Here is a 144,179-nt window from a genome sequence, read left to right on the forward strand (position 1 = left end):
TTCCAGGCATATGCGATAGTGCGATGTTTGTGGTTGGGCACCAGAATGTGGACACTAAAAATGAGTGGCTGAAGTAATGGGACTCTTCTGAACACATGACAAGTCTGGTGTTTCCAGGAATTTTGCAAAAATGAGCACAAGATCTACATTCTGAGCACTATGAGTTTTTCTCCAGTCTCGTGTGTGTGTCGGAATTCTTACCGGGGATACAGTTTGGTGTTGCAGTTACATATCTATCATCTCCATCCAAAATTTAATTATACTACCCGATAGCTAAATGATTAAAGAATTCGTTATGCTAAATGAGGACTGTGACACATCGCGCGCGGTGGACAGAGAAGCGCCGCCATTTTGAGGTCATTTTGTTGCATTTCAAGATTTCCATTTATTATAACTTTTTATTCGGAGAAGCTATGACATTCGTCAAAATATACCGATTGCATATATAAAACATTAGTGTGAAATAGTTACAATGAATATATATGGTGTTACAATAAAAATATTACCTGTTATGTACACGTATTCATGTACAACACACGGCCGTGTCCATGACACAACCACACTCCATTTTATTTTTGCCATTGTGTGTCGCTGAAACCTTTAAAAATCCTGGAAAAATATATTTTTTCCAGTTGTAGGCGATTAGAATATCTAAAATTCTTTTACTCATAACAAAAAAATTCTCTCAATTGGGTTAGTTTCATGTTTTCATATCTCTATTTTCTCTTCGTTGTCCTCTATGGAATTGACTTATCTGACGTGATAATGAAGGAAAGCCTCTTTTGAAAGCAAAAGTTATAATTTTAATGCTTTTTCATTGTATCTTTGTACGGGGATACTATTAATTTAGTTACATAATTTCTTTTGTGAGTAAAATAATTTATTGCAAATTTTGAATGGATTCTGACAACGCGAGGGACAGGTACGCTTGATAATTTAGTTGCATCTTTAATACCGCCATTTTACTTTCTTTTGTTAGATTTTCATCTAGGGCAGATATTTTCGTAATATTGTGCTATGAACTATTCGCGTCACAGAAATTTATGTACCAACATTGTCTCTAACATAGATTATTATATTGTAATATAAATGTAACTGCATATGAATTGTACAATTTTGGTTTTGGCGCCACTTTACTTAAAATGCCTTTGCGCCTAATATTTTTGATGATAAAATTATACTGAAATTATTTCCTGGACATGCTTGGTCTACTTCGGATAGTTAACGAACGTCGCGGCTTTTTAGAACTGAAAGAAAAAATTGGAAATCTTTCACACACTACACACCCCTAAATTTACCCTGAAGGAATGGTTTCTTAATTACTACTAGTTTGTGAAAAATTATAGTTTATAGCTTACATTACTATACCAGCATCGGACCTCGTGGCTTCGTGGAACGAAAAGTAAATAAAGATGTAAAATATGTTTTTCAAGGACTAGAAACGTGCCTAAATTCACCCTGAAAACATGTTTTCTTACTTCCTACTGGTTCATGGAAAATAATAGCCTAAAGCTTATGTTGCAAAACCTGTTTATTTACACTGCCACTGCCAGTCATTGTTTACTTGCTATTGTGTATCTCTTTGTTTAGCACGACTTTAGCCAACTGTGGAGAATTAACAATACACTAATTCTTCCGTTTCAAATATTGAAATGTGTTCCTGTATTCTGAAGGCTTGATCCTGATGGCATGATCCTGTTAGCTTGTTCCTTGGTAGTATATGATGCTTGCTGTTTTAATTCATTACATCGTAAGATTATTTCGCATGATCCTGTTGTCTTGATCATGTGGTATATGATGCTTGTTGTAGTTCAGTACGTTGAAAGACCTGACTAAGAATAACTTAGATTCGAATCTGAAAAATTACCGGATCGTACCATGACTAATGTACACGCCTGAAATTCACAGTAATTCCTTCGTGCAACAAGAGCCTAAGTCAATTCCTTAATAAAATGCGTATAAAACAGGGAAAAAAAATTATGGTAAATCTGTATTGTACGGATTAGCGCCAAAAAAAATCGTAAAAATATGAAATAACTTTCATTGTATGCTATCTTACGTCCTCTTTTCAGAACCGCCTGCGGAGATTAAAAATTCCAATTACTTTTGGAGATATCAAATTTTTTAATATTCATTTTTTGGCGATTTTTTTAAAAAAATTTTTAAAAAATCCGAAAATACCTTTATTCTGTGCTCTTTAACTTCCTCTTTTCATTAAACCCAGCGGAGATCAGAAATTCCAAATACTTTAGGAGATATGGAATTTTTTAATTTTCGTGATGTGCACTGATGCGGAGTTCAGCGGGAAGCCTACGATTCACACATCCTTCTGGACATACCCGAATACTCACGTTGGCAAGACTTCTTTTCTTAAAATTAGCAAGAAGTAATTAAAAAGACTTTAAAACACTGTGGATGGTTGGTTATATTAGGTAAGTATAGCTACATTAAAATAACTGTAAAATCATTTTATGGTTGCTTAGCAAATAACTTTTTAATATGTAGCTATCCAGCGCTAGGAAACCGTTAACATGATTTCACAGTATTTTTAATGTAGCTATCCTAACCAAATCAACCATCCACAATGTTTTCAAGTATTTATAATATAGCTAACAATACCTAATTGACCATTAGTTTTCTAGAGTTGCATATTTATTTACAATAAACAAAAAAAAAAAAACCGAAGATGCACGATCGGGCGTTCGCCTCTCGTCTGTTGAAAGAAGGCTTGCCAACGTGAGTATTCGGGTATGTCCAAAAGGATGAGTGAATCGTAGGCTTCCCGCGTTCCCATTGTTGCTTGTTTACAAGTATGATATTTTTTTTTTTTCGCGACGTAGTTGAACGACTACATCACGTAAAAAGAAAATTACGTGAGTTCCTACTGTTCATCCTTTTTCCCGGTTTGTTAGGTCAGGTCAGCTACATTATAAATACTTTAAAACTAAACAACCATTAAAATTAATTTTTATTATTTTTAATGTCCGTTCAGTTTCAAAGTATTTATACTGTAGCTGACCTGACCTAATCTACCTTTGTCCCGTTTTGTTAGGTCAGGTCAGTTACATTATAAATACTTAAAACTATACAAGTAAAATTAATTGATATTATTTTTAATTTCCGTTTATTTTGAAGTATTTATCATATAACTAACCTTACCTAATGGAAAATTTCTGTTATTTATGCATTCACGCACACACGGCAAAATATAAAATGGCGCCTGTTGAATGATTACATAGGGCTTGTATTGCAAAATAAGAACGGCGATATCTCCAAAAGTAATTGGAATTTTTAATCTCCGCAGGCGGTTTTGAAAAGAGGACATAAAAGAGCATATAGTGAAAGTTATTTCATATTTGTACGATTTTTTTTGGCGCTAATCCGTACAATACAGATTTACCAAAATTATATATGCATGTTCATGAACTTATACATCTTAATAAAATAGTTGGCAAGACCGTCCTTCAAAATTAAATAAAAATATAAATGTTTAATTAGGATAAGTAATATTCGAAATTGAGATTCAAATTTGAAAACATACGTTATTTTGAAATATAAAAATTAACTAGGCTATAGTGCAACATTCGGATGGTGCAAACATTTAAGGAGACCCTTGGTTACAGCACACAACCTTTAGAATTGGTGGATATGGCACCTTTGTTTAACCACGAGCCCCCCAAAATGTTAAATGTGTGTATTTTGATCAGACTTGTCATTAAAAAAATCAATAAAAAATAAACTGGACAATGGTGCAACATTCGGCTTGGTGCAAACGTTTGAGACCCTTATGTACCTACACTACACAACCTTCAGAACGGGGGGATATGACACAAGTTTTTACCACGAGCCCCCCATTTGGTGAATGTGTGTATTTTGATCAGACTTGTCAATAAAAAAAATCAATACCAATTAAACTCGAAAATAGTGCAACATTCGGCTTGGTTTAAACGTTTGAGACCCTTGGGTACACCACACAACCTTCAGAACTGAGGGATATAGCACCATTTTTTACCATGAGCCCACCTTTGTGGTAAATGGGTGTATTTAGATCAGACTTGTCAATAAAAAAATCAATAAAAATAAACTGGACAATGGTGCAACATTAGGCTTGGTGCAAACCTTTGAGACCCTTATGTATACCACACAACCTTCAGAACGGGGGGATATGGCACCTTTTCTTATCACGAGCCCCCCATTTGGTGAATGTGTGTATTTTGATCAGACTTGTCAATAAAAAAAAATCAATACCAAAGTAAACTAGAAAATAGTGCAACATTCGGCTTAGTTTAAACGTTTAAGGAGACCCATGGTTACACCACACAACCTTCAGAACTGGGGGATATGGCACCATTTTTTATCAAGATCCCACCTTTGTGGTAAATGTGTGTATTTTGATCAGACTTGTCCATAAAAAAATTAATAAAAAATAAACTAGACAATGGTGCAACATTCGGCTTTCCTTAAACGTTTGCACCAAGCCGAATGTTGCACCATTTTCTAGTTTAATTGTTATTGATTTTTTTATTGACAAGTCTGATCAAAATACAAATATTTAGGTACCACAAAGGGCGGGCTCATGGTAAAAAATGGTGCCATATCCCCCAGTTCTGAAGGTTGTGTGGTGTACCCAAGGGTCTCATTAAACGTTATCACCAAGCCGAATGTTGCACCATTTTCTAGTTTAATTGGTATTGATTACTTTTATTGACAAGTCTCATCTAAATACACCCATTTACCATAAAGGGGGGGGGGGGGGGGGCTTTGATAAAAAGTGGTGCCATATCCCCCAGTTCTGAAGGTTGTGTGGTGTACCCAAGGGTCTCCTTAAACGTTTGCACCAAGCCGAATGTTGCACCATTGTCTAGTTTAATTTTTATATATTAAAATTATGCTTGTTTTTGAATTTGAATCTGTTTCAAAAATTATTTAACCTAAATAAACATTTATATTTTTATTTAAATTTGAAGAACGTTCTTGCAAACCATTTTATTAACACGTTAAGTTCATGAACATGCATATGCAATTTTTTTCCCCTGTTTTATACACATTAATTTAAAGAATTGACTTAGGCTGTTGTTGCACGAAGGAATTTTTGTATTTTTATGGTGTGTACAATAATTACAGTACGATTCGGTAACTTTTCAGATTCGAATCTAACTTATCCTCAGTAAAGACCTGATGGCTTGATTCCGTGGTACATGATGCTTGCTGTTTTAGTTCAGTATGTCGTAAGATCCTTTGCATAAAAAAAGATATTGTTGTATAATGAATTATGATCGTAAGTGAAATAAAAAGGATTTTTTTTTCATCTACAATCATAATTCTTATATCACAATCTTTTTTATGTGCAGAATCTTTTGATGTACTGAACTAAAACAGCAAGCATCATGTACCACAGGATCAAGCCTTCAGTATCCAGGGATAAACTTGGATACATGAAACACCAGCCATAAAGAATAAAGAATACACGTATTTAATCCCTGGAAAGACTGCAAAGTTCAATGTGTCAGTTATTTCAGTGCACAGTATTCCTTGCGGAAAATTAAAGACTTTAATAATTCAATTCAAATTTTAGACTCCCATTAGACTCGTTCATTACATTGTGACTCAAAATAGTATGTACTTTAAATGCAATGTAACAAAACAAATATTTTGTAATACAATACTTATTCTAATAAAACAACAAACATGAAATACAAGCATTAAAAATTCCTTGCAACTGCAATACGGTCAATATTTCAACAAATTTCATGATAACACCACTTACATTTACTAAAGTTCTTAAAAAAAAATTTAAATCCCACATGGGTAAAAACATAGGCAATGAATGTCTGTGATTGCATAAATACATAGGTATTGTAATGTAAGCTGTAAACTGTTATTTTTTTCACAAACCAGTAGGAATTAAGAAAATTTCCTTGCGCAGTTAATTATTGAATGTCTCTAGTATGTGGAAAACGTATATTCCTATTTATTGCAAGTAAACAGTGAATGGAAAAGTCAAAGTCAACCTCGAGTGGTGCAAAGTGTTAGGGGTTCGCAGTTGGTCTACCGTTGGCGGTGAGAGAGGGCAGCACTAATACCAGAAATTTTACATTAGAAAGAGAGAGTAAATGCTCATTTTAATGCACACTGCAATCTAAGGATAAGGTGCACTATAGCATAAAACACCTAGGAAGAAAGTAGAAGCTTGTCCAGGTAAAATGTTAAAATGAATTTGAGATGCATTAAAAAAGACTTATTGTCAAGTCTCTCCCCACACCCTAATTATTTTTTATATTGTCACGGTCTGAAAATTTCATTACTTTTTTTCTTAAATTTATTTTTCTTTTGTTTCTCGTTAGGTTAACGTGTTGGTGTACGTGCGTGTTTCCAGGCTCGGCCGGTTGATTTCGACACACGGGTAGTGGAATATAGGTTGCTGCGACGTTAGTTTGCAGGCACCGCGGGCTTTTGCGAGGCTGCGTGGTTTGCTAATTCTCGTGGGTCGCTGGCCAGGGCCCGCCGAGAGGTTGCAACACGCCGTTCCAGAAAAACCCGCTGTGTAACGTCGATTTTGTTTGTCTCTGTCATTTTCAGCTTCGTGTACTCGTTTCGAGGACTCTGTCCTGATTAGTGTTGCCATCTTGCGTCCGAATTTGGAAACGTAGGCAGAAATAATCGAACAGCGCAAGAGGGGGAGGGAGAGCTCGCTCGCGCCTGCGCAGAAGGAATTGTCGTCTTCGCTTGTTTTCGTTTTTCCTTGCGGGAGGGAGGGACAGCCATTTTCCCCGTGGCTAAGTTTTCCCGGTGTTCGTGTTTTTTTTCGGAGTGGCCTAGTTTTGTAGTTAAAACCTCCTTCCAGGGAGGGACCGAGGCTTTTTGCCTGGGGACCTCTGGAAGCCGGGTCCACGTCGGTTTGAAACAACTTTTCTCCGTCTCAAGTCAGAGGGTAAGTGGTTGGCCATGGCTCGTCCGCCACTATCATTTCTCGGGCGGTCTTCGTCCCGATTCTAAATTCAATGTGGTAATTCAAAGTAACTTAGTTTTTAGTCTTATCTTGTATTTTTTTTATGATTTAAATGTTAACAGGCGCGGTACCAGGTTGATGCGAGCAGATATGTGCTGGGTTGTAGCACAATTATTAATCTGAGTGGGTGCTAATGACTAGAGGGCTGTCATGTTGTGTAGTATAGCGTGCTGTGTACGCTAACGTAATTAAAATCATTGTAACTAAATCTTTAATCTCTTTGTTAAATTATTTATTATTAATTAATTTGTTATCCTATTTATTATTAATTTATTTGATAAATATTTGTTTAATTATTGCTATCCTAGTAAATAAAATCTGTGCTTGAATGAATTAATAATGTTTCTTTTCAGTGCATAAATCGTTCCCTACACTCCCTGTATGGGGAGAAGACTTGATCTCTAGTACCGAGGCTCTACCTAACTACCCCCCCCCCCCCCCCTAATGTTATAGGTTATTTATTGTTTTGTGTATAGGTGTACGCGGGACGTCTGACGGAGTCCCGTCACAATATATCTAGACATGCATCTACTTTCTTCCCTAGGTGTTTAAAGCTATAGTACATCTTATCCTTAGATTGCAATGTGCATAAATTAGCATTTACTCTCTCTTATTCCATTTTTGTGGTGTTCTAGTAGTTCTCTCTTACGGAGTCATAAGTTTGGAAGTATGTAAGATGTTGCCATCTTAGTAACAAATATGAGGTACTACATGGAGCAGAACGTGTTTTTCTGTCGTGAAATGGAGTTTGTGGATGTTTTGTTTGGCTCTAGGTCACCTCTCAGAGACCTTGGAGATAGAGGAAGAGAAAGGACAAGGCGGGATAAGCCCAGTAGATTTGGTCCACGTGCCAGCAGTGATGACAGAGATGAATCTCCCTGTGGCAGACGGGTGTTTGTATCAAACATTCCTTATGAATTTGGGTGGCAGGATTTGAAGGATCTTTTCAGAAAAGAAGGTATTGCAAACATTTTAACTATTGGGGTTGAAGATTGAGAGTTCAAGATTTTTTGCAGTGGGTTTTACCCATGGTCATGCGGAGTTTGTTCTAAACTTCGTAGCAGGACTTCATAATACTACATCCACGCAGTAAATGATTTGTTTGTCAACAATGTACTAACGTGCTTTATAAGCACCATTTTATGCTAAGGAACAGAATTATTAATGTAGTAAGTTACACTCTACCAGGCACCTACATTTATGGTATCTGTAATGTCGTCACGTATGTTTTGAACTAATGATTTCTATAATTTTAAATATTTACGTATTTAAATATTTAATGGCTTGGTTATCTTGTTATATTTTAGCTCACTAACAGTACAAAATTCAAATGTTTGACTAAAACTGTTTTGTTAATCAGTTAATGTGTTGTAGTAAGAAGCTGAGAGTATAATTTAGAATTTTTTTGGTGTACTACCTGCCAATTTCATAAGAAAGGGTATACATAGCAAGATTTATTTCCGATTATAACAAAATTAATTTAATATGTTTTTCTAGTTACCCAAATAATTTAAAATGAACTGGAAAAAGGGAGATGTGACAGTATTAAAGCATTTGCACTGTGAGTTGAACATTTAAAATGTTATTTGTGAAACAAGTATGTAGTCCAACTTTGAAAGGCCTAGATAGCCATTTTATTCATAGTGACATTGAGGTGAACTGTGTTATTATCAATGGCCACAACAGATAAACATACCTTCACATTTTTCCTTGTTCAAGGGGGGAAAAATTTATGTCAGTAGATGGTCATAAATTTTAGTCTTTGTTTGCAACAGTTTTTTCTTAACCAAACAAATATTTTTTTTTTGTTTAAACCATTTTTTTTAAACCTTTTTTTTAAATTATTTTATAGTTATTTTGGTTCTCAGCATGTGCAAATAAAAGCCTTACGACACTTTCTGCCACTCATGGTGAACCAGAAAAGAACTGAAGTCCAGCAAATCTGCACATATGATTGGGGCTTAACCACAGAAAGGATATTTCTCCACAGGATGAAGATTCTCAAGAGAATGGGTGTTTCCCACAGAAAGGGGATTTACAGTACAATTGGGGATTTCCCACAAAATATGAATTTTTTAAAAATAATAAATGTATTTATTTCCTCCTTTTTTATACTTTTGATTGTAATTTACTACCGTGTTTTCTCGCATAGTCTCCGCATATTTTTTTCTAGGATGAAGTTTGAAAAGTAGGGGTGCGACGATTATGCGGGAAATAAATCTTACTTTTTAGGTAAAGTTATTCATGAAAACAAAACACATTCATGAGAAGTACGTTTATTTAAAAAGTGAAGTTCAAAAGAGCACGCCAAACAATTTACATTAATTCATTAAACAAAAACTATTCTTCAACTTTAAATGGAAAAATAAAATCTATGACGCGAACGCAAGCCGCTTGAATATGTGACGTGAACTAACGCGTAACTGTCGTATTACACGCTTGCCACGAAAGAGTGCGGGCCATCAAATGTATACTCAGCTCCTGACAGAGAGCGCGTGTTGCATGCAATCAGCAAGATATCGATATTCGACTACGTGCGCGTGCTCTATACGGACAGCTACATAACCAAACACGAATGATGCCAACTAGCGCTGGCTACATGTTTATAAGTGGTACACCACGGCGACGCAGACGATCAGATAAAGGAAATAAGCAAATAACGTTTAAAAAGTCTTTAAAAGAAAATTTAGGGTCGTTACCACAATGCCGAACGTACAATAACGCCGAATACCATAACGCCGAATGTCAAAATTGACCACAACGCCGACAGCTAGAAAACTGCTGTGTACCACAACGCTGCAAAATGATTTTGCAGGGAAGGGGGTCCACAGGAGCAAAATGAAAAACAACTGAATGAATTTGTGTGCTAACCTTACCTAACGTAACCTTTGTGGCAGTACTGCAATGACATTTTTTCGCGTTAATGTATTTCGGCGTTGTAGTACACAGCAGTTTTCTAGCTGTCTGCGTTGTGGTCAATTTTGACATTCTGTGTTATGGTATTCGGCGTTATTGTACGTTCGGCGTTGTGGTGCGTCCCTGAAAATTTACACGTCAGACAACTTCGTATTTCCGTTAATTAAATAAGTAAGTGGTAATGTCCGAATAAATAATAGATTTCTACTTTAAAATACTTAGTTTTATACGGTAAAGATACCTACACAAAGCACTCGGCATCTAATAGCGGGACCAGAAAAACATTATGCGACATTTACGCGATAAGTTTTTGTATCCCGATTTTGACGCCCTAAAATATGGGTACGGCGATTATGCGATAAAAGAGGGTAATTTAATTTTAGAGGATTATTTAGCTGGGTTTAATTAGAACTTATTCAGATAATTTAAATGATAAGATCTTGATTATTATTAGTGGTGCACCGATGCGGATACCGATGAATCGTAATCGGCGATTATGGTTACTTACCGATTAATCGTAATCGGCGATTATCTTAACGATTACTTTGCCGATTATTTACGTCCCGGCGTAATTAAGTAGGTTTTTACCGTGTAATATTTTGTTACACATTTTAGGACGAAATACGGTAATATTTGTATATATTACAAAATTCATCTAACTGTGTCATATCATAATTACAGATATTTCGTTAAGTTTAATAAATCTCATTGCCTCAAACAATAAAAAATGCATTTTTCCTACACGTTTATTTACGTTTCGTCTTTTGTTTAGTGGCCTTGTACATTACGTATAGCCAGAGAAGTAAAATAGATGGCATGCAATCAAAATACCACAAACAGTTGCAGTGGAATCTATGACAATCAATCTTTTCGAGTCGTGGTAGCGGTTCAAAATCGTGGTCCCGATACCTTCTAGTTTTTATCACTGCGTTTTACAAACTCGTTATGGGCGTCTTTGGTAACATTATCCGTTTGTTATTTGTATGTGACTTGAAAAGTGAAAAAGTATTTATAATTTTATATATTCAGTCAACATAAATAAAATCACATGTGCTAGAATTGGTTTTTAGCCATTTTTATATAATTATAGTGAGATGGCGAGTAGGGAGAAAAAAAAAGTGAAGTGTGGAAACATTTTTCTATAAACTCAAGTGAACAAAATAAAGCAGCATGTTTACATTGTTAAACGGTAATTTCTTGATGCAACCTTATGTGATAGTCGATAATAATTTTAGTTTTCCGCAACAAAAACTTACCCATTGTAAATTACAATTATTAGACTGTAGTTCAAGTTGTTTAGAATAACAAATATTTAAATAGAAGTTAATTTAATTTCCCCTTTCAATGACTTAATAGTATATTTTATATATATTTATACTGTTATAACTGTATTCTCAATTTTACCTTTTCTTGTTATTAAATTCACATGGGAATAAAAAATTTTGTGTGCGTTATTACACTTAAAAAAATTTCTTCATTATTATCGGTAACTGAATCGGTATCTGCTGATTATTGCTCTCATAATCGGTAATCGAATCGGTAATCGGTAAAGTCATATCGGTGCACAACTAATTATTATATTATTATGTTGCTCCTGTAATTCACAAGAAACATTAATGAGCAAACTATTTGTTCTTTTTAGAGTGGAATTAATTTCATTAAAATTTATTAAAATATTCTATTAAAAAAATGGCAGCTTTTTTTTATTATTATTTTTATTATATATATAAAAAGGAACACTTGTTTTAAACAATGGTTTAAAAGGTGGTTTAAACCATTGTGGTTTAAATCAGCCAACCCTGCTTTGTTGATACTAAAATTTTACTGTTTGTTCTCAGTTGGCAAAGTGGTTTTTGTGGAATTGTTCAACGATGAGAATAACAAACCAAGGGGTTGTGGCATAGTGGAGTTTGAGTCTGTTGAGTTGGCAAGAATAGCAGTGGAAAAGATGCACAGATATGAACTGCAGAATAGAAATTTGGTTGTGAAGAAGGTAAGCATGAAAATTTAGAATTTTTGTATGGCCATTTTGTAGGGTAAGGTCAGTAGAGTATAGAATATTCAGTGTAGAGAAAATTATATTTTTAAAAATTATGGCATTTGTATTTAATTATATTTTAGAAGTAATACTATATGGTCAAAATACGTATGTGTTCAAATATCAAATTAAGGTAGCAATGATAAATAATTTGTTCAAAAATATAGTTTTTTTTTTAATTCCCACTGTAAAGGAGAAATAGTTCAATTTTTCTGAATGCTATTTACTATTAAGTTTTTAAAAAGAGAGTTTCAAAAATAAATTGCTTGTAAAATAGTTAGGTTTTTTTATATAACACAGGATTTTTTTTATATGGAAGATCAGGATCCATGCAAATTTTTTTGATGCTTAAACATCTTAGCTCTAGATATATGCCATTTTGTAGGAGTGATTTTGTGAACATGGAATTGAAGTCGATGACGGAAATAAGTCAAAAGGATGATGGACCCCCGTGTAGCAACATAAACCTGTATATAGTCACTTTTGTAAAAATTAGGGGATGTTCCAATCGTGAAGGTGTGCTGAATTAAACTTTATTTTTGTGAACCTACCCTGGGACTAAAATATTTGTAGTAAGAAATCATAGTAGAAATCGCAAGTTTGAAAATAACTAAGAAAACTGGCATTACATTGCTTACACATATATAACTTTTTTTTATTGCCAATTAGCTTAGCTCACCAGTAGAGTGCACACTATTAAACTTCAATGGATATGGTTGTTATTATTTTTTTTACTTTTTTTTTTAATAACTAGCAAAAATAAATATATACTTAGTGATATAGTGTGTCATTTTTAATGTTTCAGATTAATATTTTAGGAATGCCATAGTATAACTTTTAAAGTTTGCAAAAAAATATAGTATGTATTGACTGTTTGTAAATTTTAACAATATGGACTGTATTTTAATAAAATTCCTTGTTCAAAATCTGGTCTAAAGGAGGGGTTTAGTATTTTTTCAAGTCTTTTATTGGAGCCGTGCAAAAAAATTGTGTTGATCCATTACTCCGTTGCTGCGTGAAAGGATACAAAACGGACAACACACTTTCACATTTATAATATTAGTAGGGATACAGGTTTATAGTTGGTTGTGGTTTATATTTTGTGTATAAAATGGAGGGTATGGTTTAGGAAGAAGTTTGGACCAGTGGATTAAATCTTAAGATTTACTTCAGGATCGACAGATCCGCAGTTTGGTAAAACAGCTTAGATACTAATAAAGGTGGAAAATATGTGTTTTCACTGATAGACAAATATAAATATGCAATTATCAATACAGGAAAATTAATATTTGCAAATATGAATATTCATAAGAAAATACTTGCAAATATGAATACATTATTTGTGTCCATGGCTATAATGTGAATGTTGTCTTATTCATATATGTTTATATTGTATTTATAAAAAAAAATCTGTTAATATAGTACATTTATAATATTTCTATAAAGAAATAATTTTATACGAACAACCCAACAAGCTTGATTTCTTTTTATTTGTGGCAGGACTTTGATGCCGAGAGAGACAAGTATGGGCGGTTGGTACGTGCTGGTGGTGGTGGGGGAGGAGGCCCCGATGGAGGCAACAGCGACAGGCCTCCGCGAGTGAACAGAGATGACCGTAACAAGTGGAACCAGCAGCCGAGACCTCTCGTGCATAACGGAGGTGGCCCGCAGAAGTGGACCAACACTTACGGACTGAGCCCGCAATTCCTCGAGTCTCTCGGCGTTTCTGAGCCACTGGTCAACCGAGTGTTTGTCGCGAACGTGAGTTGTGTTAATAATGGCTACTCTAGTGATTTCTACATAAAGTTGCTTCCAGCTTACCAGCTGTGACAAGTCTATGCACTTGTGTGTACCATGCCAGTAAGAAGGTAGTACTGGAAAATTTATTGGTATGCACAATCTGTTTTCTTAGTTTCCAAATATGTACTTTTATTTTAACTTTCGAACAAACCAATGACCACTAGAACTACACCAAAAAAATTTATAAATTTTCAGCAACCAAATGACAGCTACAGGGTGGCCACATACTTAGAAAACCAGGGAAAGACAGGGAATATGAAACAAGTGAGGGAAAATCTGGAAGTGTCAGGGAATTTTTTGAGATAAGCTTCTTTCAACATTGTAATGGTTTCTTCAATGGTCGTTCATTATAAAAACGTGAGTTAGCTGTATCTTTTTCAAAATTGTGTCTACATATTACCATATTCATCGAATAATCCGCACATTTTTAAAAAAATATGTGTTTAAAATCATGGTGCTTGGCTTAGTCAAAACTTGACAAAGCTGCCAGGAAAAGCTGCATAGGAAAAGTTCCTTTAAGCTCCAGTGTTGTTTAACCTGCTATTGGTTAAATTACAACAGACATCTTGCATGTGGTTTGAAAGTGCATTTACTTGTAAAAAAAATATTGTTGTAATGATTACCTAAGGTTTGCGGTTGCGATTATGTAAGGTGCAGAAAACCCCTAAAATTATAAAAAAATTACAAGGAAACGGGAAATCATGTTATGGGAAGAAAGCGTATCCATGACTGGAGGAGAAAAAATAATATTGTGGCCAAAATTTTAATGGAGCTTCACTGCAGTAAACAAAACATCTTCAGTCGGCACTGGTAGACATCTAAAACTATACTGAGAGGGCTATATTATTTTTACTGGAAACCTTTAAGGCAAGTTATAATTTGGAATGATTATGCAAGTCTGGAATAAAAAAAAATAATAGAAAGTTGAAATATGATTCTAAGTTTGGTATGAGACTTATTTTAATCATATATTTTTTTATGGTCTAAATATCAAGGGTGCGAGACTTATTCAAATAATTCTAAAGGAGCGCCACTTGTTACATTCCAGGTTGGCCCGGCTTGGCAACCCGGAATAATAACAAATACAATTGAAAACACTATTACATAAAGTTTTGTTTATATTTAAAAAAAAATTCCTTTTAACAAGATACATTTTTTCTTACGAACTGCCGCTGGTGCTGTCGCACCTTGGGCCGACTGGATGACGACCATTACTGACCGACTTACAAAACTTACTCTGACACTGACTACTGCAACACAGTTACCACTCCCTAAAAGTCTGGAAAAGACACGTTACACCACCTCAAGGCTCGCTCTGATTGGCGGGCGAGACCGCGCCCAGCGAAAGTTCCAGTTTATTGCTGCGCAGTTGTGCGTTCACATGCTGGGGTTTTCCAACGACGCACCAACTTGAGGCGTGAAAAAATGACCTGCCGGCGACAGTGTGTTGCGCCCGTGTCTTCCTTTCTTTTCAATCTTTCTAGAATGTTCTTGAAATTTACCGTCCATTTATCCTTGCTATGCTTTAAAATATATAAAAAACGTAAATAATACACATGTTAATTTGAAATTATGAAGTAAACAAATAATAAAACACTACTAAATATAACCTCAATTGGACGTAGTTATGCAAAAAGGAACCAACCCACAATTTTGTTATATTTTATTTGAAAATAAATTAAAATAGTACAAGGTTGATCGTACTGTCGTTGCTATTATTATATCAGTATTTATACTAGACCATTAAAATTATACCCACATTATGTTATCGATACCAGAATTACAATTTATAATGAACTTAAACTTCAAAATACTCAGAATATGTTTCATGTGGGTTGGTTCCTTTTTGCATAACTACGTCCAATTAATAGTAATGATTAAAACACCGACAAAATACTTGAAATGTTCTGTGTTTTGGTGAGGGGCTGATGAAGGAACGACTGTTTGAACAGCTGGACTACAAGGTGGACAGCCAGAAGCTGAAGGAGGTGTTCAAGCTGGCCGGCAAGGTGCAGAGCGCCGAGGTGAGCATGGACAAGGAGGGCAAGAGCCGGGGGTTCGGGGTCGTGGAGTACGACCACCCGGTGGAGGCCGTCCAGGCCATCTCCATGCTCAACAACCAGATGCTGTACGACCGCAAGTTGGCCGTGAGGATGGACCGGGTGGACCACAAGCCCGACGGTCCCCCCAGACTTCCTGAAGGTCTCCGGAGCGTTGGGATGGGCCTCGGAGCGGGTGGGAACCCTCTGCATGATGTTGCACGTAAGTGTTGCTTAATTTCCGTGTTAAGTATTGAAATTTTAGGACATCAAAATTTGTAGTGAAAAAATTATCGCATAAAATTTGCACGGTGTTTCGGTCTCAATGTTAGATTCCGGAACGCTTTGTGTTGGTAGGTATTTAATTAACATGACCTTGCCAAAGATCACAAGACGAAACACTTTGTGACAGCAATCGCTTTTCAAGTTGTAGTCAGGCATTGTGGTAGTTATAATGGGATATTATAGTAATTATAGCATGGGATCGAATTGAAGGTACAGTAAAACCTTTTTTTTTGCGACCCCATTTATTGCGACCACCTCTCTTACAACCTGATATCGAGGAACCATGAAAAAATTGCTGAAAATCCGAAGAAAATAGGACAGAAAATAAGTTTCTTGTGGTGAGTAGCGTTTTACTGCGTTTCTCTTGCCGAGTGCTGTACTGCCGTAGGCAGCGCATATCTTAAAATAGATACCACTTCCTGTCGACCGCTGTCAGCACTTGACAACCCCCATTCCACGAATCACGTTATCTGCTTCATTTTAACAAGAGTAAAAATATATTAAAACTGTCGGCAAATTGATAAAAGCTTTGTGTGTCCGCAAAACAGGGCACAACACTGGCCCGCCAGTTGTTTTCATTCAAAACGTGGCTAAAGAACTTGTGTGGATCAGGCTGAAAACATCCGGCAATACGTGTAGGTTATAAGGAATCTTGTTATGAATTGAGAAGATGTTATGTTTTTCGAGTAGATATACACAGCGACCGACTGGATGCACACCCGCCTCGACTTGTTTTAACTGACGCAGCTATGTTTATTTTGACAGCTCAAGCAATTATCTTTTCCCGTGGGTTGACAGAAAATGGTCGCTTCACCCAGCATAAAAAAATAAGGCTACGCCACTTAGTCCCACGCAGGAAACACTCTGGCTGCCGTCTGTCTCCCCCGCATTTATCTTTCTTCTAACATTCCACGTCTCGCCTTTCGCGCGAGCAATAACGAACGACCACGCATTGGGCCGTTTTATGCTTTGTTTGGTGACAGCAGCTTGATTTTATTTCGTACATTCCTTTTCATAGGACCCTTGCTATTAAAATACATTTATATTTTATTTTGAAAGCTTGTAAATTCCTTGCCAGAGATGACTGAACTCGAACTTGGTGTGAAAAGTGACATATTTTGACTTTTTTTGGGCGTGTTTGGTGAGGAGGGAGGGTCCGAAAATATTTACAACAATCTTACCTCTCCCTCACCGCTTTAGTACCCCATTCATAATAGCCAAATTTTGCGGGAGAAAAGAGAGTGAAAAGAGCATTTTCTCACTGAAGGTTTTTCAAAGGGGAGCGAAGTTCGGGTGTTCTAAGGGAGGACACTAGATGGTTTGTGTGTCTGGGAGGGATGAGCTAGCCTTGAAGAATGTTAACGAGGGGATCTTCGTGTGCGCCCACTCGCGTTGCAGAACCTACCGCTGCCATGTTTTTAAAGGAAATGTCCCATTATTTTTTTGTTTTTCTTACATGAACATTATTGGAAGTATTAAAGCCGACACAAAAATACGCTGTGTGTTAAAATTAACAGATTTTAATGATCTTTCATTTCATTTTTTTTTCTTTCTTCTGATTTTCACATTTTGGTCAAAATGTCCAATTTTTTGACAGTTCCCGAGAATGTATTCGTAAAATCACTGCTTCGTTAAATCCGGGGTTAGTGACATCGGGGTTCTAGTGTATTTAATTACGGCAAGCATACATGTAAACTAACCAGTAAAAATAAACTGTCTTTTGGCGTATTTTCTTGAGGTGGCCTGTAGGGCGACGGACTGTCATGAAGGTTGAAGTGGGTTTAAAGCAAAGCCGTCTAGCATTGTGTGAGTGACAGCATCCTGTCATAGTATGGCTAGTTAGTGAGTAGCGGTTTGGTGGGGGGGGGGGGGGGGTGAAAGCAACTGAAAATTTCGGAAAACATCTATTACGACCCCCCCCCCCTCCCTCTATTAAGACCCTATTCCTGGGAACCGTGAGGGGTCGTTTCAGAGAGGTTTGACTGTACTATGTTTACCTGTGTAAACCACGCACAGTTTTTTATAAAACGTGTTGAAAAATCATGGTGCACAGCATATTCAAAACTTGACGAAGCTGCATAGCACAAGTTGCATTAAAGTCCAAGGTCGGTTAACCTGCTGTTGCTTAACGGACGACAGATGTCTTTCACGTGGTTTATAAGTAGTTTTTCTGTGAGAGAGATTTTGCAATGATTATGGAAGGTTTGCGGTAGCAATCATCTACGGCTGCTAAAAAACCTAGGTAACATCATTAAAAAAGTGTAGGATATGAGACCTTGTGCCTTGGGAAGATAAAACATTGCCAGGAAAATTGTATACGCCACTGGAGAACAAAAAAATTGTTATTGAGTGATGGTGGTTTTGTAGTAAAAATTGTATTTGAAAGGTGAAAATTCGTTGCTAGTTAATCCTCAGCAATTTCCCAATGTCTTTTGTTTATATTGTCACGTCTCGCCTACTGCTTCGGTTTGACCTGATTTGCAATATCAACAATTTCGTCATACTTTCGTTTTTGTGATCTATGGATGTCCCAAGTGCAGTATAAGTGAAGAAGTTGAGCATGATGGTGTCTTGTAAATTTTTTTACACGTGTTACATTTTGCTTGCATTTCATCCAACTTCTCGAAAAAATTCCAAATTGCAGCCCTGGTTTTAGGTTTTGGTCCACCAAAAAGTTTGTCACTTTGGTTGCTAGAACCTGTAGCTCCTTCATTTAAACTATTTGTACAACTTCTCTTTTCTCTTAAACATTTTGAATTTGGAACAAAGTAATTAGATACCTTGTTTCTACCGTGTTCCGATTTTTTCTCCATGTAAAATCCACTTAATATTTGTATCAGTATTTACTTTTGCTGAAATTCGTATGCCGTTTTTGGCTTCTCACTAGTCAGTGTTGCAAACGTCGAGTTACGTAACTTCTCAATGTAAATACACTTTCCGCTGCAAGATAATTTGCCCGGAACTGTTACAACTACAAGAATATCAATAGGTTTAATAAATAAATATTTCATGCATTTGATTTGGCGATCAGTAGGGGTGTGAAATTATGGTTTTATAATTTAGCCACTTTCGTTTCCAAAATCAACAATTTCGGTGTTTTGTGTTTTTATAGGAATTTGCAGCAGAAAATAAGGATAAAAATATACGTATTTTTAAATTTGTAACCATGTACACTGTAATGCTATCGGAAACAGTTTAAACTGTTTTAAATGGACTATTAACTTTATGACTAGTCAATAAATTTACATAGTTTCACCACTATACGCATTTAATCTCTGTTAAAAACAATTTCTCAAGTGGTATATTTGCAGAGATAAACGCCTGTGTAGTTTTAATGATGAACTTTTCTGTCTTCTCTCATTTTTTTGGCAACAGTAGTCACTTCTTCCATCGTGGCTAAACGTTTGCTGCTGACACCAGCTGCACTTCCTAACCTAACTTTAACGTGGTGTTTACTGTTGACGTTTTACAACAGTGTCGCGCCTTTCTTGGTCAACTCTACAATTGCACCACTTGCAAATAAAATCTTGTTAGAAACATATAAACCATCACATTTAAATTATTTTGCTCGGGACTCGGCTGTAGGCTTTAATTTCGGCATTGTTTTGAAGCAGCAACGTAACGTGTGTACGTGACAAAGGACTGCCAGTATTTACGCTTAGCCAACGTTACCAAGCCAAAGTTGTAATAAAAATACCAGTATCTATAAGTGCTGGTAAAATAAAATTACAATGAAATTGTGTTACGTTTTGAAGAAACTAAACGTATATTAACTCGCGCGAAATTAGTTGGAAATGGACTTAATATTTAACTTTTTGAAATTAGTTTTAAGTCGCGTTCATGGAGTTATGTGTTCTCGTATGTTGGCGATTCTGCTAAAACAAAGCGAACGTTAGAACGGAATAATATTTATGTTGTTACCTCAGTGAACGTGATATTTAACCATTTATCAATGTTAAAAATGCTAAGAAATTAGTGCATTCATAAAAATAAAAGAATGTATATATGTATAGTATTTTACAACGTCAAAACATGTTCACCGATATAGCTGATTTACGATGTATATTGTTTTTCAGACTTAGTAGTTTAAAAAACGGATTTTCATTTTATGTCGTTTTTAAGTCCAATTATCGCGTTATTTCGCGTTTTTTCGCGTAAAAATGGTAACACCATTTTTTCACACCACTAGCGATCAGTAACTGATTGCCAAATAAAATGCTTGAGCGTTGTTGTTGTTATTATATTTTATTTAGTGGTGCACCGTTATGACTTTACCGATTACCGATTCGATTTCCGATTATGAGAGCAATAATCGGCAGATACCGATTCAGTTAGCGATTATAATGAAGAAATTTTTTTAAGTGTAATAATGCACACAAAAATTTTTATTCCCATGTGAATTTAATAACAAGATAAGGTAAAGTCGCGAATACAGTTATAGGTAATAACAGTATAAAAATATATAAAATACACTATTAAGTCATTGCAAAGTGTAAATTAAATTAACTTCTATTTATATTTGTTATTGTAAACAACTTGAACTACAGTCTAATAATTATAATTTACAATGTGTAAGTTTTTGTTGCGGAAAACTAGCATTATTATTGACTATAACATAAGGTTGCATCAAGAAATTACCGTTTAACAATGTAAACATGCTGCTTTATTTTGTTCACTTGAGTTTATAGAAAAATATTCCACACTTCACTTTTTTTTTCTCCCTACTCGCCATCTCACTATAATTATATAAAAATGACTAAAAACCAATACTAGCACATGTGATTTTATTTATATTGACTGAATATATAAAATTATAAATACTTTTTCACTTATCACGTCATACAAATAAACGGATAATGTTACCAAAGACGCCCATAACGAGTTTGTAAAACGCAGTGATAAAAACTAGAAGGCATCGGGACCACGATTTTGAACCGCTACTACGACTCGAAAAGATCGATTGTCATAGAATCCACTGCAACTGTTTGTGGTATTTTGATTGCGTGCCATATATTTTACGTCTCTGGCTATAGGTAATGTACAAGGCCACTAAACAAAAGACGAATCGTAAATAAACGTGTAGGAAAAATGTCTATTTTATTGTTCGAGGCAATGAGATTTATTAAACTTAACGAAATATCTGTAATTATATGACGGGGTTAGATGAATTTTGTAATATATACAAATATTACCGTATTTCATCCTAAAATGTGTAACAAAATATTACACGGTAGAAACCTACTTAATTACGCCGGGACGTAAATAATCGGCAAAGTAATCATTAAGATAATCTCCGATTACGATTAATCGGTAAGTACCCATAATCGCCGATTATGATTCATCGGTATCCGCATCGGTGCACCACTAATTTTATTCAAACAAAAAGAAAGTAATTTTATCTTAAACGTTATTGACATGCAGCGCTGCGTAGCGGAACACAGCTAAATTTAGTTCCAAAATGCAAGGCTGGCTGGCCTAACACTTAGCCATTTTCACGCTTCATGGCTTGGATGTTATTTACTTAATATTATAATATAATTATTTAGTGTTTTTATTTTTAGGTTACGGAAATCTCTTGTTTATATGAGTTATTATAAACGGGGCATGATAAACGTAATGATTATTAATACATGTGCGTTTTGGTACAAATTTTTCTTCAGTGAAAACCCATTGACGTATCTTGTAAACAAATGCGGTACCATATTTGAAGTAAACACAGGATGTAAAACAAAATTAAAAAAGTGCACGCTGTTTTCCAAGTTTTTTTTTATATAAAATGGTCATGTGACATAATTTTGTCCTATAAACTGTCGCCACTATCGACAAAATCACGTTACGACGTCACGTTCATAAATGATGGTAGACCTAGGTTTGGTTGCACTTGTACCTATTATAGCGCCGTAGCACGGTAGCGGGCAAGGTTAGGTTTGCACGGGATTTGTTTTGTTTGAAGGTCATTATCAATTCTTGCTGTATTAATGACTTGGCGAAAACGTTTAGACAACCTATAATAAAATGCTATAATGTCACGATGATGGTACTTAACTCTAAACGTGTTTCTAGTCTTGAACTTGATAAAATATGTGACTCTGTTTTCGAGTCGAGTCAATCTGACCCAACTCGGCTCGGCTCGACTCGACTCGATAAACCAAGACTCGACCCATCTCTAAAATTCGGAAACACCTGCAACTGAAGGTAACCACGGCTTGAATGGATATGAACTATGTCAGTTATTTTTAGGGAACCTTGAGACTTTTTTAAACCATAAATTTACTAAATTTGTGGCAGTGAGAATCATTTGTAATTGCTGTTTGACCTGAACAAATTGATGCTGACTCATGTGCATTGGTTGTTGAAGGTAACTTGCCCAATATTGGCCAAGAGGCCACGGGATTGGCTGCATCTCTCCCACAAGGTGCTACAGCTTTGAGCAGCCTAGGTAAGATGAAATTCTTCTTAGGATTTTTGTGTGAAATAACAATTTTGTGCTTGAAGAAAAAAAATTTTATTAGTCCATACACCTGTTTTTGCTCTGTAAATTTTTCCATAAATTCATCTCTTTTCATTAATTGTATCTTAAAGTTGTGTGAAATTCCAGAATTTTGTAGGTATATCTAAATGTTAAGTAGGTAATTTTTTGAACTGTGCAGGTGAGGTTGACATGGTTTAAATTTAATTTTACATAAAAATGAATTTTTTTTATGTTCCAATGTGTGTTAAGTTAAAATTTGTTGTGTTCTGCTGTATTTATTTTGATAATCTTTAATTTTTTCTTAAGTTATACATGTTTTTGCTTTGCATTCAGTTTGACAAATTTTTGTCACTAAACTGTTTTAGGGCAGTTGCAAGGAGTGATTGGTCAAGCTGGCTTAGGTGAGTGTGATTAAACATAATTATTGGTCTCTTTAGAATTAAGTGTAGTCTATAACATAACTGCAGAAGAGTTCTTTTAAGGTACAGAAGTCTTGAATATCCAATTTCCAAATGTTAAAAAAAATCTGAGGTTCTGTTTGTGTTTATAAGATACATTCTTTCTAGCCCACCAAGCAATAAACCTTTTAATTAGGGTTGTGCAAATATTCTGTAATGGTATCAATCTAAAAAAAAAAGAACATTTATTTACAATTTTGATACAGAACTCATCAGTAGGGCCTGGAAAATTTCGGTGTTTTCAGTATGCAAAAAGCGGTACTTTCAAATTAGAAAAGCGGTTGTTTAAAGTCGGTATTTTCGTTATGCAATGGAAATTTTACCGGTATTTTAAATGTTGACTAAATAGTGCAGTTATTGAATATAATAGTTTACATATTTAATAAACAATCCATGTATACTAGGAATAGACTAATATGCATAATAACAGCCAATTAAATCCAAAACAGTTGCACAAAACAGACACGTTGCTATAGATGTTTGCAACTACAAATTTTCTTTTTTTCGGCTGCCGATGCCACAAGCTTAGCCGACTTTAGGTGTTTGTCAATGGAATCTTTTCTTTCCCATGAAACTTTACAGTTGCAAAATTTGCACATCCCTGTGCTATTGTCAGTACAATAAAACCCATGTTTCTGATACTGATATGCTCGGTCTCGAGCACTCAAAGTATTATTCGGCATTTTCAAACTCTAGACAGAAATATGTTGCAACATACTACATACAGGCTGTTACGAAAACAATCAACTAAACTTGGCGCGCGAATAAATATCAGCAGTGGAATGTCACTACGTTGGGAATGCTGTCGCGGCTCGTGACGTCAACAACAGATGCTGGCTGCATGATAGTCACGCATGCCTGCACACTCCCAGTCTTGCTGCGCAGACAAATTTTGTACCTGCAAAATCATTATTTGCTTATTCTCTTGCTATTTACGAAGTTACACAAAATAAACGGTAAGATAAATTCGTTAGCCGCTAACATATGTGTTTAGCTTTACACAAAACAAAACTTCTCACAGTCTGGGAAATGTATGATCTTCGGTTAGGAAGCATTCACTTACATGAGAAGTTAGTAGAAGCTATGTTGGCTAACCTGGACCTTTACATTTTACCATATACGACGCAACTTGGATAAATACAAGATATTAGGTTATTCTTTTGCTTTGATATATTTTATACACTTTTCGCAAAATACAATAAACACGTTCTCATATCCGGCCAAGTGTGCACTGTAGTTTAGAATTCGGCATCATATTATTTTTATTTTTCGTTGAGTGCAAAAGTTTGTTTGCTTGCATTCAATAAATACGGTATTGGCATAATGGAGTGGAGGAACACGGGGTTGCCACTTGAACAAACCCCGGCGCACAAATGAGAAGAAACTTAGTGTGAACAATGCTATCCTGAAATGCTGTGACATGTTTTTGGAGTAGATAATCACAGGGACAGACCGACAGGATACGCTCCCTGCCTTGCCGTCAGCGATGTTTATTTTGACAGCTCAAGCAATTATCTTTTCCACGTCCCTTCACAGCGTAAAAAAAAAGAAAAGAAAAAAAACACGGAATGCAGATGGAAAAGTAACTATGCAGTAAAATAAATATATTTACGGCTCTGCTAAATTTTTCTATTCAATAAAATTCGAGGTATTAGTGATTTTTCAGCAGAAACTGCTGTGACTATTAAACAAATTGTATCATAATAACAAACTTTTAAAGTATTTATCAACGGCGAAGGACAGTCGTATAAGCCCATAAAAATATTTATTTTACCGAGAATAGACTATACAACCTGGCTTTTGTCGCACGCGGGGTGTGAGGGGAGGAGAATGCTGACAGTTTCTTACGCAGAAGGTTGAATCAAGGGAGGGAATGTGTTGAAATGTTAGCTGTTAAAAAGAAGGGGGGGGGGGGTTGTTTTTACATGGTTTGTGGCTCTGGGAGGGATGAGCCCTGAAGAATTAGCAGGGGATGGGAGAGGTAAGCGTCGCATCACGCCACGTATGACATCAAGCCGCCGGGCGGGTAAGATAACGTGACAGCTGAGACGGCTTTTCGTGCCATAGTGTAGGCACCGTGCTCTCGGCTAGACACTGCCGCGTGGCCAGTCTAGAGGGGTGGTATCTATTTTTAGCCGTCTTTTGTATGCCTGCCTGCTTACAGTACAGCTCTCGCCAAAATAAACGTGAACACTTAGCGCCCAACAATGTGTAACAGACTTGTTTTTCAGCCGATTTTACTCAATTTTTCGACTTTCTCTGCTCAAATTTTTCACTGTTTCTCAAAAAAAGGTAGTATAAACGGAATGGACGCATCAGAGGGGGGTCGCATCGGCGGGATTCTACTGTAATGGTACTTTTCGGGGATATATTCGCAGTGTAATATAGAAATGTTGTGATTTTCGCGAATGTACTTACTTTTCACGTTTTCATGCGAAATTCGCGCGAATTTTCGCAAAATTCGCGGTCGCGAAAAATTCCAGGCCCTACTCATCAGTGAAAGAACATATTTAAGTTTAAAGACAATTTGACGAATGTAAATTCTTGTGCCTTGTTCTTGGGTGTTATTTAATTCTCTAAATACCTACTTTTCTCCAATCTAAAAACATAACTAGAACTTGAAAATGAATTAACAGTGAAAAAATGCAACTAAAAAAGCTTTTTATAAAATGGTAATATTAGGCTTGAAGTAAAATTCTCAGCAATTTAGAAATCAATTTTTATAAAGGGTTAATAATTAGTAATGTGTCAATATGACTTGATTTCTAGGGGTAAGAAAATTTTGCGAAGTGAAAAATAATGCAATAGTCGATCCATTTTCATTTAAATACAAAATGTTTATAAAACTCCTTTATTTTTGAGAGTGACAAAATCAGCTCATATTTTCTAAAAACCTTAGTTATTTGCCTTTTTGGATATTAATGGTGGCAACATTAACTGTAATTTAGTTAAGCAATTCTACAAACACATCTGCTGCAAATTTTTTCTATATACAGGAACCATTATTTACATTTTATTTTGTTTGTGACTCTTTCGCCATAGATAAATGCAGTAAGATGGCTGATACTCTTTCACATGGTGGTGTAACCATTCATTTTTACATAGATGCAATTATGGCTACTTATACACATGACGAAAAAATACATATATGTAAATAATTATTTGTTTTCAATTTCAGGAGTCAAATTTGTCAAGTGTTTTAAATGGTCGCACAATTTTTTCGTTTCTGTTTCACGAGACATTGAAATAACTTTGTTATTTGTATGATTAAAATTCTAAATGTTTGTTAGTAAGTTATTATGAATATCTTTACATTATCATTATTTGTTTTGAGTTTGAAGTGCTGTAAATGTTGTGTTCTTGATCTTGTGCATGAATATAAAGAGTCGTGCGTGCTTCCAAAAATGATTTTAACCTTACTGCAAAGTAGCCATATATGGTCCAAAAAACAAGGATTGGAATATTCCCATAATTCATTAAAATTATTTATAATTATTTATATATGATCAACATCAAATTTTTGACAAACTTGACAAAATTTTGTGAAAAGTTTTTATGTTAAAAATTTTAATTTGCATAAAGCAATGCAGTAAAACTTAAGATTATGATTAAATTTTTTTTTTTTTTGTTGCAAAGGTTCTCTTGAGTGTCCTGTAATAAAAAGTTATTAAATTAAAAAAAAATTAATTTTTTAATGTATACTAAATAATTTATATTTGTGTCAGAAATGTTACCTGAAGTGATAAATACAGTAGAACCCCTGTCATACACTTTTCAACGGAGGGCACAAAAATGGTGTATGATGCGGAAAAGTGTATGAAAAGGGAATGGCAATAATAAAAAAAATTTTAAGTCTAGCATACCAGCACAATGTCAGATTAAACTTAAATACATAATGTGTAAATAATTGCATTATATTAATGAAAGATATGAATTCATCATTATATATACATATAATAAAACCACCAGAAATGTAAAATACAGTCCATAATCAAGTAAAGCAGTCCTTTCTTGGAGGGGGAAAGGTCACCAAGCCTAAATTAGAAATAACAAAAATTAGGCTATTGTAAAAAGAAAATCAGAAATTTTTGCTTGTTTGTTTCATTTTACAAACAACTTTATGCAACAGAACAAATTTCAATAAAATTTTAACTTGAGAAACGTAATAATAAACAGTCCGATCGTAAGAAAACAATAACAAACAGGTATATTCAGTTCAAAGATTAATGAATGCACAAAACATGTATGAGATCCGTGCCTTGGTAAAGCGCGTGCACCATTTTCATAATCATTGCTAGTTTGCGCCACTAGTCTCACTTGGTGCTGGCCATAGATGCTAGTAGCGAGGTGCACAGTCTTCCTGATAATATCCATATCTATGGTGCGATAAAGTTATTTTCTTACGTTTGCAAAGGTAAACAATGAACGTTTTTCAAAATAAAAGCATTAAAATGTATTTTGTCAGGAGGAATATAACAAAAAAATTTGTGAAGTATAGGACTTTTCCGCTTTGTAAAAACGTATGAAACGGGAAATTATTGATTTTATAAGTGTATGTTCCGGGAAAGTAAACCATTGTAAATATAGTACTTTCGGCGGGACCAAAATTAATCGGCGTATGACACGGGAAAATGTATGAAACGGGAACGTATCATCGAGGTTCTACTGTATTTCCAAAGCGTTGGTAGCTGGTGGCAGTAAACAAATATTTCCAAAGTGTTGTAGCTGGTGGCAGTTACAAACAATTTCTTTGATAGCTTCTGTAGCATACAAAACATTATTATAAGAATGTGATCTAGGGATGTTAGTTAAAGCTATCATCCATAATGTGTAACAAATATTTTTGGGTTGAAATTTCCTATGGTTGTTCAAGGTTAATGAGTTAACATTAGTTAGAAATTTCAAAACTATCTTGTGCTCGTTGGCGATTATTTGAATTCTTGCTCACTACATCTGCAATAGGACTCCAGTCCTCAAAACCCAAGTAAGATTTTTTTTTAAATTCCATTGTAATATAACAGACACATTTTAAACCTTCACAAAAGTAATATAATTTTCATATATTAAAAAAAATACTAATACTTAAATCTACAACCAACAATACTTTATAACAATTTTATTACAGAATGATCATTACTTTATTAACTATTTTTGATTGAGAATGAAACATTACTTATTGTACATCTACGTATGATTTTATTATAAGATATTAAATAAATAATCTTTGTTGAAGCACAAATTAATTCTAAGTGACACAGTAATATTTAATTTAGAGAGTATGAACTTTAATATGTGCTTAAGCACAATTTTTAGCAGTGATTGTTGTACTAAAATAATTATGAATTCCAGTTTATTACAGGAATTCATACTATGTGAGGCTACTCCAGTATTGAGCTAGTATCCCCATGAATATTGTTAATAATTACTGTACAGATAATATTGTCTGAAGCAACAGGTACAGGCAAGATTTGCTAGTTTATCGACTAGTTAGTAAGTTTAAGACCTGAACTCAGTTTGCGTGTGTATTACAAATCTCTATGGCTGGGTATTAATTGTTCTTCCTACAATGCACAAACCCAATATTGTGAAATACCTTGGGTGTGTGACTACTAAGATGCATTATTTAGTTCCTGCTGGTATTTTGTGTATGTTGGTGTGTTTCTTTTTGGGTGCCCATCATCAACACACCTAAGTCTTGGTTGATTAAAAAGCATAGTCTTTTCTTTCTCGTCAGTATCGGTAAGAAGCATAGGCTTAATACTTTCTCCAATCTCTTTGCAGTTTTGGTTAATCTGATGTACATACCTCCTAGATAAGACAGTACGGCTGGGTTTCTGTTAATGTCACCCAGGTGGAATAAATGCTACCTTGAAGTTGTACGAAGCCAACACCGCATTACACAATAACTCTTAGACATTTTAGTTATTCCATTAAGTGCAAGCTCTGCTGTTCTCGCTCCCAAAAACAGAAGAATCTATGGTCAGCGCTATCCAGCAACCTAGTTCGACCTCTGTTTAGATGACATGTGAAGCATCACAATGCATGAGCACCAGTAGACTGTAATTAGTTTGTGTGTTATATAACCTATAGAATGTCAGTTCTCAAACGTATTACCAGTGATAACCATTTCCCAATTGTCACCTGCAAAGTGAAGCCCGGGTGTCAATCAGTTACTAAAATCATGAAAGGTCCCTAAATAAATAAGTGGTGCTGAAAGTCATGAAACTTTTATCTCCAACAGTGTTTTGTTAGCTTCCATTTTGTTTTTTGATGCCCTTGATTTTATAGCACGTTAAATACACTTAAATCTTTCTACTTAAATAATGTGGAAGTTATCTCTCAAAAGGTTTTAGATGTCTAACTTTAAGTTGGTATGTTAGTGTGAATTCTAAAAAAAAAAAATATTACATTTGTTAATGGTTAATTTTGGTGTGTGTTTGTGTGTAAATTCCATATTATTTTCAAAAACCTCTAGGGAAATTTTACTCTAAGATTGTGAAAAAGTCCTGAAATTAGTTCAAGTGTCTGTATGTAGACACTCTGCACACTCAATGTACTGCTGGCACAAAACAACAATGGTTTTACTTTTGAGAATTGTCAAATTAGAGACAAGCTGCGTGGCAGAGACTGCAATGTAGTTGCCCTAACTTGCGTTGGGCTGGCACAGTGCTGGTTAGATACAACCCGGTTACTGCTTCTAGTAGAAGTGTGTGTACCCAGAGAACAGCACAATAATTATTTTGGTAACTATGCTGCTTTTCAAGATTTAACGGTGACATTGGGGATTATCTGTAGAATCTTCGAAAATTGTTTTTTTTCTAGTCTTTGTTAATTGGATTTGGAGTTGTAAAGTATTTTTTTTTTGGTTGTCTGTCTCATGGCTGAAATGACGTTCATTTTCAATTGAAACGCAGGTGTTTGCTAAGTAGGTGAAGGTGTGAGATGTGAGATTGCTAAGTAGGTGAAGGTGTGAGGTGTGAGATTGCTAAGTAGGTGAAGGTGTGAGATGTGAGATTGCTAAGTAGGTGAAGGTGTGAGATGTGAGATTGCTAAGTAGGTGAAGGTGTGAGATGTGAGATTGCTAAGTAGGTGAAGGTGTGAGATGTGAGATTGCTATGTAGGTGAAGGTGTGAGATGTGAGATTGCTAAGTAGGTGAAGGTGTGAGATGTGAGATTGCTGAGTAGGTGAAGGTGTGAGATGTGAGCAGGTGTTGTTTGTCTCCAGCGGGCCTGGGAGGTGCGGCGGGCCTGGGCGGTCTGGGCGGAGCAGCGAGCCTGCTGGGGGCAGCAGGTGGTGACCTTGGCCTGTCCGCCAACCTGGCCAGCTCTGCCCTCGCCGGCTCCAGCCTGGGGGCGACTCTTGGCTTGGCGGCCGGCGGCCTCTCTGGCGCCCGGTCCTCTCTCCTGGCGGCCGGTGCCGGGGGCGGCGTGAACGCCCTCGGGGCGTTCGGGGCTCCCTCCAGGGACTTTGACATGGGCGGTGGTGCCGGAGGGGGCAGGGACGTGAGGCCAAGCATTGGCAGCGGAGGTCCGGCTTTTGCGAACGGGCCCTCCCAGAACATGCCCCCTTCGGGAGCCCCGGGGGCGAGACGTTCAGATGCTGTCATCATCAGGAATGTAAGTCAACCTTTGAGAGCTTTCTCATTATTGCAGGCTCGCCTGGAGTTTTTGCCATTTAAATCCTCTTGAAACAGCATTTAGACTTTTTCTTAGTTATGTTCTGCTCCTGCTTCAAATTAAAAAAAAATATTCTTACATTAATATTTTCATTCATTTTTATTCTATCTAGACATTCATTTGTGCCTGGAAAATAAAGAACTTTTGAGTGAAGTTCATACAGGATGTGTCCTATGATTTGGTTGTGTGGCTCTTCATTTTAGGTACTTCTTACAATTGAATGTGTTTTCATCTTATTACTGTGGTTGTGGTTAGTTTTACTTATGTCTGTTATTTTGATAGACTATCCATTTGTGGAATACTATGTCCTGCTTAAAACATGTAGAAATGATGAAACAGTCCTCACACAACTGATATTAAAAAAAAATAAACTAAGAAAAATTTTGTGACAAATTGTATTAATCAGTTTACAGGACCAGTTAACTTGAGGCTCTCCAATTAATTCATGTCACTGTCTTTAGGCCTGTCCCTTGTCTTTAGGGTCTGTCCCTTGGGGTGAGCATTCAGCTCCAGAGAGCGCTTGGTAGTCCCATTCCGTCCATGTTGACCCTGCCTCTGTTGGAATTTGAAGTGTACTGGACCCAACTCGCTCCCAGTAACCTTCTCTCTCTCTCTCTCTAGCTAGTAAGGTGCAAAACAAGAGAACATAGTTATGTTACTAGGCGGCAGATGAGGGATAAAATGGTGAAGCCATGCTTAAATCTTATGCACAAAAAACAAGACAATACCCTCTTTTATCGCATAATCGTCGCACGCAAATAATCTTCGCACCTATATTTTAGGGCGTCAAAATTTGGATTAAAAAACCTATCGTTTTTGGTCCCGCTATTAGTTTCCGAGCGCTTTGTGCGAGTATTTTTTCCGTATAAAATGATGTATTTTAAAGTATAAATCTAATAATTATTTGAACATTACCACTTATTTCATTAACGGAAATACGATTTTGTCTGATGTGTAAATTTTCTTTTAAAGACTTTTTAAACGTTACAACCTTTATCGGTTCGTTTGCGTTGCCGTGGTGTACCACTTACAAAAATGTAGCCAGCGCTAGTTGGCATCATTCATGTTTATGTTGCTTCCCATATAGAGCGCGCACACGTAGTCAAATATCGATATCTCGCTGAGTGCAAGCAACGCGCGCTCTTTGTCGAGTGCCGAGTTAACTACATTTGATGGCCCGCACTCTTTCGTGATGTGTACTACGACGATAATTACACATTTCGTTCAAGCTCACATTCGAATCACAGATTTGGTTTTTCTTTTTAAAGTGTAAGAAAGGTTTTTGTTGCATGAACTAATAATTTAAATGGTTTGGCGTGTTCTTTTATACTTCACTTTTTAAATTAACGTACTTTCCATGAATGGGTTTTGTTTTTATGAATAACTTTGCCTAACAAACAAATTTTTTTCGCATAAACGTCACACCCCTACTTTTAAAACTTGATTTTAGTATAAAATGTGCGACGATTATGCGATAAATCACGGTAACTGGAATTTTAACATACATCACCAAACAAAAGGGCTTGTAACTAAACATTGCCACAAGAGTAAGAGACAGACATACTAGAGTGTAAATGAGTCAGATTATTTGACACATTTTCTTTAAAGGATTAAAGAATATTTGTTTAGTGAAATAACCACATTAAGTTTACCGTATTTACTCGCATATAGGTCGCGGCAATTTTGCCAGATTTGATGGGGGGGAATGAAGTGCGACCTATATGTGAAGAAAAAATGTTAAAAATTCTTGAGGAATTTTTTTTGCAATATTTTGCTTTAAAATGCGAAAAAGAAGTTTATATAGGTATAGGCAAATTTATTTACAATGTACACATACAGCGAAACCCCTTATTTACGTTACCGTTATTTACGTTTTCCCGTTATTTGCACTATATTCTTCAGGTCCCATTTAGTTCCCATTTAGTCCAATACAATACTTTCACGCAAATTACGTCTCAAAATTGGAATCCATCCCGCTATTTACGTCACGTAACAACCATAAACAACCAGAAAATACCATGGGTACTTTAAGAGTAGATAAGATTAGCTAGTAGGCATAAAAACATCGTGAAAAACGTAAAATTTATAGTCGGCAATGAACATTTTAAATCGCAAAATATACATACTTTATAACATGAAAAGTTGCTTTTATTTCTAAACATGTAATAATTTAAGCCTAGGCTTGTAAAAGTCCGAGTAATTATAGCATGAGACAATCTAGAATGCACGAGGGAAAAACGTAAACTCACGAATGTATAAACGTGGCTGATTGTTAAGTTCTGATACTATATTTATGTCACAACTTAGTCGAAATACTGAGACGAGACAAACTTCACAAGATAAAATGAGCGGAGTCTTGGTAACTGTTTTATACGTATTTTATAATTTCGGAAGTATTGTACAGTTGACGCATATTTTTTAAACTAACAATTTATTTCTGGGGATTGTAATTAATTAATTATTGGTATCAAGACATCAAGATGAACGTAAACTTGAACATGTCACTGCAGCGCGAAAACTGGTGCGTATACCAATAAACTGGTATTAGAACTGCACAAAACTGGTACACGGGAGGTGGAGCTTATATTTTTTTCCGCTAAGCTCGCATCTATTGGCTGGCTGCTAATGGAAGGTCACGAGTCTGGGCGGAGCGTTGAGTGAGTTATACTGCGCATGCGCAGCTCAGTGAACAAAGAGCCAGCCGGCGCGCCGTAACAGCAGCTGATCCAGTACAATGACCTTTCTCCGCGCACGGCGCGGGCGCGCTATTGACGGTAAATTTCCATCAATTTGCGGCCCTTTTTTTTTAATTTTTTTTACTGTGGTGCAATGTGCATGTGTAATGAATTACCGGTGCGATCTATATGGGGGGGAATCTTAAATACCAAATTCAAGACCTCAAATTATGGGTGCGACCTATCTGTGATGGCGACCTATATGCCAGTAAATACGGTAATATAATATTACATAACACTAAAGGATAAATGTTCTCTTGATTATTTCAGTTTTTTCATTAATTATGCTCAGGATTACAAAACTATGGTCAAAAAAGGGAGTGACAGGACTACAGATGCTGCTTCTTTTCCCAGGCAGCTGCTGGAGGAATGTCTGCCTCAAAGTGGTTTGGGTGTGTACCTGCTGCCTGGCTACCATGAGTTAACAAGCACTCTGGATAGTAGCAGTGCTTGCAACACTACAGTTACTTTTCTACCTTTTTCCTTCAAATTTGTTATCTTTTCACCTAATTTTTTTTTTACAGTTTCTAGTAAATATTTGTTACATGGGAGTCATGGAATTGAGGTTTGATTGTAGTGTGTTTGCTCATGAAGAATGTATTAAAACTGGTCATTTATCAAAATTAAATATAGAGCTGGGCCAATCACTTATTTTGCCGATCATGCCGATGCCGATCATCTGCTGCCGATCTTCTGAGCCGATTAGAGCCTTTCAAGTACCTCTGAATTGATAATTTTGTAATAAACAAAATTTTAAACAACCTGAAAAAAACTGGAAATGTGTGTGGCCTATCCAAGCAACATCGCAGGATTTAAAATTGACAGTTTTTTAATGTAAGTGTGAATTACTTAAGGAGAGAATTTCAAATTTAAATTTTCAATACTAATTACAATTACAATAGTGCGTTAAAATGTAATAAGGTCAAACCAAATCTTTACCTAATCTCAACTCCCTCATTCTGTGATCCGTGTGTGCCGGTAGACATCAGCGATGATAATTTTATTGCTCTTCCTTCCCTCCAGTGCCGTCAACAAACTTTCAGTAATCCCTAATTGTAAGCTAATTTGTGAATACGAAATACCACTAAATGGGTAACAAAACTCTTCAAAAGGTTTTTAAACAAAAGAAAAATAAGCTCTATTTCCCGCTGAACAGGATAAGAATATTAATTTCGCAAAAAAAAAAAAACTTTCAATTGGCCATATTTAGCGAGAAAAAACTAAATAGATGAATTCCCGAAGAGGTAGTTGTTTACTAACCACGAGACTACTAGCGCCATTAATCCGCACGAATTCCGTCACGCAACGCACGTCACTCTAATCTCTGACGTCACATAACCAACCTAAACAACAGTCGCCATTCGCCATAGCGGTAACATTAACCGTAAATGGTAAACAAATACATAGTTTTCGGTTCGTAAATGATAAGAAATAACTTTGCAAATACAGTAAAACCTCGTTATTTACGTTTTCCCGCAAATAACGTCATTTTATGTAGGTCCGTTTTACTGTACATTAACTTTCGTGTTGCATTTTCCCTGAAATTACACCGCTACGTAACCAAAAAACCCGGAATGTACGTTTCAAAACACGGTAAAAATGTAAATACTCGTCACGTTAGTCATAGATGTGAAAAGTTTGAAGTAGTTCGCCTATTGTCTGTAACCTTTCGTTTTGATGTATCGACAAGTTCTATGGTGCCTCTCCTCTACTAACGTTTTAATCTTTGCTGCCATAGAGAACTTTCGTAGCAGAACCACAAACGGTTTTATTTATGGTGTCATAGAGCACTCTCGTAGCAGAGCATAGTCCGAAGCGCTGAGCTATCGATACTACCGGAAAGCGCTCATACACAGTACGTATATTTAGTAGTGCTGCATTATGTACAGTACATATCTATGATGGCTTTCATTGTTTACATTAGTCAACGTCCGTTTTGGTTAGCACGTGTTTTTTTATCGTTCACAATATTATTTATGGCAAGATTTTGATTGAAGATGGATAGGTATAAAGTTCCACGAAATACTTTATCTATTGAAGATAAAATTAAAATTATTGAGAAGTTTGACAAGCATGTGGGTACCCGAGTGGTTTTGGCCAAGGAACTGAATATTCCTGTTAGTACTTTAATGTGTTGTAAACAACTATTGTTTGTCTTGTAGCACCAGTAAATGCTGATACATTTTTTTAAGCTAAAATTTAGCATTAACTGCCAATAAAAGTGCTTTCCCACAATTTACACTTTCCCGCAATTTACACTTTTTCCTTGGGGTTCCTTGAAAAGTGCAAATAAGGGGTTTTACTGTAGTATAATGGAAAATTATTTTACCGAAAGTACCGTAAATATACGTGGAAATTATTACTTAGGTATGTAACTGTTCAATGTTTATAAAACTTATGCTATTTGTTTACTTTATTGTTTTTTTTTTTTTAAAAATTGTGTGTGGTTAGTTTTAAATTATTAAATCCTATTATTTTTCGATGAATAATTGAATTTTCTTCCCGAAAAATACCGTAAACAAACATGGAAAGTTGTAAGGAATAGGTAATTATTGAATGTTATAAGTTTGCAGTAGGAGACCAATGACCGGCTCAAATAATCTGCTACGTTTTGCCGATCATTATGATCGGCAAAATTAACAAAATCGGCCGATCATTATGATCGGGGATCGGCATCGGCCCAGCTCTAATTAAATATCCTCAAATGACGCTAACTGAAGTAAAATATGATACATCATCATTTTTAATACTTGTGGTACTTTCTCATTGTAGTGATCCTGCTAGCGTATTCGAGACAGACAGTGTGGATGTTTGTTTTTGCAGCTTGGACAAACTGTGACATGGCAGAAGCTGCGTGACAAATTTCGTGAAGTCGGAGAAGTCAAATTTACAGAGCTCCATGGCAAAGACATGGGACTCGTGCGCTTCACAAATGATTGGGATGCACAGCGTGCTGTGCGTATCCTTTTACATATCTACAAAAAATACAATATATAACTAAATTCAAAGTAATTTTTGTGGTTTTTTTTTTTTTTTTTTTTTCAAACAAATTTTTTTTGGGAAATTATACATGCAAATATGTTTGCATTTAATTGTTGGTTTAATACAGACATTACTTTGTTTTATTATATAATCATTGCACCGTTATTTTTGGATGTTAAAATTTGGGGGGAAATTCTCGCATAAACGTTGCATGATTTTGGTTCCCCCATTAGATTCCAAACACTTTATTTAGGTAGTATACATGAGAGAATAAAGCACTGTGAAACAGCAGTTGATTTTCAAGCTGCTATCAGGCAGTTTGATAGTTATAATGGAAAAATACAGAAATTACAGTAAAACCCGTTTAAGATGTACTCATACAGTAAGATTTCCCATCCTATATAGTCAAATGGTTTGGTCCAGCCATTTTATCAGTAAGATATTTTTCTTTTTCATGTAAGATATTGCCCATAAACTTCTTTTCCCTTATAAAACAATGTACATATTTTTAAGTTTAAATCTATTATTCATTTGAATATTACCATTTATTTAATTAACAGAAATACAAAGTTGTCCAATGTGTAAATTTATATTTAAGATGTTTTCAAACCTTCATCTGTTTGTCTTTGTTGCCGCTGTGTACCACTTCTAAAAACATAGCCAGCGCTAGTTGGCATCATTCATGTTTGGTTGTATTGATGCCCGTAAAAGTGTGTGCCATCTAGTCAAATATGGATAACGATAGCTCGCTGATTGCATGCAACGCTCGCATTGTGTCTAGTGCAGAGTAAACTACATTTGATATCCCGCACTCTTTCATGGTTAGTGTAAACTACAACAATTATGGTTAGTTCCAGCATAACCTTCTGGTGGTAACTCTTCGTTTTTCGATTTAAACTAGAAGGATTTTTTTTTGTTTTATGACTTATTAATTTAAACTGTTTGGCATGCTTTTGTATCCTTTTTAAATAAACATAATTTCCACGAATAGGTTTTGTTTTTATGAATAACTTTACCTCAACAAAATATCTTGCATAAAAGTTGCACCCCTTCTTATCAAACTTGATTTTAACATAAAATGTGTGATGATTATGCGAAATACACTGTAATTTGTTTCCTTTCATTTGCTCACAATGTTAAAAGTGTGTCTTATTTTTAAAGAGATTTTATTTTTATAATAATGCAGATATTGTTTTCCTGAACATTTCTCAGATATGATGGACCGTTCCCGCTTTGAAGGCCGCACCATTGAAGTGTGTCTCTATTAGGTAATTGACATAGCTTGCTATGAAATGCAGGGGATTCTGTGTCTTGGGTCCTGTTCAACCTTGAGTGGAGAAAAAAAATTTTTCCCCCCATCATTTTGTACTTGGCAGGAGCAGTTGACTTTCATCATTCACTTGCATCCTCCTTCGCTCAGCAGACGTGTTGAAGAAAATCATCTTGTTTCCGAAAAGCTGTTGCTTCACCTTTTTTTTTACAGTTATTAACATCTGTGTCTACGTGCGCTCCGCTGGATTTGGTTTGATTGTCAAGTAGAACTTTTTTATGTGCGTGGTTGTCTAGTGTGTTTGATTCCAGACCGATCAATGACTGTTGTAGATTGTATTTTATAATGTAGACTCGGATGCTAAAGATTTGATGTCAAATAAAGGAATCTTAACAAATATGCTTTTGTTTTGTTGATTCTGATGTGGTTCTGCTGCATGCTGGTCACCAAAATCTGCCATGACGTTTGTCCAAATGAGCTTCTCAATGGGCAACATAGTTGAAGGTGTCTCCTGTTCTGAAAGATAGTTTTTCTTTCCCTGTGCTGTTGCTGTTAACATTAGACATGGAAAAGGAAGGTGCTTAGAACTGTAAGTTGAACGTTGAGCTTGTGTAGTTTCTTTGATAGAACGTTCGGCACTTTGCATTTGGTTGCCATTTCTTACACTAATTGAAAGATTCGTTGGTCCTTAAACATGTGACTTTGGCTTAAAATATCCTTGTAGGTTTGGTCTGTTTTTATCACTTTCTATTTGTAGCGAATATATGTGTATGTATATAGTTTACCAGCATTTTTTGAGTTTCTTCAATTTGATAAGAACAGCATCAGCACAGTGTTGGGACGTCTGCAGGACTGTAATATTGTCACGAGTGGGGAAAACAGAGTCCAGAGGGTTTACCCAGTTAATCTAGTTTTGTCTATTTATTCACTAATAATTAATACGAAATTGCATTCCAGTGTGTGTCCACAAAAGTATGCGAACCTACTATTTTCACATGTCTCTTGTTCATCGATCTCTACGCACCACTGTCCCTTGACAACTTGACTAATACTTACTTGCCACATCACACATGCCACCTTGCAGTTGCTGCCTTGCAAATGCCATCTTTGGTTTTCTTCTCAGCCTGTCGCGAGTGTTGCCTCTACTTAAATTGCTGGTATCACCACACACAAGAGAATCCTACTGTACGACTGTTGCACTCGTATACCTGAGGGACTGGCTAAGAGGGAGATTGTGTCGAAAGTATTTTGAGTTTTTTAAAAAAAACACAAGTGCTAAAAATGAATTAAAGCTTTGATCGTCATTATCAATAGTGATTAAAAGTTATGTGTTATTATTAATTTCTTTATTAAGTTCACTTAACAATTATTGCATGATATCATACAAATGAATGTGTGTAAACAGTTTCTTCTACATTAGAGTTAAAACGTGGTGATTTATTTCAAATTTTTAAGCGTGATAGTATAAAATTTTGTAAATTATGATATGAGTTCCAAAAATCCTTCTAGTGCAATCTAAGAGTGAGGCGGTCTATAGATCTGTACGTCAGTTGTCTCACTGGCGGCTTCTGTTGTCTAGTCTTGTGGCAATGTTCTGTGATGCACACTAAATCATCTACGAAGTAAAAACTCATTTGAAGTATACCTTATAATTATGTAAACTTTTAATTATTTTCTTTAAATGATGACTAAAAATACAATTGTAGAACTCCTAGAGAAATTGTGTAATGCACAATTTGACTTGCAAAAATATAATTGTGCCATTTATAGCTATACAATGCTACCTTAAATTCTAAATGTGTTTAATATAATTATTCGTTGTATAGCCTTAACTGTTACAGACACTTGTACTAAAATGGTAATCATAAACTTAAGCATTGTTTTATTTTTAAAATATTGTTCAAATCCTTAATTATGGTTTTAAGTAGCTTAGCAAACGTGCAGACAACTATTCAGCAGAATGTTCTAGTTCAAACACTGGCCAATTGGAGAACTGGATGTTTGGTTATCAAAATGCTGAGCAGTTGATGCTCGTTCAGGAATTAAGCATGGAGTGGCATTGCTTGGATGCTTCAACTTTGAGACACTCTTCACTTTCTGCCACTGTATTGGTGATGTCGAGTTCACCTGTTCACATTTAGTTTTGTACATTCTCTGGCTGTAGGATTGTATGTTCGATCATCAGCAGAGAAAAGGTTTTGGATTATTGAGTCACCAGCTGTATTTTATAATTCGAACAGATGTAATGGTTTACAAGCGTGTGGAGTTGAACTTGAAACTTTTTCGAAGATGGTTTCTTCTGGAGAGAAGCATTTTCATCCTTCGGACCACTGCAGTTTGGTCTGAGTGAACAAGAGTACATGACCAGCCATCGGAGTGTTTTTTTCTCCGTAAGAAGTAAGCGAGACGTAGCAAATGTGCTCCAGGCAAATGATGTTGCCCTTGAGACACTGCACAGGTATAATTGATGCACTTCCGGTTGTCGTCTTGGTCCTAGGCAGTACGTGGAAGTTGAGAAGCAACTGAGGGTGTAACAAGGCACCAGGCAAGTAGTCTTCTTTTTTTTTCTGTGGTTTATAAATGCTGGTGGGAAGGTGGGATAGAAGTCTTGCATTAAAAATAGGAAATTCGAGGAATTCAAAACAAAGATTTCTTGGTATTGCATATTGTGGACCTGTCCCAAATCTCAAGCCTGGTGTAATTGTTTTAGTTAGTGGTTAAATTGTGGGAACTTACTGCCTAAATTGTAAAATTTTTTGGAAGATGTCTTTGCAGTATGTCCTCACCTTGCATAAATTTGCAATACAAAAACATTTTAAAGTGCAGTTAATTATGCAGACTTACATGCAGTGTTCTTATAAGGAATGTTAGTATCCTATGTTACAATTATGGTTATGACTTGTTCAGAGTTTGTTTTATTATGAAGCATTATTTTTGGATGAATCTAAACAACGGTTTTTGATATGCTTTTGAACTCTTAATTCCAAAGGGTTTCTTTTTCTACTAAACATAGGTGTTTCCTCAACTTTAAGGTCTTTGTCTTCAGTATGGTATAACAGAAAGTGTGGGGTATAAATTAGAAATCCACCTCTTCCATTTACTTAGAAAGTAGTGTTAAAATCGTTTAAAACCAATTCGTTGCTGTGTTACAACTTAATATGTTTTTCTTTTACGCCCCTGCCTCCTATATTTGAAGCAAAGTTAACCTTAAATTAGTATGTTAATTTTTGAAAGTATTACATTTTTTTTTCTTTTTAGAATTACTGTACCTTCCAGTAGGCTACATTATATTCACACTGATAACTGCAGCAGTAGTCTTGTAAAGAAGTAAAGAAGGCAGTATTGTTTTTGCAAAGGTAACATCTCACTGCAAGCCATGCCAGTATTGAAATTGAGTTTCTTACACCCAGTTGTTAAGAAGTTACATAAATTCATTGTTCACATTTTGTTGTTCTAAAATAATGGCTGCCAAATGTATTCCAATGGAAGTTTCAAGACATTTCAAAACATGGTTGATATTTGATTATTAATTGGATTTGAAAAGGATTTGATATAGCAGCTGTGAAAGTGCCACACATTTACTTGAAAGAAATAAGATGTTGGAAGGATATAAGATGATAAGCATAGTGAATCTGCCCCAGAGGATGAGTCATATTTTCAGGGTATGTTGGTACTAATAAGAAACGGTGATCCTGCAAGTTTTTGATCGCTATCTATTTGGGTTTTTTTTTAATAAATTGGGGGGTGGGGAAAAAAATCAGAACATAATTTTTTACTTAAAAGCGGCTCAACAGATTTGAATTAAATTTGGACACTTTACACTGCACTTACACTCCACACTACATCATTATTTTCAACTTGCCCTACTTTATCTTTGGCTTGGCTGAGTTTTTTTTATAATGTTTTCTGTGTTCTTCGTAATACTTGTGTATTTGGCCCTGTGAATGCTGTTTTCCTTTCATTTCAATTTCTTTTTGTGTATGATTTATGCTGATTACTTGTCTAAATGAACTGTTGTCTCTTTCTTTGTTCAAGCTTAACTCGCCTCATTTTCTTCCTTTGAATGTATTTGGACAGGGTTTGTTACTTCAGTAGCACTCAAGCTGTTATTTGGATCATTGTGTGGTTGTTTTTGTGGGTTTTATTTATGTATACAGTATGTCCCATGTCTCAACATCAGCCAAAAATAGTTAATAGGCCAATTAATTACGATTATGAATTTAAAAAATTAAAAGTGTGTTTTAATTTTTTAGTTCTAGACTTTTTTTCAAAAGTTTAAATTTCCCGATTGTTCCCAAATCATTAGATACTGTGACTACAAAATTTTGTTATGTGATCATGAATAACCCTAGTATCGATAAAAATAAATCAAAAATAAATTCAAACATGCTATAGTTTTTCAGAGAAAAAATTATTTAAGTGGCTTACGCAGCATAATTGTGTAACTTTTAACTAATTGTACTGTGAAAAAATTTACTATGCTATATTAGTGAGTTGGCTGAAATGAGCCAGTAATTATTTTAAAATACCTTTCACAGTTAACATAGTAAATATTTTTCTAGCATAAATAGTCATTGACCTGACTAAAGATTTTTGCAGAATAAGTTGTGCAAAGGATTTATTTATTCAGTCATTTCCTTAATGAGTGAATTTTTTGATGAATTTTGGGATTTTTTTCCAAATTTCTAGCATTGAAATTACGGATTTTCAAGATGGTGGCCGTAACGAAAATTGCAACAGTGTTTTAAAAGATTTTTATTATTTAATCCAATTGATTAATTTTTTTTAATGATTTTTAAAAATTTTCCCGATTTTATAACATAAAAATTACGGATTTTCAAGATGGCGGACATGACGGTAAAATTATAGCATGTTTGATGTTATTTTTAATTGTTATAGTAGATTTATTCATGATTGCATAAAATAGTTTGTAATCACAGTATCTAATAATTGAGCCTCGAGAATTTTTAAACTTTTGAAAAAAATGCTTATAACTCAAAACTGATACATTTTTATTTTTTTTTATTCCGAATCGTAATTAATTGGTTGATTAAATGTTTGCAGCTTGGTGTTGAGTTATGACTCATCCTGTATATTTAGGCTTTTATTCAAATTTTTATAGTTAAAAATAAATTATGTTGTATTCTCCAGTATAAGACTAATTTAATGCAAGTTAAAAGACCTTGCTAAAAGCTGCTACTTATAATGTGACAGGTCTTATAATGTGAAGATATGTATTTCTCTGTCACAGAGAGTTTTTACACACCTAGTGATGCTTATTCTGCAACTGACATAGCTTGAGCTGTCTACCGTTGGTACCGACACTACAACCAGTGTGGCCTCTTTCATTAAGAATTAGCAAGGTCCTTGAAATAAATTTTTTTTTGTTGAAAAAATTATCCTTGAAATTCCAGGTGCCTGACTTGCTGTCATTTCTGCTCGTAACTGACATTCATCTTCTAAAATAGCTCTATCAGGCTGTGGTGCCAGTGAGCCATTAACTCGTTAAGCTGTGATTGGGGAGAAAGCACCTGCCCCCATCCATCATGGCTACCAACCCCCAGATTCTTATGAGGGTGAGCAAGATTAAACCAGTTAGTTTTTTATATCTTTCCGCTGTGTGTTTGCTGTGACCTTCAACAGTTATTGATTATGCCAGCAGAATAATTTGTATACAAGCATACAAAGCAGGCGATCCTCAGTCACGTAATTCCCTCGTAAAATTCTTAAAATACACAGGTTGTGCTACTTTCATGCCCAAGTCTAGTGGTACAGTGAAAGGTCTTAATCAGGCCTTATGTGGTGTATATTACAAATTGTTTTCAAATAACATCACACCCTATATTAAATTATCATGGTATTCTTGTTAGAACTACATTGACGTTCAATAATCCTGTATGGCCGTGGACCTTAACTTGCCGTACCAAACACTTTTCACTGTGCCAACGTCATTTGCAAAGTTGCTCATTTATGTTCCAGTCTATTGCTCAAAGGCTGAACTTGTCTTATGATGTTTTGCGGTATTAGGTTCCAGAAACTACGGTACAGGAAAGGAAAGTGTATTAAAACTGTGTGGATCAGCGGTAAGCAGCTAATGATTAAGATTTCATCTTTAATTTGACTTTTCCTACTTCAAAATGTTAATTATATAATGGTTTCAGAGTAAATGAATAAAACATCAGTCTATTGCTGTAATCACCATAATTTTGTGATAAGACTGCCTGGATTCAATACATCATTTTAAGTATATGCTGTTAAATATTTTTAACTTTTCACACTGTTTTGATTTCTTCTCGATTTTTTGTCCATTACTATCACTCACTGTAACTTTACATTGTCATCAGTTTATTTCTCACTTAGTAAATTATAAAAAAAAACTAAACATTTTTAAGTTGTTGATACTAGTTTCCAATGTATGAGTGAGCGGCAGTATTTCAGAATATATTTTCTGCAGGTTTTAAAGTTTGGGGCACAGATTAGGTTTTCATTCCTAGAAGCAATTGTTTTTCTGCTAATGTGTGGAATTTTTTCGTTATGAATCCACGACATTAGTTGAAAGTGTTTATAAGCCGTTTTCAACTCCCATTGGTATTTGTTGAAGATAAGACTCAACATGGAAGATGCCTTGGTGGCTACTTTGCAGGTTAGTTTGTAGCAAATAAAGTATTTTAAACCATTTGCAAGTATTGGTAATGGTGTATACTGGTTTTCGATAAAGTTCGCAGACTTTCGTAGCCGTTTTATAATTTGACAAGGCTTGCTAGTTTTAGTGGCGCTATGGTTGAAGAAGTAATTCCCGATGTTTCTCTCAATATTGCAGTCGCCATCTTCAGGGTAGCAGTGGCCTAGCAAGGTGGACTGTGCCTAGATAAGGCAGCTGCTCTCCTGAAGATGTCGACCAAACCGCTGTTGATAACGTCTTCAACCTTTACGCTGCTTAAGCTCGCCGGCATAAGTAGGTTGGTCACGCATGAGGTTAACAGGGGGCAGTGTCTTGTGGTGTCACATTTCTCTGCCTTGTGTGACATGTTTCAGATGTGTGTTCGCTAGTTTTAAGCATTGACATCGCTGGACTGTTGCTGCCCTGTGGTTCAGATGTTGATGGCTTTTCCCTGGTGACGATGGGTTTGTACACGTTGTGAGCCGTGTGGAAGACGTGGACAGCTCTGAAGGTGACGGGCTTTTGCATCAGTTCTGTCTCTTTCTGTGGTCCGTCCGTCCGTCCGTCCATCCGTCCTGTGCTGCTGCGATGCCTGCAAGTGCGCCTGGGACCTGCTGTTTGCTGTGGGTCTGGGAGGATGGTCTGTATTTCTTGCTGATCCACCGCTCACGTTCTTGCCCACCCGAGTGTTCCACTGGAATGCATATACTTTGGAAATCTTTTAAGTTTAAGAAATGTGTAGATGTGATGTGTGTTCTTTCTTTAGTTTGATTTGTAATATTATTTCATGTGGATCATTGTCTTTCATATATCAGTGGGTACATTTATGTAGGTGTAACTTTGTACATTTAATAAGTGTTCAAAACTCAAGTGCAACATTTAAGGTGCATCATAAAGTTAAATGAAAAGTGAGAAAATGGTTATGTAAGGGAAAGACCTTGGGGGGGGGGGGGGGGGGGGGTAATTTTTTTATGTTTTTGATTTTGTCGTGATATGTTTTCCATGTGATTGAAATTTTTCTATTTCTTTTAGATATTGATTGGTTTAAATATCGATATGTGGATTGGTTTTGATGCAAGTTCACTGCATGTAAAAATACACTTATAAAAATATTTTTGCAAATGTTTTGGGTACATGATCCAGCGACAAGATATTTACCATGTTTCCCATTACTAAGCATTTAATGGTATAAATTTTATTTTTTTATTTTTGCAAATGATTAGACAGTGTTGCATACTGTATGCATTTAAGAATTTATTAAATGTACAAAATTAACAGTAACATTACTTTTGTACAAACTAACTATTTCATATACAAAATGTCCATAACTTAATGCTCAGCCAAGGATAGTTGATAGGACAGTGTTTTGTGGTTCTGGATAAGAAAAAATATCTAAAAGTGTAGTTTTGGGGGAGGGGGTTACAAAAATATTTAATTCCTACCCTGCACAAAATTAGTAGATACTATGATTAGTATGAACCTATGAATAGTTTAGTGCAACATTTGAAAGAGAACAAAACGCCTATAAAACTAAAATACTACACTTTGTGAAATTTCTTTTTAAATTCAGAACCGTGATTAATAGGTTTATCGGCTGTTCTTGGCTTGACATTGTGTAATAGTACATTTTATGCATTCTTGTGTAAAGGTGTTATAAATAGGTGTAAACAAAATAATGCCAATTAGATTAGAAATTTCTTGGACTTGGGCTGCCGCATAGAAAATATGGGGTGGAAAAAGCAGGGACTCACAAAATATTGGTAATGATATTGTTAGGTCTTTAATATAATCTTAGGAGGTAGTCATTAACTTTTTTTTTACAGTAGACTCTTGATTATCCATTGTTGTTGAGTGTGGAGATCCTGCAGATTGTCCAATAAAAGTAGAAGATCCACTAAATTCATCTATTTGTGATATAAAAAGGCTTAATAAAGCTTTCAACTCAACACTTGTTATTATTTGTTTTGGTCATTTAATGTCTTGTCTTCATGTGAAAACATTGGACAGTTTGTTAAATACTTAAAAAAACGGCATGTACAGCTTCTCGTCAAGAGATTCGTGCTGTACTTTTAGCAAGCGGCCAGAGCAAAGTTTATTTTTAATGGCGTGTTTTAAGAAAATAAGGTTTAATATTTTATTATCAAAACATTAAGTAATTTAATTGTGATATAGCTTTCAAAAACATTTACGCAGATAAAATTATTGAAAATCTTGTATTTATATTACAGTGAAGCATACTTTAAGCAATACATGTGCGAGTTTATTTTCCATGAAATGTTTCAGTAGATACAGTGGGTGCAATTTGCTCTGTACTCCAATCTAAGTATGAGATAGACTAGGAACCAATGGTCTTTAACATAGCTGGTTTTAGCTGCTAACTGCTTACTTTTCACTGCCCAGCAGCAACTAAGTTTTGAACATAAGTGCAACTATATAGAAAATGAAATGTTATATTTTGTGTGGGTTTTAGTGAATCTGCTAAAACTGTTGTCATGTTACAGGTACATGCAGTAATATGAGATGAACTCATATGACTTGCACCAGAAAATTGGAACATGCCTCATGCTCTGCAAGAGGCACTTAGCTGTCTAATCTACCAGGTTTTTGATGGCTGAAAAGTAAGTAAATGATTTTGAGGACAATGGATAGCTAATTGATTGCAATTTTTTATGTCACTCACACTGATGTGGTGGCGAAGTTTAATGCCAAGATATACTTAGTTCAGCCTTTTAAACAGTTTGATATAAATATTTGTCTGTTGTGACGTGTGAGTTACTGATAACTTTTTCATTGAGGCTGTGTCGCAACTTCTGTCTACATAACCAAAATGTTACTACATATCTAGCTGTGTGTGTCCATCTAAAATTTATTGATCACTTTAAGGTACCAAACATATCTCTCATTAGACATTTTCTAGTATAATGAAATTTTTTTGTAATCTTATGAAAAATAACTTTGTGAAAGATAACATGGTAGATTGTCATAATGTACTTAAAATTTTAGGTTATGTTTATGTGCAGGGCATTTAGTATTTTTAAAGAAACTAATTGAGAACTTGGATGATTCTTTGTTACATTAACATTTTAACTTCACGCCAATTTTATTATGTCTATAAGTGATAACCATGACATTGGTCAATCATCTACTGCATCTGATCTGCAGTTTAAAAAGGGATGGTCAATAAATGAAAGTTCAAGGTTGTTATCTTGCCAGTGCGACAAACAAGCATCTATGCTGTCTGTGTTAAAAATTACGTACCAATTTTCTCTTGAAGAATTCTTTATGAATATGGGGAGATGAAATTAGACAGTACACACGTAATAGGTTAAGCTTCTTTAGTTTTGTTACTCGTGTAGCTAGTTTTAGGTACTATTTTTTATTATTATTACTAATCATTTAACCTTTTATTGATAATTTGTGTATCATTGCATATCTTGGTGTTTTATGTTGATTTTGCTATTACATGAACAAAATTTTCTAAGATTAAAAATATGCACTAGCAAAAATTATGAAGCTTCGTGGCCCACAGAGTTCCATAGGTTTTTAATTTAACTTTTTGGCTTTGCTTGTCTAGCTTAAGAGAGAGAAATAGCAGCTAAGCCTGGGTGTAGGTGGTCAAAACACTTATTTTTTTCTCTTGTGTCTATAATTTCAATAAGTGTAATTTATGACTAAGTTGTGTAGTCACTACAGATTGGTTTTAGAGGTATTTAAAAGTACCATAAATTATTCATGTACAATACAAGTAAAGTAATTATTTTTATTGAAGTGCATACTAAAAAACTAGGAACATTAAAAAAAAGTATTTTATAAATGTCAGCCAAAACCATTTATTATTATTATTACAAATACTGTGTATAGTATGGTCAGTTAAATAAATTATTACAAGTTTGGTTTTTTGTTTCAGATGGATGCCCACATGGTTTTTCCTGAAGTTAACATCATCATTATCTTGTGTGCTGTCCAGCTTGAAACATGGAAGTGATTCTGAATTGTTCATTCATTATGATTTTGTGATTATGGCTTCATGAAAGTATAATAAAAACTAAGAATTGTATGATGTTCTTAAATAATGCACTCTAATTTTTTTTGTGACAATCTCTGATATTTTCAGCTTAAATCAATGCAATGGAAAATAAAGTTAGAATGTTTTGTGTTAACCAATTTAAAATTATTAGTTTTGTTTTATGCTGTGATGGTATGATTACAATCATGGCCTCTATTTTGTGTAATCTATACCTGTAAAAGGGGGTTTTTGCTTTCAAATTGCAGACAGAAATATAAACTCTTAGTAAAGAAATTCTTGGGTGTCTTGGAGAGCAATATACACTTTTATCTTCATAAAACTCTCTCGTGTCAATTAGTGGTTGATGTTTTTATGGTTTTATATCTTTAGAAATAACCTACTTATTTATGCCTGTCAAATTGTTTGACTAAGGGCTCGTGCTGCATCTGTTAATGTTCAAATATTATTTAAAAAAACATGATGTATAGGCTATCCATGCCATTTGATAACTTCAGAATTTAACACCATACCATCTTTAAGAGCAAACATTGCTCTAAATGATTCATGTCAAAAACAAAGTTTAGAACAACGATTGACTTTTACTGCTTTTTTTTCTTTGTGACCGAAAATTCACACATCGGTAGCGCCCGGATGGCAGCTTCAATATTTGCATCTCAGTTCTACAATAATATTTTTCGAGCAATTGTCCAACTGTGACCTTTCATTGAACTAATGGTAAGCCTGACTACCTCCATGAAGTAGACAGGCGGTTACATGTCCATCACAACCAATCACATACAAACTTAAGAATCAATCAGCCAATCAAAACACAAGTTACAAGAAATGAACTAACTCTTGCAAACATATATATAGGGACTTTTCCTACTCTCTTTCCAATTGTGATGATTCATTTGTCCTAGAGTTCCCACACCAGGTGGAGAACCACTGTTTCACTCTCCCTTTTAACACTGATTTAATTTACGATCACATTAGATCACCATGCTTTCAGTTAAAGGATAACAAAACTAGCCAAACAAATATGACCACCTGAAAATAACCAACCAGCAAGATAAGAGATAATGACTTACAGTGACTTTAAAGGTTTACGTAAAATAACACACAAAAATGAACTCTTGAGAAATAAAGTACAGAAAATGCAAAATGGCCAATAAAACAATTAAATTGTTTATGTTAAAATGGTAAGGGTCTGCAATGCTACAAAGTGATATGCTTTGCCATTGTAAACTTGTTTGACTTTCAAAAATTTTGTTTTCGTTATTAAGGCTTTATGAATAGTACAAAATTATATCCAGGAGAAATACTTCATTATTATAAATTACTATAAATATACTAAATTGTAAGTTATTTTAATATAAAATTACCCAGACTGAATTAAAAACTTGAAACCAATACACGCTTTGAGGGAGGTGATATTTATTGTATTTTGGGTGCCAACTAGTTTAGTGGACCTTAATTCCCAAAGCTTAACATTGCCACATGGCAGAGGTGATAACAGGTTGGCCAGGTAAGGTTACTCTGGGCTGTCAGCCTCCCCCCCCCCCCCTCCACCACTCCACCCCCCCCCCCCCATCCTGATGTTACTACAGTAATATAATTCATAAAGTAACATTCAAACAACCATGATGTAGATGCAGCCTGCCCTTGGCATGAGGCTGTAGCCTATAGTTACAAGTGACCTAAGCAGTGTGAAATGTGTAATGAGACTTGTCACGTGATCCAGTATCCTGTGTTAGCTGGAGATTGCCCCAATGCCCTGTGCAAGTGCGGATGGGATTATTCCTTTTGACGTGATAACGTCTTATAAATCGATGAACACCGGCTGCACGCACTAAAAAGCATGACTAATTGTCACGTTACGCCTGAGCCGAGCGTGCAAGAACCGGCCAACCACCGTGCGAGAAAATCTTCTATAATATCAAACAGGTTAAGGCAGGCTTTTTAACTAATTGTTTGTGATTATACTTAAACCAATTATTTAAATTAAATTTGTAAAAACTGTAAATAATATTTGAAAATTAAAAAGTATGCAATTTTTCATCAATGTTTTCTAATGACTATCACGTAAAATTATCGTCTGTAAACTTACTACAGACAACCCCCCTTTTTATTTACAAGAGTAGCAGCCTGCAACTGCCTTGTAACTGCTCTGGGATCATGTAATTCGTTTACATGGAACATAAAGTAATACACTGAAGAAACACCTATAATATATATATATATATATATATATATATATATATAACCATAACCCTAATCAATTGAACAGTCACTAGCAAATACTTTGTCCAAATATTGTAGTTATACAATGTTGGAAAGACAATAAAACCGATATGGCGGTGTCTGATGCTTCGGTATTAGTTCATTTGTATTAAAGGTACCTATTTTCTCTACGAAGCTGCTGATCCTTAATTAGTAGGTTGCGTTAAAATGAGCATTTAAACTCTTTTCAATGCACAATTTCTGTCAGTGCTTGTCCATGTATCGGTATGCTCTGGTACTAAGGTCAGCCTTGGGAATTTTTTCTAAGCCGGTCCTTCCCGTAAGTTCAAACTTAACCATTAATCTGAATTGTATGTCAACAATTAATCTACTTTAGAAGTTAATTGTCTTGCTAATGGCAGCATACATAGGTTATACGTCCCTCGGCCCTATGTCCCTTGGTTCCTGTCAAAGAATGCCCAGATAACTCGTTCAATTGCCCGCATAGCTCCAGCCGGAGAGTGATGAGTTCAGGCCTACGAGGCCGGGGCCGGAATAAGTAGGACAGGGAAGGGTTTCTCGTGGAGATTGGATGTACTGGTGAAGGTAGTAGGAAAAGTACGTATTGTCCGTTTCCGTGAGCGGGTTTTATTTGCGGAAGCCCTATCACAGCCTGGCCGACACGTTGCGAGACGAACGGTTCTCCATCGCAGCGACCCGGACTCCCGAATTACAAAAATAGTGAGCAAGCGATCTGGTAAGACTGCTGAATGCAGCTCCATGACTTATTCAGCTAGTCGCGAAACTCGGGCCATACATAACGTGTACTTCGAGCGAAGCGGATAGCAAGAGCACGTCTGCTCCGCGTGGCAGCTAGCAGGCGACTGACACTCCGCACGCCTGCGCGCCGCTGCGCGCAGGCCATGGAGGAGGGGAAGGGGAAGCAGCCCAGCGCGGGAGAACATGAGCTCGCGGTGAACCAGGCTGCGGATCTACATACTACCACAGGCACTGAAAAAACATTATATACATAAAATATAAATACAAATACAAATGAATTACAAATAGAATACAAACATGATACAAATATGTGGCTGTCCGTGACGGGTCCAGGGCACTCGCGGGTGCGTCCCTGATCAAAGCACTACACTGAGCTGCACCACTAAAGCAAGAGAGGGCGCTGACGAGGCATAGCGGCCTGAAGGAGCTGGGGAAACACTTGGGTCGACGTCAGGTTATTAATTAAAACACATTCTTGTAAAGTGTTGATGTCACAGTTGGTAACATGTCCAATTTTGCAGAGAGCATGGAGAAAAATGAAATTGTACTTATCTCATTAGAAGTTTGGCATAAAAAGATTAACAGTTCTTTTTGAATTTATTTTCTTGGGTGATAAACATTTATTACAACATTAACCATAATTTTTGCGTTTATTAAACTGACGTCGTACCTCTCTTGAGACCTGAAGCTTGGTCACTACCCAGCCACCAGTAATCACCTCTGCCTGCGGAATGGACCCACAAACCAGCAGCTACAGTCAATAATTCATATATATAATGAAAACAAAATATATTATCAATAACTTGAATTAAGCGATTTTTTATTTCATTGTGGTGTGAACCAGGGGCGCAACAACTAAATTACCAAAGGGGGGGCAATATACCTTTTTATAAAGAATCATCGATCCCCCCCTATTGAAGTGGAGTGGTCCGGGGGTCCTCCCCCGGGGAAAATTTGTACTTCAAGTTGGAAAAAAGTGCAATTTAAGCAGTTTTATTATCTAAATATTGATTACACAGCACTTTCTTTGCCCCCGTTTGCCCCCACTTCAAGGTTTCATAGGGGGGTCAAAATACCCTGCCCCCCCCCCCCCTTTGTGACGCCCTTGGTGTGAACGGTTAACAAGTGAAGAATAAAGAGTCAAAATACCTTTACCTTGGTTGGCTTTTATCCACAAACATTTCTCTTCCGATATTGCCACCGGAAACACCAGGTAAAACGCAAAAAAGTTGGATGTTGAACGATACTTGTGTTGTAAGGTCTTGCTTGTGTCGCATTATGAGCTACGTATTGTTTATAAACTGGTATTCTGAAATTTATCTACTGAACATTTTGTGCTTTGCGTCTTTATGCTCTTTCATATTTTAAAACCAGGCCATTGTGTCAAGTTGGAATTCTTGCCACTAGATGAAAGTTCAATCTCAAGAAAAAAAAGCGTATCATATCTTATTTTCTATTGAAGCTGTGCCACAGAGCGACTGTGGAGTGTCTGTAATCTTTGGTTTGTTGTCATTTTTTTTTCTACGGGGTATCTGACAGCTGTGGGGCGTAGCTATTATGTCGCATTGGTTTCATAGAAATGTTATTAAAGCAACATCTTTTGTTAAATTTGATAGTAAAATGGTGGCTGAAGATTACGAAGCTCTTAAAATATGCAGGTGCGTTAATTTTAAAGGATTTTTAAAAACATTTTTTAACCTTACCGTTTTTAGTTTACTGATCCACTTTGAATATCTCGGTGCCTAAAGCGAATCATTAGAAAAATATTATATCAATTTGTGGACTTGTTAAGGACTCATCATGTTTAAATTAATAACCTTTAGAAATTTGTGAGACTGTGACGTCACTGATGTGTCATTGATTTAACCGTTCAGAAAAGTGCATGCTAAACTTACTCAATTCTACTTGTTCCGTTTTTAAGGCAAGGTTATACGGTTGAAATCAGAATTCTGAATCAAAACGTTTATAACAATTTTTTTTTAATATATCAGAGTAACAAATGAAATAAAAAAAACAAGAGTTATGTAATTACGAAAAATTGACATATCAAAACACAGTATTGCAAAGAGGCAAATAGTATGGATTGCATGGACATATTTTTATAGGAAGTTTTGTGCAGAAATATATGAACACTAGCTTTTACCCGAGGCTTTGATTGCGTTATGTCCTTAAGTATCAAAGATCATTGCAAAGAAAGAAAATAATATGGTAGGTAATTGTTTTTTTTTATTGCGTGACTGGAATCATCAGTATTTAAAAATTCTAACATCCGATTTAGCTTAAAAAATTGAAAACATGCTTTATTGAAACATGTTTCACTATTACAAAAAAAAAAATATTTAATCCTAACATTTTAGAAAGTTCAATTGTGTGATCCGAAGCCTCATTCCATTACATAGTCGAGGAGCATCTAAATTTCGTATAAGCATAACTTGTAGGCCTACATTTAGTTTCATTTGAAGTTTATGTAAAGGTACACCCGAAAGCTCAATTTTTTGGTGCCAATAATGCTCTTGCGTACAACCACCGATCACTATTAAAATTTTGCTGCAAGTCCGGGAAAACTTGTATAATTAGATCCACATCATTTTCACTAAATTACAAAATTCTCTTGAAAGTAAAATATAACCATCATCAATATCCAAACAACAATCACAGAAGAAAATAGACACCTAACCTCAAAAATTAATAAAGTTTAAGTATTGCTTGGCGGTGACAGAAAAATAAAATTGAATAGTAAATGGACCGCCGGTATTATATTATTAAATAAGCGAACTATTTAATTTACTTATTGAAACACCAGATGGCGTAAATGTCATTTAAATTACTCAAACTCGCAGTCAGACGATCATACATACAAATATCAATTTTTTTACCCTTCGGAAAAAAATATTGTTTTTTATTTATTTTTAATAAAAAGTATCCTATGTTACTTCTAATACCTCAAAGAAAATGTGTACAAAGTTTCATGATGATCGGTTAAGTAGTTTTCGCGTGAAAGCATAACAAACAAACTTACATTCACATTTATAATATTATATAGGGATACGGATAGGGATAGGGATAGTTTATAGTGAGTATTGAGTGTTATGAAAGCTGCCTTAATGGTAATATATTTCCAATGGCACTTTTATTTAAGTAAAAATGAAATTTAGAATATACACTTTTAGAACACTAAAGACGTACTACCTATATTTACCCTGTAAACAGCGTTTCTGAATTCCTACTGGTTTCTGAGAAATCACAGTTTATAGCTTCCATTACAATTCATGTGCATCGATGTATCTGTGGTTTTTTTTTTTTTTTCGTGTGGGTTTGTTTCAAATAATTTTAGTAAATAGGAGCATTGTTTTGATGATCAAAGGAGTTAATATGATGGCTATTGCAATTATAAGGGAAATTTTAATGTTTTTAAATTTTCTGTTTGTTTTTGTAAAAAAAAAATAATTACATTATGGAATCTTTGTTTTCTGACAGTTGCATTTAAAGTAGCCTATGTAGTATTTTGAATCATGTAGTAGCAAACATTCAAATGGGAGTGAAAGAATGGTAAGAATGGTCGATTAGTTAGGTTAGCTACATTAAAAATGTTTCAAAACATTGTGGACAATTGGTTGGGTTGGAATAGCTGCATTAAAAATACTATAAAATATTTTCAATGGGTGCTTAGAAATCACAAATTTTGCAGCTATCCTTACCTAACCAACCGTTTACATGATTTCACAGTATTTTTTATGTAGCTATAATAACTCAGCCAACTGTCCACATTAAAAAAAAAATATTTTTAATGTAGCTTACCTAACGTAATATACCATTTTCACAATTTAACTAAAATCCTCCAAATCATATCAACACAGACCCACACGGGAAAAGAAAAAAAATGGCAACAACCTGTGTCAATGCAGAGATATTGTAATGTAATCTGTTAACTGTGGTTTCTCAAAAACCAGTGGGAATGCAAAACGCAGTTTTCCGGGTAAATATAGGATTGTCACTAGTGTCCGGAAAAAATTATTTTCAGAATTTGATTATTACTTAATGGAATAGCCCCGATGCTAATTTGTATTAATAAATTTTTTTCAGTGTTTGATGTAGTAACTTCTTTAGGGTGTGTAATGCAAAACGAATCTTTCGTGTCCTGGCGTCAGCTTTGTGATTCAGTTGTGTTTGTTGAGCGCGCAGTGATCTGAGGGAGAGCCGCCAGCGACTGCTGGAGCTGCTCCCCGACCCCAACCACGCTCCGGACGCAGTGGAGTCCGCCCTGAACCTGTACCTAGCTCTGCTGCACGGCTTCATCACGTCCCTGGACGGGGGCCCGAGCAAGCTGCGAGGCAACTTCCTCTTCAGGTGGACCCACACGCTCCTGGGGAGCAGCCCTGAGTGAGTGGCAGTTAGTATGCCTGACTCGTTTTTGGAATTTTCCTTTTAGATCTGATATATATGAACAGTAACGGATCCAGAGGGGGGGGGGGGGGCTAAGGGGCTCAAGCCCTCTCCAAAAGCATCTGGGTCCACTATTGTTTTAGTGTTTGCCTTGATAAAGCCATGCCTCAGCTGGGTCAAGCCCCTCCCAAACCAAAATCCTGGATCCGCCACTGTATATGAACTTAATGTAACCATTCACAATGACAACAGAGAAGGCAAATAAAATTCAAACCATTACATGGCTTCAATAAAAACTTTTTTATTATACAGTAGGTATTCACAATTGATGTAGGTAGTAAAAAGTTCTTAGGTCCATTTATCCATGATAATATTGTTATAATAGGTTACCCAGGTGTATAGGTGGGGGACAACAGAACTGTTCCCCCACACCATGTCCCTGCTGCATCCTGACCTCGTGGTCTCTGACGAGCAGAGGAAGCGGGTCTCAATCATAGATGTTGTCACCTTTACTGCCTGATGGAGGGGCTAGCCAACAGGGAAGCTATTGGCTGCTGAATGGGCTAGTATGTAGTGGTGCCGATGCTGGGTTGGGTTGCCTCAGCCTCTCGTTATGGCCTTTCCCCTGCACCTCCGGGCTGTGTTGAAACGGTGTGTTCATTTTCCTACGGCTCTAGGGAGCTCGTTCAGTAGGACTCAGCCCGCGCTTGGGAGCATTTGCCAGTAAATCTGTTCGGCAAGCAGCACAGGTTAGCCCCCCATTAATCTGTTACAAGTGTGGGAATACAGGTCCAGTAATTAATTAGAGCTTATGGATCAAGTTCATTTTATGACATAGGATTCATATTGGTTGGAAATAAAGTAAGGGAAATGTGTGACCATCATGAATGTGACAGTGCCAATGATAACAAATTGAATTGTGGAATGAAGGAAAATATACTATGTAAAATTTCAAAATTTGGCAACAGCGAAAGCCGAAATAGCATCATGGGGAAAAAAAGACGAGTGATAGTGTTAGCTTGGGAGCGATTGTGGTACAAGGAGGAGTGAATTAATAAGGAAATAAATATTAAATTTTTTATAATAAAGTGAGTAATTACACAATAAGTATTAAGTAGATATTAAGATCTTTATTGTATATGTGTGGAAATACAGTACATGTATGTAGTCACAAGAGAAGAGCAAAGTTGTGTTGATTTATATTAAATTAATATAACTATGCAGTGTAGAGAAAGAATGTCTGGTTGGTTGATTGTAATTGTAAACAGGAAAATAATGGTTTGTGTTTCGCGATATAGAATAAATTAAATGGCGAAATGGCAATTGTTTTTGGCTTAAATTTTCATGAAGTTATCAACATGGTTGAGCTGAATCAATTATGACCGGTACATTCTAATGGTATAAGCTAGAAATTTGTGGGTTTTGTCCGGAAAACAATCCACTTTGAATCCACCTCCATAGCTGCCTCAACCTGAATGCTTGGTTATGACTGTAAGTACCCCCCAAAATTGGTCTGCCAGGAAAACTTTCACACCTGAGGTTGGATCTGTCGGTCAGAAACGACCCTCTCAATACACCTGACCTCTGCGTGCCTGGTCAGCAGGGAACCGACAGCCACTCGATACCTGTTAACTCTTTTCTTTCCCGCTCCTACCTCGTCCGGCCTTATACCGTACCGAAATAGAGGGGAAGCTTTATTGGTCTGTCCACAGGCCGCGGCCCAAGCTCATTGGGTCGGACCCGAAGAACCCCAACCACCTGCCGCCTAGCTACCCTGTCGCGGAGCGAGTAACAGGCGATTTGCCTAACGGCGGTTTGCCTAAACATGAATTCGTTATGGCGATTTGCCTAAAGTCATTTCGCGTAAAGGCGTTTTGCCTAACTCCGATTTGCCTAACGGCGTTTTGCCTAACGGCGTTTTGCCTAAAATGTTACTATAATGACAAAACCTCATTTTGCCTAACGGCGAATTGCCTAACACCATTTTGCTAATGGCGATTTGCCTAACAGCATTTTGCCTAACCTAACCTAGCCTAACCTAAGCTAACCTTACCTAACCTAAAAGCATTTTGCCTATCAGGGGTTTGCCTAACGGTGATTTGCCTAACTGCAATTTGCCTAACGGCATTTTGCCTAACTCCTATTTGGCCAACGGCGTTTTGCCTAAACGGCGTTTTGCCTAAAATTAAGCAAAACACCTTTAGGCAAAACGACACATGACCCGCGGAGCAGCATGCAAGAAGGCCGCCTGTCCGATGTCCATGCCCTTGGGAGGGGACAGGAGGAGGATGACATGTATGCTAACAGTATATGTGCTTTGTTTCTGTTTGCAGAATACAACAAGATACTGTGTTTGAAGCTGCCAACATGTGCTGCAATGTCGCCCTCTGGCACATGAAGCATGCAGCCTTGATAGCTGCAAAGGACAAGTAGGTTACACACTGCATAGTTACTAGTTTCCTTTTTGTAAAATGAACATCAAATGTAGTAAGGTCCTTGATGCTAAATGGTAAACACTGACCATGAAAATACTAGTGTGGTTACAGCATACGTTATTGATGTAACCAATCATAAAATTGAAAAGGTAATAGGGGAAAAAAAATTCTATTGTTTCAGAGTTGTTTCTTTAAGTAACTCTGGTCACATGCTGCAATTCTAAATTTTGTTAGGAGAGGTTGCCATTTGTTTACGTTAGTTGAAGTCATTAAATAACGTGCTATGTAACATAGACTGTTGGCTATAGTAATGTTCAAGTAAAGGAAAATTTCGAAGAACATCATGACCATCTCCTAATATTGCTTTGCGACTGTTTCAGCGGTGTCTTGCCTAATGGAAATTGTACAGTTTTAATCCTCACTCTTTAGGGACAGAGAACAAGTTCTGCAAAAAGTGGTGCAGAGCTTTTTTTTTTCTAACAAAATCTTGTAATAGCCCTGCAGTGAATTTTTTTCATGAAGTACATTTGTTTAGTACTGAAATAAAATTGCTTTCATTAAAAAAAATTTTTTTGCTAACATGCATTACAAATGCTTAAAATATAAATACAATGGAATGTCGGGCATATTTGGGACCACTTCCGTGTCGGATTAGTAATTTTGTTTGATTATTGAATGTCATTGTAGAAGTTTTAGGCATACCAAGTGTGAATAGGGACATAACTATATCACCATCTAGGCTCGTGCCCCAGATGCCACATTGGAATGGGGGCTCTAAACTGGCAGAGTAATTTTTACTATATGTATTTAATATCAGTGTTAGAACAAAAAAAAAATGTTGGAGGGCAGATAAACTGAATTATTTGTATTGAAATATATATAGATGTATATCATCAGATATTTAAAAAAATACCATTTTACGCATACCATCCAACTTGCAATGTATTAAAAATGAAATTAATCTAAGTAAGTGTATTTATTTACCATCTAAGTTGAATCAAAAATATTTGGCCTCATGGAATTAACTTGTGGTGGGGGAGGGGGCCAAGTTGTGTTCTTTCCCCCGGGTGAAAACTACTCTAGTTACGTCCCTGAGTGTTAAAATGTGAAAAGTAACCCGCTAGAAAACAAAGGAAACACTGTACTGAAGCAAAAACCGACTGTAATGATAAAATCTGAACGAACTAAAACACTGACAGCACAGTAATGTGATGTGACCTGGCGGCCACTGTCAACAGCCGTAATCAACTCTGAAATCTGAACTCAAGTTGCTCTCTCAGAGCCGGATGATAGACCTTTCACTGTTCGTAAGCAAAAAAAAAATATATATATACCATTTAATAATTTTTAATTTTTTTAATTTAGATAGAGGATGAAAATGGATTAAATTATTAGTGCACAGGTTATCTACAGGTCAGGAAAGTTTCGAAAGGCACGAAAGTGAAAAGAAATTTGAAAGGCTGGTCACGAAAGTCACTAAAAAAAATCCCTAACTGAACAGCATTGGTGCTGGAAGTCATGAAACTTAGTTTCCAGGAGCAGTTTGCTAACTTGCATTTTGTTCTTTGATGCTTCACCTCAGTTTATAGTTAAACATTGAACATAAATAGTTGAAGTCCACTTAAATAATGTAGAAACTATACCATAAAAAGGTTTTGGCTATCTTAATGTATAAAAATGGATGTTCGTATATATGACGTTGATAAACTCAACTCCGTTTGACCGATCGCCATGAAAGTTGGCACACCAAAGTGTTTTTTCACAGAGAAGGTTTTTATGCTATCAATTTTGCTGTAACTAGCCATGAGATGGTGCTGCAGCACATCAATGTCTACACCGTTTAACAGATTGCCATGAAAATTGGTATACACAGATATTTGAACACAGAGAATATTTGATAAAAATATTGTTCATTCACTTGCGTTGAGCCAGATATTAGTATTAGTGTGAATTATTTTACGTTAGTTCCATTATATAGCGATTGGAATAATCAAAAATATTGTTCATTCACGTAAATTATTAATAAAAAATGTGTGTAATGTATCATCAATTCATACCAATATCATATAATTTTAACAATATGAATAATCTTTCATTTTCCCAAATTTTTGTAGAACACTTTATAGATTCTAGATTACATACAAACCATTCACTGTAGATATATAGAGGTAAATAAATAAACACTGGCAGGACAACGTCTGCCGGGTTTTGCTAGTATAACATAAAATTCAGCATGTTCCTTTGGTTTGTAGAAAATTTTACCCGTATTACATTTATTATCTTTGAAAGATTTGTGCAATGGGAGTGCATGACTTGATGTAAGTTTTTGGACATACGCCATTGCTAAGAACTTTTTCTGTTGAAGAAAAACTAAAAAATAAATAAATAAAACACAAAATTAAGCAAAAAATTGCTGTTGTCAACAAGGATATAAACACCACAAAATATTCCGTTGACCATATTCCTGTTGCGGAACAATAACTGTAACAGGAATATGGTCAACGGAATATTTTGTGGTGTTTATATACTTGTTGACAACAGCAATTTTTTTGCTTAATTTTGTGTTTTATTTATTTATTTCTTTATTTTTTAGTTTTTAGTTTTTCTTCAACAGAAAAAGTTCTTAGCAATGGCGTATGTCCAAAAACTTACATCAAGTCAGTATTACATTTAACTATGTTTTAGTTTGGTTTTAAATAGTTTTAAAAGTAATGCATACCTTGATAAAATAAGATTTGTAGGATAAATTTGTTAAGAGGTCCTGGGAAAGTCCTTAAATTGGTTTACGACATATTAGCGGACACCCTGATGCACGCTGTTGTGTTGGTCGGTGCTGGGGTATTCGTGACGAGTGGTGTGCTCTCCCCGGCACAGCCTGGACATGGAGGAAGCCAAGGACGTGCACAAGAGCCTGCGGAGGGCTGCCGGGGTGTTGGGCGCGGTGCAGAAGGAGCTGCTCCCTCAGCTGCGGCAGCCGGGGGCCAAGGCCGGGGACCTCGACCCCAGGGTGGCGGCTGCCTACCTCCACCAGTGCACAGCGGAGGCCCAAGAAGGTGTCTCATTGCCTTAGCCTGACTCTCCCTCTCTTTTTGGAGTTATAGGCGCGTTGCGAAGTAATGATTGGAGTGAATTGCGTGTGAACCATGCAGCAAAATTTTTCAAGGGATGAAATAAAAGATACATACAAATAATAATCATAAATTTGCTTTTAAATCATATACTCTAGTGACCGATGATGAATAAAGGTTCTTATAATTAAAAACATGTATTCATTGTGGATATTAGTGATAGAAATTGTGTTTATAAACTTTTTCAAGTGTGTTTGTGTTTGAGTGTTTGTTTCTGTGTATAATTTATAACTTTTTTTACTAAAATAGAATAAAAATCATAATATATATTGATTTTCATTATTAATTAAAATTTATCAAGTTTATTTTACAAAAGTGCACCATATATTAGTCAAAATGGCACTGTTTTGGTGGTATTGGTATTAAGAAATTTCTGAGTAGATATAATAATTCGTTGGGAACAGACTATCTTTATGAATAAAATAAATTGGGGAAATCTCCTTTCTAAAAAAACAAAATTGCCTTAAAAATAAAATCATAGAATCTTGTCCCTAGCAATAGGGCCATGAAAATTTCCTAGTTTAGCATGTTTTTTTTTGATGGTCGACGGTCACAGCACAGTTGACGTGTTTCACGTTGCGACGTGTTTTGTTCGCAGTCACGGTGGCCCGGGCTGTCGAGCTGAAGCATGTGGCGAGCCTGGTGTCGGCCCTGGCCAACGAGACCTCCAAGATGTTCACGGAGGCAGCGCACAGCTTGCAGAACGTGGAGCAGGCCGTCAAGTGGAGGAAGTACCTCGAAATAAAGTCCGCCTTCTACCAAGCCTACGTGAGCTCACCTCACTTTCTGGAGGGGTTCTACTTTTTCCTTAGTTATGTTGTGGAATATAGTATTTACCCGAATCTAAGACGACCCCCAATTGACAGCCTCATGTTTTTAGGGAAAAAAAATTTTATTGTATTAAACACATGCCAACAAATTAGATATAAAATTGAAAATGTGAATGTTACAAAGGATTTCAACCACCACTTTTGAAATACTGTTAACAGTTTATGTACAAACAGAAATAAATACCTATATGGCTGGTACTGTAACTGTGGGAAACTGTTGAGTTTCATTATGCTGATGCATGTTTTTGTACAAGAAACTAGTCTATAAGATGGGCGCCATCTTGTGCTATAGAACATTCCAAAAACATCGGTCGTAACATGTTGCAGCCAGTAACTACTGCACAACCAAAAAACATTTACCCCAAAATAGGTATGTTTACCTAAAAATCAGTGTATCTGAATATAAGGTGACCCCTTTGTTTTGAATTATAAATTATGGTAAAAAATGTCTTATATTCGGGTATATACGGTAATGTCCTGAAAAATGCAGTTTTATTATAGCTGTGCCTAACATTCATTTGTCTAGCACCACAAAAATTATTGTTCGCTCATTATGATTACTTTTTTTGTCAGCTATTTCATTAAAATGAGTGGTGTGCTGCTAGCAAAAATCCAGTTTGCTGACTCTAGCAAGGGTGTTTTACATTTATTGATAGCCACCAATAATCTTCCTTTGCAAAACAACGTACTAAATGACGGAGCACGTTAAAATATAGTGAAAGCCCTTATTTACACCTTTCAAGAGACCACTAGAAAAAAGTTAATTTTGGAGAAAGTTTATGTCTCTGTCAAAAACCACACAGTGCACATAGCTTCAAGATTAAGTCATTGATAGTACAAAACCTTTTGATGATTTAAAATTTTGTAATGTTTGCCCTGTGGTGGATCGGTAGCACTTTTGAAACTCCAGCCAAGATGATGTGATCACCTCTGTGTTAATGATAAAACATGGTGATACGTCTAGGCTGAGAAGCATGTTGGTTGGTGCCTCCTTTCGGACTCTGATTATGGGCATGGATATTCACGCTTTAATCCTTGCTGTGTAAGGACTTGATAGGAGATTTTTGCTCGTACACAGTTTGCTGCTGTGGCACGTTCAGCAGTCAGCTGCAAACTAAACACCCTCTTTAAATTGGTCATGTGTCAGTTCTATTTTACTTTTTCACCAGTTCTTTTTTTTCTCCGGTTCTTAAAATTCAGTGCTCGGTTTTAGGTTAGCCTCCACATAATTTCCAGTCACGTCAAAGATACAGTATGTCCTGTTAAATGGTGTGTTTGTTTAATATGATTTATCAGCGCTCCACTTTACCATAGTCCAATGACAAACAAGTCGCCAAGTCCCTAGGTAGAACAGTTGCTTAAAATCTCACTTGATGGCTGGAGCAGATGTGTACCAACATCCTGAGGTGCAGCAATATCTAGTTATAGGAGGGTGGCTAGCAACTGGAAAAAAAGTTAGGGAAAACCGGAAATGCCAGGGAATTTTCAGCGACAGGTAAAATACAGGAAGACTTGAGGAATTTTGTAGGTAGTCAGGGAATAATTATTTTAATCATTACATATTTTTAATGACTAGATTAATGAAAAAATTGGATTTGTGCTGGTTCCATGTACACATCCTTTTTATCCCTTTCCCAACCTGTAACTAAGTGTGTCAAAAAGTTGTCCTTCCATTTTTTGTTTTGCTTACAAATCATAAGTACCATACCTATATCAGCACTTCAACCATGCGCAACTGACTTCAGTGCTGTTAACAGTAGTGCAATAAAATAATTTTTGTTGTATGCTGCAATAGTGAAGTGTGGTATGCTTACGAGTCACGATTTTGAATTTTTTTAAAGTTATTGGTGACTAAATAAATTCAGGCTTAAGAGCCTCAGTCGATGTCACTCTGGGTTATGCTACAAATTTATTCTTTTCTTTCTCTCTATATAATGACGTTCTTCAATTGTTGTTAATATGGCAATAACATGCAAAATGTCATGGAACAGGCCTTGTATTTGTTGTGGACAGTTCTGTTCTAAGCCAAGCTATTGCTGAATAACTTAAGGAAAAGCTATTAAGTATTTAATTTGAGATTATGGTGAAGAAAGAGAGTATATTTTTGTCGTGCAACTGTCACAAGTCACAAATGTGTGTTACACTGTACGCAGGCATACTGTTACTACGGGGAGAACCTGTTGTCTTTGGACCAGTGCGGAGATGCCATCAGAGCTTTGCAGGAAAGTCAGGCAAGTGAGTATCATAGTTTTACACATTTTATTGCCAAGTTGAGCTTGCAGATAGTTGGGAAGAAAATTGACAGGAACGTAGGTACACGCAAACTGGAACTTGTTGGCATAAATAGGCCTGTGTGAATACTAGTTTTTTGATGTGAAGTGAATATCAATTTGAATTTTTAAAATCTTCACAAAATTGAATCAAATTTGCAAATATTGTTCTTGGCAAAGCTGTATTACACTTATTTTATAAAATTCAGTATTAAAGTAAAAAAAAAAAAAGTTTAACATTTGTAATATTTAAACTGATTAAGTGATTAACTGATTTGGCCCTATATATAAATCATTCAATAAAAATTATAAAATAACCATTCATAATATTGATATTGATCATTCATAAAAGCAAATGGAGTGCCTTCTTTTGTTTTGTTTTTGTTACCAACTTTGTTCAAGCAACACACATACAACAAAAAAAAAATAATTAAAAATATTTTCATGAATTAATTTTAGGCTTGCAATTTTTTTTAAACCTTTGGAACAAATGCGAAGCTTCACATCAGACGTGAAGCTTTGCATCAGAAACTGAAGCATCAAATCAAATGAATAGCAAATTTCCTAGTGAAGTCAAATTTAATATTAAAAAGAGAATAAATTGATTCCCTTAGTCAAAACTGTGCAAAGGCCTAGGCGAAAGCCTGCACATCCATGGGGGGTGAGGAAGTGTAGGAGGGAACAGGGGTTTATTGGAAAGATTACTCATCTCCCACCCAAAAAAATCTGGGTTTGATTCCCTGTGAGTTCAAACCGGGTGAAAAATCTGATGGACATGACCTTGAGGGGGTGGGGTTTTCTCCGGTACCGTCAGTTGGGGTAACATTGGCCCTTTGAGGGTAACTTTGGCCCAAGACAAAAAAATGTTAAACCATGTTACAACTCTTCAAAATATTTATTAGATGTGATGATATCTTGGGCCAAAGTTACCCTCAAAGGGCCAATGTTACCCCAACTGACGGCACTCTAGTTTTTTCCCACACGTTTATTCCTGGAATGATCCATTCTCATCTCATTGTCCCCATATCGTCTCTAATGACCCTGATGTTGATGAGATGTTAAGCCCTAATTTTTCTCACACATAAAGGAAACACATTTATGCATGGATGTGTGTGTTCCTGTCGGTTGTTCCTAGCCCGCCCAGCGGCCTGTGTGCGCCTATGATGTGGATAGCAGAGTTGCTGGTGGATTGTGCGAGGGACGTGATGCTGGCAGGTTGTAGTGGAGCGTGGCGGTGACTGCCGCAGGCTACAAGAAGGCGGAGGAGCTGTGCCGGGAGTACGGGAAGCTGAAGGGCAAGGGCAGCAGCGCCAGGCCGGAGAACCACCCGTTCTTCAGGAAGCTGGGGCCCGTGGTGAGGCTGATGCTGGAGAAGTGCGAGCGTGAGAACGGCTTCATGTGAGTCGCCGAGAGTGGCGTGTCATCCAGACATCGTAACTATGATTATCCTTTTTTTTTTTACTCATACTAAAAAAAAATACTTATCGTATTTACTCGCATAATCGTCGCAGCAATTTTACCAAATTTTATGAAAAAAAAAGTGAGGTGCGACCAACATGTAAGGAAAAATTTAAAAAAAATTGTTTAAGTTAACTTTTTAGTAAATCGCTTGAAAATGCTAAATTAAAGAAGTTAATATCTAGGTACATGGTACCTATACGTAATATTTATTTACAATACGCGCAAAATAAACAAAACAACTTTTGGTTACAAGAAGTTTGGCAAAATAAAAATATAGTATAAACTAGGGATGGGATTTTCGAATCTTGGATTCGTCGAATATACCGAATCCTATGGATTCGAGGATTCGTAGGATCCGAGGTGGGATTCGAGGTAGGATTCGAGGTGGGTTTTTAAGAGTTTTAGGTAGTAATTGAAATGTTAGTGCTGGGCGAAGTTCAAAAATTTAGAACCGAACCGAACCCTTACGTTCGGTTCGGTTCGGTTCGAAACCTCATAAAATATATTCGAAAAACCGAACGTTCGTTTAAAAAAAATTACGTTTTTCTAATTTTCTAACCCCCATTTGAGACCATTCACAAAACAGCACAACAAAATTACATTACATGTAATAATCCTACTTTTATCGCATAATCGTCGCCTCAACAGTTTCAAGTGCAGACAAAAAAAATTATTAATTGTCGCATAACTGGCATAGAATTTTCTTCATATAGGCGCGCTTTGTTTTTTATTTACTTTAGAGATTTTTGTATGCATTTCTCGTACTACGTAATATAAACTATCGTACAAATGCCAAAGGTATTGTACATTATACCTTTAACTATAGTGCGTGTACGAGAAGTGTTGTAAAATCACCAAAGATTGCGTAACCCATACGTTAAACTAAAGCGCATGTACGAGAACTCTCGTATTTCGGCAAAACTAACGTGATCAAGTTAACACAAGACAAATGCGGTAGGAAATGATTACGTAAATTACGTACCTATTTTAAATTACTGGGATGTTTTTATTTTCTTTGGCATTTTTGGTTACAACAGTCAGGTACTGAAAATATTAATTTAATCTTGTGTATTAAAAGTACTGGTCCAGTCAATTTTACATTACGGTACTAAGTTGACTAGCGTAGTTGCGGCAGCCATCATTATTTCTCGTGTTCTGTTTTTTCCGACGCAAATTTCTATAACCACACTTCTTACGTTACGTTAACAAAATTATTGTTCTTGAGGTGATTTGCGATGAGCAGGCTTACGTCGTTGAAGTTTTCTAAATGGAGAAAAGATAATGACGACCCAGATGACCCAGAACCACCCCAAAAAATGTCTAAAGTTTCTTCTGACGAGCAGCATTCTTCCAAGAAAACAGCAACTGCAGTCAGCGGGTTTTGTAATGTAGATAGGTAACTTAATTCACATTCGACTTTTTTTTAATGTCCTATTAAAAAGTGTTACTTATTAAAAATGTTATGTGGCCTTATGCTGAATGTTCGTCATATTTATAATATATTTTTTTAATGAAGGTTAGTGTACACTGAAAAAGGAAGATACCTAGTCTTTTTGAAATTTAGATGGAACTTCTTCATGTATTAAAAGTATATATAAAGAAATTAAATGCAAAATGATTTTCTCTAAACTGTTTTCTTTCCTTCATTATTTATTGCATAAACTTAACTTATAAAATGTTTTGCAATTTAATAAAGCTAAGCCATATGTTTTAATTTTACATATGGCTGGAGAACTTTTCTTTCTCACCATTCAGTTAAAGACCAAAATGCTGTGGTCGGTTCATTTTAATTCCAAACAATTATTTCTGTATGAGGTTTGGTTCGTCTCGGTTCGAAATTTTTTTGCTATGGTTCGATTCAGTTCGAAACTAGAGAACTGAGGTTCGTCCAGCTCTAGAAAATTGTATACCTAAATAATATTATAAAGGTAACTGAAATAGCACAAACATAAGATAAACTACGCTGCATTTTGTCAATTAGCATAACTACTCGATCATTTCCAACCTTCAATAATATAACATTGCAGAAAAAAAAAATAATTTTTTTTAAATGGTGTCTGTTATACAAACGTATTTTATTGAAAACATAGGAAGGATTAATGTAACAGAGAATTAGACGGATAGAAACTTACGTGTGTGGTTTTTGAGGTTATTTGTCTATTTTATATCAGGTGTATACACTATGCACTTATTTTATAATTTTATAAATACACATGTGATTTTTTTTAATAACATGTGAAATTTAGTGTGGGACTGGGATTCGAGATTCGATGACAAACACTGAGGATTCGAACAAGGATTCGGATTCGACCAAAATGTGGATTCGTCCCATCCCTAGTATAAACACAAAATTGCAAAAAAATCACTAAACAAAATACATTTATAAAACACATTCAGTCTCAACACTCACCAAGTTTATCTATTCATTGTCTGAACTAGATTCTGATGCATCAGATTTATTTGATGGGATGTCAACGTCATCTTAGTCGCCTCTGTCGTCACGTGTTATTCAAGTTGTCTGTTTGTTTTCACCAGTCACGAACAAGTTTTTTACTTTCTGAAAATTCTCTTCCATGCTCTTCTGCAAATGCGATTACACGCAACTTGAAAGTGGCAGTATACAAATTGTATTTACCCATATTTTTACAAAATGAACTTTCTCAAACTCTGCAATTACCGGTACTTTCCACTCCAATGCAAACGAGATAAAACAATGGCATCACAGCATCTTATCTTCCACACACATTCCTTCCTCCCACACGGCCAATTAGGACATGTCGCTCAAGGTTGGACCAATGATAAGCGCCACACGCCACGTGAAAGCAGGCTGTTCCATTGTGTTTACGGCTGTTCCGATCGCGAGACACGCCACATGAAAGCAGGCTGTTCCTGTGTGTTTACGGCTGTTCCATTCGCGCATCGCGCCTCGCGCCTCAGTCGCCGTCAATAAATAAGGGTGCGAAGATTATGAGGAGAATCTTAAATACCAAATTCATTACCTCAAACAATAGGTGCGACGATTAAGCGATGGCGACGATTATTCGAGTAAATACGGTAAGTGAAGGTAATAAGGCTGCACATTTCTGGTTTTTCATGTTTCTGTTCGGTTCCGGATTGGTTTTACACCAAGAACCTCTGTTTTTTTTTTCTGCTTCTGTTCTATAAAAGCAAAAAAAAAAATTTTAAAAAAAATTAATTCCTAAGAGCTGAACTAAAGATATGAATGAGTTTTGCTGAGTCATTACTTAGTTATTAAAAGAAATCAGTAACACAAAAAAAAAGAATGAGTAGACTCTTTGCACTAGCCTGTAAAATTTTTAAAAATATATTTAAGCTAAAGTAAAAAAAAATTATTAAATAGACCAATTGCTTCTAGCATCCAATTCCTGATGGTGAAGATACATACTCATTTTATAGTTCGGCATTATTAGAGATCTTTAATTAAATAACAAATTGGGTATTATAAAAGTAAAATTGTTCTTAAGTTGACCAAACACACTTATTTTTCCTCCCCCCTAAAACAGTTTTGAGCATTAAATATTTAGTTTTCATATTTATTAAAAAATACCACTTAAGTAAAATATCATTACAACATACCTGAAAACCCAAAATTTTGGACTAAATAATAAAAGTACTTTATATTGAATTGATAATAAATAATGTCAGACATTTTGAAGTCTAGACATTTGTTTCTAACCAAAAAATTGTAAAAGTAAAGGAAAATAATTCTCAGCTAATCTGATAAACTATGACAGTGTTATGTTGATAGTGTTTTTCATTGGGAACTCTAATTAACGTCAAAGACACTTGTGATTATTATCTGTGTGCCCACCCTATATCCTATATGTTAATAAAACATCTGGCAGCCAAGGGTATAAGTTCAAGTATTATAAACTCTGCTGTTATAAGAGTAATTGTCTGGTTCTTGTATTTCAACTACCTACAGCACTCGGAGAGCATTGAATGTAATGGAATTGTGTGTCTATTCAATTCTAGATAAAGAATAATTTAAAACACTTTTTTTTTTTAACTTAATTTGTTATTCGAGTATACCTATGTTACCTTTGTAAGGTTAGTGATCAGTTATTGTTTGCAGCACATCAACGTACACTTGAGAGAGGTTCTGCATTGTTACTTTAAATACATATCATTATTATTTGGTTCAGTATAAACATACCTACTCTCTTAGAATCCTCTGTTCTTACTAAATAAAATATTAGTTTATTCAGTACTGTTACAGAGTTGTAGTAAAAATGTTACGTACATAACTGTAAGCAGATAAATACAAACGATGGGTGACAACCTAAATGGATGAAATAGTACTGTTTAATGTGTATGAATTTTTTAAGTTTCGGTTGGAAACTATTACATTGGAAATAAAGGAAATTTGGAATACCGGACGATATTGATACTTAATCAATTACATCGGTACACCACTAGTTATTAGGTATTTAATCTGCGCTAAAAAGCAAATTAGTTTCATGCATCTCATGGGCACGTACTGTGTGCTTGCTAGCCACGATCACAGAGTTCGCGCTGCGTCTGTACGTAATGCACGTTGTGCCGAGGATACAGCGTACGGTGTGTCTGTAGGAGCGTGGGTGGTGGTTGGCTGGTTACAGCTACCACCAGAAGGTGCCGGATGACCCGCCGGAGCTGGAGATCAAGGCCACGTATGGCCTGGCTAGTCCTGAGGAGTTCCACTTGCCGCAGCCCAGCCCGCTGTGGACTCCCGTGACGTACAGCGCCCTGGACTCTGCCGGCCCCGCCTCTGCTGTCTCGGTTAGAACGCTCCTTCGTTTTGCTTCAAGTTCAGATGTCTACGAAGGGATTCATTGAATTACACATCCATTCCGATCTTCACGTCTGTAGTACAGCGTGTCCACATTCTGGAAAGTCGGGGAATATACTTGAAATTCTGAAAAAATCGTGGAAATTCCCCAGTGGTAGTAATTTGAGGGAAAAATTTCATGCTCCAATCTGCCATCAACCCGACTGTATAATAATTTTTGAAGTGAAAACTTCTTTAACCACATTGAGCGATTTTTTGGTAGGGGTAAATCTTATGGGTTCGCGTCACCGACATGCTAGTGACGTGTTGCGCCAGACTGGCGACACGCAGCGGCCTGTGTACATGGGTAAAATCTTGTGAGTTCATCACCGACATGCTCTAATAACAGTACATGAAGTTAAATTGACCAAGTTGAACAAATTACTTTTGTTTATTTATTTATTTATTTATGTAGTGAATGTTGATTATTTGTAGATCTAAGTTCATATTTTTTTTGTCATAAAATGGACATGGGAAAATTATTTCCATAAAGTATAATCGTACTAAAATAAAAAATGTAATCAAACAGAAAATTAACTGATAATTTTTTTTCCTTTTCTTCTGACATTTTTTGGCTGGAAACAAATGTCCCGATTTAAAAATCGCAATACATAGGAATTTTTGAACCTTTTGTCGTAAATTTCTTTTAAAAATGGCATTAAACTATGTGTGGAATATCTAATAAATTGGTTGTAGACAAAAATAATTACTTCTGCCCATTGATAGAGGTTAGGTGTCAGACATTTTACTAGATAGTCAAAGATATGAAGATACATGGTGTAACACTTGATGTTTGTGATGAACAGCAGTACTATTGATTGCTGCTGTAGTAGAAACAAACATGTATTCGAGACATTAAAATATTTTCTTTTAATAGTTTATCTGCTGTGTTACAAATCTCTTGACAAACATGCAGGCCATTCCAAAATGGTTTCTTTTCCAGTGGCTAAAGAACAGAACATTTCTTAACTACCTTACTAAATTCACTACAAAATCTGATACAATATATCGAAAATCTTCTAAATAGTATCTAAAACAAACTTTCGTACATTTGAGAATATTTAGGTTTTTTAAAGAATTATGTTGGAGTCATCCGCAAAGCTAATGAGATACATATTTTTACTGATTCTTCAGCATCATTCACGTATTCAATAATAGGACAGGAAAATTCTTCCTTGTGCAACCCTGATATTTGTTGTTTGGATATCAGAATTGACAATGCTTCAATGCGGACCCAATCATTCAGGCTGAGCAGAATGGGTACTATATGCTTCAAGTCATTAAGATAATACTGTAATAATTTGTGTGTTTTTAAACTATTCCTAGTTAAAATTATTTTTTTAAATTCAACATTATATTTTGATTAATCGTGCCAAATGTGTTAGATGCTGTACAAATAATTCCTATTGATTCATTATCAATTGCCTTGTATTGGTATCTTTTATAAAAATCAGCAAAAGCTGTTTCAGTGCTTCTAGCTGTTGTAAATTTGATAGTATTTTATAATTTTCATTCATATAATTTTAACACATTGATAAAATATTATTGCGAAACTAGACGTAACTGCTATCAGACGATAATTTTATTTAGGTATTGGATTTATTACCTTTCTTATGCAGAGAAATAGTTCTTGCAGTTGGAAGATATTATTGGAATATCTCAGTAGTAAAAGATGAGTTTATTATAGGAAATATAGGAACGTATATACCATTAGCAAACCAACCAACTATATTAAAAATTAAATTATAAAAATTAAAAATTACTTTACTACACATAAATCACAAATTTTAAATTGCCAAAATTACATTAACATTCAAAATATTGCGTGACCTGATACAGAGGCGGACCAAGGGGCGAAAGAGGTCGCTTGTTGCTGTCAAAAGTAAAATAAAGAAAATACATTTATGCGGTTTTGAAACCAAATACTAATTAAAATGTGTTAGCAAACCCTGCACGCTTGTAAGCGTACTTAACTGCTACATTGGTATGGCACAGTTTTGCAAGTAAATCTTTCAGATTCCTAATACATAATTTACCTAGTTTTCTTACTTACAATATATTTTGAATGTATATTATATAATAAGTCACGTTTGATTCACGTAATAGGACTATTAATATAAATACAATAAAGTTTGCCATTATAGAGAATATAATGTTAACAATTAAAGTACTACAGAGTACCGTTAAATCAAATCTGTGAAAAATTAGGAAATAAATATTTGTGTTCGATATAGTTCGAAGGAAATGGAAGAGTTTTCGTCGATTAGCTTCTTTCTATCTTTAAAATACAACTACTTACTGTCACCGACACCAGTTTTATAGTATAGATAGTTTCAAAGAAATTTTATTCCCTACAGAAATCATCTGCGATAGTTGTGACATCTAGTGGGCAAACTCTAAACTCATCTTGCCTGACGTCTAGCGGCGTAATGCTGAACTCACACATCAGTCGTCCATTTCACGAGCTACAAGTTTTAAACTCAAATAATTTAAATTACGTATGTACGGTATGCAATCATTAAAGCGACATAGAATTGTTCAGGATACTTAATATACATTGTGTGCAAAGCAAAAGCCTTTTACAGTTTTTATAAATACCCAATATTTAGTTTTAAAATTTTCTTAATTAAAAATTAATAAAAAATAATTTTTTGAGAAAATATATTTCATCATATTTTAAAAATTCAAAGCTTTCTTTACAAAAGTATGGCTTTACGTTTGTTTACCTACAATGATATTCATGGGAGAAATAATTGCCCTGGTGGCTGCAAAACTATGGATCTTAGCCTTAAAAATTATGCCTTAACTTGTACGCAAGATTTGATTATGTGTTGTGAAATCATGTCCTTGAATATGCAGAACAGTACTCTGGTATTTAAACAAAACGAAGTGTTATTTCATTGGTCATCCATTATTGAGTGTTGCTACTCAATAACACTTTCAACCATTTCTTTATTTTATACCAATGTGTCAATGTGTTAACTGGTCATGTTTGTGTTAAATTATGCACAAGTGCTTTGTACATGAGTTCATAGTAAATGTGCCTAGGTAAACAGATGGGAGTGGACTGATCTTGATTGCAGGGAGCAGCAGCGAAGGCTGAGGGGGAGTTACCCCCGGTGAACGAGGTGAAAATCCCAGATGCCACCGAGGAGCCCAAGACTGAGAGCGGCTGCACTCTGCAGTGAAGCACGTCTTGTGACCAGTTGCGAACGACACTTGCTTATAGCTTCCTGCTTAAACAATCACATGGTAGAGTTGGTAAGCACGCACGTTTGCAGTTACCTGGAGAAAAAATTTCGTACTTTGTGATATGTATCATTTTAAAATTTAAATTTGCCACAAAATGGCCAAAATTTGAAAAAGAAATCAATTTTGTAAACTGGTTTACTAAAGTTTTTATTTTTTTTTACCTGACTGGTATGCGAAGAATTTTTAACAATATTTTATAGAACTATAATCAATGTAGTATTACAAATGTATTTTTTTTAGCCTTGGCTGTGTACTTTCTAAAGCCTCCGTTATCTTTTATAGCTTCTTGCAAGTCACTAATGGACTCTGGCTTTCATCAGTAGGTGTTTGCAAGTGCGTGTAGTGAATGAATTAATGGTCTTGACAATTTTTATGCAATTCAGCAATTTTTCACAATGTCATGTCCAAACAAAACCTTCACTGTGCATTGCATAAAAAAAAAGAATAGAGATACAAGATTAAAAGTTTGCTACCAAAGCTTTTCAGATTTGTGTTCAGATTTAGAAAACATTGAAACAAAAATCTACAGTAATTTCCCCCCACATTTTCTCTTATGGTAATGTTATTTTCTTTTTACTGCACACAGCTGTTTTTTTTTTAAAACGGATACTGTAAAACTGGCCCCTTAAAAGAGAAAAGTGGTAAGAGTTGGTAAGCTATAATTTATTGCTTGTAGTGGCTGCAAGAAATGAAAATTTCGAAGCCTGCAAATTATGTAATCAATGTTATTTTACCTATGTCCATTTATGCTGAAATAATTTACTGCGGAAGGTCGGTCAGCATGCTTGACATCTAACATGGATTTTTCATCGGTGCTGACCCAAAGTTAGCATGGGTCGGTCAGTGGCTGCTGAATTTTGAAAGGCAGTGACTACTGCATATGCTCAAAGAGAATAATAAATAGAGGTAGGAGGATGATTCAACACAACTCTTGCTACACTTTTTTGGGAATAGCTTCGTGTCCTTCATCTCCATGACTTTGACTAATGGCATCATTCACCCCATCACTCTGTAAGTCTTGACATATTCTTCCCACAAAACATTTTATCTGTGTGGAATCCTGCACGTTGAAAATACAGTATTTACAGTTTGGTGTGGATTGGAACTGGTGGCCATTATGCCAAATACTGAGATGGTTCTTAAATTATAAGCACTATGGGAAAACCTTTCACATCTGCCTCGTTTCTTTTTCACAAGCAATTTCAGGTCTGATCTGCCGACCACTGCAAGACCATTATTTGTAACAAACACTGGAAGGAATATATATATATTTATTCCTTCGAGTGTTTGTTACAAATATTTTTTTGCACTGCAAGCACAAGATGGTAGCTTTTATACTTTGTGTGCCTTTAGTGTGTCATGTTACTTAATGTATTTGGCAACTAATAACAAGTTTGCCCAGACTATGCAGCAGATAACAAGTTATTTCTCGTAGAAATATTTTCTTATGTTGTTATTGATGGATTCTAAACAAAGTTTTAGTTACATGTTATTGTATTATAACATTTACGCGTGTTATTGATTAGGGATCTGCAAGTACATATAATTATAAGTTCTTTAGGCTAACTTTCAGTTTATGAAGCCAAGGTATATTTAAATCAGATTTTATTGTAAGTTTTTTTTAAAGCCTTAGAATTGGTCAATCTGTGTAAAATAAAATTAGTTTTGAGTTGTGCAGAACTTGCAGGTCTCACTATTGTTTATTTTAATTTTAATATGTATTTATGTTTAATAAAAAAATATTTGTAACAACATTAGTTATTTTTAATCCGATTATATTGTTTAAATATATTTGTGTGAAAATTAAATTGTGTTACTGATATGTATAAAATGATAAATCGTTAACAAATGGAAAAATATGCCACTGAGCAATTAATTCAAAGAATAAATGTGACTGACACAGGTTCGCCAGTTGATGGTTCAATGGACAATGTTTCTGTGATAAAACACTTTATTGCATGGATGTATGATCACAAAATAACACGAGGTAGACCAGCTTATTGGGTGCAAGAGAATGAAACTGGGAAACAAATGATTTTTTTACATACACAATACAGAATTGTATTAGAATAGGTTATACTAGCTGCCTGACCCGGCTTCACACAGCTATACTAATGGAAAAAAATTAAGCCACATCTCCCATTTACAGTAATGGTAAATTTAACAAAATTCAGTGAAAATTTATTACAATGCTGTATAATGTACCGGAGAGAAAATGAATAGCACCGATGGTTTCCCGACTCGTGCAAGCAACGTACAACTGATGTACCCGTACTTCGCTACGGCAGTCTACAGGCAGATCACTCTTGCGCCGCTCATTATACATGCCCCTCCTTGTGGGTACGCCACTGCCACGCGATGCCCGTTGCCATGGAGACGCAGAAGGCATGAACAATGCAAAATCCTGTTCTCATGCAGACAAAGTACCCACTGTTGCCTGGTTTTAACCACCCATGGGATCTAATTTTTGGAAAATGTCATCCTGCGTAACATAAGGAACATTACTGTGAAGTTTCAAGTCTGTAAAATATATACTTGAAAAAAAGGGCAATAAAAATAACAAATTAAACACAGAGAGAGAAAACAAAACAATAGTTTAGGTTTGCGATTTAAAGTGATAAAAAGTATTTAAATACTAATTGAACTCTTATGAGGGTACTGATTGCTTCGTTGTTAATATCGCACGGGTGTTTTTTACTTGTATGGGAAAATTAAGAATGATAAGGCATCTAGTGCGTGGCAACAATGTTAATAGGCAATAGGAAATAAACTTCTAGCGCCTGCGGCATTGTCAACACACACTTTGTACGTGTACTGCTTGCTGTATCTAACCCCCTCCAATGCATTTGATTCTAAATTGGACTTTTAGTGAAGATCCCTAATGTTATTGATAATATAATATAGCATAGCCTATAGCCTTCCTCGATAAATGTACTATCCAACACTGAAAGAATTTTTTAAATCGGACCAGTGGTTCCTGAGATTAGCGCGTTCAAACAAACAAATAAACAAACAAACTCTTCAGCTTTATAATATTAGTATAGATGAAGAAAAAAAATTTGTTGATAGGGCATAAATAAAAAATAAAACAATATTGGTTCAACGTCATGGCCATTATAAACGGTGAGATGAGTTATGATGGAATGCATTGGTTGAGAAAACGGGAGTACCCTGAGAAAACTCACCATCTCACGAGCAAGGGTTCCTATTTTTCCCATTTGTGAAAAATGTTCATTTGACACAATGTGGAATTGAACCTGGATTGTCTTGGTGGAAGGTTGGTGATTTGACCACTCAATATGCATTTGTGCATGCAATATAATTTTAATCCATCACTAAACTGTGACATAAAAGACAATGTTTAAATGTTGTACCCCCTCTCCTGCCTACTCAGAAAAAGTGGTTGGGGGAGAATTTAATTGTTACGGGGCCCTGTGTTAGTGAGACTGGCGTTTCTAGCGTGGTATCGCCCCTAAGCACAAGTCTTCTTGTCGTGCATAGGGCAACTGAAATTTGAGCAGTAACCTTAACATTATATGGCAAAAAAAAAAAAAGAGCATGAATGTGTAATGCAAGTCCCTCAAGTGCTTTAAAGAATCTGTACTGGGTGTTTTATGTCTAATTCTGAAATTATTCAGAAAAATCGTATTTTAGCTCTTTTCACTCTCCTAAAAATACAGTTCAAAACCAAAACTACTCATCCGCCCTCAACACATTATTAAATGCTTTTCGTATGCAGACACCAATCACAATCGGATATCTTGAGCAGTTTTTAAAACACATGTTTTTTTTTCGAAAGCTCTGCACACGATGTGTGTTCCCAGGTAGGTGTGGCCCTCAAGGTAAGAGAGTTTGTATTAAAAGATGTCATCTTGGTTTTACCAGTTATAGGCCATAACTATTATTTTTTCATATTATCAAAATTTTTTGGAATGCATGAAGTAAGTAGTACAAATAGTTTATCCTGAGAAGTCACATGCTTTTAGTATAACTAAAAGAATCTATTTGTATTTTGCATAGTATGGCACCTCTAGAGGGGAAAAAAAAATTATCAACAAATGACAGCAATACAAAACAAAAATGAAAACCTAATATGTTTTAACCTTACACCAGGTGACCCTGCATCATGAAAGGCAAAATTAAAGAACATAACATCACAGTAGAACCCTGTTATAATGTTTTTCAAGGGAGCACAAGAAAAAAACATAAGCAGGATATCTCAATTTAGCACTTAACAATGTTTGAGCTTTTTACCTATTGACTCACCAAGCTATGTAAACAACTTTAATGTTAAAACCAAAGATAGTATACTTGATGCATGAATTTTCTGAATCAAACCAACAATTTTTCAACTTCGTCTTGTTCCCTGGTTAAATTTTGTTTGTCTTTAAAGATACACTGCCACATTTTATGTAAAATTGTCTCACGATTCATGATGACAACATTAAGAGTGAGAATGTCTACTCCTTCGCCACCTGAAAATGTTTAGTTTTCGGATTCCTACGTATGAATAAAAAAAAAAATTATTTGTAAGCAATAGAAAACACTTTTAGTTATGCCCTCGCTCAATGATTGGCAACTTAAATATCGTAGGACTATGTACGTGCATCTGAATACCCACTGGAATGGCAAGGAAGAGAAGAGTTGACTAAGGGTGCCAACTGACACGTAACTATGAACATTGTTTACCTTCAGTATATTGCATAAAATTGTATTTTAGCAAACTTCATGTATTGTATGGCAGTGATTGTAAACATAAACATACATAAAGGAAGTGTTCAAATAATTTGGTTTTAAAACATTTTTTCCCCATTTATTGAATGTTAGAAAGCAAACATTATAAGCAGGAAATTACACTATTTATAAACGTTATATGCAGGAAATAAATACTTTGTCCTTATGGGGGAAATATTGGGACTTTAAAAATATGACATTATAAGCAGGAAAACATTATATGCAGGAACATTATAACAGGGTTCTACTGTAATTCATTTTGCCCAATATACATATACATACCTATTATATAAATAAAAGCATTCTATGACTAAGCTACCAATAAGTATTCCTATTAACTACCTACCAATTTTGTGTATCTAGTTCACCTTTTTTTTTGTGATACTTTGCAAAGCAGTTTTTTTTGTTTCATTCATGCAAGTCCAACACCACAATTTTCATAGTTCCATTTTGTTCTGTGGGACTGCCGAACTGCATAATGCACATCTTCGAGATGTACCTCTTACAGGTAAGTGAGCGGCCTTGTTCAAAAGCCTTTCAAAGGGAACGTAAGGTTTGAAGGAAAACTGCTTCTTCACAGTAGTGCTTCGTGGAGAATATGCCTGCAATGACTGTGAGATGAAACTCCTTCAAGAACCTTGACTTACTCCCACTTCTTTTCTGGAACAGCAAAAATTAATTCATAACAGCCAAATTCAAGAAGTGCCACATTATACGGAACCACCATTTCTTGCCTTTTCTATCAATTTCGTACAAAGATTTCAGCATGTCTGCCTTGTCAACATGTTCCATGTTGGCATTGTAATCTTTTACATTATGTGGGCATGAAATTTGAATGACTGATCCATCTTTATATTTTTTTCCTACAGTGGAAAAATCATCTATAATGTCATGATAATTGGACAAAAATAAAATTAGTTTCTTGTCCTTCCATTCCAATGCAACAATCCCATCTCGGGAACACCTAAACTAAAACTCCCCTCAGTTAAATTTTTGTCAGAAACAAAATCCTTCGGCATTCCCACACGTCCTTGACGTACCGTTCCACAAGCATAAACTTGCTGTTGGTAGCAGGTACCGGAAAAGCGGAAGCTAAGAAAAATAAATATTAAAAAACACCTGATTTTTTCTTGCAAATTTTCAGTCAAATATTTCACTATGTACTCTTGCTGCCAAATTCTTTTAAGCAGATTCTGCTACCCTTTCTGTGTATATCTGAAATTGGGATATGTAACCATTTTCATTGTTATGCACCCATATCTTGTAACATTTTGTAGGCTTGAGGGGCATGTATTGTTTCAAAGATGATATAAGGTACCTTTCAATTTGATCATAGATTCATCTATTGACTGCTTCTGAGAAGGTTTGTAAGACTGGCCAAATGTCTCAGATAATCTATCCAGTAGTGGCTGTACTTTGTACAGTTTGTCATAGTTTTATTGTGTTTTTTTTTGTTGATGGTCGTTATCATTCCAATGTACTGACGTCGTACCGACGCTACCTTCAGCCGGTTCTCACCCGATCAGTGACCCTCCCGTTCGGAGCGCGCCCCAGCCACATCCGGAACGAGTCAAGTGAGGGATTCGCCACCTGACCTACGTAACAATTAAAACATAAGATGCTAATTACCAGGATATTTGTCAGTGCCATTAAATGAAATCCAGGATCTCATCAGTGTTAATGCTTGTAAACAACAGTCTTCCATGTGACTAAATTTTCAAACAGTTAATTATTAGTGATAGAAATATTAAGCCCTCATCAAACAGTTTCCAGGTACTAATTTTTAATTAAGTACCTGGAAGGATGTATTATATAAAATTATAACTTTAAGATAAAATAAAGGTGTTGGCGCGCGGCACGGAGAGGGGGGGGGGGGGGGTGGGGGGACGAGTCCTCCCACCCCCGCGTGGCGGCCATCTTCGGCAGTCTTCGAACACTCGCGGCCGGGGCGGACGTGCGTCCCGTGAGTAGCTTACATTTTAAGTGCACCGATAAGTCTTTATGTTCAGTAAGTAAATATATCACAACCTCGCTTTACCGCTGCTCACGTGTCCCCGGACCATTTTCGGCAGAGCCGGGCCTATCCCGACTGCCTTAACAAACACCCCGCGCAACCGCGTCACGGGTTAACTCACGGTACTGGCCGCCTCCGGTAACCATACCGACCCGCGAGACTGCCGCAGAGATTAGGGTAGTTTGAGTATCGTAATCATGTAGTGCTATGTAGTGATGTCATAAACGTGTACCAGTGCTGTGTGTCAATCGTGCATAACGGCGCATTATTAAAATAATTCAGTCCAACTCGTGTGTAATTTCAGTGTCACATGTATAGGTATGCAGTCTCCTACACTGCCTAGGGCGCATCCTGTATCCACTCAGTAAGCCAATCACCACCGTAAGCCGACGTACCTAGCGGGGCACGCTGGGGCAGCGAACCCACGAACCTCCTCACGGTCTAGTTCTTCCAAGCTAGCCTGGTGCCCACCGGACAACGAATCTAAAGCTACGCCCTTAGCCCGCTAGGCATTTCCCGTAACTATTCCATAGGGACGGGTGGCGGCAGTACATGACTTAGTAACCATGGAAATCTGCTACGTGACATCACAGAAGAAATATACGTGTCTCTCACTGCAGGGTTAGGTGACCAATAGTCCTTGTAGCTTGGCAATTTCTTTATTCCCATTGTGAGATTGATGGCAAAAACTTGTTTTAGTTACTCAAAATTAGTGTGTTGAAAATTGCAAAAACCTCCCATTTTCTACAGCATACAGATTGGTATGAATAGCTATATTTTTTTAAGAGATCTGCAGGAACGGTTCTACTGGGGTATCAATATCTTCTGGAATATTAGGACCTTCATCGAAAGTAAAATTTCTTATGCCATTGAAAATAGGATAATTTTCCCAATTAATCAATAGGTACCTTACTAGAGAAAACTGACATTTCTCCTTCTATATTATTGCACTGAATATCACCAATAATATCCTCAGGCTCAGGATTATCATCTTACTCCATGAGGAACGGTAGTAGCTCGGGCTTTATACAGTGGTCTTCATCCTCTCTTTTGCACTCACTTTCCGAAGAATATGACTCATTTTTCGGTAGGGATTTGGCCAAATTCACAATCGCTGAAAGTTTTTTTGTGTGACAATAGGCACTTGTTGATGCAGCTGCATTTGAATTTAGATGCTGTTCCTCCCCTTTCCTAGCAGGAACTAATAGTTTCAAAGTTCTTGATGACATCCTTATTGATTACTGAAAGGGAATAATGGATATTCAAGGAGGAGGTAAATCATACAATTAAAAATTATACAATTATTATTTACTTTTGTAGAAATATCCAAGATTTGTAAAATTGTGAATAATATAATAACAATAAAATACAAAAACAATAGTGGTTTTATGGTGAAACTACATGAATTTACAATGCTAATTGAGTCAAAATTCAGCATTCATTTCAGTTTATATAATAAATGCATTACAATGAGTTAGGGCGCGGTTACACGGGACCCTGAACTACTTCAGGTGAACATGATTAAGTAAACACGTTTACAAACGCGAAAGTGTATGGTTACACGGTAGTTGCTGAAAAGTGTGTTTAGCTCTAAAACCGATTGTCTACTGTCAACGAATGACTGTGTTGTTGATCTCTATTTTGTAATTGTATCCAGAAAACGCGGGATTTTCTCACTTGTTTATACAGCATTATCAGCAGAAATGGAATGTGTTTTCATATTGCTCAATATTTTTTTACAAATCGCGAATTCAAACAACATGCACAGTAAAATTTTTAAACTTATTTTTTATTATTTTTTGAGAGAGAGTACCTATCTCAATTTTAAGGAAATTAAGGCCAGGATCAATTAAAAACATATATGTATATATATAATTATCTGTTGATTTTTTTTGTTGCATTCGGTAAAATATTACTCGAACTTGTGCCAGAAACACTTTCCATCTTGAATTTCTGCAAAAGACTGTTTATATTCTAAACAGCCAATCAGAGGCTAATGTAGAAGATATGTCGATCTGAACTACTTTGCCAACCTGTTTAAGTTAAATGGGAAATGGCCTCGAACGAAACATGTTCATACTGTGTGTAACCGCATTCAACAGCTGAACATGTTCACTTGAATTAGTTCAGACTCCCGTGTAACCGCGCCCTGACATAAATGAATACGATATATTACTTTCTATGATAACAGAAAAACTATGTAACACCAAAACAAAAAACACACGGACGTACAACGTACATACAAGTCGCATAATAATATATCGTAAGATAATGTCAGTGAAAATTCGAGCGAGTTCCATTCGCGTACGTTAGATAGCAGCACGTGTCGCATTATGTACGGTGGTTCCTCTGTTAAACCACTAGGGCCACAAGACCCCAAAGGGTTGAACAACTTTCTCTAATCTCTGGTTGAACATGGGTTGAACACTAGTACTTTATTTACTCTATGGGTTGAACCAACGATCTAGGTCGTTGGGCTGAAACATCTCCGTACTTTAGTCTGGGACATAGAACATATAGGATGATAAGGACGTCATTTTAGCCGATTTAATGAAACGTGAGTTAACAACTATGGCAAAAATTACGAATGTCAACTGGTTTAATTTCCAGACGGCGAAAGTCTATGCACAGTGGTTAAAGAATCTGGTGACGCGTTGCGAAAAGTGCTTGGAACTGAATGGCAATTATATGAAAATGTAAAGTAGGTATGCAGTAAACTAAAAACTTTATCATACACAATTTTTTTTTTTTTTTGGTTTGTTTTTCCATTACATTTAATTAAGAGCTATTTCAAAAATTTTAATTGATAACTCCTCAGCGTTTGTTATGCCACAGAATTTTTTTGTAAACAAATATTCACTAAATGTAGGTAAGTCTTAATTATGGTTTAACGACTATTTATACTCATTACATCACACTAAGTGAATTCTTTTTAAAAAATCTGAACAGAACAACAAATGCGTTGGAGGTATTGGGTTGAAATTTTAAAAATAGCACTTAATTAAAGGTTATGACGAAACAAATGAAAAATTCAAACAGGCACGTGAGACCGGAGCCATAACGTATCTAGTCTACGACGTTGTGTGTTGCCATCTCTAATGACTTCGCTGCCGGGGAGACGTAAAGCAGGGTGAACAATTGAAAAAATTATCAGTAACAGGTAATGTGCGCAAGATTTGACCGCCATGTCTTCGAACCGTTGATTCACAATAGCGCATAGGACAGTCGGGTGCATGGGAGAGAGTTCGTGGGCATAGCAGGGAAATTAACATATTTTATTTCCGTTACGTGCGCAACAGCCAATGAGGGTGGAGTTTAATGAAATTTTGGCGGGACTAGAGAACTATTTATAATTATCAATAAAATTGTGGCAATAAATCGTCGATATATTTCAATAAAGATCGTAGGCTTTGGCGGCAATTGTGTGGAGTTGCTTGGCTTCTGGGTTGCAGCCGCGTCGAAGGTGTCAGTAGGTACTAACTGCCATCTGATAATGGCGGCTGCAACGTCGGTGATATCTTCGCGTTCGACGTGGCTACCACCCAGAAGCCAAGCAACTCGAGATTTTACAATGCTCAAGTAAATATAATTTCTGCTTTAAAAATTGATTATTGCTATTACCTACTTATAAAATTTCACTAGCAATTAATTTAAATAAAAAAAATATATACCTTGAAAAACTTTGTTCACAAATTGCCGGTCATGTGACATGGGAATAATATATTTGGTAGTTAATATGGTTATTTACTAAAACTACCAACAGATGTCGGATGCACCGCGAAAATTCATTGGTTGAAATTAACAGTAAGAACCAATTTTGCTCAGTCGTGTGCTTGGTCTGATATGCACTCACTTGTGGTTTTTTTTTTTTAAATCGTGATCCCAACTTAAAGCCCGAATGGAACTTAAATTTTAAAAAGAAGAAGAAGTTGCGCGGGAAGTTTTCCCCAGTGACGCACAGAGTCGCTGCGAGGGAGAAGGGGAAGGGGATTGAAGGAGAGGGGTGGGCGGGGCCGCGCCGGACCCTCCCCGCCGACGCCGGACAGTCGCGTGCGTGCCACCCGGGAGGAGAGACGTGCCGGCATATGCGCGCATGGGAGCTCTCCACGGCATGGGCTGCAACACCAGCAAGGACGCCGTCGTCTCAGCGGCCGAGGGCGGCCAGATGCAGCCGCTGCAGGACAAGGAGGAGGACATTGGTGAGTCCTGCGTCCCGCCCCGACACCTCTTACATGGGCGTCGCAAGGATATATTTTTTGGGGGGGGACTGCAATTGATTTAGTTGTTGATGAATATCCATCCCCTGGTGTCCTCCCCCGGGAAAATTTGGGGTTTGAAGGTGCAAAAAGGTGGTTTTTAGGCATTTTTCTTTCCTAAATATTATAATTATAGTTGGTTGCAATATATAATTTATTTTTTTTATAAAAAAATATTTTCAGAGAACAAATTTGCAAAAAACACAGTGCTCAGATTACCACGATTGGACTAAATGCACCATGCGCAACATATGGGTTATATCACAGAAATCATATTTTTAATATAACTACGAAACTAAATGTATTATTGGAGGGGACGAAATTGAAGACTTTTATTATTGGGGGGGGGGGGGGACGTGTTCCCCCCGTCCCCCCCGTTTGCGACGCCCATGCCTCTAACCTCCACACTTATGTGTCTTATTGTGTGGCTCACGCTTGGATTGCAACTGACGATCACTGTTTGCCTCATTCATATTACCCAGCTTGTGAAAGAACTATCTATAATTATAAGAAGTTATACATAATTTCAAACATACATTATTAAATTCACACGAGGAACTATCTGTAGCAGTCTGTGACTAATATTAACAAAGCATTCATTCCATTTATTATGTCCTGTTGTCAAGAAGACCCAAGATTTGATATTAAAAGATATTAAAAAAATTATTGCAAAAACGGTTAAAACCAAAATGGCGTCTTTTTGTTACGTTATCTTAGAAGTAAGAATTGATGAAATCCAACAAGAAAATTTGTGTCTAAAATTCTTATTCCAAAATTTTTCCTTTTAAAAATAGTTTTTTTGTACATTAGAAAAAAAAATACATCTAAATAAATTTGAGCTCTTTGGGTAGGTATATCTGGCAACAGAGCACACCGGAACTAGGACAGCGCTAATAGAAGATATTGTGCTTAAAAGAGAGAGTAAATGCCCATTAAGCTGCACACTTCAATCTAAGGAAGCGACACGCTGTAGATACGTGCGTGAGGCATGACCTGGGCTTGAACATCCAGTCAGAGGCGGCTCCAGCGGGCAGGCGGTTAGGCCTGGGAATACCCAACATTTTAAAAATTGAAAATTGTAAACAAGACTTTTTATAAAAATAACACAATTCATATTAAACGTTAGGTTTATTTTGAAAACTATAAGAAAAGTAAATCTTATTTTCATTACAAACTGTAATCGTCTGCCCTTCTGAGAAGGGCAATTTACAATGAAATGAATCTATACATTCGAATGCAGATTTGTAACATTTGACATCAACGTACGAGTTGTATTTTAGTATTCACCTTATATTAACATAGGTTTAATCCTTACAATTAATTTTGTGACCTTCATATTATTAAAGTGTATTTTGTTAACATACAATTAAACGTTTATTATAATTCTTATGGTTAATATATTACACATGTTGGACTTCAGAGATTGATAAATTACCCTCAGAAAGCCACAAGACTTAAAATTCTGCATCTGAATCAAAAAAAAATCCTGGACCATCCTCTGTTAGGGGACCAGACCACCGGGTAGGGCCCGGTCTCCCAAAACTGTGCATAAGTCCCTGCGGTACAGTCCGGTACTGGAGCCGCCCCTGCATCCAGCCACTTATCCTCGTTGCCGATTTACAATGGTTTTCGGAAATCACGCCAGGCAAGCCCTGGCCTGGTTTCTTACTGTAAACCAATGCTGTTTCTTCCCTAATTACCTTAATCTGTTTGATATACCGTAACATGGTGGTAGTGGGCGGTTGAATGGAGACTGTGCGCCTAAAAAAAAAACTTTCATTACAAAATTATTTTCTCTAAATCACTCTGAACTAATATCTAGGGGCAAGAATTTTTCAAAGGGGAAATAAAATCTGAACGCCTATTAGACCGCAACATGGTATGCCAACGCCAGCGGTTTCTTCCTTCCGATTGGCGGCCGTATTCAGGACTGAGCCATTCAGGACGCGTTTACTTCCGCACTGAACTGTTGTGATTGTTGCGCTGACGGTAGGCATCTAACTGAAGGATACAGTGTTTTAAGAATCAGCTAATAATATTAGTAAGTATCTCAGTGAAATATCAACATTCAAAATAAAAATTTTGTTAATATAAGATTTTTTGACCAGACATTCTATTCACCCCTTCCTATCCTGTTCACACCGTTTGCAGCATGTCGATAAGATGTGAAACAAAAACAAGCAGATTGTGTGATTCATTGATAAATTTACGAACTTTTTAACAAAAAATTCACCTCAAATAAACTAAAAGTTCTCCGTAATCTCAAATAACTGGATCTTCGTAGAAACAACGCCGTATATCAACTTCCGAATTACATTTTTTTTCTCGATGTAAACAATGCAAGCACATAACGCGGAACAAAAATTAAGGTTTTTGCTGTATACTTAACAAGTTTTTGAATAACTCAAAACCCATGTAAACTTACGAAGCTAACAGTAAATTTACGAAGATCCCTGGATAGTTTGTAACCAGCATTCTTCGTAAGTTTAAGGTGAAAGTTTTAAACTGTGTACCAGAGCTCAGAACAGTGTCTTAATGAAGCAGTCCCGGGCAGCCATTTCGGACAGCGAGGCCTATGCCAGACGGGTATCGAACCCAGGAGACCGCCGGGAGTGCCAGTGCTCCTAACCTGCGGTGTTGAAACGTTTAGCTAGTGAATATATGATGTATTGGTAAACAAATTAACAATACGTGTTTACTTTTATCAGCTGTTAAATTGAATGAAAGGGATGGTTTTTTGAATTTCTTTGTACAGCTACTGAATTTCAATTTAGGTTTTGGTGATCTGAACCGAGACTCCGGGTTGTGTTGCTCGGATCATGGCGGCGCCGCGTGTCGATTGGCTGCTGCATCGTGTTCCCGGTCGCGCGTGATTGGGTCGCGCGCTCCTCGCGAGCTTGCCGTCGGCTCTCGCGGCCAATCAGGGCGAGCCGGACAACCCGTGGTCCAACGGTAGAGCCTGTTGCAGTTCAGATACGTCTGGCGAGATTACAGCGTGAATCTCGAGGTCTGTTCTGTCTCTTTTGCTCCCCAGGAGTTTCAAGCACGGGGGCTAGCGACAGGCAGAACAGGGAAACGTCATGGGATTTTTTTTACAAACAGGGAAATGTCAGGAAAAACTTCAGGGAATTTATTAGGTAGTCGAGGAATTTCTCGAATGATGATTCGGCAAGCGAGTTCCTCTCGCTCAGCAAGGTGAGCTTACTCGTTTTACTCGTCGAAACACAAGAACCCACGTAGTGTTCCTCCGAAAACATTCGATCATACTTTGTAACTTTGACCCGAAACGAGTAAACGATGAAGTGTAAGTCCATAAACGGTCCGTGAATCTGCGGGCTCACCGACCCTTGTAGTCCATCAGGCGGGTGGCGACGGTGGTGACGGGTTCTCTCCTTCCCCGGCTGCGCGGCGGGGTTTGTGCACCCCTCTCGCGGGCTAGAACCTCCCACACGCTGGTGGCTTCCACCAGCGCAGGACCTGCCCGCGCACCGCGAAGCTGTGCGGGTGTAGGCAGCATCAGGGGTAAAAGTAGCGGACCACAAGGGGTCCGCCGAAATACCACAACGCCGAACGTACAATAACGCCGAATACCATAACACCGAATGCCAAATTGACCGCAAAGCCGACAGATAGAAAACTGCTGTGTAGCACAACGCCGAAAAATGTACCACAACCTAACCTAACCTAGGCTAGCCTAACCTAGCCTAGCCTAACCTAACCTAACCTAACCTTACCTAACCTTTGTGGCAGTCCTGCAATTACATTTTTCGGCGTTAATGTATTTCGGCGTTGTGGTAATTCGGCGTTGTGGTACACAACAGTTTTCTAGCTGTCGGCGTTGTAGTCAATTTGGCATTCGGCGTTATGGTTTTCGGCGTTTTGTACGTTCGGCGTAGTGGTATTTCGGCTTTGTGGTGCGTCCCCGACCACAAGCACCGTCGTCACGAGTGTGGCGGGTGGTATCCGCCGCGTGGTCAGGGGTTACTACACTCGCGTTACCGGAGAAGCGATACTGTAACTTTGTACAACACATGGCTCTAACGTCATTTTTTCGTATATATAATACGCTTTTTAGAAATATTAACCTAGCATTCCTTACGAAAATTTGCGCACAATTATATATTTTAATTGATGTTTCTTTCAAGTAAAATGTTTTTTTTTTTTTTTTAAACCATAGAAAAGATAATCGAAAATTCAATTATTAGACTTAATTTTGTTTCATTATGCTCATTAATATGCGCAGTTAATACCGGAAAGCTATTCAGGGAACGGTTTACAAATAACTTTAACTATTGGAGGTACTGGGACAACACAAAGCATAAATTCCCGGGTGATAATCCGAACCCAGTATTACTGCGACAACTATTTTGTAGTGATACAGTTGTTGACTTGATGTAAGTTTTTGGACATACGCCATTGCTAAGAACTTTTTCTGTTGAAGAAAAACTAATAAATAAAATAAATAAAAATACACAAGAAAGACAAAAAACACAAAATTAAGCAAACAATTGCTGTTGTCAACAAGAATATAAACACCACAAAATATTCCGAAACAGAAATATGGTCAACAAACAAAGAAAAAACAAAGAAAAAAGTACTAAGTGAAAAAAAAAACACACACACACACAAATGATGACAACACAAAAATATTGAAACCAAAATAATTCAGCACAACAGTTGAAACGAGACAAAAACACGACAAAACGAAAAGACAAAAAAATACAATAGTTTTACCAAAACAGAAACAAGCGACGTTTCGGGAACTGCTATCTGCTCCCGTCCTCAGGCAGAGACGCACATGGTACGGAAACACAGGTGCGACTGAGAAGGGGCTGGAAAATGAGGGTATTTATCAGAGAAAGGGCTACATCTTGCTCAGCCAATGACAGACGAGCTGTCTCCCCATTGGCTGTGCACCATGTAGTTAAAGCGGATTGGTTATGGTGGGTTGAGTATTGGCTATTGTTTTGTGCTGCAGGGATGTTTCTCTCTTTATCAAAGGGATCCACATATTTTTTAATTCAATGCTCTGCTGGCTGAAAATATTTTTATTGCTAATAATGAAGGCTGATTCTTTGATTTTTCTTTTTATTTTATCAGATTCCTGTATGAGTGGTGTGGAGTCTTCCCAGAGAATTTTGTGGCTATTTTCCCATGTATGTTCAGCAAGTCTGGATTTTAGGGTTTCACCCTTCTTGCAGTTGTTTTTGTGTTCTTTGATTCGGGTGGATAGAGCTCTGCCAGTTTCACCTATGTACATGTGGCCACATTCACAGGGGATCTGATACACACAGTTGTGAGTTTGTAATTTTTCTGTGGCTGGTTTCACCTTGGTAACAATACTTTTAATAGTAGATTTAGAACGGAATGCTGTTTGAAGTTCATATTTGTTTCCCAGGCGTCTTATTTTTTCTGAAAGCCCTTGAACATACGGAATAACTAGGGTTCCTGCAGGTTTCTCAGTTTCTGTGGATTTGAGTGTTTTGTTGGATTTCATATGCTGTTTGATGGTGTTGACAGGGTAACCATTGGCTATGAGTTCTTTTTTTATACGATTGTGTTCAACCGCAATAGATTTCTCATTAGAACAAATAATCTCAGCACGGTTGGTTAGTGTGTGAATTATGCCAGTTTTTGTTGTTTTGGGATGGTTGGATGCAAAATTAAGGTATTGGCCTGTGTGCGTAGGTTTCCTGTATACTTTAGTTTCCAGGCTGCTGTTTTTTCTGCTGACTAGTACATCCAGGAAAGGAATGCTACCTTTGGTTTCTTTTTCATATGTGAATTTTATTGATGGCCTCAGAGAGTTGAGGTGGTTCACAAATTCCTCCAAAGTTTCAGGTCCATGTTGCCAGACAGTGAAGGTGTCATCTACATAACGGAGCCAGATTTTAGGAGGGCTATTACTTTTGCTAAGTGCTTCCTGCTCAAAGTTTTCCATAAATATATTGGCCATAAATGGTGAAAGTTGTTATTATGTAAACGTACAAATTTACAAATATAAGTAATTGTTCATGAATATTTCTGTTTCATTAAAAAAAATTGTGTAGAGAAGGAAACACCCATAATCTAGACCATGGATGTTATGGAATGAATCGAACATTATGCGTGGCAAGGGATAGTGCCAGCATCTCTCTGGAGTGAGTAAAAGCAGCAGTGGAGAAGCTAATAAAAGAGAATGGCCGGGATTGGAACTCCGGCCTCCGAAATGCGCGCCAGGTGTCTAACTACTAGGTCAACTTTCTCCGTAGATGGTAGAGTGGAATTTAATTTAATTTTTACAGAATTAAAAAAATAACCTTTTGAGTTTTTGGTAAAAAAAATGTAATCCAAATTCGAAATTCACTCGAGGTATCACATTTCAGTAATGAATGCCAAAAGGTCACAATCCAAGCTTAGCGGCTCATTTTTAAATTTTTTAAGGAGTCTTAAGTCGCTTTAAGGTCTTTTCAAGCTTCCGAAAATGTTGTGGGTTAGAACGGGAAATGTTCCCACAAAACGGGAATTTTTCCCTCGAAACAGGAATTTTTGTTTTAGTTATTTTGAGGATTTTCGAGCCGTTAAATTATTTAATATATATATGTGTGTGTATATATATATATACTTATGCACGCATGTGATGCTGAAAATACCTTTTATCGATATTTATAGTTGTCTTTTCATTTTTTTGACCTGATTTCCAGCTCGTATGGCACGTTCACCGTGGATTTGAATTATCAGGTATAACCGTAGATTGGATTAATTAGAACACCCGGCTTTCATTGAGCAATGTTTAAAAGGGCCACTGCAGCACTCAACTTTGAATTAATTTTATTGTGACCCATACGGATCAGCGCTCTTTTAAATTGCTGGTCAACGCTAAAAAAAAAAAATATATATGTAATACTGTCTGTAAACTAATTGAGATATCGTGTTTTTTTTATGAATGCCGTGTGACCTAATGTGATTTTTTTTAATGGTAAACCTCTGAATTTGCAACAGCGACAAACGCAAAAGAAGATGAAATGAACTTTACAGTTGTGCGGTAAATGTGGACTTTATTAGAAACTGTTTAAATTGTTCCAATTGCGAGGAATTGAATTGCAAATTTTGTGAAGTCCCCCTCTTGGGTCTCGGGAAGCTCCAAATAACTTCAGCTAACCAATTTAACTTAGAAACTCAGCGAGGGTGGAACACGGAGGAGACGGCATCATCGGGAAAGACAACTGTTCCCAGTTGCGTGGATTCACAGGGAAGGCAATATCGCAAACTAAAAACATCTATAAGAAAACAAGGCAAATGTTCCTTATCGCATATCCAGCTCTCTCGCTATCCCTCTCTCTCTCTCTCTCTCTGTCTCTCTCTCTCTCTCTCTCTCTCTATATATATATATATATATATATATATATATATATATATATATATACATATACACACACACAATCAAGAAAATACATTGGTGGTTTTTTGTTGCAATGCTGTGTAATTACCAAAATATATTTGATTTTGAAAATATGTATAAAACCTCGAGGAAAATTCTTCCCAGGAGCAATTATTTTATGTAACATATACAATTGTATTTTAAAATTAAAAAAATAATAAGGTAAAGTGAACGGTCGAATGTGTTTGTGATGCGAAATTGTACTGCAGCCAAAATAAATTCGAAAACAACAATGACAATAGTTATTCTTATGAACATATCCTATTTTTTATACTTCTTGATCAAATACAATTATGACAAACTGTTTAAATGTAGCCATCTTACAATGTCATGAAAAATATCGTTTTGTTAAGTATATGTTTATAACATTAGACGTTGATTTTTTATCATTGCACAGAATAAAACATTTTTTTATACTTTTACAAAAGATTCCTTTGGAAACCATTTGCCAAGAAATAGTTTGTAATGCTACACGAACAATATTGTGTAACTGTGTACAACACATGGCTATAGTTATTTTTGCGTACATGAAATACGTTTTTCGAAATAATAATGAGATTACTTACGAAAATTTTATCATAATTCATATTTTAATTGATATATTTTAAACTAGGAATAGATAATCGAATATTTGATATTTGGTCTTAAGTTTGCTGTATCATGCTTATTATGTGCGCAGTTAATACTCTATTCAGGGAACGGTTTACAATTAACTTTAACAATTGGTGTACTGGGACAACACAAAGCATAAATGCCCCGGCAAGAATTCTAACCCAGCATTACTGCAAACGCTGTTTTGTAGTGATGCAGTTGTTTTCATTCAAAAGTACAAATTTACAGATATCTGTCATTTTACATGAAATTTTCTGTTCCATTTATAAAAACAAATCACAGCGTGGAAATTGTTGTAACACACAAGCGTATTTCGCGTGGGCCAAATGAGCAAGCATATGTCGCCCCCTGGAGCAAGATTCGACACGTGGCCTTGAAGCTGCGGAGTGACGTCATCATTGGCGGAAACAGGCATTTCCCGAGAAAGCTCCTTCCTCCCACCTCTTCTATTCCCCCCTCTTTTCACGACATGGAGAAAATCCATCGGTTGGTATTATCGTGTGCGTCACGGGCTCGAGAGAAAGGGGAGGGGAACTAAGAAGCCTTGTAAAATAAGGTTGACTCCTTAGATCAAATTTAAAAAAGGCGTGAGTGAGTCTTTCAGAAATCGCCAGAGATGTGTAACATATAACATTGTTAGCGAGAAAATTCATGTGTTCTCATGTTGCAAATAATACGAAATGTTGCTTACAATACGAAACTCGGACACGAAATTTAATGCATACTTTATCAAAATAATGCATAGAATGATAAATATATACGCAAATTATGTTTTCAACCTCATTTCTGAACGCGAATCACCCGTCGCCATAAGTATCTGCCGGAGCAGCTACGTCAACTATGAGATGAAACATCTCCGTTAAAAGCGAAAAAGACTTGAAAAAATTTATTTATTGAAATATTGTTAAAACTGATTAAACCGTTAATACTATGAAGTTTCTGTTTGCATGGGTGAACTTTGGTTCGTGCCATCCGCCACAGATGGCAGCACCGTGGTGAAAACATAACGCGAAGCTTAATTTCTGCACTTTTGTTACTGATAGGCTTTGGTGAACAGCAAATGAAAAAAAAAAAAATACTTGGGATTTCAACGTGTCAGCGACCTCGATCTTTAGGCATTTTAAAGTTTTTTTTTTTTTTTTTTGGAACCTACATCTCACTATTTTCAGTGCCGTGAGACGATTTCTTGGAAACGGGATTCGAGCCCGGCCGCCCTGTGATGCGAGGCCAATTTTGTTTTACCGACGCGCCGAGACCCGCTCACGTGCACTGCTCCTCAGCGACGTAGTTCGGTGGCTTGCGAGAGCGTCTGTGGGCCTCTGTGACGGGACTGTCGAAGATAGCCAATCGGCTGCAAAGTGACCTTGGTTATGGTGAGAGGGGAAGGGGGGGAGAGACCGCGGCAGGAGACGATAGCCCACTCCCGTGATCAAATTTTATTTTTGACGTGACAACGTCTAATAAATCGATGAACGCCGGCTGCACGCACAAAAAATTGTCCCGCTACACACAATGTCCCGTTACGCTCATTGTACGCTTGCGCAGCATCTATCTCTCTTCCACTCGATAGGAACAACCATCGATTTTACTTTTTCGAGGCACATTAAACTTGAAACACTCCCATTCGTTTCCTACTTTTCCTATCATCGTCCTATCCTTAACAGAATAACACAGATTGGAAGAAGTTAAATAGCAAACATGTATAAAAGTTATAGTTAAAATAATATCTTCGTTAAAGTAATAAACATATTTGAATTAATGAGTGCAAATAAAAGTAAATTTATCAATTACATTTGTAGATTTCATTTCACTCCTTTGTATCCATACACAATAGTGATAATTCAATAAAAATGATTCAATTTTATTCATAAAAGTATGCAATCATTTCATCAAAGTTTTGTTATGACGTTGTCACGTTAAACTATCGTCCGTAAACCGACTTTACAGACATCCAATTTTTTTAAAGGGTTTATCATTTTTAATTCATGTGTTAAATTTTCCTTTCATCAAAAGTTGTTTCGAAACTATTAAATAACAGTATTTGAGACTGTAAATTTGTTAAATATTCCAAGCCTCCGACTTATTCAGGCTTCTCCACGCCGGGCCACTCAAAACGCGCCACATTGAGGTATGCGTGGCGAGGCAGGAAGACGAGCAAGGATAGTCCCGAGTCTCCGAGAACGTCCACTCCGCCTCGTCCCCAGTCACCCGGTATCTAATGGATTTGGAGGAAACAAGTGCATATTTTTTTTTTGTGTTGTTGCTACAATGAAAAAAAAAATGGGTGCGTGTACTTAGGTACGCGCGTGAGAAGTTATACTTCTTTGGCATCATTAAAAAATAGTTTTTAATTGCATGCAAAAATAGTGCTTGGAGTCCCTCCGCGCGGAAGTGAAAATTCGTAATGTGGAAATGAAAATAGGAAGGGGTAGAAATTGATTTTTAGTGAAAGCATATTGTATCAAATCAAACTAAAAAAACAAAGGAAATAAATTTGTAACGATTCATAGATTGATTTTCAGAGAGATAGAGAGAGAGACCTATTGAATGTCTACAAAACTAACTTTTTTATGAGAGCAGATTTTCATGAAATAAATCATGAAATCATTCAACGTTAAAAGCTGTTTATGTGTCTATGAAACATGATTTTTTTCTGCAATTTAAATTGTAATATACAAAAAAAGTATTGAAAATTGAAACAAATATGGCGACACTACAAACTGCCAGGATCTTTATTTTTTTCTTACTCTCTACTTAGTTCACTCTCGCTCTCTCTTTTTCTATTCCCCCTCCCCAGGAGCGTTAAACGTTTAACGCAACCTTGTTGGAAGTCGCATTAGAAGTATAACTTCAATAAATTCCGTAGAAAAAAGAATACATTGGATTCGTCCGATCCTTTGTTGAGCGATAACATAACCGTTTGCAACCGACACACAAGTATTACTTTGCAGGCGTGACCCAGATCTCGATTTCATCGTGCATCTCTGAGATGAAACTTTCATGTCTGGAAACTATAATTCCGCCATCACTGTAAGAAACGGTTACATCGCGGGGAAGTGGCTTGAAGCTGCGCCAGTGAGCGCGCGACCCCTGGCCACTGCTGGCTTGAGTGTGAGTGGCTCTGTTTGGTTCCACGTCACCGCGCAATATCATAGCTGCATCCCAATACCAGCCTGAAGGACCCTTTAGCTGAGCGCATCGTAGTGGACGCGGCCGTATTTGCAATGCCGATACAGCCCTTAATCCGTCCACTAACTCGACAGATGCGACACTCCCATCCACTGGATACGTCCCTACATCCATTAGCTTCGGAATAGATTTTTTAAATTTTTGTTTGCATATAATATTACTTCAGTTTATCGACATAATATTTGTTTAACCGAACATAAAAGTAGTCTACATAATAACTCAAATAGAGACAAATAAAAACGTTAATAAAAATTACCGAAAGGCGAACTTATAGGTCTCATTTGAAGCATTTTTTAATATTTTTAAATTCATAAAATTTTTATCTTGATCGCTAACATTTATAACGCAATATAATTTATTTTTTAATCGGTCGTTGTTATTTACGTTTTTGCTGAAAAACTCGTAGATACCACGATGCAAAAAAAAAAAAAAAGGTACGTGAATATTGTCAGTCCGGTCAACTGCCAGCAGGTGGTGCTAGCAGTAAAAGTATCCGGATGCTATCCATTCATTTGAAATTGCGTCCTTTACATTTTGGCCGCACTCGATAAGGGATGCAAGGACGTGTGTGTGTGTGTGTGTGTGTGTGTGTGTGTGTGCGCGTGTGTGTGTGTGTGTGTGTGTGTGTGTGCGTGCGCGCGCGCTACGGACGCATCACCATGTATTCGGATGGTTTTGCAACTGCAACTGCCTCGTTTCTGTGATCGACGAGACCCTCCCAAAAAGTGCCCCTGCGGACGGCCGTGTTCTGTTCGCGCGGTGCGACGGCTGCCTGTGTCGGCAGGCGCGACGCACGCCCCAGCGGTTCAATACACACTCGCAGACCCTCCACCCCACCCCTCTTCCACAACCCCTCTACGCCTCGGCGTCACGTGAGCGGGAAAACTTTCCGAGGGGATAAACATCAGCTCGGGAACCACTCTTTAAAAAAAAAAAAAAAAAAAAAAACAACACAATCGCACATTTAATTCAGTATTTATTTATTTTCCATTACCAACACACATGTAAATAATTCAAGGTACGGTGATTTACGCGATAGGTACAATATTTTTTTTTTCTCTACAGATTAGTAGGTACTGTTTAAACAGCAAAAAAAACAAACAAAAAAAAACAACTTTTTATCCCATCTGTTGGTAGAAGATATCATGGTCCAATACAACTGTCAAATGTCAAGTGAGTCATTAGATGTTTAAGAAAAGAATGAAAATATCTTTAATTTGGTTGTGTTTGTATAAAAAAAAAGGTCGATAAAAATAATTTGTGTAATTTCTGTGAACTTTCGTTAGAAATGTACCTGTTTTTGCAGAGAATTTTCCGGTACTTTAGCGGAGAGGTTTCCCTGAAGTGGTTTTTTTCCGGGAAATGAACATCTGTGACCGCAGTTCCCGAGGGCCCGTGGAGTCGCACGACGCAGTTACTCGCGTACACGGGACAGCCGAGGAGTTCGACGCAGAGCGACGACGGGGACTCGGCAGGAAATGTCCAGGGAGGGGGGGGGGGGGGGGGTCCAAAGTAGCTAGTCTTTCAGCGCTCGCCAAAGACGTGCAACATGTAACCTCGGTGACGAGCGAATACACGCTATTATCACGTTGCAAACAAATGAACTTATAACACGAAACTCTGGACACGGAATGAAACGTAAGAGTTTTTTTTTTTTTTTTCAAATAATACCGAGCGTGATAAATATACGCGGATCAGACCCACCGCTAAAATTCGTTTGCCGGAGTAACTACCGTCAAATATGGAATCATTCGATTTGCAGGGCGAATGATAAAACGGCTTCTATAAAAGCGAAAAAAAAAAATTACTAAACCCCGTATTTGGACCTGATTTTCGACAAGTAAATCTATTAAAATAACACTTGTTTAAATTAAATAAACGGTTGATACTATAATGTTTCCCTGCGGCTTTTTGAACTTTTGTTCGCGCCATCCGCCCCGGACGCGTATTTCCTTTCCCTAGATCGACTCGCCGACGCGTGCCTGAACTGTGCTCCCATTGGCCGCGCCTCTGCCCGGGAGAGGGGGAAGGGGCGTGGCTAGACAAACCGTGCTCGGAAGGGGAAGGAGTTGGTTTCAAGGTCGCAAGAAGGGGGATAGAGCAGGTGTGTATCTTTTTTTAACGCCTGTACTGTTGGTTCACAGATCACTGTCGTGTGAAGTGGTGTAACTAGACGCCATTGTTCTCGCAGTTTGGAGTGTTCAGTCGGGGGCATTGATGGCACTACAATTCGGAAAGCTACGAGACCTTTCCATGGCGTAACATGTGGTATAAAAGCGAACCCGACCGATGAGTTGCCATTTACTTATTATTTACAGGACGTATGTTTAGTGAAATCTGTAACTTTACGGTAAAAGGAAAGATTATCTGGTTAGGTGGAGGGTTCAAATCTTGATAAGCAACAAATATTCGAGAGCTATCAACCAATGTGACAGACGTACTTGTGTCGCCATCGTAGGATTACATTAGCCAAAGTTCGTGATAGGTTTAAGCAGCTGTTGGAGGTGTTCCTTCATTTAAATAATGTTGAAAATATTCCTACTTGTTTTTTACTCATTAAAAAAAAGCTAAACGCCTAAGATACTTGCAATCTGAATGAATTGTTAAAGCAAAATCTGCCGCTGCTCGTTTGTTCCTTGTCCGCCTTCGGGCGCACTCGGCTCGTTCCGAAAACAACCGAAGCGCGAATATTTAGCAAGCGTGCCGGGAAAGCGCAAATTACAACAAGAAATATAACAAAAAATTGTGCACCTGAAAGAAACTGTACCAATCACGAATCAAAGTTTTATCACACAATTAGTTTCAAAATCTTTTCGCGAGAAATGCAAGCCCCTATCCATTAAGTTGAAATCAAGCTTTAAAAAAATGGGCGCGTGTACCTATGTACGAGCGTCGGAAGATATACTTAGGCCCTACTTGGCGTGATAAAATACAAACTTTAATTTTGCGGACTGGAGTGATATAATAAATACTGTTGGTAAAGTATAAATTCAGTAAAATTTAAAAATAAATACGCAGTATTCAATATTAATATAAACACCTGCATAAAAATAATTATTTCATTTAGTAAAATAATCGAGATAAATTTAAATAATTAATAATGAAAATAAATAAATGTGTAAAATGTTTATTATTATTGATTTAATTTAATCATTCATTAAATAATAATTGAATATTTTATAATGCAAATAAATTATACATACGATACAATAACCTCACTTATATAAATACACTAGGAAAAAATTTATAAACACAATTTCTGTCAATAATATTCACAACAAATAAATGTTTTTTTTTAATTATATGCGGACCATTATTCAATATCAATCACTGAAGTATACGATTTAAAAGCAGATATATATGTTTATTTACATATAGCCTTTCTATGTCCTGTAAATTACGATGTATGGTGGTGCGCACCGTAAAAATTCACTCTTTTTTCATAACGCACCGAAAGACGTATAATTTAAAATAATAACATTCAAAAAGTGTCGAGAGACTTGTGGCCTGTCTACAATAGCAATGTCCTAAACTGTGTCCGAAGGACACTCGTCGCTGATTGGTCCACGTGACCCTCTGACGTCATGCGTCAAGTGGGCGAAGGTCCGAACTTACCTGGTCCGAAGACATTCGTCTATTTGAACTTTTTGTCCCAACCTGTGTACTTCGGACACAGAAAAAGAACAGAACACTCACGATACTTGAATTTCCGGTTCCCGTTTGAAAACGTGGTGTTTGTTTTTGTTATTGAAGGAAATGGAAGGTGTTGTAAGTCACTTATAACTTACATAACTTTCATAAGTTCAATCTCAAACTACAAAGCATCAAAACAATAATAAAAAAAAAATTGGTTTGGCACATTTACTGCGCTCCGGTGACAACTTTAGAAATCAATACATGCGGACATCGGACATCGCAAATGTGGACAGGGCAGTTTTCGGTGAGAGAATGTGACGTCACTCACATTCGGATAAGGACACGGACCACGCACAGGTTCGGACTATTGTAGACGGGCTCTTGTGGACGCGACAACGCAGGCGGGACTCGAACCAGCGCCCGGGGCGGGCCGCTGCGGACTGCTGACCCCCGCGGTCGATACCGAGGCCGTCGCACCCGGCCCCCCGGGGGGGGGGAATTGGGGGGGGGGGGGGACCGGCCGACGTGACTGCGCAAGGAATGTAACCCCCCCTAACCCCCACACAACATTCCTTTGGAAACCAGTTGCCACTGCGAGAAACATATCGTAACTTCTTACAACACATGGCCGTGGTTAGTTTTGCACACATGAAACACGTTTTTAGCGATAATACTGAGGATTCAAGCGTATATATATATATATATATATATATATATATATATATATATATATATATATATATATATATATATAAACCACAGGAAAATAATAGAATATTCAACAATTTTGACTTTATTTCGTTGCATCATGCTCAGTAATTGTGTGCAGTTGATACTGGAAAGCTATTCAGGGAACGGTTTACAAATAATCGGAGGTACTGAGAAAACTCAAAAGCATAAATATTTCCGGGTGAGAATCCGAACACAGTGTTACTGCGAACACTATTTTGCAGTTGATAAAAACGTTGTTTCCGTGTAAATGTTCAAATTTCCAAATATCTGTAATTTTACATGAGTATTTCTGTTCCATTTACAAAAAAAAAAAATTACAGTATGATTGGAATGTTTAGTTTAAAATAACGTATTAATGCTGTGACAGACAGCAGTCGGGTTTTCATTGGCCCAGTTGGTTGAGGTGGAATCACCAATCAATAGAGACATGCGAAATTCGCGGATTCATTTCGCGATAGGCTAGCATAAAAACAACTTTACCTTCGTACCGCTTCTGCGATTGACCCACATTTTATCCGGGGAACTGCGAGCCAATGGGAAACACTAAACCAAGTAAGTACCGAATTACAGGACAGCCTAGTTGAGACGTCTCACGCGTCAGTAGCCAATGAACAGGTGTCATTTCCGCGAGTATTTAAAGGACTGTGGAGTCTATCTCAGAGGTCAATGAATCCGCGAATTTGGCAGGTCTCTACAATCAAGGCAGAAGAAGCATTATAAATACAAACACAGTGTTGCCATGTGTAGAAGCACTCATATTTACAGTTTGACTGTAGAATTAAGAGCGTATGAACTCGCACCGCTGAAGTGAATATGCCGCGGAGAACACTGCGGAAACGGGCCTTGCGTCTGCCACGTGACTCCGCGCCGTGGGAAGATACCGCATTGATTCGGTCCACGCGTGCATTGCGGGCTGAGACGCGCAGTTGCGTGTGTTTGTGCGCATCATCTGACGAGCCTACATACACGTGTTTGTGCGCATCATCTGACGAGCCTACAGACACGTGACACGTTGCGATCTAACCAAGGCCGCATTCCGAAAATTAAAAAAAAATAGCTAAGTGGCAGGAAAAGGACAACTTTTTTCCTTACGTAAACGTAAACCGTTGCGATAATATTTGAGATGTTATGTTGAAACTGTTTTGATTTAATTATTTCATTTCGTGTTCGCATTAAATCACCGAAAACTAATGTCTGCAATCACTCAATATCGAAACAAAGGTGTTAATGATCTAAAAAAAAAAAAACTACAATATTTTCCTATACTTGAGCACAAACATACACTATCGCCAGTGTATCTTGTACACCACAATGACGTATTTAGAATGGCACGCAGAGTCCTATATTCACCCTCTCACTTCCGCCCTTTCTTCTTTCTCTCTCTCTCTTTCTCTCTCTCTCTCTCTATCTTATATATATATGTATATTGTTACGATTTTCCGCGAGGGTTCGTAAAGGATAGCCCAATTAATAGATTTTATTTCACATACACAGTTTTATTTATTACCACTACTTGTTCCTTACAATTAATCTTCTAAGATGGCAAATAATTAACTACACTTAAAGAAATGTCTATTCCCCAGTCACTCGTTCCACACACCTCGCTGGGCCGCACCTCCGGCGCAACTCTCGCCGCAGCACCCCTCGTGGGTCTCCGCCGCGGGACTCCGACGCCGCACTCTGCCGCCGCCGTCACACCCTTCGCCGAGATCCCACACGACGACTCGCTCGCCACTTCACTCGGGACTCCGCCGCGCCCGCGACTCTATCGCCCGGAAACTCCCGACTCCACTGAACTCACTCACTCCCGGCCCTGGAACCTTCGTCCAGGGACTTCGCCACTCTGCCGCGCCCGCGGCACTATCGCCCGGAAACTCCGCCGCGGGAGAACTCCCCACTCAACTCCTTACTGACTCGAAGGTCGGCCCAACCTCCTTAAATAGCCCTTGGGTTCCCGTCCAGAACAATCGGGCATGTCTCCGAGATATCGCGCGACCTTCGTCGTCGAAATGCCCAGAAACGCGTCGTGAGTCCTCGAAGGACGCGGCGGCTGCTCAAAGAACGCCGATAAACTCAACAAGCATCGGGTTCCCACAAAACACACCGATAAACATGTCTGAGTCCCTCCATTCCGCAGTGCGGCCTCCCTTAAGTAACTCGATCTGAGGCAGGTGCGCGCCGCGACAGTCAGGATGTCGCGTGATAGTATGACACGAGATACCAGGGAGTGGATGCGGGTGGAAGGGGGCGCAGACAGGCCGAACGAGCGTGGCGACGCCAGCACTGCAGCCAAGCGCGATCGTAACATTGCCCCCTCCTTAAACCTGTTCGTCCCGAACAGGTAATGCATCTCCTCCTGGAGGTCCCCATGCTTCTCGAAGTTTAGGCCTCCTGCCTTTCCTCCATCGCTGGCTGTACAGTCTCACCAGATAACCCTCTCTCTCATTAGATGTAGCTTCTCTTGTCACCCGGCGACACTTCTGCGTCGCAGATGCCCCATGTCGTTCAGCCAGCTGCCCGAGACGGGCTGACCGATGCCTTGGACAGACCCGATACTCTTGAGTGCATTGCTTACTGCCTTCCAACGGTTTCCTTGTATCTTCCCTTTTTCTCTCCATTTCTTCTCTCGCAGCTACTTGTTCGCACAGCATTTCATCCCGGCTCCTCTTCGTCTCTTCTTGGTTACTTGTGCCCTCTTGGTTCTTCTGAGTCTCACCTGGACTGCACTTAGTTTCCCCTTGCACCCTCTTCATGACCCCTTGTGTTCTCATTTTCTCTTCTCTGTCTTTCTTCCCCTGTTCTTGGTCTTTCTTTACCTCTTCTTGGTCTTCCTGCGTCTCTTCTTGGTGTTTCTTCGTTTCTTCTTTGCACTTCTCTATCTCTTCTTGACTCATGTACATCTCTTCTCGGCTTTTCTTCATCTCTTCTTGGCATTTACCCCTCTCTCTTTGGTTTATCTTCATTTCTTTATGTTCAATATTCCTTACTTTGTAACTCATCTTCACTTCTGTACTTTTCTTCAGCTCTTCTTTCATCCTCATGTCCTGGCTGTTCTCTCCTTGGCTAATTTTCTCATGACTCTTCTTCTCATCACTGTTCTTCTCATCACTGTTCTTCTCATCACTGTTCTTCTCATCACTGTTCTTCTCATCACTGTTCTTCTCATCACTGTTCTTCTCATCACTGTTCTTCTCTTCGTTGTTCTTCTCATCGTTGTTCTTTTCTTCGTTGTCCTTTTCTTCGTTGTCCTTTTCTTCGTTGTTCTTCTCTTCGCTGTTCTTCTCTTCGCTGTTATTCTCTTTGCTGTTATTCTCTTTGCTGTTATTCTCTTTGCTGTTATTCTCTTCGCTGTTCTTCATTTCGCTGTTATTCTCTTCTTGGCTGGTCTTCTCCTGGCCGGTCTTCTGTTCGCTGTTTTTATCATGGCTATTCTTCTCTTGGCTGTTCTTCTCTTCTAGGCTTATCTTCACTTCGGTCATCATTTTATTCCTCATTTCTTCTTGGCCATGCTTCAGTTCATCCTGACCCTTCTTCATTTCCTCTAGGGTATTGTTTGACCCGCTCTTCGTTTCTTCATGATGGTCCTTACCCACATTATTTTCACTCATCACTTCTTTCGCAGAGTTCTTCATACTGGTTATCCATGCCCTCATGTCATTCACCATTTCTTCCAGGATAACCCTTATCTTCCTGATATCTTCTACATTTAACTCTTCAGCAGCCATCTCTTTCTAAAGCATTTACTAATTAATCAACCTAAATATTTTTTTCTAATACTGTTCTTAATTTTAAATGACCTAGCCGAACCTTATTAAACTAAAAATATCTCTCTTACATTCAAAACTAATACTGACTACAGTATACTCAAACTAACTCTAGAAAATTTCAAATTCACTAAAGTTCTAAACACTAACTATATTCTCATAAACTAAATTCTATCCTTAACTTTTATTCTAATAATGTAACTGAATCATAAATCTATTAATTAGGGCTATCCCACTTCTGACACCAAAATGTTACGATTTTCCGCGAGGGTTCGTAAAGGATAGCCCAATTAATAGATTTTATTTCACATACACAGTTTTATTTATTACCACTACTTGTTCCTTACAATTAATCTTCTAAGATGGCAAATAATTAACTACACTTAAAGAAATGTCTATTCCCCAGTCACTCGTTCCACACACCTCGCTGGGCCGCACCTCCGGCGCAACTCTCGCCGCAGCACCCCTCGTGGGTCTCCGCCGCGGGACTCCGACGCCGCACTCTGCCGCCGCCGTCACACCCTTCGCCGAGATCCCACACGACGACTCGCTCGCCACTTCACTCGGGACTCCGCCGCGCCCGCGACTCTATCGCCCGGAAACTCCCGACTCCACTGAACTCACTCACTCCCGGCCCTGGAACCTTCGTCCAGGGACTTCGCCACTCTGCCGCGCCCGCGGCACTATCGCCCGGAAACTCCGCCGCGGGAGAACTCCCCACTCAACTCCTTACTGACTCGAAGGTCGGCCCAACCTCCTTAAATAGCCCTTGGGTTCCCGTCCAGAACAATCGGGCATGTCTCCGAGATATCGCGCGACCTTCGTCGTCGAAATGCCCAGAAACGCGTCGTGAGTCCTCGAAGGACGCGGCGGCTGCTCAAAGAACGCCGATAAACTCAACAAGCATCGGGTTCCCACAAAACACACCGATAAACATGTCTGAGTCCCTCCATTCCGCAGTGCGGCCTCCCTTAAGTAACTCGATCTGAGGCAGGTGCGCGCCGCGACAGTCAGGATGTCGCGTGATAGTATGACACGAGATACCAGGGAGAGGATGCGGGTGGAAGGGGGCGCAGACAGGCCGAACGAGCGTGGCGACGCCAGCACTGCAGCCAAGCGCGATCGTAACATTATATATATATGTATGTATATATATATATATATATAAACTTGAGTACTTTTTGGACCAAAACTGAAGCTAGGTACTTATTGATTCTGTGATTGGGATAATAATGTTTAAAATAGCTTAGTTATCCTGTGATAGACAGGAATCGGGGTTTCCATGGCCCAGTGTGTGTGTGTGTGTGACTATAAGGGTCAAGCACTTGGGCATTGGGTGACATCATTTCGCCAGCGGGACGACAGAATTGTATCCCCTCGGAAAGGGCACCTTTCAGGATTTTCTGTACAATGACACAGCAGAAAATAAACTGGAAAGGTACCCTTTCCGATTTCTTAAAATGTTTTAGCTTTAATGCAAATATGTACTGGAAAGGTATCCCCTCGGAAAGGCTACCTTTCAGGATTTTCTGTACAATGACACAGCAGAAAATAAACTGGAAAGGTACCCTTTCCGATTTCTTAAAATGCAGAAAATAATATGCATTTTAAGAAATCGGAAAGGGTACCTTTCCAGTTCCTACCCAGCTACACTACCGCCACCATAAGTCTGAAAGGTACCCTTTCCAAGGGGATACAATTCAGCCCCCCCTCGCCAGCCAGTTGGCCCGGCCAGGTGGCGTGTGCAGAGGCGATACGAAGTGGGAAACAAGGCCTCGAGGGGCGGACGTCCTTCCCTTCTAACCACAGCGCGCACAGGATATGTTGACGGTGTCTGGAGGAAAACCGAGGGTAGAAGGTAGTTCACAGATCCCCGTACCCGCCACCAGGCGCTCTGTTGCAGTTTGCCTTAGCTCAGGTATCCTGCAATCCTGTTGCTACGTTCTCACGTCGCGTTGGATTGGTCCAGAACCCTTAAAGCAGGGGCACGCATTTTCCGCGGGAAAATATGTGATCGTTCGTTGAACTGCGATAAGATGTGCATAAGCTATCGATTTATTTTACCCCCTTTTTAATTGCCTAACATCTTCAAGAGAAGCCATCTCCCAATTTGGCCGGTCCATTCAGGACGCTTTTGCTTCCGCACTGAACGACTATGATTATAGAAAGTAGACATGTACCCGAAATAAACCCAGCCATCAAACGAAACATATCACAATGATACAAAGTTAAAAAAAAATTGGCCTGGAAATTATTTTGTGAAAAATATATGGATAACTGGATATAATTTCTGCAGTTTCGACTAGACAAAACAATTTTTTTTTTGTAATTGGAAATACGCCAACTGGCACAACCTTCATATAAATTACACCAAAATACACTTTTTTTTTATTTATTGTTACTCTGTGTTCGGTAATTTGTCATCAGACATTGGAAAATAATTTGAAATTAATTTTTTTTTGAGAATAGGCGGGGGAAAAAAATCTTACTATTACTCCATGATTACCATAGCTAAGATGAATTTTCTACTCTACAATATCTCATGCAATGAAATAAAATTTTTTTCTACTAAATACTTCCTTACCTCCATTTTACTCCATTTTCCTGCCCCATATTTTATATGGACTATATGATGTATGCTAGTCATTATTTTTATTATAGCACAAGAGAGCTGACCTGCTGAAGTTTGTCCCAGTGTTAATATAATTATGTTACGCTACCTCCCGAACCTCATGCGGGAATGGACTCATAATGGGGTGTAATGGCGATAATGGGTAGGGGGCATGGATAATGGCGAGGCGACCTGCCACTGTTCTGTTGGTTGCAATTTTACGTCTCGAACCAAATTAAATTGAAGGCCATTTTCCCTAAATATGTATAATGAAAGGTGGTTTGTTTTTCAAACACAACAGTCGAGTTTTTCCATCATTTTCATCATAGACTTTAATTTAAATATTTTTTGCGTGTTCAAAGTCGTTTGATTATAAGCTGGATGTATTTATATAACCAGAGATGCCTATATCTTATAATGAATATCACAGAAAAATCATATTTGAAAGAAATACTGCTTTAGTTACAAAAAATAAACAAAATGTACTCAAGCAAAAAAATATTTAGGAAACAACAAAAACAAATCTATTCAGGTTATACATAAAGCAGAAATGATGGTACTTTGTATACGTACGGAATAGTGCTATTTTACGAAGAAATAGCAACGTTGCTTCTTTATTGGGATCGCGAGTCCGGAAATCAATAATATAAGAACGTGAAAATATGGGCGTGATGTATATATTTTTTTTCCCGCATTGCGGTTTGCACACAAGCGATTCTGTTTTAAGACGCAACTCTCGCATTCATTACTTTTTTTTATATATCGATCTTGTATTATTCATGGGGGGAGGGGTGGGGGGATAAAGGGAAGATTGAGTAGACGGCGTGGTGTACGTCACACCGTAGCACGCGGAGGTTCAAAGAGTCCGCCTATTCAGGGGCGTGTCTGTATCAGTGAGGCCGGTGCTTGTAGCGCGGTGTGGCCTCTGGACAAGTGAGCTGTCTTCTCGTCGTGCATAGTGAAACTATGAGATTCCAGTTATTACTATAACATCAGATGGCTGACAAATGAAGATAATAAAGATGTAATGCAAGTTCCTTGAGTACTTATAGGAATCTGAACCGGGTATGTTTCATGCCTAAAAAATTATTCTGAGAACACGCGTTTTTTTTGGCAGTTTTCACTCTCCTAAAAACATCAGAACTACCCATCCGCCCTCAGCGTATCATTGATTGATTATTTATTTTTCCGTGAGCAGGCGTCACTCGGGCATCTCGGGCGGTTTCCAAACAGCGCTGTTCCTTCCGGAGCTCTGCGCGCCGCATGTGTGTCCGGGCGGGGCGGCGCCCTTGGAGGCAGTGGGACGTCCAAGGCCACTGCTCGGTGCTGGTGGCCGGGTCAGTCCAAGTACATGACCCCGAGCATGACGTAAAGTAAACTTGCGCCTCAAGGCGACACCGCATTAGAAACACCAGCGAGCGTCGGACTTAACATCCCACGTCAATAACACAAGTACACCCGGCATCGCCTCGGCGGTCACACGGCCTTCAAGGTTCCTTGCGCGTGAATTATAACTTATTATTTTAAAATAATATAAATTAACGTCCAAGCCTCGACCCGGGATGGCACCCCGGGAGAAGGCCTACAACACGCACACATTTCTGAAATCACCCGTGCCTGAAGTGAGACTCAAACCATCGACCCCTGCTGGGAACGGAAAATAAAGCACGTTGGCCCTCAGGTACGTCGCCAAGAGGAAAGGGGGGAGAGGGGACTGTAAGACTATCAAATAGTTGGCCACATAACTTTCGTACACGCTTAACGAAAACTATACTGTTGAGTCAGTAAAAAAAATTCTACGGGGGGAAAAAAAATCGGTTGAAACTCATCCGTCTTGAATCCATGTGGAGAAATCGCAAACATTTTCCCGGTGAAATTCCACCGATTATTTGTTCACGTCTAGAATGTAAACTGATGTAGGTATTTTAAGATGGTAAAGTTGCCAGTGGAATGGGCTGAAGGAGTAGCGCTCGTTGAAACCCTCCACGCCCCCCAGAAGGAAACCCTGGCCACGGCACTGGGGCCCAGCGGTAGCCTCTCCACGGGCTGAGGGCTGGCTGTCGGCGAGAACACGCTTGGTACACGCCGTTGCTGGCAAATTGCTCACAAAGGAAGAAAAAAGTCGGTTTACGGACGATAGTTTAACGTGACAACGTCATAACAAAACATTGATGAAATGATTGCATACTTTTATGAATAAAATTGAATCATTTTTATTGAATTATCACTATTTTGTATGAATACAAAGAAGGAGTGAAATGAAATCTACAATTTAATTGATAAATTTACTTTTATTTGCACTGATTAATTCAAATATGTTTATTACTTTAACGAAGAGATTATTTTAGCTATAACTTTTATACATGTTTGCTATTTAACATCTTCCAATCTGTGTTATTCTGTTAAGGATAGGACGATGATAGGAAAAGTAGGACACGAATGGGAGTGTTTCAAGTTTAATGTGCCTCGAAAAAGTCAAATCGATGGTTGTTCCAATCGAGTGGAAGAGAGATAGATGCGGCGCAAGCCTAACGGGACAATGCGCGTAACGGGACAATGAGTCATCCTTTTTCGTGCGTGCAGCCGGCGTTCATCGATTTATTAGACGTCACGTCAAAAATAAATTTCAGTACTTTTACAAAAGGTTTCTTTGGAAATCAGTTGCCTATAAATTGTTTGCAATATTACAAGCATGATGTTGTTAACTTTGTACAACACATGGCTACGGTTATTTAGCATTTATGAAATACCTACCTTTTTTTTCGTGATAATACTAATCTTATATTACGAAAATTGGCGTACATTTTTATATTTTAATTAACATAATTAGCATAATGTTTTTAAACTATGTTAAAGATAATTGCATAATCAATAATTGAATTTTATTTTATTTTATTATGCTTATTAATGTGCACAGTTAATACCGGAAAGGTATTGAAGGGAAAGGTTTAAAACTAACTTTAACTACTGGAGGTACTGGGACAACACAAAAAAAAAATTCCCGGGCTAGAATCCGAACCCAGTATTACTGCGCACACTATTTCGTAGTGATACAAAATTGTTTTCATACAAATTAATTTTTTTTACAAATATGTGTATTTTTACATGAATTTTTATGTTCCGATTACAAAAAAAAAGTTGGTTTACAGTGTAGGTATTTTGTTTGTTTGTTTGTTTGTCCGTGTGTGGCCTTGGGAAGCACCAAGTCCCTCCCTAACTGTGCGGTGCTGCAAATGGATTGCCGCGAGATCACGTGCAAACAGATCGTCCCGGGTTGGAATCCCGTGGCTATCTGTTAGCCCCGCTGCGAGCAGTTAGCGCCCTCGGCGGCTCTTTTAGGCTTTCAGGCTTTCACACGAGGGGAGGTGTGTGTGGGGTAGCAGGACACATCCTCTTTCACCCCCCCTCCTTTTCCCCCTATGCCCCGTGGAGCTTGCTAACAACCCTCCAACGTGGTCCCGCGTTACGCCGTGTTTTTTTTTTTAGGTCAAGGCGTTACGACCCAATTTTCCCAGGCCCGTCGCCCCCCCATCCCTGGCCGCCCACTGCGCAGTTAGCTGCAGTACGGTCTTAGACCAGGGTAGTGCGTCACAGGGGACTTGGGAGACTTCCAGACCCTCCTCCCCCCCCCCTCCTCCTTCAGGACAGAGGGGCTACGGAGGTTCCCGCGCGTTTCCAGTTTCCGTTCTTCTGTTTCCTTCTCCCGTCCGCAGTTTGCAGCCCGGGAAACGAAGACTTAAAAAGGCACGAAACCTATAAAAAATATATTTGTCCAGAGCTGAATTTTTGCAACAGTTGGCAGAATCTACAATGCTCAATAACATACCGAAAGTTTACCGCTGTAGACCTCACCGAAAACGTGCAGTTGAGTCCTAGATGACAGTCTTTTAAAATGCTTCCCATTTACGAAGTTTTAATCTTACCAAAATAATCTAGAAAAGCTATTACACACATTCTTGTTAGAAAAATTCCGAATGTTAACATTAAAGGTGGGATATCGATTATGTAATGTAATAAGTTTTTATTTTATCTCAGTCAAGGACATAATAATCAAAGTTGTTGCGTATTTATTAAGCTTTAAAGTGGCATATCTGTCAAGAGGCTAGTGTAATTGATTGCATCGCTAGGAAAATTATCACAGAGCTGAGTTTTGGTACAGTGGCAGAATCAACGTTTCTCAGTAACATATCAAAAGTTTACCGCCGCAAACCTTGTGCTTCACACCGAGAACCTGCAGTTAAGTCCTAAATGGTAAATTATTGCAACGATCCGCCAAAATTCATTTCGTAAATGCAATTTATACAGTAGACTCTCAGTAAGGAAACCAAAATAATTGGAATCACATTGCCCTACATGGCAGTTGTAAAAAAAAGTTACACAGTTTTAATAAATTGTCATATTATTAATAGACAATTAAAATCATGAAAGTTTAGAAAACAAATGTTTTTTTCTTTTCAATTTTATGGAAATATAAGTACAAATTACATAAATTAGAAGAGCCCGATATTAAAATCGCTCGAATGAACGTTGTGGCATGTTTCGTCAGCTTTTAAAAGGTACCTATATTTGTTGAGCGTTTGAAGCGTACCGAGATGCGTAGTGAGTACCCAGCCCGTGCGAGTTTAACAGTACCGCAGTGTACCAGAGCCTCAACAAATACACCTCTTTAAAGCTTACGAAATATGCAACAACGTTTTTTCAAATGATTTTTACGCCGGGCCTTTTACATTTACGTAATCTGTATTTTTACTGTCTTAAATATGAAAAAAAAACATATCTTATATCCTAATTTTAATGATTTGCACTGTCTGTAAATTATAATATATTAAACTTTAATTTTTTTCATGTAAATTAATGTTTCTAGATCATTTTGGTGTCCATACCGAGAGCGCTAATGGCAGAAATCGTGCAGTGGAAAAGAGAGTACATTCACATTTTTTTGTTAAAAAAAAAGAATTGGGGGGGGGGGAGAGGAATGTATTTCACGCAATATACTGCCCTACGCTATATGAGAATTCCGATGCTGAAGGGGGGGGGGGGGGGAAACTCCCGTGGCGAAGGTCAATATAGCGTTCGGTCTCACACGCCGAGTTGTTTATTTCATTTTACTCTTCACTACTACTGAGTCCTGTCAATGTATCACGATTGGCCTTTTGCATTTGCTTTTGGGTATACATATATTTTTTCATCAGACATTATTGTCATTTTCCAGCTGTAAAATATCAGGCGAGTGATTCTTACAGCTATTAGATAACATTTAGTAGATGTATGTTGAAACAATTTTGAGACGAAACATAATATGCAAGATTACTATCGGGATGAATTCACGAGAAAATGAAACAAACAAACCGCCACGGCAGTTCATTAGTCAACATTTTGTTAAGAGGAGCTCACGATACCAGTGATCAAACAGCCAATGTGCAGAACGACCTGCCAGAAGAATGTCAGTAGTGCAATGCAGCACATTTCAACGAAAGAACACGCTGTTAGAAACTCAATGTGAATCTAGGGGCTTTTCAATAAAGAATGCACCTTAAATAACTTATTGTTCTTAGGAACTGCATTATGGGTTGCGACTTCAGAGTTCTGTGTTCACTTCTAAACTGGGTGAACCGGTACGTTTCTAAACTTAAAAGTATCGAAGGTTTTGGTTCAAAACGATTCACGTAGAGTTCATATCAGAAGAAATACTAGTATCCGTAAATTTATGAAGATACCTGGATAACCTACAATCTGATTCTTCGCAAATTTCAGGTGAACAATTTTAAACGTGTAAATATTTGTGTTTCACAGCGTACAAACAGAAACATCAATGTACCGGACATACCTATCTCGCAATAAGGTTTCTTGATGTCATTGATCTTTAAGGGCCACACCTACCTGGACACAATTACAATCTGCCGAGCTTCAGGCAAAAAAATGAAACGCTATTTGGAAACTGCTCAATATATCTGAGCGGTGTCTGTTCACGAAAATCATTTGAGAATGAGCTAAGGGCGGATGAGTAGATCTATGTGATTACTTATCTCGTTCTCTAACTGTTTTTTATACGGGTGAAAATGGCTAACACGCGTGTTTTCAGAATTTTTTTTTCCTGGCACGAAGCTCCCGGTATGGATGCTTTAAGATCACCCAAGGGACTTGAATCACACCTCTTTGTTCATTTCTCCGCCGTGTATATGGCGAATGTTCAGTGTACGTAGTTGCTCCATGCACGCCGAGAAGACTGCGCGCCGGCCCACTGGAGATGACCGTGCTAGAAGTACCAGTTTGACTAATACAGACACACAGCTGACGCCTTGCACGCCAACTGACCCGCTTCCAGCTCGAAGCTCAGCAGTCGGAAAGCTGATGATGGAAACTGCCCCGAGTTTCAAGCCCTCGTTCCTGTGCGGCGCGACTAGACAACTCTGGCGTGGCCTTTACTCGCTGACATCTGTCGATAGTATTTACTCCGCACAGAGAGGTTTCTGTCCAGCGACACCGCTCTCCGACAAGCGCAAAAAAAAAAAAACCCTGACCCAGTTCAACGTGGCCGCTAGCCACGGCACATTCTTCTATTTACGTTTTGTCTCTAAGGAGGTCGATAAACAATTCCAGTTTACGACCCGACAAACTGTCATCACAATGCCATAACTTTACTTTTTGTGAAGGACACTGACTGTCTTTAAGGGAAACATATGTTTTATTTTTTTCTAGATTCACTTTTTCATCGTTTTTTGTTATTCTCTAGTGTCTTCGAAAATTATGAATTTTTCGTTATAAAGGCCTTTTTTCACTATCTTAGGGATGTAATTTCGGAAAATTTTAAAAACGAGTAGGTCATTGGTCCTGAAACGATCGCACTTCATACCACAGTATAAAGGCCAGAGGAATAGAACTGTAGGTTTTGCGTCATATAGCAGTCCTATTGAACACGCCACTTTCTGAGCGCTCAGACATGGGTTTTAGGGCACACATGTCACCTGGACGAGGAATACGATAGTGCGTGAAGAAAAAAATTCGTGTCCTTATGAAGAACTTGTTTGTGAGCTCTTTCAAAGACAGTTTGATTCTGTTTGATATATAATTATATTTTATACAATTAAATGAATACTCTACTGGCTAACAAAAAAAAATTAACTTATACCAAAAACATTTTGAAATCCTCGTATATGAATGTGCTAATAGGCTTTAAATCAAAAGTTTTTTGGTTTTTGTTGTGAAATAAACTTCGCTTTTACATTTTCCTGGAAAAATTTCAACTACAATTTTGATCAGCAGTTCTGTTTTAAAGTTGGATGTTACCGCCGCGCCGGCTCACCGCCCCAATCCCGTAGCTTATAGGCAACCTAGTGAGTTTAATGTGTGAGTGGGTGTGCCTACTTTGCCCCTGGTGTTGACTCGCGTTGAGACCCGGGGAGTGTGTTGCGATAAGCCCGCCCCAGATCTCGCAGCTGGCGCGGGGCCCCCAGTCCCTCCAGTGTTACATCAGCCAGGATGCACGTGCTGCGGCAACAAGGAGAAGCATGAAATACGGTCTCGCTATATACAGTCCACGTCTTTCCGAGATCGCTGCACGTATCCGAGTAGGAGCTATTGCAAACGTCAGGATAAATTATTACTCTGAACACATCGTTTACCCACAAAAAAAAAGTAAAACTCTCCTGGTTTTACAAAATGTTTTTCTCCAGTTCATCTTGGTCGGCCATGTACTCCAATAGCACTTTGTTTAACGCATGGACTAATGCTCAAATAAAATAACCCGTTGAATTTTTACAATGATTATACAATGTAATTTTCTTTCGTAATTTGAAACATAAATATTCACGTAAAATGACAAAAATTTGTACATTTATGTGAAACATGTTTATCACTACAAAATAGGGTTCGAAATAATACTGGGGTTCGGATTATTACCTGGGCACTTATGCTTCGTGTTGTCCCAGTACTACTAAAAGTTAAAGTTATCTGTAAAATTTTTCCCTATGTATTAACTACACACATTAATAAGCATAATAAAATAAAGTCAAAAGATTGAATATTCGATTATATATCCCATGATCTACTCTAAATAATTATTCTCGAATGAAACAGCAAATAAAATATAAAATGATGCGCCAATTTTCGTAAGGAATATTTAGTACTATCTTTAAAAAAACGTATTTCATATATGAAAAAATAACCATAGCCATGTGTTGTACAAAGTTACACAATCTTTCTTGTAGTATTGCAAACTATTTCTTGGCAACTGGGATCTTTTGTAAAAGTATAGATTTTTATTTTTCTGTCCATACACCTTCGTTCAGCGGCTAGAAGAGCGTGCTGTTTCAGATATTTAAATTCTTTTAGTCACGGTAAATATTCATAGAAACGGATGCTGCATGTTAAACCTAATGACTTTTTTTACAGAATGCTTTTGCGTGTGACACCTAAAATGGGTTAATGGCATAAAAGCCACATGTTTAAAATGAATATTTTACAGTGTTATACAATATATTTTCTTTTACAAATGTTGTCATATTTTGAGAGTACTGTGGTAACCACTGAAATAGTTTTTAATAACATCTGTAGGTTTTATATTTTCAGTCAAAGATCTACGGCGGCGTTTTCTTTTAAATGTTTGGACATTTATTTGTCTCGACTAACTCCAAATAGAACGTAATAAATATTACACGTATATGCACGTCTTTCAGATCTTGAATTCGTGGTCAAGCCAGTGTTTACATGGGCTTAAATCTGTCATTCTGTAAGCGGTTCAACAGTAAATAAAAATTGATGATCTAGAGCGTCCAAAAGTTCAGCGACTTGCGCTTAGAGGCTACGAGGCACTTGATGTGCAAGTAAATGTTATCCTTATCGCCTACTTTGCTCACCTCTAACGCACACGACGACTCAGCATTCGAGAGATGCCCTCCGCCTGGAATATTTGCGTGTCCTTTCGTAAGTTACTTTACGAGATGAAATATTGTGGCCAGCTTCGCTATGACCAAAATACTTAAGAGACGTTAACGGTTGCTCCCTTAAGAAAATGTGTTTCAATTAGTTAATTTTGTTAATAATTATTTTTATTGCTCGGTTCTAAATTTTAAGTAAATTTTAGTTAATATGTTTGGCGCGTAAGCGCCGTTTAAAGCAACTGTCTAGTATTTTTTAGGTTAAGTTGGCAGCCTGGTTTTCAATTAAGTTACGTTTTTAATGCGTTTTTAGTTTACATTTTTTTAAGAATTTTTTTATAGTTTCAGTTTTATAATTAGCATATATTTTACGTGAGGCTTGAAAGAGGTGAACTTTTAAGAAGTGCAAAAATACGTTAAGGAAGTTGCGCGCCAATGAACTAAAACTGTTTGCCGTCTCCGCCGCCCGGCGCGGAAGGAGGGAGGGGTAAGGCGTGGCGTAGTGGCCACTACAACCTTTGAATATATATACTGTATAGAAGTAGCGAGTGGATAGGATTAACTCTACGTTTTTCAGAAGTGTATGATGAGCAGCTTGGGAACTTCACAGCTGCAGTGCGCTGCCGTAACGCCCTGTATCGTCTTAGTTGTCATTTACACGTTAGAGCGCAGAACTATCGCCCGCTGTCATTCCCCGCACCCCCCATCTATCATTCACTGCAGCTCATGATCGTTCAAAGGGAGGGGGAAGGGGTGTTTGAAGAGTTCGACACTTGTCCGCTAGGGACCACCGCAAGTCGATGCCCCAGAGATGGTGGAGATTGCGGCGGTGAATTAACCAACTAACTCAAAACCGTATTAGAAATTTTAACCTGGGCTGGCGACTTCTATACAGTATATATATATATATATATATATATATATATATATATATATATATATATATATATATATATTCAAAGCTAAAACTGAGCGTGTGTTCCCGCGGACGCTATTGGTCGAGCCGGGCGGCACGGGGGTGATGACGTCACGCAACAGATGAGCCGTCGAAGAAGAACTCGACGAGTCCACGAGCCAACTCGCTGCTGGCTGGCGGGCCAGCGGGCCTCGTGTTTCGCAGCTACGTCTTCGATACGCAGCTCCGTCCCCAAATCCCTTGCAATCCCCTCGGGTGTAACCAGCTGTTATTTCCCGTGCCCCAGTTTCACTGAACCAGTGCTGCGGCTTCGTGTCGACGTGTCGTGCTGGGCCGCCGTTTAAAAATTTAAATTTAAGAATATCGAACGCGAGGAACATGGTCAGCAGAGCAGTTTTTTTTTAAGTAAAAGAAGAAACTTTGCCCCTGTAATGATAACGTGCGGTACCGCGGCGCGCGGACTTTAAACACGACCCGGGTCGAATAATTTGAAAGTTATTTTATAGGACAGTTTAATAAGTAAGGTTGTAAATAGTTTTTCTGAGTATTTTCTACGTATAGTTTTTTTAGGTTGTTTAAGTTTGCTTGCCAGGCTGAAAAATATAAAGACATTAATTTGTGGTAATTGTAAGTGCAGTACATATATAAAACATGTACAATTTAAGTAATGTTTTAGTAGTTTTTTTTAATGAGGGATAATGAATTGTATAGTATACGAGCCTTGTTCAAACTCAGATTTAGTGGTAATAAATTTTTGAACTTATTTTATAGTTGCATAATTTATTTTAATAAGGTGATTGCATTTGGTTCTTGCACTAAATTTTTTGTATATGAATATTCCGCTTTGATTTTTGGGGCATCTGCTTTACGTTAATATTTCGTAAAATTAAAAAAAAATTGTATTTTTTAAATTTTGTTGAAGGCCGTTCCTAGGCGGGTGTCTGACTTGTGTTGGCTTATCATTGATTGGGTACTTTTTCGTAAATAGGCCCCACTCGGATATCTCGAGTAGTTTTGAAATCGCGTTTGTTTTTTCCTGAAGCTCTCGCGCACCCGCGTGTGCGCGCCCGGGCAGGCGGGGGCCACCCCCGCCGGGAGTCGAACCAGGGTCGTAGCGCGGGGGGAAGGCGAGGTTCCCCGGGGATGGACCCGGACAACACGCGGGGTGCGTCGTCCGGCCCGGAGGTCGAACACTCGCCCCACACCGGCACACGTCTGTTGTGGGCGGCGCGACTGGGTGTTGAAGTCGTCTCGTCACGAAGAAAGAGCGTGGCGCGTGGAAGCTGCAGGGGACGACTAGCCGTGCCGCGGATTGATCCCGCGGCCGTGCGGGAGGCGCCGCGCCGCGCCGGTCGCCATGGATACCCGACGCCGGCCTCGCGCGCGGGCAGTCCTTGAACCCCCGGCGTCCCGGGGACCCGCCCCTCAACACCCCCTACCCCCCCGCGGTCGCGACGTGGCGGGCGTTGCCGTCCTCAGACATGTTCGACATCTTGGCATTTGGCAAGGGTCATTTCGTGAATACTGGAACACAAGTGTGGCGGACCCACGTGTAAAGCAACATGAACACGTACATAGTCTCTTCCGTAAACATTAATGGTACATACGAAACGTGTTGGTGTGCCAAAATGAAGCTTTATGATAGTGAAACTACCCTGGAATATATATGTGGTAAACTAAAATAGTCATACTATAAAGTAATGTTTTTAAACTATATATATATATAAAATAAATAATATGTAACTGTGTCGTATCAGTACAATAAAAATATTTAAAATATTATGTATTTGGTGATACAGTAGCCAAAACAAACACTTTTCAAAATTGGTTAATACACCACGCAATTTTTTTTTTTTCAATTCTTTTTTATGAAATTTTGTGCAAAATTAGCCAAAATAATGGATGTAAATAAGTTTTAAATGAAATAAAAAACTTATATTGTTTTTTTTAGTTGTATCCATGATCTAAACTGTGAAAATATTGAAAGAATCAAATGTTAAAATCATTACTTTGATCATTACACTTATAAGTATAAAACGAAAAAAATAATAGGTTTTAACTAACATCTAAAGCAGAAGCACTAATCCATCAGCAAAAGCACGGAGACATTGCCAACTCGATCACCGCGCGTGCGCCGGTCAACGGACACTTCAGTTCGTTCTCGGAAACACCCGTGTTTTAGTTTTGATGCTCGGATGTTCGCGCGCGGAGCGAGAGATGTTCGCGCGAGGCAGTTCCGCCGCCGGCTTCCCGGAAGTCGAGACGCGGCGCCGACGAGTTCCGCGACGCAGGCAGGCGCTTCCGAGAACCCCGCTTCCGGTCCCCGCCACGTCGTCAACTCGTGCATTAAAAAAAAATTGGTTGTCTGTAAAGTCGGTTTACGGACGATAGTTTAACGTGACAACGTCATAACAAAACATTGATGAAATTATTGCATACTTTTATGAATAAAATTGAATCATTTTTATTGAATTATCACTATTTTTTTTATAGATACAAAGAAGGAGTGAAATGAAATCTACAATTTAATTGATAAATTTACCTATATTTGCACTCATTAATTCAAATATGTTTATTACTTTAACGAAGAGATTATCTTAACGATAACTTTTATACATGTTTGCTATTTAACTTCTTCCGATCTGTGTTATTCTGTTAAGGATAGGACGTTGATAGGAAAAGTAGGAAACGAATGGGAGTGTTTCAAGTTCAGTGGGCCTCGAAAAAGTCAAATCGATGGTTGTTCCAATCGAGTGGAAGAGTGATAGATGCGGCGCAAGCGTACTATGAGCGTAACGGGACACAGCGTAACGGGAACATGTGCGTAACGGGACGATTTGCGTAACGGGACAATGAGTCATCCTTTTTCGTGCGTGCAGCCGGCGTTCATCGATTTATTAGACGTCACCGCGTCAAAAAACTGAACTCAACCAGGACCTGGATATCAATGGCGTATTTTCCACACGGAAATCATGAAGTGGTCTAGAATTGGTTTACAGGTCGTTTCCGAATACACAGGGGTGCGTCCACAGCATTCACCTCCGTGCATCCCTCAGCAGATGTAGCCTCGCTGTAACGGATGTATAGTATCCGAGTACTTTCACTGCTAGCACCACCTGTTGACAGTTGGTCGTACTAATGTGCGCGTAGCCATTTCGAGTCGTCACATCTACGAAGATCCAGCAAAACGTAGATAAGAACGACTATTGGTAAAAACAGTTTACAAAAATTTTAATGTAGCTCGGATGTTATACGTGGATTACCATTAAAATATATTTTTTTGAATCACAAAGTATTAATAATACTTATAATGACTTTAAGTTTACTTATAATGAATTGAAGTTACGTTTATCACTGACTCACTGACAAACGTATCATTAAGTACAAATGTTAGCCTACTCTACAGAGATCTGTATAAAAAAGAAAATGGAAGTGTAACATCAGAGTAACATTTGAAATACAGCTACATAAGTGGAATACGCCTTAGTAATTTAATTAAATTGCTTGTTATATTCATCATTTTTCAACGCGCGCCTTAGGCGCCTTACAGCCTTCTAGTAGGAAATACTTTTAAAACTTTTATTTACGGTTTTGCTTTGTCTCTATTTTAGTCATAAATTAAACCAATTATGTTTTCAACTAATCGTATGCCAAATTCTGAAGAAATATTAGGTACAAACAAAATAAAACAATGATCTGTAGCTTAATAACATGGGGACGCATCAGTGAACGCGGGGTGAGTTCAGTGGACGCATGTAGGGATGCAATGGCATTTCTTGAGATAGTTAGGAAGCAACGCAAAGATGGCATTTTAGTGACTTCCTTACCACTAGGCTAGCATTCGGAAGCAACTCTAGTGTATTTGGTGATAGCTTCGGCAGTCGATGATGCGGTGAATGAGGGGGCGGGGTGATAAAGTGATATCCCCCCTCCCAAAATTATGAAAAAAATTGCAAAATATCTTTGAAGGCGGTACGTTATTTTGGAAGATGCAAAGTGAGCTGTTACAACACCAGCAAATTTAAACTGTGAGAGAAGCCACATCGCTTACAACTACTACTGTAGGCCCATATTTCAGTTTAATGATAACGTTAGTTTTATAGAGTACACGTGTTCAAATTTGGTTTTTTGAAAGTCATGCTTCTTCAGGCGCATTATGAATAAATAACGAGATTGAATTATTACGATGCTACAAATGTTTCTCAGGAAATAAAAACAAATTTAAATTATGTGTATGCTTTTTATTCGTATAGTTCAGTGATTGATATTGAACACTGGTCCATATAATTAAAAATACTTATTTATTGTGAATATTAGTGATAGAAATTGTGTTTAAAACTTTTTAGAGTGTATTTTTTTATAAGTGAGGTTATACTTCCGTATGAATAATTTGTTTACTTTTTAAATGTTAAATTATTACATTAATATTTAATAAAAAATTAAAATTTATCTAGATCATTTTACTAATTTAATTCATATTATACAAGTGTTTACATTACTATCGAATACTGAATATTTGTTTGAATCCTTCGATTTGATTGAATTTATACTTACCAACCGTATTTATGATACCAATCCATTAATTTTATTATTTTATTTCTATTATATATATTTACATGCAAAATTAAATTTAGTTTTTTTATCACTCCGAGTACGTATAATTTTTAACGCGCGTACATAAGTACACGCACCTCCTTTATTTTATAGTTTTATTTTCAAATCATTTTCAGGAAAAAGTTCCTGTTTCCACTTAGGGCTAGGACCACCCTCGCCAGACTCACGGGCCGTCCCGGCGAGGATCTAGGCGCTCCGCTGCGGCGGGAACCGGAACCAGGCCGGAAGTTCCCCCGGCGTGAGCCGCGCGGCGCTGCTACGCATGGGGCGGGCCCTCGCTCCCCTCACTCCCCTCACTCCCCTCACTCCCCTCACTCCACTCGCTCCCCTCACTCCTCTCACTCCCCTCACTCCCCTCACTCCCCTCACTACCCTCACTCCCCTCACTCCCCTCACTCCCCTCACTCCCCTCACTCCCCTCACTCCCCCTATCATCTCTCTCCCCTCCCCTCACTTCCCCTATCTCCCGTCACTCCACTCACTCCCCTCGCTCCCCTCACTCCCCTCGCTCCCCTCACTCCCCTCACTCCCCTCACTCCCCTCACTCCACTCGCTCCCCTCACTCCTCTCACTCCCCTCACTCCCCTCACTCCCCTCACTACCCCCTATCCACTCTCTCCCCTCCCCTCACTCCCATCACTCCCCTCACTCCCCTCACTCCCCTCACTCCCCTCACTCCCCTAGCTCCCCTCACTCCCCTAGCTCTCCTCACTCCCCTCACTCCCCTCGCTCCCCTCACTCCCCTCACTCCCCTCACTCCCCTCACTCCCCTCACTCCCCCTATCCACTCTCTCCCCTCCCCTCACTCCCCTATCTCCCGTCACTCCCTTCTCTCCCCTCACTCCCCTCACTCCCCTCACTCCACTCGCTCCCCTCACTCCTCTCACTCCCCTCACTCCTCTCACTCCCCTCACTACCCTCACTCCCCTCACTCCCCTCACTCCCCTCACTCCCCTCACTCCCCTCACTCCCCCTATCATCTCTCTCCCCTCCCCTCACTCCCCTATCTCCCGTCACTCCCTTCTCTCCCCTCACTCCCCTCACTCCCCTCAATCCCCTCATTCCCCTCACTCCCCTCACTCCCCTTGACTGGAGGAGACCAGTCGAACCGATCCGTGCGTGGCCGAATAATAGCTGCTTCCCAATACTAGCATAACCTATCCCTTAGCTAAGGGATTCACTATAAGTGCACCGTGGTGGACGCAGCCGTCTTTGCATCGTTTCCGAATACTAACAAGGGATGCCGATGCATCCCTTCATGCGTCCACTAACTCGAGATTTCCAGGGATGCGACACTCGCATCCACTGATGCGTGCCTACATCCATTAGCTTCGGAATCGTGTTTTATTCTGTTTGCCTATAATATTACTTCAGTTTTTTTAAACATACGATTGGTTTATAATGTTATAGGCATGTGATTACTCAAATATAGAAAAATATTAAAAAAACGTTAGTAAAATTTACCGAAAGGCAAACTTAAACTTACATTTTAAGTATTTTGAATATTATGAAATTTATAACAAGATTTTTATTTCGATCGCTTAAATTGGTACGTAAACATTATTAGTACGGCCAACTGTCAACAGGTGGTGCTAGCATTAAAGCAATCCGGATACTATGCATCTATTGAAAATGAGTTCTTTAATTTGGGGATGCATTTGCTAAGGTATGTAGGTATGTGTATGCTATGGATGCATTTTGTGAGAGAAAAATTCACGGGCGTGACAAGACTTTTCGATTAGAAAATATTTTTTTATTTCCGTATTGCAGTCTAATAGATCTTGGCTTTTGACTTTATTTTCGACAAGGAATTTTACCAAAATACTGCCCATCTTATTAAAATTCATGAAAAAGGTAATACTATTATTGAAATTCCATACAGTTAAAAGTTACACTTCTATGGCATTACTAAAATTATTAACTGAAATAAGTTTACAAATACTTCCTAAAAATACCCTTAACCTTTTTGAGCTGATTCAACATTCTTATTATATAATATTATTAAAAAGTAAAAATATTTCCAGTGACGAATTTTGAACCACGTCCCTTGAAGTTAAAAAGCGCGTGCTATACCGCTGTGGTACTAAGCCAATAGTGAATTTTTAAAAAAAGAATATGTTTTATATTCATTGTAATATCAGTTTTTTTAGGTATTTAAAAACTTGAGATTATTTTTAATATGGCTATTTTAGTTTACTAAATATATTCCAGGTAGTTTCACTATCATAAAGTTTCATTTAGCACACCTATACATTTGATATGTACCTTAATGTTCACTAAAGACTATGTACGGGTTTATGTTGCTACAAATGGGTACACCATATTTGTGCCACATTTACGTCCATCGACTTAAAAATTTCAAGTTCAAGGTTGTAGGGAATAGATGGACACATGGGTTGATGATAGGGGAGGGTTATTCCTCTTCCCAGATGCACGATCCGGTCTTCCGAACGCTAGCCTAATGGTAAGGGAGTCACTAGAAGGCCATCAGAAGTAAATATGCTGGATAATTTCTTCAGTATAGTTGTGTATATGAAGGACTTCAAAACGCCGTAAATAATCGAGCTTCACACACAACTTGTAAATACCTAACTTCTGAACTTGGTACTCACCTAGAAGAATTTTGAAACTTGGCACGTCTCTCAAGACGAACGTGTGGAAGAATAAGAAGATGCAGAAAAGAATGAATACTTGTGATATGAGTTAAAGAAGAGAATAATGTGTCCAAAAGTGGAAGAATATGAAGAAGGAGAAGAAGAAGTGTGGAAATTGAAAGTTACAAATGTAAGGGGTCATAATACCACTTTGAGACCACAAGAGTCAACTCTGTAAGGAAGGGGATGGAGGAAGGAATGGGGATTGGGTAAGGAAAAAAAATATCAGGATTGTTTTGGGCTGAAATGTGTTTCTTCGCAATTATCGATTAGGTACGACATTAGCACAGAACGTCGTGAGGTTTACTTAGTTTCTAATCCAGGCTACTGCCAGTTACGTCTTTAGTCGCTGGGTGGTGCTGCTCTCTCTAGCTTCGAACCGGATATCCCCAGGCTCGCGCGAACTGATAAGCAGTACATACTATCTATCATAATATTGGTTAGAATCCTAATGCATCTCTGCACTACTATACTTCTTCACTAAAGGACACACTGTTCGCATCAACTTCCTTCACGCTCTGATTTCTCCTCACAGCACGCTTCCTTCGCAACAGAAGCAAACTGCTGAACGACACAACACACGCCTCTCGCGGCTGCTGCCTGAGGAGCGACGAACTCAGAGCTGACGATGCGAAACACACACACCCGCACGCACAAGACTGCGGTACAAACAATCCAATATTAACTATCCTTACAAACAATAAAAAAAGAACACAAAATGCAAAGACTGTCAAAAATACAAAAAATAATATATAATCACCAAACAAAACTAAAACACATTAACTATGCTAAAAATTTGTAAGAGAAAATTATTTTTGTTTTCACTGATTTAACGGTATGTAAAATTTGAACTCACGATATGTTACCAGAGAAAAGGAAACCCTAATTGAAAAAAAAATTATAGCAATCTTACTATCAGTTAAAATTTTCCGCCAAAACATAATTTTTTTAAAATTTAGTTTAGTTTAATAATCCATATGATTTGATATCAATAATATTAATCAATAAAAATGCTTAAAGTTTATTCATATTTATTAATTTTATTTACTAATTAAATAATGTAATGATTTATAATGAATATAAATTATGCATACGGGAACATAACCTCAATATATAAACAAACTTGAAAAAGTTTATAAAAATATTTTTATCACTAACTTTTTATAACGTGCATAAAGAAGTATAACTTTAAAAAAGCTCTGAATGTTTTTTCCACTTTGCTGTACCCATGTTGCTGGCAACATTATCGCAGACTCAAATTACAGTGTGGTAAAAGACCGTCACGTAACAAAAGTAGCTATGTATACGCGTTTCTTCGTAGTTTTAAGTAACACTATAAAGATATTGCGAAATGTGTATTCAGCGCAAGTCAAACTGTACGTACGAACATCATTACTGGAAGCGCCTGTGGCCCAGGTACAAGGTAAGTGTAAGGGGTAAATGCAACCCGCGGAGCAGAAGTGTTATGCGTGGCTGCATAGCAGGTACGTGGGGCTTGCCCATGGTTTATTTATTCACGAGGGGGATAATTACGGCACAGTACACCCTGCACGCTTAGTTTCCGCGGGCAGCTTAATACATTGCTGCCAGTAGTTTGCGTTTCGCTACTGCTCTAGTAACTTAATTTTCTACGCGATCCCAAAATTTAAGTAACTTACTTAAATTATAAAATTTTTCTCGGAATCATCGCTGTATAATGTATTTATTTTGTAGAGTCTCAGCTTGTCCCAACTTGCAAACTAAATAAAAAATATAAATTTTTCTATCACACACGCGTAAGACATATATAAACATATCATAATTTCATTTTTGAATATGTGAGATCAGCGTTTCCCCCATATTAGCTAGGGGTGGTACTGACACCATTAAAATAAACACGTGCAAAACATTCTTCAAGAATATGATTTCACTCCAACTGAAAATAAACCACACAAAATAATACTTTTTTCTTTGTCTCTTTCACAGTACGCATAAATTGCATTAAACTTCTCTAAGGAGATAAATCTGTTTAATAAACTATCCTTATTATTAAAAATATTACCTTAAGGTTTGGGCAATTAATGTTTTTCTTTCCACATAATTTTTTAATAATTATTATTCAGAAAGTAAAATAAAATTATACTTAATGTGGCCAAAATATTGTATTTTGAATTAACTTTTTCTTTAAAGAATTGAGTTTTTAAATAATTTTAAAATATATAAGTATTCAAAAAACACCCCTAAACCACATGCAACTAAGGTATTTTTCTTTAAGTATGTATGCTAATTTATAAATAATTATTCGTATGACTCATCGTTGAAATGACATTGTATCAAAACATTTGAAAATTAAACTTTCTTTAATCACAGTGATTCAGGCTTTTGATATATAAATTTAATTAATCATACACTTTCTTATTTTTATCTTTATATTTATTTATATTTTTATTTATTATATTTAATTTCTTTTTTTATCTTATATTTTCACTATCACTTTCTTATTTCCATATTTCACTACAGCTGTGGTGTACTGCAACATGTTATTTGTTTTGACAGATTAATTATTATTATATATTACGATTTATTTATTTTGTTTGCTCTATGTCTAATGTTATTTATTTTCAGAAACGGTAATTTATTTTTATGTGTATCTATGAGAAAGTGACTATGGATTTTTCTGGACTATTTGAAAGTATGTATTGTTGGGACCTCTCTAAGGACTAAATGAACTTTAAAACGGTAAACGGTAAAGTTAACGCCGTTATTTTGTAATGTAAATTATTATTTTAATAATTTTTGATTTAAATTGTACGTGCAATTTTGTAATCCGCGCTATTGTTGCGTGCGGATTTCACGTTTTATTAAGGAAATTATGTAACTGATTTTGGTTTTCGGCCAATCACAGGCCGCCATTTGAAAGTTAATTTAACTGGCTTTATCTAAGAAGCTAGTAGGAAAGGGAGTTCTACAATGGCCAGCTAAGAGAGCTGTAACTTCGTGACGTCGGCGATATTAAATCCTACGAATTAGCTATTTAGCAGTAGGCATCCCGAATAGGATGAAAATTATTTATCTTTAGGGCGTCAAGATACTAAATTAGGGTTTATATAAAAAGATAAATTACCTAGGAGTGTAAAACGTGAGTAATTAAAATTGCCAAAAATTTGTTTCCTACACTTATGCACATCGTCACGTAACTCCCGTTTTCCGTCACATCGTCGTCAGAAACCAATGTAAACATTGATATATTGAAGTAATTTGACATTGTCTACGATTTTAATAATATTTTGATACGAATTTAACTGTTTTACACACTATTACATCAACTCAGAGGTCCTATAGATTGAGAGGCTCTGAGCTCTACCGACGACATTTCTAACCTTACTAGCCGAGGTAAATTTAATTAAGATCCCTAAAAACATATAGTAAAACTGTGTAATTTCGACGAACCCGAATAAAGACTTTTGTTAAAACTTATATGTGCGCACCATAACTCCTGGTAATTGAAATTTGTGTGTGATATATGATGCCAAGTACCAGTTAGGTTTTAAATATAATTAGTAATTAAATAAATATAATTAATAAGAGTAAACTTTGAATCCATTTTTCATTTGCAATAAATAATTAAATATTTTATTTGTGAGTGTTGTGTTATGTTATTGATAATTTCATTTACCCTATTGTATGTCTATGCTTATTTGTAACTCTATTTAATTAACACCTAACTGTGGCCTATATGATATCAGCACATACCATCGGAGAGCCACATAAGTAATATCGATTTTTTTCTACACAATTTAACACAGCCCAACGTGTTACATGTATGTTTATCTCCATAGAAGTGGGGCGTATATATATATATATATATATATATACTGGCATATAAAGTGTGTGGGTGAGAAGCATCTCCACATAACTAATTGCCAACCCAAGTGATACACTATTTAGTTACCCCACATATTTAATTGGCTACCCAAGTGGGGCCATTTCCTTCAAAACACAAGTAGGAAGAATTTCTGCACAGATATATTTGAAGGCATACACACGTATCTCTACAGTGGGGTGTATGTGTCCCGCTCATGTGGTGGGGGTTCTACGTGAACCTTATCGACGAAACATGTGGTTTGGAGTGTACTTTAATCTTGGAAGCTTTTGTAACGTTAAAGCAAGCCTCCATTCGCCTTGTTTAATTTATAGGCAATTCATGTCATTATTTTGGTTAAGCAGCAATTCCTACGGAGGTTTCAGTACACAAGCATAACATGTTTTGTTCCTATGCAAATTCTTATTCCTGAACCACGTCACACTTTGTCTTTACTTTGTAAGAAAAATTAGTCTAGTTTAAATTCGCTCATTAAAGGTTTATTCTCACAGGTGGGGGGATATCGATCTACAACTTGGCTTTGGTAGTCTCACCTGCTAAATATCCCTTCCCAAAATTCTTTAATTCGCAGAAAAAAAATGTGAGCCAGTCTTTCAGTACTCGCCAGTGATCTAACAACGGTAACTAGCAAATTCGCTTTTTTTCATGTTGCAAATACACTAATAATACGAAATTCGGAAACAGAATTTATCGTAGAATTCTTTAAAATTGTGTTTTCAACTACATTTATTGACGCGAATCACACGTAGTTTCTCCACCCGCCGCTAGAATTCGTTAGCGGAGCAACTACTTCGACTATCGAATCATTCCATTTGCAGACCGAAATTTTAAACTACATAAATAAATGTCTCCGATAAGAGCAATGATAACTATACAAATTCCAAACCTCGTGTTTGGACCTGATTTTTGACAATACATTTTATTAAAACACTGCCCATCTTGTTAAAATTCTTAAAAAAAAGTTCATATTACAAATCTTCCCTTTGGGTTTGTGAACATTGATTTGTGCCATTCGCCACAGATCTCAGCACTGTGGTTACACATTTCCGTTCCACGAGACTTCCGTTCCATCAACGAGTGCACTCGTTACCAGCGCCGCATGCTGAGAGCTGACATGTTGCACATTAAGAAATTATCTAAAATCGAAAATGGTGAATGGTTCTGAGCTTTGAGCTTCAGTGCAAATAATTACGACTTTATCTTTCACTGCAACTATTGCATAAAGGAATTCATGATAAGTAGAGCCACAAGTATTGGGTAACAAAGTAAACAGCATCTGCTTCACGCTGATGGTTGGACTGCAGTGCTGCTCATGACACGCTCTTAGCCGGTTGTGAACAAGGAGATATGTTCACCCAATCACACGCAGTCTGCCGAGCACTCTAAAAACACTCGAGCGGAGTTAAATTAATCCTTGAAATAACCGCGCAGCTAATTCTAGGGACTGGAAAAAATTCACGGGTTCAATGACCTTCAGATTCCCTGCATGCTCGCGCAAACGTCACCTGTCCATTGTGAGACGTCCCAGCTGTGTGACTTGCCATTAAATACTGCTTTCATTGAGGTGTTTAACTGGCTCAAGAATCATCAAGAGTAAAAGCAGAAATAATGTGTGATTTTTGAAGTTATACTTATTTATACGCACTGTGAGAAAGTGAATTCTTTACGGTGCGCGCGCAGCATGCAACGAAATTCTCTCAGGATGAAAAAAAAGGGCTACATACAAATAAAAATTATATATATGCTTTTAAATATACCTTTAGTTATTGATATTCAATACTGGTAAATTAATACTTTTATTTATTATAACATTAGTGATGGAAAAGTGTATTTACATACATGAGGTCATGTTCCCATACGTACAATTTATTTACATTATTATTTAATACATAATTAAAATTGATAAATTATAATAAACCTTAAGCATATTTATAGAATTTCGTTATTAATTAAAATAATGTCAACTTTTTTATTAAATTAAATAATTAATTTTATACACGTGTTTATATTAACACTGAATATTTTTTTTTGTTTTTAAATTTTGATTGAATTCATACTTTACCAACCGTACTTATAATATCACTCCAGTACTTTTTACTATTTTATTTCTATTATATATATTTTCATGTAAAATTTAAGTTAGTTTTTTTTTTAAATTACGCCAAGAATACCACGTCGTCTTGCAGTGAATGTTCCCGGTCTCTTCTAATGTACGACATGCACCACGTGAGCATGGCGCCGCGGTCGGCTCAGCCGCGGGTCTCGCTCGAGTAACTGCACCTGGTCGCCCCCCCCCCCCCCTCGCTCCCCGGGGGACTGCGGGGCAGTTAGCAGCGAGCCGGTGACCCGGTCTTACTCGCTCCGTCCAGGTTTATTGCTCAATTATTTTTACGGCGGTATTTCAGCCGGCGCGGCGCGCGCTAATAGCCGCCCGCGCGGGCGGCGCTGAAGCAGCCTTTACGACCTCCCGGGTCCTCCCCGCCCCCCCCCCCACCACCACAAGAGGCCAAGGGTTCAAGGGGGGATCAGGCGCTCGCCATCTTGGAGTTTACAAATACCACGATACCGCTCGCAGTAAATCTCCCGTGCTTAATTTGTTTTTTTTTTTGTTTGACACAGCGATGGCAGAGACCCGGAAATATACGCCGGTTCGTCTGGTCTCAGGGTGGAATTCAAAGTCAAAGGGCCCGTGCTCAACCGATGTTTGATTTTTCCCGACTGGTTGATTTCTTGGCGCGAACATTTTTATCCTCGTTGATTGACAATAACTGATTTCGCTTGCTTCTCTTCTAGCTGGGCATCGTTGATTCACGGTCATATCCAAATAACTCCGGTCGAATCACGAACATAGCGTGAGAGTGTGAAGGTTTGCAAATGAAAGCGGAAAATTTCTTTCGTGTCTCTAGGCATAGGACTTAGATTTGGCTACTTGTTGAAGTCAGCACTTGTGAACTGGTGTGATTGTCACGATAGTTGTAGTCGTCCGCGTGAAATAACAAGTTGTTTCCTCGCGGCGCTTACTGACTAGAGCCTGTTAGTAAATATGCGGCCGCAAGAAGGTACAGAAGGTCTAGGAGGTATGATTTATGCCATGACATGCCAACAATTGGGATACACAATTAAAAATTAGAATTACAGTAAAAAGATGGAAAAATACAAGATGGTAGGACCTAATCTTCCTTAAACACATTTTTTTTTTTAAACCCACATTCAGCTCAGGTGTTTACGAGAGCTGCGTGGCTTGTATGCATTTTCAGACGTATTTATATAGTTCCCGGCTGTTTGAATGGCTTCATTCAAATACTATAATCTACTATAACTTATTATTTATTACTTAGGCCATGTACTTTTTGTGAAGAGATTTCCAGACCAGCTGTGTGTTAGAAATTGTAGCACTGTCTCTGTTTCGTGGTAAGCTGGGTTTACTTAAGGTGCATTTCTACTGTCGGCAAAACCAATCACAGCCAACCAGTGCGGAAGCAAAGGCGTTCTGACTGTCCCGGCCAAATAGGGCGATGGCTTCTCTTGCAGACGTCCGCCAATTGCAAGGGAACAATGGCTATACATTATGCAGTCTAATGAGCGATCATATTACTTGGCGAAAAATAAACGCCTCTATTTATTACATAGTATATAATTAAAAATAATTGACTTTCCCCCACTATTATATAATACCTGGTACCTATTAGTGATGTAACGTATATTTACATTCGCGAAAATCGCATATTCCTTGACATTTGAATTCGCAAACTTCTTGCGGATATTTTGCAAGTATTACAATCAGAAAAATATCATTTTTTAATTGTGAAAATAATTTTAAATAAGATAAAATTACGAATTTCTTAGCATTTGTTTTTCACAATGGTAACCTTGCAATTATTTATTTTATCGGCCTTTACTTTAACATTAGGCAATAGTTAACAATTCTTTAGACTTAGTATTATAAATAATCAACTTTTTACTAGAAAACTAAACATATAATTTAAACAAACAAAAAAGTATTATTCTCTTAAATTTTGATTAGTATTTACTTATACATTATTTTGAATTACGATGTTTTAAATAATAAACCTTTTATAAAACTAAATAATATTAATTCAAACAAACGAAAAAGTTAGCTTTCTATTAAAATTTTATGCCAAAACTCTAACATTATTTTTACTTTTAGTGTTATAAATAATCCACAACTTTAAAAAAAAAATTATTTAAAAGCATAAAAATAATATTTTTCTTTTTTCTTCTTAATTTTAAATTTTCAATAAGTTAGTAATTAAACTGGAGTATAAAACTTCAAATATAAATACTTAAAATCGCTTTTATTTTCATTGTTACACAGCTTGAATATAGCTCGTTCAGTGTCGAAAAGTGTAAAATAACTTCATATTTCACTAGAATTTGATAAACTCATGTTAACAAATCATTAATCACACTCTAACCTCAAAATTAACTTTTTCCTGTTTTCGATCCATCGTTTAGCAAACAAACAAATGCTCGGCTTATTTCGGATCAGTTCGGCAATTCCCGGAATAAGATGCAAACGGTGGGTTATAAACACGGAGTTAGGAACTGCCAGGATACGGCATGCTGTGACGTAGGTGAGCCACTTTTTTTTTAACCTCGTCATCGCCATATTGTATACGCCCAAAACATTGGGAAATGGTGCTTGACCACATCTGATGAGGGTTAGTAAGTATGAATTAGAATCTCCATATTTAAAACTGTCACTTTCATGAAAAAAAGTGATTTAAATCTGTTTCCACATGCAAACACTACACTTCAGCCAATGTTTTGGGTGTACAACCTATATGGTGCAACAATGAACTGAAGGTGGAAAAACGGATTCACACACTTAGCATGTAATCATGCAGACATGGCCACCCCCTAGTTATAAATGTATGGTGGCTTCACCGGTAGTACCGGCGGGTGGCGCTAGGGCGAGTGACAGTCGCACCAACAAATCGTACCAACCCAGGATTTGAAAACTGAATATTCACGTTCGCATCAGTGTTCGCGAATGCCTAAAATTTACATTCATTACATCACTGTTACCTAGTGACAAGACTTAAAACTAATTATATATATAAAAAGAGATTTCCTGATTAATGTACAATATTATCCCTCAAGTAACAGTAAAGACAAAAAAATTTAATTAACCAACATGGTGTGAGACAAATCCTTAGTCAGTGGCGTTCACGGAGGCCTAAAATCACACAGGCAGGAAATACCACACTTCTGGGACGGGGAAAAAAAATGAAACTAAAAAAAAACTTAGAAAAATTAAAAATTAATATTTTCATCATATACACTACTAGTATGAAATGTAAAAACAATATAACCAAGCTGATCAAAATCTATCAGTATATTTACAAATATAACATGCCTTGTAACTTTACTTTAGGCTGGATAATAATAATTCATGGAGGCGCGCATTTTTCGCGAGAAATCTAAACGGCCATTAGACTAAAACATGGTTTGCCCGCGCTAGAAATTATTTAGTTGCAATTGGCGGCCGTCTGCAAGAGAAGCTTCCGGACTAAAATATTGTGATTGGTGTACCGACAGTATAAACTCGACCAACAACGAAAAACACTGTTTAAACTCTGTATCGGAATGTTTTCGCGAAAAATACATGCCACGCACCTTAGAAGTTATACTTACTGGGCGCAGTAAAAAAAACTCACTTTAATGTTGAGTATAAATAACTAATAGAAATAAAATAATATAAATAATAGTTTAAAAAATCTAAAAAACACGCTTTATATAGAATTTTTTAAATAAACACTGAGTATTTAATAATTATGTAAACATGTGTAAAAATATTTAACTATAAAAATAATCTAAATAAATTTTAATTAGTGATGAAAATCAATAAATATGCTTAATGTTTATTCTAATTTATTGTTTTTAATTATTTATTAAATAATAATAAGGTTTTAATTTATAATGAAAATATGGTATATATGTAAGAACATAACATCACGTATATAAATACACTTGATAAAGTTTACAAACACAATTTCTATCACTTATATTCAGAATAAATATTTTTGATTATATGGGAAGTATTCAAAATCAATCACTAAAGTAAAATATTAAAAAGCACATATATAATTATTATTTTTAGTTAGCCTTTTTTACATGTAGCTTTTTCCGTTCTATGAAGATTTCGTTGTTAAATTCACTCTCATAATTTTTTTATAACCCGCCTAAAGAAGTGTAACTAAAAAAAAAAAACAAGCTCTAAACGTTTTTTCCACTTTGCCCATGTTGCTGGCTACAATATCTAAGACTCAAATAACAGTGTCGTAAAAGACCGTCACGTAACAAAAGTAGCTATGTATACGCGTTTCTTCGTAGTTTCAAGGAACATTCTAAAGATATTGCGAAATGTGTATTCATCGCAAGTCAGCGCCTGTGGACCAGGTACAAGGAAAGTGTTAGGGGCAAATGCAACCCGCAGAACAGAGGTGTTATGCGTGGTTGCATAGCATGCACGGGGGCTTCGCTCATGGTTTATTTATTCACGAGAGGGATATTTACGGCACAGTACACCCTGCACGCTTAGTCTTCGCAGCGGGCTGCTCTTACTGTTGGATGCAGTTCCCGCGGACAGATTAATACATTGCTGCGAGTAGTTGACGTTTCGCTACTGCTCCAGCTTTTTATTGTTAATCTTCCACGCCATCCCAAAATCTAAGGAACTCACAAATATCACCCAAGCCTCAAACAAGCTCTCACCTGCTGCTTATTTTCGTTGTGTCAGGCCATTACACACCCAGTCTTTATTCTCTTTCATTCCGTTCTGGGTGTTTCTACGAACTGCATTATCCCAGTAAATTATTAGCCTTTTTTTTTCTTTGGCAAAAATTAGAAAATGAGATAATATTCCTATGTGTTTATGTATCCCATTATACAATTTCTCCGGCTTAACAGATTATGACCGACATAAAAATATAGATATTTTATTATAAATTTGCCTATTGAAACCAGTATTCAGTAGGAATGACGCAGCAGTGATGCTACGTATATAACACTGCTTTTGTATGCCTGCTCCTCAGTTTTTTTAACGGCTAATGCTTGATACTACCATATTAATTTGTTTGATTTAAAGTATTTACAGTTTATTTATTCGTGTGGAAAAGACTTATTGATTTGTGCAATTAACTTTATACGTATAATTCATTTTAACGTGATTAGTGTGATTGAAAATATAGCTAATTTCTCTCTCTCTATAACTAATTAGCAAGAAGTTTCACTTCTGTCGTGAGTGGACTCCACGCACACATTTTTTTTTATTGTAACTAAACTATTTTTTATAATTTTTTGGTGATAATCTTGCACTATAATTGTAATAATAATGTATTAATATATTGTAATCCTACTAATATTATAAACGCGAAAGTTTGTAAGTATGGATGGATGTTTGTTACGCTTTCACGTAAAAACTACTGAATGGATTTAAATGAAATTTGGCCTACAGCTAGCTTATAACCTGGATTAACACATATACCCCATATTAATATGAAATTCCATCCCTAAAGGAGTGAAAAAGTGATAATTTCATTTTATAACAGAAACAATCATAGGTCATAGACATACAAATAGTGAGTGAGTGTCATTTCTCTATGTCTGACACACGATCATACACATAGTAAGGTCTGGCAAATTAATATTTTTCTCCTTGGTGAGACCAGTCCGCTTAGTGGAGCTCGCAGCGGCTAGCAAAATAAAAGCGCTAATAAAAGTTTTGTTCTTAACTTCGTCAATGGATAGAGTTGCCTTGAATTTTAAACGCACCATAGTTTGATGCGTTTGTCATGTCTTTAATTTTCGTTTGTTTGTGCCGTATGCGTTCCTATACCATTCATCCGATTGCGATTAAATTTTGGTGATTTATTATGCGCATTGCCATGAAGGTTACTGAGACGGTAAAACTATTTTTCAATAGTTGGAGCACTAATCGTGTCAAAAAATGTGTTTATTTCATTTTATATAGCGGCACTTCGTCTGTTTTTGTTGTATAAGTGCGCACGCATGTCACAATTTATTTAAATATAAAAGAGAGACAAAGATAGAGTGATATATATAGTGAGATAGAGACGGAGAGATAAGTAGATATAGAGCGAGGTATAGAGAATGAAATGGGTTAGATAAAGAGATATACCTATAGACGTATAGAGCTAAATAGAGACATATAGAAGATATAGAGATAGTGGGAAGTAGGATGTAGATACAAAGAGATAAATAGAGATAGAGAGATACATATATGGATATAGATGTAGATAGAGATAGTTAAATATATATAGAGAGATGGATAGATGATTTGTATATGTGGAACTACTTCAAACATATTACAAAACAAAACTGAATGAGGCATTGCAGTGCAGGCCGAGCATTAGCTAGATAATGGAATCTTTTCAATATTAGTAATCTCTTATTTTTCAGCTTTTTTATATTTGCTTTATAAAGTCTAAATTACATACAGACCAGGTAAATAACTATAAACTGGCAGAAAAACGTCTGTCGGGATCTGAAAATGATATAAATTAATTTTCACACTTGACATTCAAATTAAGAAGACAATTACTAACTACATCTGATTTCGAAAAAGGTCCCCTTCACCCTGTGTTCAGCCCGGGCAACGCCGGGTATTGCAGCTAGTAATTAATAAAAGTGAAATAAAATTGATTTATTTGCTATCCATAACGTATGATGCTCAGTAGAAGGTACACCTGAACCCACACATTCAAAATTTGATAAACTTCGTGTGTCACTGAGATATTAATTGCCCATTTCAGTGAACGACTATACAGAAAGGGCTAATTTTACGTTAAAATAACTGAATCCTTGTCGAGAAATTGAACCATTTCCCCTCTTTTCAATGAAACACTAGATACTGCGAGACGTGTCTGTGCCGTGTGAACCATAGAACAAGGAGGGAGAAACCTTGGTTTTGGGCGACATGTGACGTCATATGTTGGGTGGGCCATCAACTACTAGCAAAAAAAAAAACCTCCGGCGGGAGGTTCAAACATATAGTGTTAGGTTTATAATGTAAATTTAACTACATGACGACTAATTGCTCAGTGCAAAAAAAAAAACATTAAATGCAGTTTTGTAATTTTAAAAAAACCAGGAGTAGTATAGGATAGTATGTTCTGGCACTGGCTTCTGGCTGTGGAGCGTGTGGAGCTGCACGCTCGAAAAAATGTCACGTTCCGGAGGCCATATTGGATGAGCGTAACGGGGCACAAAGTAACGGGACAAGTATTACATTGACCTTTGACCCTCAAAATTTGCCAAAATTGGGCAAAAATTGCCCAAAATTCCTCAAAAATCGTCAAAATTTCCATTTTTGTGAAAAAAAATTCCGCCAAAAAATCTCAAATAATTCCACAATCCAAAAATTAGGATTTCGAAAATCCTCAAAAGTCGTTTTGCCCTAGAAATAACCCAAATTCCTAAAAGAGGCTTAAGCATCCTTGTCTACAGCCTCCGATAAGCCTCTGACGTCATCTAGGATTATGACCGCCATCTTGGATGAGTGTAACGGTACATAGTGTAACGGGACACATCGTAACGGGACAAGAAGATCACGGCGGCCATTTTGGATCCGCCATCTTGGATACGCCATATTGGATGACGTCATTGTGTTCTCGAACATTCCGGCGATGTGTTGTCCGCCATTTTGAATGATGAAGTCACCGTTGCAATTTCCGTTACGGCCGCCATCTTTAACTTTTTTATTTATTATCCGATTTTAACGAAATTTTTTTTAAAAATTATAAAAAAATTCACTTAATAAAATTTAAATAAAATACTTATAAAAATATACTTTTTACGACACGGTGTTCGGAGTCCTCGGTTCGAACCCGGTGAGGGCAAAAAAAATGGCGACCGATCCTTCCCTCACAGTGGGTGCTGGCAGACTGACTCCCACCACTTTTACCAACGCATATATATCGTCACCTAGTATGACGTCATGTCCGCCATCTTGTCTTCGTTGCTGGAGACCTCCATCTTGTTTTCGTCGGCGAGAGTGCGCTGACACCATGTTAGTTTAGTTCTTATCCGCTAGAGTGCAGTAAACATTTATTACTGTGACACCCGCCATCTTGAAATTTAGCCGTCATATTGAAAATCCGTAATTATTTAGCTAGAAATTCGGGAAAAGTTCCAAAATTCATTAAATAAATCACTCATTAATTTACATATTGATTCGATCCGCTCCTGTCCTCGGTTCGATACCCGATCGATGCAATAATGTTTAATTTTATGTAAAAAATAATAATTTCAATATACCATGTTCAACATTCGTAAAGAGTCTCTAAATCATCTACTACCAACATCCTATCAGACATCAAGACCAACATATTGGTAATTCGTAATTGTAATGCTAGAGATTCGGGAAAAAATTCAAAATTCATTAAATAAATTGACAATAAATATACTGATTGAATAGATCGAATAAGGTCCTTGGTTCGATCCCTGACCGATACCAAACAACAACTTTAATTTTAAAAAATACCACTAAAGTGTAAGGTTTGAGAAAATAAAAACACCGCAAGTTCTTTTAAAAAAACTTTTATTACATACATACTACACTACTACAAGTACAAAAAAAACACAGACAAATTACCCAACCCTTTTGGATTCCTCGTTTCAAACAGTCTTCTTATTGTACGGACTAAGCCTTTTACATGTCTTTAAATGTCTATCCGATCCGTTCATTACCGCAGCCAGAGACGGCCTGAAGTCCATATCACCAGGGTCTCACTTATATAGACCCATCAGTCGGTACAACACATGAGTCAAAACAAGAACCATGTTCATTATACTCACACTTAACTTTCTCGGAGCATTTTTTATAATGAAGATGTAAGCTATCAAGACGTGAAATTAGTTTTTTGCACTTATTGCACTGAAATTGTATTCTTTTAACATTATTAGAACAACTGCTTCTTTCATGTCTGCGAGCATTTGAGGTAATACTAAATGATGCGTCACAGTATTTGCACCGACGCAATGTACGCTTTTCATTAGTGGAAGAATCCATTGCTGACGATGAAACTTCGGATGATGGTGGTATCACATCTGTTGAAATCTCCTCCAATGTTGACGTCGTCGTTGCCAACGGTATCTGCACCTTCTCCATCGTAGCTGTCGTCAAGGTTCCCGTAGACGATGGTACAACCTCCGAGTTCGACGTTAAAGACGGTAAAGATGCCATCGAGGTCTCAAGAACAGCTAATTGACACGTCTTATGCACCAGAAGAAACAAACTAGGTGATCCTTACACCGCCGACGTCAGTAACAAACTGAGCGTCCTGCTGTCTAGGACTCGCTTATATACATGCACCGGATGGAATAATACGCTAGTCAAATCAAGAACCATTTACAATAATACTAGAGTCAAATCTACAAATTAAAAAAGAGGATCATTTGATCGAAAAAAAAAAATTCGATCTCTCCAATATACGCCAGGCTCCAAGAGCTACAATTCACGTCATCAGATCCATCTACATTTTGCTCCTATGCTTCAATTGACCATTAGCTGCAAGAGCTCCAACAGCTACATCAGCTCCAACACGTAATGTACGCAATGTACGCGCAATACATGCAATTTACACGCAATAAATGTAATGATTACACAGTACACTCAGGAAAACGGAATGTACACACAGTACACACACACAGGAAACGGAACGTACACACAGTACACACTGGAAACGGAATGTACACACAGTACACACAGGAAACTAAACGGACACACAGTACAGACAGGAAACGGAACGTACACACAGTACACACAGGAAACGGAACGTACACACAGTACACACAGGAAACGGAACGTACACACAGTACACACAGGAAACGGAACGTACACACAGTACACACAGGAAACGGAACGTACACACAGTACACACAGTAAACGGAACGTACACACAGTACACACAGGAAACGAAACGTACACACAGTACACACAGGAAACGGAACGTACACACAGTACACACAGGAAACGAAACGTACACACAGGAAACGGAACGTACACACAGTACACACAGGAAACGGAACGTACACACAGGAAACGGAACGTACACACAGGAAACGGAACGTACTCACAGTACACACAGGACACGGAACGTACACACAGTACACACTGGAAACGGAACGTACACACAGTACACACAGGAAACGGAACGTACACACAGTACACACAGGAAACGGAACGTACACACAGTACACACAGGAAACGGAATGATCACACATACAGTAGCGGAAACACACAGGCGGAGTAGGTAATCAGAATACAAGAAATAAAAACATTAAATTTTTACTTTCAATATTTAATTACTTCTCAACATTACACAAATACAAGTAAAAGAAGCCATTATTGTATGTAGCCAGCTTTCCTCAGTTCTTTGAGTATGAAGGATATTTCTTTGATGCACGAATAGTTTCCTGCACAAAGCGAGCCATGTAGAAGTCTTAGCCGGTCAACCAATATGTTTGGATCTTTCCATGATGTGTAATAAATCTCTTCTACCACCATCTTACTTGCTTGTTTATTATAAATACTGTTAATATCACAATCGTCGCAGTGTTCATAATAAGCATTATCAGAGATATTTGTTATAACACGACGTTTCCATCGTTTCGGTCTCAGGACATTGCCACATTCTTCGATCTTGTCCGCTCTAGGTGCTTCATCACAGTCTATGCCTTTGTCAACAGCCTCAAAGTCACTGTAACAATCACTGTAGAAGACATCCTCTTCACCCAGATTACCGTATGAATTCGCTATCGATGATGTCGAAGTGTCTTCATCGTCTTCATGCTTCCTTTTTAGAAGTCCATCATTTTTACAAAGAATGGAGGATCTACTGAATATAGGCTTGAATGTATTCTCACTTTTCACGGTGTTGATACTTCCATTATTTCAGTCTTCCCGAAGCCATTAGCATCCTTCAATTTATGTTCTTCCTCACGATCAGGTGAGCTAATACCATCACGCACAGGACAAGGAAAATTAATGTCGTAATGCAGATCACTCTTCTTTAGTCTAGTGAACCCATCGGTGTCCTCTATGCCGTAAGTAGTCTTGACTTTACATGTTCTAACATGTCTTTTTAAGCTGTCAATTCGTGTTAACAACCTGCTACAACGATTACAGCTTAACATGTTGCGTAGTGGGTTTCTAGCACAATCATTCTTCTCATGACGTCTAGCATTCCTTCTCATGACAAAATCCTTGCCACAGTATCTACAGCGGCTTCCTTCCGATTCAGCTGCAGATAACAAGCCACGATCCATGGTAGCTTCTGTGACTAATGTTAGATACAAACTGTCAGTTTTCTCCAATTGGAACCATTTCTTAAAAAGAGTTTTTGAAACATTTCATCACCGAGAGTTAAGTTATCTAATGAAAAGAAAATTGATGCAAGTATTTCCGGCTGTCATCAACAGATGTCGCCACGTGTTGCTCGCGGGTAAATAATATCTATTTCATTAATGTGGGATGCGAAACGCTCACTATCGATCGCAAAGGGAGGTTGGCTTCGATAGTATCCAAGGAGAAAAAAGTTCGTCCTTCCTGCTAGTGCTTCTCAGATTTCTCACGGTACGCCATCTTGAATTGCGACGTCACGACGGTCATCTTGGATGGTTGTGACCTTGACCTTTGACCGAAACCGCAGGAATGATCCCAAGCACACGGATTAACCATCAAAATATTGATAAGAATAATCAGGAGCACACGGAGAAAACCATCATAATATCGGCAAGAACAATCAGGAGCACACGGAGAAAACCGCCACAAGTTTTCTTTGATATCATAAAAAATACAAAAAAAATTAATAAAAAATAAAAACGAAAAAAAATTCAAACATTCTGGCTTGTACTAGAACTCTATATTTGCTCAACAATGAGAATGCCATGATTGTGCTATAAACCCACTACGCAACATGTTAAGCTGTAATCGTTGTAGCAGGTTGTTAACACGAATTGACAGCTTAAAAAGACATGTTAGAACATGTAAAGTCAAGACTACTTACGGCATAGAGGACACCGATGGGTTCACTAGACTAAAGAAGAGTGATCTGCATTACGACAATAATTTTCCTTGTCCTGAGCGTGATGGTATTAGCTCACCTGATCGTGAGGAAGAACATAAATTGAAGGATGCTAATGGCTTCGGGAAGACTGAAATAATGGAAGTATCAACACCGTGAAAAGTGAGAATACATTCAAGCCTATATTCAGTAGATCCTCCATTCTTTGTAAAAATGATGGACTTCTAAAAAGCAAGCATGAAGACGATGAAGACACTTCGACATCATCGATAGCGAATTCATACGGTAATCTGGATGAAGAGGATGTCTTCTACAGTGATTGTTACAGTGACTCTGAGGCTGTTGACAAAGGCATAGACTGTGATGAAGCACCTAGAGCGGACAAGATCGAAGAATGTGGCGATGTCCTGAGACCGAAACGATGGAAACGTCGTGTTATAACAAATATCTCTGATAATGCTTATTATGAACACTGCGACGATTGTGATATTAACAGTATTTATAATAAACAAGCAAGTAAGATGGTGGTAGAAGAGATTTATTACACATCATGGAAAGATCCAAACATATTGGTTGACCGGCTAAGACTTCTACATGGCTCGCTTTGTGCAGGAAACTATTCGTGCATCAAAGAAATATCCTTCATACTCAAAGAACTGAGGAAAGCTGGCTACATACAATAATGGCTTCTTTTACTTGTATTTGTGTAATGTTGAGAAGTAATTAAATATTGAAAGTAAAAATTTAATGTTTTTATTTCTTGTATTCTGATTACCTACTCCGCCTGTGTGTTTCCGCTACTGTATGTGTGATCATTCCGTTTCCTGTGTGTACTGTGTGTACGTTCCGTTTCCTGTGTGTACTGTGTGTACGTTCCGTTTCCAGTGTGTACTGTGTGTACGTTCCGTGTCCTGTGTGTACTGTGTGTACGTTCCGTTTCCTGTGTGTACGTTCCGTTTCCTGTGTGTACTGTGTGTACGTTCCGTTTCTTGTGTGTACTGTGTGTACGTTCCGTTTCCTGTGTGTACGTTCCGTTTCCTGTGTGTACTGTGTGTACGTTCCGTTTCCTGTGTGTACGTTTCGTTTCCTGTGTGTACTGTGTGTACGTTCCGTTTCCTGTGTGTACTGTGTGTACGTTTCGTTTCCTGTGTGTACTGTGTGTACGTTCCGTTTACTGTGTGTACTGTGTGTACGTTCCGTTTCCTGTGTGTACTGTGTGTACGTTCCGTTTCCTGTGTGTACTGTGTGTACGTTCCGTTTCCTGTGTGTACTGTGTGTACGTTCCGTTTCCTGTGTGTACTGTGTGTACGTTCCGTTTCCTGTCTGTATTGTGTGTCCGTTTAGTTTCCTGTGTGTACTGTGTGTACATTCCGTTTCCAGTGTGTACTGTGTGTACGTTCCGTTTCCTGTGTGTGTGTACTGTGTGTACATTCCGTTTTCCTGAGTGTACTGTGTAATCATTACATTTATTGCGTGTAAATTGCATGTATTGCGCGTACATTGCGTACATTACGTGTTGGAGCTGATGTAGCTGTTGGAGCTCTTGCAGCTAATGGTCAATTGAAGCATAGGAGCAAAATGTAGATGGATCTGATGACGTGAATTGTAGCTCTTGGAGCCTGGCGTATATTGGAGAGATCGAATTTTTTTTTTTCGATCAAATGATCCTCTTTTTTAATTTGTAGATTTGACTCTAGTATTATTGTAAATGGTTCTTGATTTGACTAGCGTATTATTCCTTCCGGTGCATGTATATAAGCGAGTCCTAGACAGCAGGACGCTCAGTTTGTTACTGACGTCGGCGGTGTAAGGATCACCTAGTTTGTTTCTTCTGGTGCATAAGACGTGCAATTAGCTGTTCTTGAGACCTCGATGGCATCTTTACCGTCTTTAACGTCGAACTCGGAGGTTGTACCATCGTCTACGGGAACCTTGACGACAGCTACGATGGAGAAGGTGCAGATACCGTTGGCAACGACGACGTCAACATTGGAGGAGATTTCAACAGATGTGATACCACCATCATCCGAAGTTTCATCGTCAGCAATGGATTCTTCCACTAATGAAAAGCGTACATTGCGTCGGTGCAAATACTGTGACGCATCATTTAGTATTACCTCAAATGCTCGCAGACATGAAAGAAGCAGTTGTTCTAATAATGTTAAAAGAATACAATTTCAGTGCAATAAGTGCAAAAAACTAATTTCACGTCTTGATAGCTTACATCTTCATTATAAAAAATGCTCCGAGAAAGTTAAGTGTGAGTATAATGAACATGG

General features: G+C 37.3%; 3 protein-coding genes across 4 annotated transcripts in view; all 3 read left to right on the forward strand.

Annotated features, from left to right (window-relative positions):
* Positions 1 to 729: 729 nt before the first annotated feature.
* LOC134534925 (myelin expression factor 2-like) lies at positions 730 to 48,412 on the forward strand. 2 transcript variants are annotated; one of them, XR_010075556.1, is made up of 12 exons: positions 730 to 922; positions 7,783 to 7,967; positions 11,764 to 11,918; positions 13,464 to 13,724; positions 15,716 to 16,025; positions 22,446 to 22,526; positions 22,925 to 22,960; positions 30,243 to 30,634; positions 36,253 to 36,388; positions 37,624 to 37,679; positions 46,844 to 46,960; positions 48,250 to 48,412. XR_010075556.1 is itself a non-coding variant. In XM_063373648.1 (11 exons), the coding sequence occupies exons 1-10, from the start codon at positions 897 to 899 to the stop codon at positions 37,677 to 37,679; spliced, it is 1,638 nt and encodes a 545-aa protein (XP_063229718.1). In that variant the 5' UTR covers positions 730 to 896; the 3' UTR covers positions 37,788 to 38,078. The 2 variants fall into 2 exon arrangements, 1 of the variants encoding a protein (XP_063229718.1); XM_063373648.1 differs by lacking the exons at positions 46,844 to 46,960; positions 48,250 to 48,412 and adding an exon at positions 37,788 to 38,078.
* A 4,408-nt stretch (positions 48,413 to 52,820) lies between these two features.
* Positions 52,821 to 75,692, forward strand: LOC134534926 (BRO1 domain-containing protein BROX-like). Its single transcript, XM_063373649.1, has 9 exons — positions 52,821 to 53,006; positions 55,531 to 55,728; positions 58,065 to 58,160; positions 61,041 to 61,219; positions 61,893 to 62,062; positions 64,278 to 64,359; positions 65,642 to 65,792; positions 70,478 to 70,637; positions 73,770 to 75,692. Exons 1-9 carry the CDS (start codon positions 52,906 to 52,908, stop codon positions 73,872 to 73,874), a joined length of 1,242 nt encoding a protein of 413 aa, XP_063229719.1. The 5' UTR covers positions 52,821 to 52,905; the 3' UTR covers positions 73,875 to 75,692.
* A 9,046-nt stretch (positions 75,693 to 84,738) lies between these two features.
* The window catches only part of LOC134534927 (obscurin), a 214,564-nt gene continuing 155,123 nt past the window's right edge, over positions 84,739 to 144,179 (forward strand). Inside the window, exon 1 of the mRNA XM_063373650.1 lies at positions 84,739 to 84,885. Within this exon, the coding sequence (XP_063229720.1) occupies positions 84,780 to 84,885 (106 nt within the window). The 5' untranslated portion in view covers positions 84,739 to 84,779. The remainder of the gene's footprint in view (positions 84,886 to 144,179) is intronic.

The sequence above is a fragment of the Bacillus rossius genome, chromosome 8 (genome assembly GCF_032445375.1).
Source record: "Bacillus rossius redtenbacheri isolate Brsri chromosome 8, Brsri_v3, whole genome shotgun sequence".
NCBI lineage: Eukaryota > Metazoa > Arthropoda > Insecta > Phasmatodea > Bacillidae > Bacillus > Bacillus rossius.

Coding starts and splice junctions, on each gene's coding strand:
- LOC134534925 (XM_063373648.1), top strand. CDS start 897: ATGGATTCTGACAACGCGAGGGACAG. Junction 22,527..22,924: donor TACAGCTTTGAGCAGCCTAG/GTAAGATGAAAT, acceptor AAACTGTTTTAG/GGCAGTTGCAAGGAGTGATT. Junction 30,635..36,252: donor ATGCTGTCATCATCAGGAAT/GTAAGTCAACCT, acceptor TTGTTTTTGCAG/CTTGGACAAACTGTGACATG.
- LOC134534926 (XM_063373649.1), top strand. CDS start 52,906: ATGTCGCATTGGTTTCATAGAAATGTTATTAAAGCAACATCTTTTGTT. Junction 55,729..58,064: donor CTCCTGGGGAGCAGCCCTGA/GTGAGTGGCAGT, acceptor TTCTGTTTGCAG/AATACAACAAGATACTGTGT. Junction 61,220..61,892: donor CACAGCGGAGGCCCAAGAAG/GTGTCTCATTGC, acceptor TTTTGTTCGCAG/TCACGGTGGCCCGGGCTGTC.